General features: G+C 49.9%; 2 protein-coding genes across 3 annotated transcripts; one reads left to right on the forward strand and one right to left on the reverse strand.

Annotated features, from left to right (window-relative positions):
• Nucleotides 1-1,215: 1,215 nt before the first annotated feature.
• Nucleotides 1,216-38,491, reverse strand: ABCA5 (ATP binding cassette subfamily A member 5). Of its 2 annotated transcripts, none has more exons than XM_075440618.1 (40): nt 38,283-38,491; nt 34,382-34,497; nt 33,596-33,717; nt 32,568-32,772; nt 31,301-31,459; nt 30,988-31,085; nt 30,129-30,358; nt 28,504-28,645; nt 27,173-27,361; nt 26,679-26,826; nt 25,280-25,448; nt 23,633-23,691; nt 22,967-23,077; nt 22,583-22,758; nt 22,039-22,158; nt 21,118-21,256; nt 20,144-20,234; nt 19,787-19,926; nt 17,909-18,028; nt 16,697-16,898; nt 16,111-16,280; nt 15,176-15,309; nt 13,786-13,923; nt 13,036-13,149; nt 12,486-12,656; nt 11,450-11,563; nt 11,072-11,209; nt 10,490-10,564; nt 9,875-9,966; nt 9,195-9,321; nt 8,983-9,100; nt 8,785-8,876; nt 8,450-8,625; nt 7,796-7,871; nt 7,617-7,711; nt 7,100-7,219; nt 6,756-6,905; nt 5,743-5,822; nt 5,352-5,407; nt 1,216-4,662 (listed from the first exon to the last, which is right to left on the reverse strand). In XM_075440618.1, exons 3-40 carry the CDS (start codon nt 33,698-33,700, stop codon nt 4,555-4,557), a joined length of 4,947 nt encoding a protein of 1,648 aa, XP_075296733.1. In that variant the 5' UTR covers nt 33,701-33,717; nt 34,382-34,497; nt 38,283-38,491; the 3' UTR covers nt 1,216-4,554. The 2 variants fall into 2 exon arrangements, with proteins under 2 accessions (XP_075296733.1, XP_075296732.1); XM_075440617.1 differs by lacking the exon at nt 38,283-38,491 and adding an exon at nt 37,184-37,314.
• A 15,548-nt stretch (nt 38,492-54,039) lies between these two features.
• MAP2K6 (mitogen-activated protein kinase kinase 6) lies at nt 54,040-108,717 on the forward strand. The gene is made up of 12 exons (XM_075440601.1): nt 54,040-54,216; nt 80,151-80,217; nt 81,156-81,204; nt 83,658-83,771; nt 85,353-85,472; nt 86,247-86,363; nt 86,830-86,881; nt 88,948-89,075; nt 89,772-89,849; nt 90,635-90,774; nt 93,658-93,703; nt 97,162-108,717. The coding sequence occupies exons 1-12, from the start codon at nt 54,201-54,203 to the stop codon at nt 97,237-97,239; spliced, it is 1,005 nt and encodes a 334-aa protein (XP_075296716.1). The 5' UTR covers nt 54,040-54,200; the 3' UTR covers nt 97,240-108,717.
• Nucleotides 108,718-141,868: the final 33,151 nt, after the last annotated feature.

The following is a 141,868-nucleotide window of genomic DNA, read 5'->3' on the forward strand; positions in this document are numbered from 1 at the left end:
TCCGAGCACTCCTCGGGGTTTCCCACCCTGTGTAGTGGGTGCTGCTCCTGGCTCTGCTGCCCGAGTGAGATCCCAGGCCAAGGCAACCTGCCGGGGCTTCACTGAAAAGCAGCTAGAGAGCATACAGCATCTTGAAATATCATTAAATAGATCCCCGAGCAGTTTCTGCACAGGATTTCTGAGGAGGGGACACAGGACCAGCCTTGGATCAGCCCTTACAGCTACCAGGAGGAGGAGAGGGCCTGGGAATGGAGCGGCATCCTCCGAGGGGGACACTTGGAGCAACGCGCTTCAGGAAAAAGGAGAACCGAAAGCTCGAGGAAACTCTTATCAAGAAGAAATTCAGCACGCTAAATTAGGGACTTTCTGAAGATCTCTTAAAGGAAGTATTACGAAGGATTGGATTAATTTTACACCTTTAAAAAAAAATAAATGGCACGCTGCTCTTCACACACCATTAAAGAAAAACTAGAATGAAAACCTGGGAACTTCCACCAACTTCAGATTAAATTTCTTTGGGGTTATTTTCCTCTTCACTGAGGGGTCTAGGAAGCATGAACCCCTTTCATCTGGCTAGGTCCTTAGCTGACTCGCAGGGCAGGAGGTGGGCCACCTCCTCCTCCTCCTCGGGTCGCGCCGGGAGCTGGCAGTCCCATGCGACAGCCAAGGAGCAGGCAGCGTACTTCATCCCTGCAGACCATGGCTGTGTGTTCCAGCTTCGGCCAAGCCTCTCGCCAGCAGCATTTCACCAGCTTCCACGCCGGAGCGAGCACCCATCCAGCCACCCAGCGAGTTCGTCTTGGTCACAGACCCAAGCAGAAAAATGAATTATTTTTTTTCGGTGGGGTTAATATTCAAGCGGCTGGCTGTGATTCATCCCTGCAGATGCACGACGCGGCGTGCCAGGAGCGCGCAGATGCCTCGGGGTCACTTCTACCAAAGTTGGGCTGAATTAATCCGACTGCGAAACACGACCCGCCTGCAGGCGGTCGCATCCGAAGTGTTGCAATACTGCAATTCCCTGAATTCAATTAAAAATATGCAATTACTGCGGCCTGACACCCCCAGCCACGCCACGAACCCCCCATGCTCTGCCCAAGCCCACCCCACTGCGCTCCAGGAAACAGCAGAGGCTTTTCAGAACAGCCCTCCTATTTCTAGCACGGCAAAACACCCGCACGATAGGAACAGAAGCATTTAACAATCCAATCCATCTTTATTTTGGTAACACTTTCTGCTGGGGTAGGGAAAACCTCAACTTCACAATACAGCAAAGTGGTAAAAGACAGACAGGTGTATAAAATAAACTGTGAATGGTACAACGTGCGCGATGGCAACGTCAGGAGGAGCGTCACAAACGCGTTGCCTTCAGACCCAATACCTTCCCATTCTGCTACCAGAGTACTAGGCATCGGCTACCCAACAGACTTCACTTGCTATACAGAGATATTTTTAAAAAAGAGCTTTTCCTGGCAACGTTAACAAAATCAGACACGTTCAATTCCTCCATATAAAAATACAACCTCATAGTAACAACCCAAAGTAAATGCATCTTCCACGTTTCAGACGTACCAGCTACTTCTCAGAACCACCCTGCACGGTGACTACACACCATTGCACCTGGGAACGGTGGCACAAAGCGAGCTGACCAGCCCCAAGTCCCACCATCAGCCCGAATCCGGCTGCTCGGCTCCGTTTCATCTCCTAGAGATCACTGGATGTGTGCACTGTGCGGCTGGGATTTGGCTTCTCACCGGTAACCGCTGAACAAAGGGACCTAAAATTGCAGGAACAAAGCTCTTGTGCTTCCAGGGGATTCTTTGGTTTCATTTTGCCTGTGTTTTTCCCAATTCTGCCCATTATAGACATCGTATGATGCTCTGAAAGGCTTCCGACACAACACACTATGGTGCCAGCGGTGTTTTGGGATGGCATCTCACGCTACATTGACCCACGATGCCACCGCGCAAAAAGATCCCACCCAAATACATGCTTAACAAGCCAAATTCTTTGCATGTGTAGCTGCATCAGTACCATGCCACCACCAGCTGGGTTACTCCAGGGTTAGCAAAGACAGTACCAAACGGAGCAAATCGAGCAGCTAACATTAGAAAATAAGAAACTATCTGAAATGGCATGATGTCATCCAGAAAGTACAGAACTATTTTACAGTCTATTAATAAACTCCAATTATAAGTTAAAGAACAGAATTTAAAAGACATCATGGCTGACAGGTCACAGCTGTACTTCCATAAGTCCACGTGAAACGAGCATGCTGTACACTGCTGGTCAGACATGCAGACAACAGCCGAAACACCATTTACAAAGAGATGAAAGTAAAAAACGTGGGATTTGGAGAAGATGCACTTCACTTGTATGTACATACATAGGAAAGTATCATGAGACAAAATTCTGGGTCCCACCTTTGCTCCAAACGAAGGGGCATGCTCAGAGATAGCAGCGAGCAATGGGCTGGGGGCTCCGAGGGGCTCAATAAATGGCTGCGTAAACAAAAGAGCTGAATTTGGGTCATCTTTCTTTTCTTACGGGGAAGCTTCAGCTCTGGAAAGATTGCTACGGGAGCTGCAGTTCAGAGGTTGGTGCTTTGACCCCGTTCCTCACCTCTGTTCCATCTCCAGCACAGCAGCTCCCAGCAGACGCGAGCACCACGGCTCCGGGCTCAGCGCAATGGGCACGTTCCCGGTCGGCGCTGCCCAAGGGAACCGACCTTTCCCTGGGGAAGCAAACGGGACGTCCAGGTGTCCCTGCAGTTCTCGGGCTCAAATTTCAACCCCAAAACCAAATCTGTACATTAATTTATACGCAATCTATGGGTACAGAAGAGGAAGTGAACGTTGTACAGAAAGAGCTTGCATCTCCCCACAGCAGAGTAAGCAGCTAATGAAAACAGACCTTGGCTCTACACGATCATAAAGCATTACCAAACACATAACATACATTATTGCCTGATAATTACAAACAGTTGGGACACAGAACTCCGCCTTAACCCACAGTTTTTTGAATTTTCGCAAGAAAAATGAAGGTCTGTTCTAACTTTAATGTGAAGATATATAATCGATATGACTTAGGAAGCCAATGTTTCAATATAAATGCACGTCTGTATTTGCTCATTGCAGAACACAATGAACTGTCAGCAATCTTTCATTTCACCTTATAAAACTAAAAAAAAAAAAATCATGGTAGCTTTGTGTAGAAAAAACAACAAAAAAATATATATTTTCAACACACATCTGTCCTATCTTAGGATAAAGTCTCACACATTCTGCTGCTCTTAGTGCTTCTACGCAAACCAAAGGCACCATTCCTACTGATGAGGCTCCGAATTCGGATCTTTTTACTTTGGGTTCATGAAGGCAACTGAAAAATGGCCAGGCCAGGACAAAGCAGATGTTCTTGTGCTGAGCGCACTACGGCACTACTTACTGCTATCACAACGGAGACGGATTAGGAAATGCTGCTGCATGGACTTGTGAATTGACTGTCAAGAAAAATGAAAACATCTAAAACGGACTGTTGCTAGAAACAGCTGGCAGGATACACGTCGTCACACCCAACGAAAGAATTAGGCTGTTTTTAATGAAGACGAGAAATACTCACATCTCTGCAAATCCCAGAACTACGCAGTTATGTCTTTGTACTTGTACCAAGTGGGTTGGGAAAAAAAAAAAAAAGCATCCACTTCTGTACACCCCCTTTAACCCAACAGCACATGCACGACAAACACCAGGGCCACCCAGCGCGGCAGCACGAGGCAGCCACATCTGCCAGCTGGCAGCAGGAAGGAATATTCCGTGTCAAGCAGTGCCGTACTGTATCTGTGAAGGAAGATTTTCACCCTGGTGGGATACCAAGCTAAGCTCGCAGTGTAACTCAGGACCCTCTCTGCAGTGAATCTGACTGCTGTGGAGTGGTTTTCCCTTCTCATCGAAGCAGGCACATCTTCTAAGCGTGAGCAGGGACGGGTCGGCCGGCTGGGTAGCAGGACCTTGCCGGGCCACGCGTCTGCCCAGCACCTCGTTGGGCGGGCAGCAACACCCAGCCGAGGGCACGGGGCATGGCAAGACCCTGCGAACCAGCGAGTGGGTCCCGTGGGCTGGGAGGCTCCGGCGGCAACTGGTTTCGCTGAAATGCACAATTTCCAGCATGGACAGCCCAACCCGGTATCAGCCAGCCTGGACACGGGTGCAGCATGGCCAAGGGAGGAAGGAACGGGTGCTCCTGCACAAGTGACCAACACCAGGAGATGACTGACTGTCACGGTGGTGTCTTCTTGATCAAGGCAAAGTGGGAAACAGCGAGGGACGAAGGAATTTCAGAACAGCCAGAATAACGGCGGGGATGCTCACCGCTTCCACCACTATTGCCACGTTATTCGTAAGGCCAGGATGGTGGAACACGCTCAGTGCTTCCAAACACAACCTCCCTCGCCTGTCCCAGCTCCGATGTTTTCCACGCACGTGCCCTAGTGTGTGCGCAGAGGATCATTGCTGGCACCAAACACGAGCTGCTGAGCAGATCTGGACCATGAGGAGCTCAGAAAACGACTCGGTCTTCCTGCGTCCTCTCCCACCACAGCGTGCTGTTCAGGGTGCCGAAGCTGCTGTCCTCCTCCTCCTGCTCTTTAGCAAGCTCCACAAAAACCTGGAACAGGCAGAGAGGATGCGAGTACGTAATGCTCCTTATAGGAGCTTTCTCAGTCACAAATAGAATTCACGCTAAAAACCACAAACGTTGAACATATTGCTTCATCTCCAAGTAGGAAGTTATCAGTCTTACGGGTTTTTCCTCCTTGCTCCTACCCCCCCGCCTCATCTCTTCCAGAGGACAACAAAAAGGAAGTTGAACCGAATACACACCGCAGGACATTTATCGTCAGCAATAACTTATCCAGAATAAGCAATAATAAACCTCAGCTTTAGCCTCCTTCTAGAAATGAACGGCAACACCAGTCCTTCGAATAAATCAGAGCGGCATTTCCACTAACGCCACTTATTTTGTTCCACTCACTGCAGTTGGCACCTTATTTTTAAAGGAGAAAACAGAAATAAAGAGGAGCAGGGGAACTGGCAGTCCCAATGCGCTTTGGAAAAGGGGGCTTCAGTTCCCCCCAAACAGCTGCCTGAAAGCCAGGCACGGGGACAAGCTGCCCGTGCAGGGCTCGGCACCCCCTTCTCCATCCACTACCGCGCACCCAGAGGGGATGCACGACTCCCAAAGGGCAGGGGCAAAGTGAATCCACCCCAGACGCCGGCGAAAACCCCGTCAAAAAACCCGCAACACCTGCGCCTGGCAGGGTTTATTTCCACAAAACACCGTTTGCTTTAACCTACCTGTTCCAGTGTCGCCTGAGAAAAGCTGTACTCCTCGATGTTAAAAGCGTGCTTTACTGTTAAAAGAATTAATGAAAGCGTGTAATTAGGAATCCTTCACTATCTGACACAACTAGCAGGCTCGGTGGTGTTGGGTCGACGGTTGGACTTGGTCTTAGGGGTCTTTTCCAACCTTAATGATTCTATAACTGGATTTAAAGCATTTTAAGTGGTGCAAGCGCTTACTCTTCATTATACAAGAAAGAGACTTGGGAGCACCAACAATAATAATAGAAAAAATAAACTAAATGAATTTCGAACAGAAATGCAAAAGTGCCACCACATGGCAAATGCATCAGTTATGGGAGACAAAACGATTTCTGTATGTGATGCATGGCAAGTGCTTAATTACCTTCTTCCAGCTTGGAAAAAGAATGTGAAAGCGACTGTACATCTTCTTTTGGAATTTTATACGCCAAAATAGAAGCAAAACTAGAACAAAGAAAGAAAGCAAAATTAGCTTCAGGTAAAATTAACCGAAGTAAAAATGTTCCTATTCAGGTGAATGGATTTGAACTCATTTTCAGAAGGTTACTCCAGGCATTCTGACTACTCATCCCCACACAAGACACTGGGAAGGATGCAGCTCCAGGGGACCAGCTGGGTTATACCCCGTCTCAGAGACCCAGGTCCAGGTGCATCTGCTGAGCTCCCCCTGCGACCGCTCTGTGATTTATGCGCTCTTCAGCCAACATTCATATTCTGCCTATAAACTCATGACAGAAAAATCGCTGCCTGGAACTCCCAAACTTATGAGGTTTTGCCTTTCAGATGAACTCCGACGGAGGCCACAGCACCTCTTGGGACTTTGCACCACACAGTGCTTCCCGCAACCCAGACTCCAGAACAGGGAGCTGCTCTGCCCCACGCATTTGCTTCTGAAAAACAAACTCTCCTCCAAATCTCCCACACTCGAGGAACGCTCCTCCCACGCTGCCTGCAGTGCCCTGTTTGGAGTCTCATCAGCGGTCACCAAGCCAGACCCTCAAGTTCATATGGCAGAAATTCAATGCTCTTGGGGGAAAAACAACCCACCCACCCACCCTCAAACTTCGAGGGACCCCCAGAAAACGTTCAAGCATTGCTAGATAAGAGCCAGTGACTCAGATTTTACCCCTATTTCTCAGGGGCTCTGACCAAGGAGGAAGCCTCCAAGCCACCGCTATGCAGAAATCCAGTTTTGCTTCCTCCGTGCCAACCATCTGCACGCAGGGCTCGCAGCCACCGCCCTGGCAGCTTTTGCTGGTCTGCAAAACCCTTCCTCTTTTTTTTTTTTTTGTAAATTTTAGTATCCTGGCACACCCTACTCGCTGCCGAGAAATCAGGGGCTTGTATTAATATCAACGTTAATTTGTTAAACTTCACCTTTCCTGACGATTCGCGTTTGGGAAGATGTGCAAAATCTGTCTCTGCAGATACTCCCCCTGCTGTACATCTGCTGCTTCTTTTAATTTCATTTCCAAGAAGTATCCTCTGCCAAACTTACTCTTCAGGTGTTGGACAGTACCTATACATCTGCCAGTCGCAGAGGGAACATAAAAGTTGTACGTGTTACACCATGCCCGAAAAGCGGTCTAACGTCTAACAGACCCTTTTGGCAGTTTAATTTTGCTCCAAGTTTAAGGTGCAAAAAAACCCGTCTACCCATATTTTCAAAGAAACGTATTCCAGTCGACAACGCCCGCCGCAGGGGAGGGCGGCGGTGGTACCTGAGCTGCCCGGCCACCAGGATGGCCACACGGTCACAGACAGCGTCCGCCTCCTCCATGTAGTGAGTGGTCAGGATAGCTGCTCTCTCCTTATTCTTAAACGCTGCTCGAATTGCCCGCCTACAAAACATAACCAAAATCCACCCCTGAACAAAACGTTCAGCACGCGGCAGTAAATCCTGGGTTAGCAGGACAAGAGGACTGTGATGGTCAAACCTAAACCCTTTATTTTATGAACCAATACTACTCCCACAGCAACAATTACCACCTGATTTTTTTCACAACGATGACTCAAATCTCATCCTGCTTATATTTTACGATTTCTTTTGACTTTCAAGCTTCTAATCTCCAAGCTACTCGGGGAGAGGACACAGATGACGGGCACCTGGCACTAAGGCAGGGCTGATTCCCTGTCTATGGCTCTCCCTAGTGTTAACAGGGATAACGCACACATAAAATCCAACAAACCCCCCAAGAGAAACGAGTCTGCGGCAACCAGAGCCCCGGCGGCACTCACCACATGTGCTGCTTGGCTTTGGGATCCATCCCCGTCGACGGCTCGTCCAAGAGCGTGACCCGCGGGTTGCCCAGCATACTCAGGGCAAAGCACAGCTGGGAGGACGGCAAAGGGAAAGGGTGAGGACACAAGGGCTGCTGGAGACACCCACCATGGCAGCTCGCAAAGCTCCCCCGTACCTTGCGTTTCAGCCCGACGCCCAGCTTCTTCGTCGTCTTCTGCAGGTGGTCTTTTAAATCCAGGGCACTGGCGATGCTGCGGGAGGGGGAGGACCGTGCGTGAAAAGCTGAGAGGGTGATGGTTCGGCTTCCCCCTCATCCCATCGGAGGCAAACAGCCTCGCTTGAAGAACTCGGTCACAAATATTTGTATATGTTTTTATATAAAGTATAAATAAAGCAAATCAATAAGCAGAATTGGAGCTGGGTGCTTCCACACAAAACCTCCCGCCCCGTGTCCTAGAGCGGGTGACAGCCCAGAAGCGGCTCCATGCCCTAGACTCCTCATCCTTGCAGCCTCTGCAAAGGTCATTGTTAGCACTTCCTAATGTTAAAAAAAAAAAAAAAAATACAAATACTGGCTGAATTTTGTGTGGCTGAATCGGCATCTCCTAACCCACAAATTCACACTTGCTGAATTTGCTGAAAAGATCCAATGAAACTTAACCGAACAAAAATATTGCCTTAGGAGCCAGGGGGGGGAAGCCCTATGAAAACTATAACTAAAACCTCAAACATTTCTATAATATATAATATATACTTATATATTAATATATTAATATTATATATATTATATAATTATATATATTTATATATATATAAACATAATACTTACCGTTTTATGACTTCCTTGACATCAGTCTGACTCATTCCTTTGATAGCACCGTAAATCTCAAAGTGTTCCTGCAGTGTAATATCTGGCCAGAGTGGGTTCATCTGAGGGCAGTACCCCACAAATTTCACAGAGTCATCGTCGCTGCTCAGCCCAAACGCATCATCTCCCATCAGAACCTCCAAGGAAAATGCACAGACTTTACTCAGTAATATGACAAGTTTCAGAACTGTTTTTGTAAAGATTTAGCAAAAATCACTTGAGAATGCTTGCAGTAATAATAAAAAAAAAAATCAATATAGATTCATCGTCTGGTTAGTTTGTAGCACGTCACCTACCTGCCCACTGGTTGGCTCAATCTCTCCAACGAGCATATTAATTAACGTGCTTTTCCCAGCTCCGTTGGGTCCTAACAGCCCCAGTATTTCTCCTAAGGACGGACGACACACAAACCATTGCCCGGGAGGTCAGATAAATGGATTCGAGAGTCTTTTTGCTAAATAAAACAGCTCAACGGCAAGTAATTCGATTCTAACCTTTTTTTACGCAGAGACACAGATGTTTCGTTGCCACTTTCTTTATTTTTCTCCCCAGAAGAAATTCCTTTCTTTCATCAAACTCTTTGTGCAAGCTGCTGACCAGGATTGCTGGTATCTAGTAGAGGAGAGAGAAGCGGCTGCAGACCCCGGCCGCTCTGGGAAAGCTCCGGATCGGGGTCCGGGCAGCGCCCGGGGGCTCGTGGCATTACCTCCTCGCTTTTGGGGCTGCTCAGTATTTCTTGGACTCGCAGCCTCTCCGCCTTCACGTCTTCATCTTCGTTCTCATCACGCGGGACGTCTGGGAACTTCCAGGTTTTGGCTTTCGTACGACATTTTCTAAGGGGAGGAAAATAACAGGATGCCTCTGCTCGGCATTCAGGTGGAACAAAGCTCTCGAAGATGTCAGTCGAGACTTGTTCGCCGCTTCGATGCGGAAAGCAATTTGTGTTTGCCGCACCCCGGAGTAACAAGTTTACGCTGCACATTTGAGCAGCCCCCAAAGAGCAGAAAGAGCTGTCAACGACTGCAACGCCGTCATCTTCACGCTGAGCTCGTTGCTGCGGTATGGCATCTCTCCCCACGCAATGGGAAAGGAAGTTCTCCTGTTTTATATAGGGAACATGCTTACAAAAATCCCGATTTTGCACTGACAGAACTTAAAAGGAAGTAAAAAACCTATTTATGCACTTCACTGACTGAATTTCAGACAACTAGAGTTAGCAGAACAAATTCTTTAGACACTTGGGATGGGATATAACCACTGGTATTTTATTTTCTGCAGTATCCCCCATAGCTATATGCTGCATATTCCAGTTTAATCATCAGCGTTGTTTTTAAAAACAGCTTCTTCGGACTATTACCTTTAAAAGTCTATCCAACAGAGACACACCTGAAAAACGGATCCTCTCTAACCGTCCTCCCTCCGTTCTTCAGCTCGAAGCATCGCAGCAGGAAGAGCCACACGATGCACTGCAAATAGGGCTAAAACAGACAAATCCAGTTCTGGTTACTGGGAGCGCTGGCACCCCTGCGAGGTTGGTGATCCTATAGGTGACCCCACCAGTGCAACCAGTGACAAGATGCTTCAGCTCTTCCCCACCACAGATCACCAGTGGTGAGATGCTGCTCAGTGGGTCGACACTGAGGATGCCCAACCAGAGTCTGCTTCGATTTAATGGCAATTACTTGGGGTTTTTGGAGAGAGAAGGGACCGTCCCCCACTCTGCAGTTCTTGCTCCAACAGCACGGACTCCCACAATAATCAGGATTAATATTGGCACCGTTAATAAGGCCACTGAGGCAGCAGACGTTGAGCTGGTAGGCACTGCAGCTTTTACTGATACTGTTCATGCTGCAACAGGTTGCAAAGCTGCAGGCTCCAGCGATGCTGAGCATTAGATCAAATCTTTATTAATAAAGATGCTTGAACAGAAGGGGCCTCCCAGCAGGAGTTAGCAATTCTCTACAGCAAATAAGGCTAAAAAAATCAAATAATCATGCTTACAGCTATAACCGCTATCAGGAGCCGGTCCCATGGGTCGTAATATCCTCCATTCTTCCGCTTGCCTTTCCATGAGACCTGACAACGCAAAAAAATACGTTCAGGCAAATAATCACCTACCAGAAACCGCATATTCTACACCACACTTTAATCTCAAATCAGCCATTTCAGCTGCGTTGCTCGAGCACTTTCTGTGCTCTGCAGAGACCCTGCTTGCACAGACTTGGCGTCAATGAACTCCACCAGAGTCCCTAGGGCTGCTCCCGGTTTAAAGCCACTGACTCCCAATTAACCCATCTCCCACCACTGTGTTTGCCCAGCCCACAGGCTCAGAAGCACATGGTTGTCCTTTTGATATTTAATGGAAGTACTTGCTTCTTTCCTCATTTTAAAACCGCAGCACTCTGCTTACAGAAAAAAAAGAAAGCGACTCTTCACCAGCAGTTGCTTCTCCTCACATATGAAATGGCCATGGATGACCTCACACCCCTAGGCAGGTATCTGCTGTCCCGTTACCATCGAAGATGCCCACCCAATCCCAACCTTCTCCAAGGGCTCTGGAGAGGGTCTCCTGTGTCCGCTCACCTTTATAAAACAGATCAGACAGCCGATGAGAGGATAAATAGGAATGAAGATGGAGAAGACATAATGCAGGATGGTGGTTACCAGGTAATAGTCCAGGAAAAAGGCCACTTCAGTGACAACCGTACAGAGCAAGGCTGTCTGTACAAAAGGAAAAGAAAAAAAATAATGGATTTTCATTCAGTTCAGCCTCTCTAAGCCTAAGTTATCTAATTTGAGGCACATTCTCTAAAGCTTTTATCCTTTAGGGTATGGCATTGGTAAATGTCTCACATTTCTCGTGCATTAGAACACAATTGAATAAACTAACTGGGAAGCCCGTTGTGGCTCTGGAGATGGCCAAGCTTCCCAGCTAACCGAAATCAAGGTAGAGTTACTCACCACTGAAAATATAAACGACCAAAATTCTTTTGTATTCTGGACTTTTTTAAACGTGAAGGAGACCACATAAGTGAAGAGGACGACTGACGGGACATAACCAATCAGGCAAAAAATCTGCAAAAGTAAGAACGGTTTCTTAGGAAACGTACAACAAGAACCCAGGGGTGAATCCACTGGAATTACTTTAGTGTGCTACATAACTCTGGATACCTCTTTGTCACTTGATTTGATATATTTTGCCACCTTGGAACATACAGCATGTTCTATTAAAGACACAAATGAACAAGTACGTGGACAGGCAAGAACCTCCTCACTCAGTTTCCTTTAAACTATTTCCTATTTCTTTTTATAGGACATGCTCCCATACACGTTGACCTGAAGATTTTGGTAAGTGTTAGGCATTCCACCCTTCAGCCTTTGCATTTTTACAGAAATTAAAACCAGGGTAGATGCACTGGTAGAAAAATAGCCCCGCAGCGCAACGGTCACATCCCAAACCTGATTAACTGTGAGCTTCTGGGAAAGCAGCTGAGAAAATCTGATCTTCTCAATTATAGCCCATATCGCACGGAAGCCCACTCTGAATATAAAAGATGTGAAGACTTGTAGTCTCTTCAATTTAATCCTATGCTGCAATTCATTGTGGAGCTGGTCAGCGTTCAAAGTCACCCTAACCTTGTCGTTAGCCGCCCGCCAATGCAAACGGAGCAATTATCAGTCGGCAGCAAAGAGGGCAAAGCAGATGGAGCAAGCAGAGTGAAAAAGGATGGAACACTCCTTTGGAAGATCCTGGTGTTTTACAGCTCCAATTTATTCCAGTTCTGAATGAAATGCCAAAATTTTAATAGTTTTTCCCCATGAGAAACAGTACTATCGCGCCTTTGGTGCAGCCTGACTGGTGCTTCTGCGCCAGCAGCCTTCATCAGGCATTTCCCCTGTGTATCGGTTGGAAAAAGTCTGCTGAACCATCTAACAACAAATAAACACTTGTGGAAAATAACAAAACCATGTTCTTACCGGTCCCCACCGCACTCACCACGGCAAGGAACTTGCCCACGTAGAAATAAACGCCGTAGTGAAAGGCGAAGAGGCTGCCTATCATCAGGACGAGGATGGAGAAGAACAGCGGGAGGTCAACGACGGCTTGCCCAGTCCAGTACGCGGAGGGATAAAGCCCCGCTATCTTCAGCTGCGTGTACGCTTTGATCTGCGACAGGAAAAGAAAATGTGACGTTAACTAAATGTTAATTTAAATTAACGCAATGTTAATGTGCCTCGGTGTGAGCAGGATCTCATTTTTCCCTCTAATACACTGCTTTTACACTTCGTGTGGCATCCGTGTGGTACCCAGTTACTGCTGCTTTTAGCTGCCAAAGAAGAAACAAACAAAAAAAAAGCATTTCCCCAGAAAGCAGCAGGGCTGTTCCCAAATCTGCTCTATCCCAGGCAGCAAACAGCAGCCGCATCCACACTGCCTTGCGCCTCTCACAGCAAAAGGTGCTATTTAAAAAACTCTCAGGGTTTTCCCAAACCCCCAAGGTTTTTAAGCTCTTTTGCAGTCCCTGAGTCAACACCTGGGAGTTTACCTTATGGTTTTCTGCATTGTCCATGGCAAAATAAGGGGGCATTCCAGTAATGATGATTCCCAGTAACACAGCTTCAAAATAGATCTCTAGTCTGAAAATTGTGTCTGGAAGATCCTGAAATATAAATCACAGTTCTTCAATACCAGAATGTGCGTGACCAAAAAAACACATTTAGAATTGGAACATGACCATAAATGCTACAACATCTATTCTGTGTATCTCAGGATCATCTGAGCTGCAGCAAGGAGAAAAATACCTATGGAAGTTTTTGGAGTATTTATGAGAGTGCATATCAAACTCCCCGAGCATTTATCTCCTGCAGCAGGTCCTCTCCGCTCCTAAAGGCCAGCCCAGCTCCGCACGGGATGCAGCAGACCTCCAGCACCCCGCGTTCAGCCTCCCAGAACTGAAGGTACAAACCCGTAACCAACTCCCAGCAGGACATCCTCTTTCCAAGCCCCATTTTCCTCCCCTTCCACAAGCTGCAGAACAAAACCCCGGCACCTTTCAACCCCTCTTCAATTCCCCAAGGGTCCATACCATCAAGGACTTACTCCACAGGCTTTGGCTGCTGGGGCCCCTTCCTTCCCGACGGCGATGTGCAGAGCACGGCCCTTGGGTGCTGCACCATCCCAACCAGCTTCTCCCTCCGTTTACAGCACAATTTTACACTCCCCCCCTCACCCCCGGGATGCTTTGCCACCCACCTCGTGCCTACGGGTGATTTCTGCTGCCACAGGTGCTGCTCACCTGGATGAAGGGGTTGCTCCAGATATGAATGCTCTCCGTCACGTTTAAATTGCGCAGGAGCAGATTGCTGACGATATTCATCAGAACGGGCAGGGAATGCACCATGGTACTGTTGAATACGACCATGAAAACATGGTTCTAGAAAAGAAAGTGTTTGCTAAATTTGGGACCTAATAAACGCTTATAAATATCTGCAGGGTCGGTGTCAGGAGGACGGGGCCAGACTCGTTCCAGTGGTGCCCAGCGACAGGACAAGCGGCAATGGGCACAAACTGAAGCCGAGGAAGTTCCAGCTGAACCCGAGGAAGAACTTCTTCCCTCTGAGGGTGACGGAGCCCTGGCCCAGGCTGCCCAGGGAGGCTGTGGAGTCTCCTTCTCTGGAGATATTGCAGCCCCGCCTGGACGCGGTGCTGTGCAGCCTGCTGTGGGTGACCCTGCTTGGGCAGGGGGTTGGGCTGGGTGACCCACAGAGGGCCCTGCCAACGCTGAACATTCTGTGATTCTTCCGCACGAAGGGTAATACCCTGAGAGGAGTCTCCTATGGGCTTAATTAAACTCGAACATCGGGAAAAATCTTTGCATAACAGAGTACGCTTTGCAGGAAGCTCTGGGCTGCTCAGGGTGGCTGTAACACGTAACCTAATCCAGGAAAACAGTCCGGCTCATAGCGAGCAAATTATTCGAAATAAATTCCCAGAACGTTTTATGCAACGGTGACACGATGACAAACGAGGCTCCAGACAATTACAGTCTGAAAAACAAAACAGACCCGCGGTCGTACGTCCTCGCTAATGCATTTAAAAACCAGACAGGCAAAAACTTCCATTCGCCAAGGGCTGCACTGCCACACCAGCACGGACAGTTTGCAATGAATAAACACGGCAACAAGAGACAGCGCTGGCACATTGCAAAGCAGCTCCTTTGCTGGAGATTAAATATGACCCCGGTTCAAATCTTTCTGACACTCCTTCAGTGGCCATACTGAAATGAACACTTACAACCCAAGACACTCATTTTTCTTCACACATGAGAGCACCATGGAATTACACTTCTGTCAAATTGCGTAAGTCAGCCAGTATAAGTGAAATAAAAAAATAAATTCCTATATCAGGCCTCTTGCAAAGCAAAATATTTCTCCTGGATTTTTGTATCCTTGTGGGGAAGAAGGGAGGATGGAAGTTTTATTAGCCTACCATCATTATCATTTATTTTCATAATATTTCCATTCTGTTAATACAAGTCATCTTTCCAGGCCTCTTGTATAACCAATATTATATAATATTATTTGATTATATGACTCTATACGTGCCTTTCAGGCATGAGGACAACGAAGCCAGCCCCTAATGAGCTACTTGTCTGGGATACGACCGAGCCGGTCTGTCCATCCTACCTGTCTGGATTCGAGGGCCAACACGTTTAAGGCTGCGCTGTGAGGTGCAGCGGAGACGTAATCGCTGTCGTTGAACATCTCCAGGAGTATGTTCATGCTCCCAAGAGAGCGGACAATGTCACTGATATCCGATTCTGGAGTAAGACAGAGAAAACAACATGGTTACTCATCACCAGCTTGGAGTACCTTACATAAAATTATTGATGGATTTTCCCACTGATACAATGCTATGACGAAAGATCAGTGTTTCCTTATACATGCCTGCCAAAGAGCATCCTCTGCTATTCTGAACACCACCAAGGTTTTTATTTTGGTTTCCCACTCGACAGCCTCCAAAGAATACCAGGAATTTTTTTGGTTATGGTCTCCAAATAACCTGTGCAAGCCAAGTGCAGCAGGGAGGAAGCAGAGCATCATCAGGATACGCAAAGTTTCAGCTGGACAGAGAACCAGTGAGACGAGCAGGGAGCCAGCAGCACTGATACAGTGCCTGGAGAAACGAAGTTCTCTTCAGCCCAAATTCCCAACAGCTCAAACAGACGCTCGTTTCTATTGCCCGGAGCGCTGCTATGCATTTTTCAAACACCCTACGCTGAAACAAAAAAGGGATTTTCCAAAAGGCTTTGCAGCAGGATTTTCAAGCCAATGGATCTGAAGGTCTCACTGGCCAGTTCCTTCACACGTGTCATCTTATGGCACAGCGAGCACAGGGCTACCAGACACGGGAAGAGGAGAAAGATCTCCGAACCAAACCCTACGGCACAAAAGATGATCGCTCTCTACCATCGCTGGGTACCTGGAAACTCTTAATTTGGGTTAATTTCAAGGAAAAAGTTTGTCCCCAACCCCAAAAGTAGCACACAGCATCCTTCCCCTCCCACGCGAAATGCTATGTTAAAAGTGGAGCTGCCCCAGGCCCACCCCTGCTCTCCTACCTGTGGAGTTCTGCAGCAGGAGACGACTCCTGTACTTGTGATAGTCCTCCCCGGGCTTCAGCAAGTACAGATCTGGGGAAAGCTTGATAGCAGCTACAGAATTTTTGATGATGTGGTGTATGAAAAACAGTAAGATCTGAACTACAAGAAAAATCAGAAAAAGCAACAACCTGAAAGAAATTAAAGTTTTGGTTTTATTACAATCCAGGGACAGCCAACCCAGCTGATGTGCGTGCTATTAAACCACCACTTCCTTCCCTCCCCAAGCAGCACGTGTTTAACAGTAGTGGATAGCTTCATGCTTATTATTTTTACAATTTAGCCATGGGGAAAAAAAATAATTGCATCCTGCCCTTTCTCTGGTGTCATTCAGACAGGCTGTGAGAGGTTTGTACACGAAGGAGAAAGCGCTAACACTCACATAACTCTCACACATTTATTTTCCCACTGATACAACCCTATGATGAAAGATCAGCGTTTCCTTACACATGCCCACCAAAGAGCGTGGTATTGGTGGGCTTTCTCTGGTGTCACTCAAACAGGTGTTGAGAGGTTTCTACACAAAGGAGAAAGCCCTAATACTCACATAACTCTCACACATTTATTTTCCCGCTTGAGACTCAGGAAATGAACTCTGGCTACGGTGGAAACCTGCTTCTTCCAGAGAGCCGCACTGCTCATCGCCGGCGCCTTCGTCTCCGAGAGCATCAGGAGGCTCTGCTCCATATCGTCGAAGGATTTTGTATCCATTTCGTCCTGCACTTGCTGCGAGCTGAAGACGCTGTAATCTGCGAGAGAAGAGAGTAAAACTCTACAAATCTGACGCTCTGAGAGCTACGCCGTTGGAAAGGGCAGGGCTGGAGCAAGGCGGGCGGCCATCGGTTCCTTCCCTTGCTGCTGCAGAAGGCATCTTGCCTCATCCCCACCTCTCAGCTTAACCCCGAGCTCAGGGACTCCAATCTACCCCAAAGCGCTCCCTCACCCCCACAGCAGACGCTTAAGGTAGATAACACAAATTTCTGCCACTCAGAAGGTGCAGTTTGTCCCAATTTCATGCCATTAGCCTACGTATGCACCTGCACTACTCGGTCCCAGCACACTCCGCTGTTAAACCCTCTTCAAGCCTTGCAGAGCAGGATAGTTTACTACTCTGTATCGCAAAGAAAGCTCTAGAAAGATGAAGATAGCTTAAACCATTCAAAGTGACATCAAAAGAAGGACTGATTAGTTCTGGAGTAATATTCAGCGGTGCCAAGTTTTCATTTGAATTGGAAGGTAATTTAAAGGAGGGGGAAGAAAGACAAATTCATTCATTTCAGCCTTAAGTGCACAGGCGACTAATGTCACTGCTCACACAGAAGGCTGGAAATAAATTTTATACTGTGTATGTATAAATTCTTGAATGTAAGCTCTATTAGGAAAAAAAAGCACATTTTAAAAAGCTGGCCACAAAAAGTGCAACTGTAAAGCCAAGAAGTCAGATGTAGGTACACCAAATGAAAAATTAATTACTGCAGAGCCAGCCAGTAAAAAGCTTTTCCCCTGGATCTGCCCAGAATCCCTCCCCACTAAACTCGCTGCTTTTGTGTGTTTTTCTTGTTAAATATTTCAAAAGCTTGGAATGCCGTGAGACCAAAGGAGCCCCACGCTGCCGGAGGTAGCACTCTGCGAGAGGATTTTTTTATTCTCACCTCCATAGCAAAACCCCTCCTGGCAGCGGTGTGGCATGGGCAACCCTACACTAATTAAAACTAAATCAAACGAGGAAAACCAGGAAAACAGCCATGGTCCATCCCACCTGCTTGATCGAGCTCTGCCTCAACTTCCAGCTTCAGATAGACATCCTCCAGCGTCGTCATGGATACGCCATAGGTGATAACACCCAAGTGGGAATGAGTGTCAAGGTCAGAAAACAAGCCTGGAGACACAAGTGAAAGATACTGGTCACTCTGCAGCAGGGTTACATCATCTCCCGAGAGACCTTCAAGCACATCAGAGGCACCCCTACTGAAGCATAGGAAGTTCCGTCTGAACATGAGGAAGAACTTCTTCCCTCTGAGGGTGACAGAGCCCTGGCCAAGGCTGCCCAGGGAGGCTGTGGAGTCTCCTTCTCTGGAGATATTCCAGCCCCGCCTGGACACGGTGCTGTGCAGCCGGCTCTGGGTGCCCCTGCTTGGGCAGGCGGTTGGGCTGGGTGACCCACAGAGGTCCCTGCCAACCCCAACCATTCTGTGATTCTGTGATCCCTAAAGCCTTCTGCATGGCAGAAAACAGCAGGTAGCATGTACATATGGCTGCTCAATTACAAAGACGCAGGCTGTGGCTTGAGAACCTAGGTTGGGATAAGCTCCTTTTAGCACAAAACTTCAACCTCTGTGGTCAAGTGTGGGAAACGTCAGACGTTTTCCCGAAGCTGCAGTGTTTGTGAAAACCACCTTGGCATCCTAAAGCTCCAGGGCTCAGAGGTGCCTCCCAGCCGGCTGCGAGCCCCTCGCCTGGAAACATCATGCGCAGGGGCTGCAGGACAGCTTGTCCTACCTACATCCCTGCCCAGGCACAAGGAGACTTTACAAATAAAACCACTGAGTAATATTTTATATGTATATAAACACCCAGATCTGTAAAGTCAGCTTAACTGGTCAGGAGATGCTGGACACCATGCACAGCATGAAGACCAAACTGATGTTCAGAGTCAGAGCACTCATTAACACCTTGGGATAAAAACTGCTACTGGGCTCTTCCCAGTTCTACGAAGTGAAGGACTTGATAAAACGAGGAGCTTCAGAGCCAAGGTCACACTGAAGGGCAATGTAAATGCGTAAAATGGGGAGAGCGGTCGGATGCCCAAGGATGCTCATCAGATCTCCGCGATTTCTTCCGCCCCAGCGGCTGAGGCATATTCCTAACTTCGGCTTCTCCTTAAAATGTTTCAGGGAACTGATTCAATCTTGCGTGCAGTGGCCTGTTTTTCAAAAATACACGGAGTGGCTGCTAAAGGTAAAGCTACTAAATTATTAAATGCAAAGAGAAAAAAGGGGTTTCTGAAATATGAGCTGCATTCACATCAGTATTGATTCTCCCTCAGCCTTCCACAAGGCACAAGCACACGCTGTTTCTTCTGTTTTCTCCTGGGAGATGACCAAGGAGCCTCACGTAGGGCTTCTCAGATAATTGCTGCCACCGAGTGAAACCATCACATCTGGCCTGCACTCCCTCTTCCCAGGGCATTTTAAGGCAGTGACACCATGCTCTTTGCGGCTCGCAACACCGAGGACTGATTTTTGTCGGACTTGGGGCTTTCTGGCTCCCCGATGGAGGCCAGCCCTGCTCCTTAAAACGCTCTGCGACAAGACGATGCTTCTGCAGGACAAGGGGATTCTCAGACAAGAGGGTCTCTTCACCTTTCTGCTGAATGCATCTCCCCAGCTCTTGCTGCCGGGTACCCACATCTCTCTGAACACGCCACAGCCCCCTTGGAGGAGGCGACGAGGTCCTCACCCGCCTGAGAAAGACCTCGCTGACTGATCATCAGTCAAATCATAGCCAAACAATGAATACACACAAAACCCCCCAAATGCAGAGTGCCAATTTAACGAGAACTGGAGGCTACAGCCTCGCTTGATGGATTTCTCTCCTGTAGCCATTCAACCCCACAGCACAGCAAAAGTATCGATACCTGCAAACTTGTCCATGTCCTTGAGTGGCAGGGTGTACACGAGCTGCTCGGCGTTCTCTTGGAGCAGGCTGGCGGCAGGGATGTGCTGTCTTATCAGCGAGGTTGTAGCTTCTGTGTTGCAATAGGCGTCGATGTGCATACTAAGAAAACACACAAGAAATTGGGTTTTTAAAGCCTGTTTTTCTCCTTACATCCACATCAGAACTAGAAGCCAGCACAGCAGCAAACATTCAGTAAGAAGACGATAAAAGGATCTTTTTTGGGGGTAGGGAGTGCTGTCTTACAGATTTCAACAGAAAACAAACAAAAGAAACAGATACATGATGTCATGTAACTGGTGTCACACAAAAAGAATACCTCAAGCGGTAGCCAATTCCCCATTTGCTTTTCAGGAAGAGTGAGGATCCAAGGCATTTTAACATTCCTTGAGAAATCACAGCTTTACGATCTAGAAATAAAACAAAACAAAACAAAACAAAAAATCAAGAAGGCCCTCCGAATAGGAGAATTGTCAATTTGCTCCATAAACCAACTATGTATTTCCAATAAAGTTGTATTCCACAGTTAGGGAATCCCAGAATCACAGAATGGTGGGGGTTGGAAGGGACCTCTGTGGGTCACCCAGCCCAACCCCCTGCCCAAGCAGGGTCACCCAGAGCAGGCTGCGCAGCACCGCGTCCAGGCGGGTCTGGAATATCTCCAGAGAAGGAGACTCCACAGCCTCCCTGGGCAGCCTGGGCCAGGGCTCCGTCACCCTCAGAGGGAAGAAGTTCTTCCTCATGTTCAGCTGGATCTTCCTCTGCTTCAGATTGTGGCCGTTGCCCCTTGTCCTGTCGCTGGGCACCACTGGAAAGAGTCTGGCCCCATCCTCCTGACACCCACCCTGCAGATATTTAGAGGCATTTCTAAGGTCCCCTCTCAGCCTTCTCTTCTCCAGGCTGAACAAGCCCAGCTCCCTCAGCCTCTCCTCATAGGAGAGATGCTCCAGACCCCTCACCATCCTCGTAGCCCTCCGCTGGACTCTCTCCAGTAGCTCCTCATCCTTCTTGAACTGGGGAGCCCGGAACTGGACACAGCACTGCAGATGGGGCCTCACTAGGGCAGAGCAGAGGGGGAGGAGAACCTCCCTCGCCCTGCTGCCCGCACTCCTCCTAATGCACCCCAGGATGCCACTGGCCTTCTTGGCAGCCAGGGCACACTGCTGGCTCATGGTTAACCTGTCGTCCACCAGGACACCCAGGTCGCTCTCTGCAGAGCTGCTCTCCAGCAGGTCCACAAAGAAGCATCACTTCTTGCTCAATAACGTGACGGTCACTCGACTGGTTACTCACCGGCGACGATATCTGCCTCGTCCATGAAGTGGGTGCTGAAAACGGTCACACGATTCGCTTTTCTGTTTTTCAGGAGGTTCCAGACGATGTGTCGCGAACACGGATCCATCCCCGCAGTCGGCTCGTCCAGCAGTAACACCTTGGTGCAAAACCAAGAAGCATTTGCAAAGCTGTGCAAGGTACCGACCTCGGGAAATCCCACCTAAGCAACAGATACCCAGCTTTCTGTTTGGAGCCTGCCAGTGAGTCCTCTAAAACCTATAGGAAACATCCCAGAGGAAGTAAAGCAGCTAGTCTCGCTGTGCTTTGGATAAATTCACCTCCCGTCGTGACAAATGGAAAAATCATATAGTAAATTAATGCCACAGTCTGTTTTATTCTGTTTCTAACACAATTACGTCTAGCTATGTACTCACTCTTAGTAAGGGATGGTTAAATACACACTCATGCTTTTAGAATGCCAGCGAACTGTCACACACATCATTTTTAACTACAGATCTAAGAGCAGTTCCCACTCCTGCAGGCCAGGAATAATAGGTCGGCAACACTAAAGAGCTCTCCGGCTCCGTCCCTGCTCCCAGCGCCTGGACGGCTCTGCAGGGAAAGTCTCCGACCGTTTCGCTGCTGGGGGCTAAACGGTACCTGCCAGAGCCAACAGCAAACTTGTCGCACTATTCACTTCACAGCGAGATCCAGTCCAGAGCTGCTAACATTACCTACACCGTGAACATCCTCAAGCACAAAGGTCGAGCTACTGAAGTGGTTTTAATTGTTCAAACCATAAATGAAGAAAAAGAAAGAGCGACAGGAACAATTGCTGCGCCTTCCGTATTATCGTCAGCATTAGCTGGCTTTGACAAGACTCCTCAAGGCGGGGGCTTGCCAGTGGCAGCGAGCCAGGAACGCCGCCAGCACACTCACCTTGGGGTCCCCGAGAACAGCAACGCCCACCGACAGCCGCCTCTTCTGCCCCCCACTTAATTTTTTAGCTTGATTATCTCTGATCGGCTGCATATCCAGATCCAGCAACACCTTCTGTACCTTCAGAACATCAGAAACACATCTAGTGTTAAAAAAAGGCTATAATTTTTTTTAAACTGGATTATTAACAATTAACATTCAAATTAACTGTTCCTAATGCAAAGCACACTCTGCATCTGAAATGCGCACCCTGCTAACGAACCCGGACACCCAGAGCAGGGCCGTGAGCTCCAGCAAGGCTGAAGATGTTAAAAGGCATCCATGCTTGACCGCAAATGCTAGGATTTAAAATGTTTCAGGAGCATTTTAGTCTCCTAGGAAGAATTAACAGTTTATCTTTGTAAAAATAACTGTCTGTCCCTCTTTGTCTACGGCACTGTAAAGTAGTATTTCCCTGGAAACTTAAGGAAATGTCTGTGCAATGTCAGGGTATTTTACCCTACAGGTTAAAAATGAAGACGCAGGACAGTATCAGCTGACATACCTCTTGTATCAAGTCGTTCTGCGGGATTCCTTTAATGGCAGCGAATATGGAGAGGTTCTCCTCCACAGTCAATATATCGAAGTGGATGTCGGACTGGGGGCACACCCCCGCTATCTGTCGCACCTCGAGCATTTCATCGATTTCGGAGACTTTGTGCCCATAGACAGAGACGAACCCTAAAAAATATTAAAAAATCCAGGAGCAATCAGCTGAAAGGTTTTCCTACAGTCAGAGAGCAGGCTGACACAGATGTGAATCTAAAAGGGACTCTTCCAGACATCGGCCAGAGAAAAATTTGGTGCATCCTGACATAACGACACGGGCGAACAGCTTTGGTTTTCCAAAGCAGGGTACCCGACATCTCCCAAGGCCGGGGAAGCTCACCGTCCGTCGGCGGACACAGCCCGCAAAGGATGTTCATCAGCGTCGTCTTGCCGGTCCCGCTGTGCCCGAGCAGAGCCGTGATCTGACCTTCGTAGATGTCGAAGGACAAATCTGGTCCCCGAGGCAGGCACGAGAGAAAGAGGAGACGTTAGCAACGTGCTCGCGGCACCCGGCGCCGGCTCCTCCCGCAGATGTAAATTCAAATACTGACATATGGGGTATGCATTTACGCTCTGCGCGAAGGGACGCCTTACCTCCGCGCCCCGGCACGGCACGGGACCGCCGCGGCTGGGACAGGCCCGGCACCAGCTGTGGGGTGGCCACGTTTAGAAGCCACTCAGGGAAACGAGATGGAAACATCAGGGAGATGGGGTAGGGAAGATCATATCACTAACGACACGGGCGGAGGAGGAATGACGGGGACGATGCCAGTAGGCTTTCTTTAGCGATGGATGGGCTCCTCTTTGTGGGGTACCATTTTAAACAAGACTACTGCCAAAGCGGTGAGAGAAGACACACACAAGCACGTGTGGCATTCATGCTCCAAGGTCCCACCCCACCAAAAGAAACCAAAAAGCCAAAAACTGAAACCCAAAAGACCACTCCACAAGTCAGCTATTGCTCCTCTGCGTCTGACAAGCAGCTAAAAAGCTAAAGGGTTCTTACTTCTGAGAGCCTCCACAGTTTCCCCCTTTTTCCTGAACGTTTTCTGAACACAGCTGATTCTGAAAGAAGACATGTCATTTTATAAACTCTTTTAGGATCTTTATACGCCATTTTGAAGGATCAACACACAGCAACAGTCACAACAAGACAACCACGCTAATGCAGCACTAGACACGTTGAAGACCCGCAGAAGAATGTCAAGGTCACAGAACTCAGCCCACCTCCACCCTGGCATCAGCAAGCTTTTTTTCGTCACCATCTAAGGTATTTCCTACGATGACAAACTGAATTGTTTCAAATGTGTGTTTCTTTCACATAGTAGAACAATGGGAGTAGAGGTCTCCCGAGCTAGAAAAGGGCACAGCTGCTCCCCAGTAATTTCACAACACAACGGAAAACTCCACAGACACGATACGGAAAAGAGGTGTTAGCACACCAGACTCCAAAGACGTGATTACTGACAGTTCTCGATCGAAGTTAGGCAAAAGAAAGCAGGTATCTTGCTCTCCAAGAAAGGTCAAAACCTTCTTCCCAACCCAACTGTTTTGCTAAATGAAAAAAACAATCATTTTATCTGAAGGCATCATGTGAAGGATGGGGTTTTGGAAGCCTGGACACCCTGAAAACAGGGATAGGGAGTGGATTACAGGTGAGAACAGCAGGGAGGAGAGCTGGGTGTGAAAGAGAACAAACCCCACACATGTAAAGATGCCAGGATAGCGTGAAAATGGTGGAGAGCTGGTGGAGGGATGCTATGGAAAGGGTCCAGGGCGGATGAATAACGCCAAAATGGCAACAATGTTCTCATGTGAGCATCAGGATCAAAACTGGACCCTTCAACGTATGGTAAACGCCCAAAGAGACAAGGATAGCGTGGACAACACAAGACTCATTCTGGTCCATAAGCTCAAATATTAATTTGAGACTAGTGGAGCCAACCAGGAGGAGGGAAGACGCAGAGTTCCTCAACTCAGATCAGGCTGGGCCACTGGAAAAGGATGGCAACAAGGGCTAAAAGGAAGATCCTGAAAATAATGTCTGAGGCACACTAAAAATACCCAACGGTAAAGATGGAAGACAACAGGCAACATGAAATGCAACAGGAAAGATGAGAGCATGGTCAGGTATTTTTCAGTTTTGTTTTACCCTCTTAGACACAGCAGCTGGGTAAAACCACCACAAAGTTCTCCTCTGGTCCGCAGAGAACACAACAGCCTTCACACAAACCCAGAAATCAGCTTTTTCTCCTCAAACGTGTGTTACCAGAAACTAAACCCTCCCAGAAGAGTAGGCGTTTCAGCATCTGCAAGCGCTTACGCCTCTCATGGCCCCCGCGAAGCGGAGGGAATGGAAAACCGTCCAGTTTGGAGAGGACTCCAACCGAAGGAACACAATCCACAAACAAACCCTTTCTTCAAGCCCAGTGATTTCTCCTTGGAGAACATCCATGTCGTTGATGACGGGCCTTCACTGAGCATGGAAACTACCCATGGTGTGCGTGCGTGTGGAGGACTCTCCGCAATGCATACCATATGCTATTTGAATCCAACGACTGGAGAAACAAGAGTGATTTTCAAATGACACACTCAAACTTCAAAGACCTAGGTGATCTGCCAGCCTGCACGTGAGGCAGGGCAGGAACCGTACCTGATGGCTTCTTTCCCCTGAAATTCGGAAGGCACGGGTTCAACTATCTCGCTGAAACTTAAACTGCCGTTGATGCTGCTCTCATACAACTCCTTGTAATTTTTTCTGTGCTTCGACCAAAACGAGGGCTTCACGAAGAAAAACGGCGTGCGGCGTAGTCCAAACTCACCTGGATAGGAAAGGCAAAAAGACAATTTCTTAACAGTAACTGCAGATCTTCCTCAGCTTTCGGGTTTTGGCTACAGAAGCCACCAGCGACTCTGCTGAAGGTTCAGGAGCCAGCCCGCACCCCCACTCCGGAGGGATTTCATCAGCCAAGCCGACATTCCCTGCTTCTAAGCCGCGGTTCCCATCAACACTGCCAGCAGGTTCCAGTTTTGCTAAGTGTTTAAATACACGGGCAAATCTCCTGCTAGAAATCCCCAGTGCTGACAGCAGTGACTCCAACACGGGCACCGCAGAGCGAGGAAGGTCAGAGGCAAAGGGAGCTGCAGGGCTTCGCCAGCCACCAGGTGCAAGATTAACAACTTTACTCCGCGTTCCACGTTAAACTACTGCCGTCACAGGGACAGGTCTGGCACAGGCAGAGTAACCTTTAATTTTCTACCCTGTCAGAGCAAATTGCAAAGGCTGGGGCACCAGTTAACCCAGTTAGGAAGCTTTTCCTCTAGAAAGAGGGAAATTAAGTTTAGCTGGCATATGTAATGGTGATAATAACAGTAAGATACTAGAGTACCCCCAAGTTCTAGCTATGGGTCAGAACAATACTGTGTCAGGTATAGCAAAGCCCTTTCCATGACCACTGGGGAGTGAGATGAATAAAGTCCCAAAAGCACGGGAATGTAGTGGGAAAATAACGGATTGCATCTCTCTACTTTTTATTTGGATTTACAAATACATTTGGAAAAGCTTTCCAGGGTGGAATTTGGCAGCGTGCAGTTGAGAGCCTTTGGAAAAAAGTGGCTTTTGAGGAGAAACATACAGGCCAAGGACCCCGTCCCTTCGGCGGCTCAGTCCCACAGACCTGAGTGGGCTTTTGATATGGCTGGGACAGAGCAGAAGATTTTCAGCTGATGATGACAACTGAGAGGGCTTGGGATGAAATGGTGAGAGGGGTTGCGATGGAACAGGCTGCCCAGAGAGGTTGTGGAGTCTCCTTCTCTGGAGATACTCAAACCCCTTGTGGACGCGGTGCTGTGCAGCCTGCTCTGGGTGACCCTGCTTGGGCAGGGGGTTGGGCTGGGTGACCCACAGAGGTCCCTTCCAACCCCTGCCATGCTGTGACTCTGGGATTCTGATGAAGCCAGGAATGCCACCGGCCGCGTCGGCCCCGGGGGCTCAGCGCTTCAGGGACTGGCGACGCCAGCGCAGCTCAGCTCAGTTTTTCTCATGAACGTACCTGGGATAACCTGATCCAGGTAGACGGCTACAAGCAGATAAAATATGCCATCCAGCACCAATAAAATAAGAGAGATAAAGAGTGGGTAAGGGCCGTGAGTTAGATTTGAGAATGTGGCACCGTCTTCATAATCTTCCAGATGCATGACCTGCCAACAAACACGGAGGGAGGGAGACGTTACACACCGGCACCCGGCACGACAGCGTGGTGCAAAACTGAGCTACAGGAAAAAAAAATAATGAAAAAGTGACTGAGATCACAGCAACGAACACAAAGGGTAACAGTCGCTGGACGGTGCGCTGTATTTTACTTGATATTAAATTGCCATGGGAAGCTATTAGAATAGGCTTTTTCCTCCACCATCATTGGCTTATTAAAAAAAAAAAAATTAAGAATATCTACACCAAGACTTATTTGAAAATGCTGCAAGCCAAACGAGCGGGATGAGGTTGCAATCTGAGGAGCAGTTCTTTTAGGTTATTTAGGTTGTTTACCTGCGCGACACCGATCAAGAAGCTGCACTGACACAAGGGGCTGAGGATCCAGACGAAAGACTTGGGGAAATCTTCCAGCAGGACAATGTTAAGACCCACAAAACCAAATGCCAGCGTCGCCAAGAACTCCACTATACCCACGTGTTTTGACTTCTTAAATAAAGGTGTCAACATAAGCGCAAAGAAAACCTAAGAACAGATTTAAAAAAAAAAAAGTTAAGAAGGTACTATATTCAAAAAAAATAGCATTAGAGGGTATTCGAGGAGCTACTGGAGAGAGTCCAGCAGAGGGCTACGAGGATAAGGAGGGGACTGAAGCATCTCTCCTACGAGGAAGGGCTGAGGGAGCTGGGCTTGTTCAGCCTGGAGAAGAGAAGGCTGAGAGGGGACCTTAGAAATGCTGATAAATATCTGCAGGGTGGGGGTCAGGAGGATGGGGCCAGACTCTTTCCAGTGGTGCCCAGCAACAGGACAAGGGGCAACAGGCACAAACTGAAGCCAAGGAAGTTCCAGCTGCACCCGAGGAAGAACTTCTTCCCTCTGAGGGTGACGGAGCCCTGGCCCAGGCTGCCCAGGGAGGCTGTGGAGTCTCCTTCTCTGGAGATATTCAAGCCCCGCCTGGATGCGGTGCTGTGCAGTCTGCTCTGGGTGACCCTGCTTGGGCAGGAGGTTGGGCTGGGTGACCCACAGAGGTCCCTGCCAACCCCCACCATGCTGTGATTCTGTGATAGAAAAACTAAGTAAAAAGAGCATAGCTTACTTTTGCCTCTGATAATCAAATCGTTTTCCTGGCACAGTCACCACAGCACGGTGACCATGGCTCACAAGCAGACCATCAGCAGGGCCAGATTTCCCAGGGATGCCAAGGTGACAGAGCCCAGACAAAAATTATAAAAGAAAAATACGGAGCCGTACAGCTGCGCATGAATGCACTCCCCGCTCCGTACACCTTCTATAAAGGAGTGACTGTAAGTAAATAACTATTTCTGCATTGGTTGCCTTTGAACTCAGACAAGCAATTAGCTGTATAAATTGATCACCTGATCTTTAATTAGGGATTTAACATTACATTATGCAGTAACAGCAAATGTTTTGAAGAGGGCACAGTTTCAGACTTCAGAATGGTGCTGTACAGCCAGCGTTTTCAGTTCAAAGATGGGCGATATAAACTCAGATATTTCAGTAAGGAAAGGCACTTCTCACGGTCACGGTCGAGAGCTGTACAGCATCGCGGACCAGAGGGGATCAGCCCAAGATCAGCTGGGAAGGGGGAAAAGAAAAACCACATCGGGATGGGATGGCCAAATTCAGCAAGACCCAGGAATACTTACTGAGGAGATTCCATACAGGAAAAAAAGCAGAAATATCACAAAGGCACTGCTCTGGGGAAAGAGGGAAGAGGCCGTCGCAATCACCGCCATGAGGATGGACATGACAAAAATCAGGCTCACGTAGAGCAGCACCCAGGAGAGCCTAGGAGCAAAACGGGGGGAAAAAAGAACAGCAACCAGTCAAAGAATTCCCAGCCTCAATTCTTCACACACAGAAATAGCTAAAACGACCGTTCTTTAATATTCCAGCCAGCTGCACCAAAGGGCAGGCTTTCAACAGAGCAAGAGCCCCGGAACAAAACGAGCCCTTGTAAACACCCCTGTAATTGTTCAAAGCATCAGAGCACACACACCAATACCCACGGCATCAAAACGATCAACAATTCGATGAGTCATGATTTTTTTTTTTTTTGTTTTGGAACTTGCATCATTAATTCCCTGGTATAATCAAAAGAGGGTAACTGAGCAGTAGGTTTCAATAATTAAAGAAATTCTATTTAATATTTAATACAGTAGTCGTTCCAGGAGCTGGGCAGGGTAATAAAATCCTTTTCTTTTTAAAAACAGAGCTGCAAGCCTGCGAGCAATTCTGACCTGAGGAAACAAGGGCGGTTTGCATACAGGTAGTAAAGAAATGACACATTTTCTGCATCAACAAGTTTCTGAGTCCTATTTAGGGGCTGATCAAAGCGGCATTAGCGCGTGCCTTTGCAGATCGCTCCCATTTCACACCGGGAAAAGTAAAATGATTTTCTCCAGGCCGGAGATGCTCAGCGCTGACGTGCGAGCAGGGACAGCAGACCAATGCTGCCAGTGAAGGACTCAACTAAATAAGCTTCGTCCCCAAGGACGTGCCGCAATCAAGCAGAACCGACTGTCAGAAAAGAGCCTGGGTGTGGAAATAAAACAAAAGCAACCAGGAAAAAAAAATAAAAAAAAATCACCCAGACAGCCCCAGCTGGCTGCTGCGGTGCAGCAGGGAAAGATGCTAAAAAGCCGTCAGCCGCTGCGGCGAAGGGCAAAGCCAAACCCACGGTTATCTCTGCAGCTGTCAATGATTTAAATTGGTACATCCTCTCATTTGGGAAAAAAACCCCATTATATTGCACAGAACAATTTCTGTCACGGTAAGGAAACAGATTAAAAGCTGTCGCTTAGATTGCTCTGTCATGTTAAAATTATAGAGTGAGATTCATTTAATTATGTGTCGGGCAAACTGCTGCTGAGCTCTGAAGAGAGACTGCAGGTTACCTGTGGAGCCTCCCAAAAGCAGCTACTGAGCCAAAAGTATTTAAAAAATACAAAAACAATCTTCCTAAAAATCTCACGCATCATCACGTTTAACCCCTCCAAGTCCAGCACAACTTTACATGCATAAATGCAGCAGCATTACTCTGGTATTTACTTAATAATATATTCCTATTTTCATAATAATGCAAGTATCTCTATGTTAGATTTTACAGAGTATCTCACTTCTATGCCGCTTTCAGTTAATCAGACTGAAAATAATTTTAAAAATGGAGAATGGGATAGAAGAGTTTTTCTAAAAGCATTATTTCTTAATATTTCTTTCTATATTCTGTATTTCTCTTATGAAGAACGGGTTATACCAAACCCTCACATACCAAAAGGCAGTGTCATGCAGTCCCAATATTTTTAAGAATTCCTTCAGCTTCCTCTCCTTCTCCGCCACAATATGAATTGCCAAATAATACCCAAAGGGTGAGAAAGCGATCACCAGGTAAATCAAAATGATGGCACGAGGAAAATTATCTATTTCCACCACTGCAGCCTCTCCCATGACCACTGCTCTCGTCAACTCCAGTTGTTCCCAGACCGATTGATTTGTCTTCAGCTGCAAGGCAGAGAAGGAAGAGTTATTTCTGCTAAGCCCCGTCCCACGCAGCGGCCCCGGCTCAGCCCGCTCTCCATCCCCGCTGACAGGAAGAGATCCGGAGCCCCTGAAACTTTAGAGTCCCCAAATCCCACTCCAAAGGCACGGGGATTGGAGAACATCTGCACATCTGGAGAGAAAATGAGCAATTTGGCAATTTCCATCACCTAAAAAGAGGAGACTCGAGCTCCCCGCGAGTGGCACAACGGAAGAGAAACAGAGAAAAGGGCATTGCTGACCAATACTGACAGCAAAATAGTACGGCGAAGTCTGACGATCCTTCTGCCACAGCATCCTAAATGGCGTTCTGGAGCGAGCACCGTCAAGCCTTCGCGTTTTGATGATGGCTGGGGTTCATGGCTCGTGCTCGTTTGGACACAAACGAAGACAAATGTCCGCGTTCTTCAAACAGACAAGAACACTTCTGCACAAAATATGGCAAAACACCCACGAAATGCTCTACAGGCTCACTGGATTCAAGCTGATTTTTGATACGGCATTTTATGCAATTAATAGGCAACATCACGAAAACACTCCGAGCCAAGGCAGTCCACGGATTTGGTTTCATTAAGATATTTTTTGAGATTTACCTGTATAATTGCAGCATCGATGCAGGCTTGCAGAGCCGTAAACCCCGAGCTCCAGTACGTGACCGACTCGCACCCTTTCCGCAGGTTGGAGCAACTGGCTGCAGAACAACGCAAGGCATTTTAAATGGAAAAAAATGGAGTTACGGCTGTCCTAACTCCAACGTAACAACAGCGCAACTTGAGGTCATCCCCAGAAAGGGTGGAAAAAACTTCCAAAAAACCAATATATCCAACATCAGGCCACAAAAGAAAGAGAGGGAATGATTATGCAGTTTATCCCCTTATGGATATGTGTAAGAGCGTGCACATTTACCTCTCGATTCCATATAAATGGAGGACATGGCGATTGAGTCGGGAAACCTCAGCTGGTAGGACATGGCGTCAGTGAACACGACGCCCACGAAGTTGGAGGGTTTCGAAGCGCCAGCCTCTTGCAGCTCCTCTTCGCTTAAATACTCCTCCATGATGATGCCTGCGAGACGGAAGAAACCAGCGCATCGATTCAGGGATCAGCGCAGCAGGACGAAAAACTCCGCCACAGTTATAAAGAAGCATTGTGTTAATCATTAATGATTTATTCGGTTTTGGAGATATATACAGAAATGGATATAAGTGTCGCTCAGTAGCAGGGTGGGTAATTCAAGCTTATCCCCAGGTCTTCACCTTTTTCCCCCATTTTTTGCTGCGCCAAGAGCTTCTGTGCCCCAATCTTCTGCTGGCTACCCGAGAGTTTATCCTCTGGCACCGGCACTTTGCAAGAAAGGCAGAATAAATCAGTGCAGAGGGCTAAACAAATGAAAAAAAAATGGTATTTTGCCACTGACTTCAGCAAGGATGGGAGGCAGATAGGCTGCAGAGGCAGAAAGTGGAGCTGTTTGCTCCAAGCAGCTGAGGGCACCCGTCAGGAAAACGCAGATGCTGGGCCAGGCTGTTTCTCCATGGCACCTTTGAAGCACACGTACCACAAGGAAAAGAATCAAAGATACCAAACTAAAAATATATCAGGGGGGTTTTGGAGAGATAAGTTCCCACTAGATGTGTGAGCTGTGTAGGCAAAGCACTTCAAAACAAAAAATAAAAAAAGAAAAGCAAAAATCGCTTTCAAAAGAAGAGGTGACAGAGTGATAATGGGAATCAGCAGCATTTAAAAAAAAAAAATTAAAATGTTGTTTTCATAATAACAGCGGGATAGAAAACACAACCTAAAATATCTGCGGGACAGCATCATCTCCTGAGTTTGCCCCAGGATGGCACAGGACTGATGTCAACCAGTCCTGAAGCTGTTCAAGGGCTTCTCATACTCTGCATTTCGGTCCTCCCAAAACCCCTCCTGCCACCACAGAACACTTGTTGGCTGCAAGAGGAGAATGGGAGCTGCTTTGAGATGGCACTGCCAGAATATTTGCCAAACAAGCATTAAAAAAAAAACAAACAAAAAATGCCTTCACAGTCTGTTCTCTATCTGCGATGGAAAATAAACGCGGCTTTCTATCGGCAGCAGTGACAGCGAGCTCCCTCTCCAAACACCGGCCACGGCGCAAGGCACCCCCGGGAAAGTGAAACGCTCGGGTTCTTAATACCCTCTTCGAAGTGATCGAAAGCCACTTTCTTCATGATTTCTCGCACCATCGGGGTTGGCGGTGTGTATCCGACGACGAAATTCACCAGCACGGACGCGTCCAGGGTGCCAAGGTTGGTGTTGGCCACCTCGCTGTATTTTCTGTGCGGATGCATCATGCTCATCAGGATGAGCCAAAACAAGAAAAAGAGTGGGAAAAGGACCTCCTGGGCAAAGACAGACAGGCATGTGAAAACGTCAAAGAACGGCTACAGAAACCAGAATTTCTGAAAGTTTAGCTTAGTTACACGAAGCTTACAGAAGAGACCGTGAGTCACAGAATCACAGAATGGTAGGGGTTGGAAGGGACCTCTGTGGGTCACCCAGCCCAACCTCCTGCCCAAGCAGGGTCACCCACAGCAGGCTGCACAGCACCGCGTCCAGGCGGGTCTGGAATATCTCCAGAGAAGGAGACTCCACAGCCTCTCTGGGCAGCCTGGGCCAGTGCTCTGTCACCCTCAGAGGGAAGAAGTTCTTCCTCATCTTCACCTAAGAAGCCACTTTACGGGACAAAGGGATAATTCTACAGGCTTTAATTATCAGCAAATGGATGCTACATGGAAAGTAGCAAGACACAAACCATGGACCATTAAACAAGTCTAGCCAAGCATTCTACTCCTGCTTCTTCACCTCAAAATTCATCTTACAGTACCATACACATCACCTATGCACAGGGCTAAACTGTTAGAGAAGATAAAAATCTCTTGGAGAGGTCTAATCCTGCTATACTGCTCAGGTACAGGTGCAAATGGTGTTAAAAGTGTGCTAATATTGCAATATTAACTCAAGGGTATTTTCTGGATAATGCCTTACTCTCTCAGCATACAATTTCAAAATACCTTTTGAAAAAGCCTATTTTGACCCAAAATTCAGAGCGGACCTTGAAGCTTCAGAGGTGTAATCAAACCGAGCGCTGCCTCTGACCGAGGAGCCAGTTCAAGGCGGAATAACCGCGGGCGCGAGGCAGCGGCGAGCAGGCACGCCACTCACCTGGACGCTGCTTTTCTTCGTCCTGCACTTGATCAGACAGTTCTTGAACAGGAGAGCTTTGGTTTGTCGCCACACTCCTGCGTCTCTTGGAGCTGCCGGTGCCATTTTTCAAGACTAGTTTGCTTAAGGAAAAAAAAAAAAAAAGCAAAACAACAAAACCCGAATCTATATTAAATGACAAAATAATTTAAAAAGCAAAAGCCAGGCAGTTGTAGCATTCAGTATCTCCTATCTTTATGATTTTATGTAAGTTTTTCATTTTCTTTTTTTCATATTTTAAATGCCTTCTGATATATATGCCAGATGCTGGTTACATTAAGAAATACTCATTTGAAGTAGGCAAGCTGGGCAGACTGGCTGGGAGAAGCCTCGGATGCCATCTGAGCAATCCTCCACCCAAAGGCAGGATCAGCTTTACGCAACCCCGCTAGACTCGAGCTAACCTGGGCTTATTTTCATTTTGTGACAGATAAATTGCAAACCAATGTATTCACCTCCTAGCACCACTCCAGTGCCTGTCACAGGGGCTCAGGGCAGCCCGCCAGACCCACGCATCCGAAACCATCTCCTCCCAGGCAAACTGCTCAATCCTCCGCCAGCAACCCCTTCCCATTCTGGAGCAGATCTAACACTACTTATTTTCCTTTGCATTATTTTTTACCTTTTCATTAGGCCAGCTGCACAGTAACTAGTGCCGAACATAAGCTTTGGAGGAAAAAAAAAAAATTGAAAAAAAAATTGAAAATGCTCTCCCAGGAGGCAGCACCCTGTTCCACCAGCACCTACCTGGTGAGGGACGGCAGGACGGGGGACCTCCAGGTTCTTACCCCCGGTTTCGCCACCAGCAAGCTGCCCGAGGTTCGGAGTCACTGGTCAGTCGACATCCCTCTCCGCTTCCTCACCTGCCAAGCCGAAACACAACCGTGAGCTGCTCCGCTGAGACGGGTCCACAGGCAGCACCCCCTCCGCCAGTCCCACAGGTGAACACCCGAGCCAGCCCTCCACATTTCAGCCAAAACCCAGCGCAGATTTTAAGAATTTATCCATTTTGCAGCTTTTACAGCTCCCAGGGCGTATTCAAAAAGCGGACCGATGGTTCTGGTGACCGCGCGCTCAGAGCAGCTCTGCGGCAGGACCTGGCTTCTCCATTCTCCGCTCGCCAACGCACAGCTCGCCGTGTTTAAACGCGGAGATCTATTTTCAGAGCGCCAACACGTGAGGTTGCTCAGATGTCAGCACCGCTGCCATGGGCTGAGCTTGAAGAGCTTCAAACTCACGAACGGACAGACCGCGCTGCTCCGAGGGGAATGAGACCGGACTGCGGAAACCATGTCCCTCTGATCTCCACACTTTTATGAGGCTCACAAAGTTGTGGATGGAAATATTGCAACTTTTGGGCTCCAAGAGCTGTATGATCTGCACACACTAGCTACGAATCTTTGCAATGTTTGCCAGCGACGGTTCCATGAAGCTACTGACTGATTTCCTATAAACATGGGGTTTTGCCAGATGAACCCTCTCTTTATCTCCAGGCAGCTCTCGTGGTAATTATGCTGAGTTTGTCTTTACAATCACAAGGGAAAGAATCCTGAAGCTTATTTCAGCTGTAAGCTGGGATATCACAGCATGGAGGAGACAAGAACTACAGCAGGGAGGTGAGGAGGGGAAAGGCACCCACAGGCACCCGAACCCCAGCTCCCCGCTACCCCTGGGTGCTGGGGTCCCTCCTGGGCACAGGACCTGCGGCAGACGGGGCTGAGCATCGCTGGAAGGGAAGCCTTGGGAGGAGGTCCCACCTAGAGCCTGGAGGGCTTCTGGTAAAAGCCCATTGAATCTCCTCAAAAAAAACAAACCAAAAATTTTTCCCTTTGATTAAAAAAATAAAAGACAAAACGCTTACACAACGCCCTACGCTGACAACTGATTCTTGCAGGAAAAAAGCATACAACACCTCCGGATATTTTCAAGCAAGAAACGCTTCAAACTGACAGCAGAGCGGTTTAAAAATAATCAGGAGCAGCAGCTATTGCTTACGGGTCATAAAAAATAGCGTGATTCTCCCCTCCGCTCACAGCACGCCTTGTTCAGTGCTTGGACGTCCAGCGTTTGCTCGCGGGAGCAGGTTCCAAGAGCCCTTCCAAGAGGAGAAGCTCCACCGAGGTCCGTGCGGAACGCTCCACGACCGCGTTAAAGCGGCAAACCCTTCCCTCCGTCACACTTCTCTGCTTCATTGGGATCCAGAAAACCGGCAAAGCTGCTTCAGTCAGATTCAATCACTAATGCCAGTTACTGCTTCTGGAGTTATTTTCTATCCAGTTATACAAAAACCAAACCTTCCACATCTTCACCAGTTATAGAAAAACTCCAAACCAGTAATACTTCCACATCTTCACTGGTTACAAATACAAATCAACCCATAACACTTCCACATCTCCACTGGAACATTCCGACGCTTTCATTTACCTCCCCTAAGTTGGAAGAAGGGTTGTTTTAAGAATGTTAATTTCTTGATGCTACACCTGCCAGCTCCACGTAAGCTGATGAAGCTATCTAGCATACAATTAAGAATACTGAATAAGAATCACTTGAATAGCAAAAAATTGCATCTGGGCAAAAAGACCTAAACTCTCCGGGAAACTCCAGGCCAGCAAAACGAACATGTAGGCTGAACAGAAAGGCCAAGACATTTATTTGAGCAATACCAGACAAAATGAAAATACTCTCAACCCGCAAAAGCCCCTCATAATTTTGCCGCTCGATCTTCCAGTGGCAGGGGAAGGGGCTGAAGCACCCCCGCTCGCGGGCATTGCCAGCCAAGCAATCTCAAGGAAATCGCTGGGTTTGTCCTTTAACTGAGCATCAGAGACGCCAGCGCTTCTCACGGGGGGACACCGCGGCCGGGTGACGGGAAGGATGCCCTCGCGTCCCCCGCCAGCAGCCTGGCAGTGGTCTCTCAGGGTCTGTTCACGTGTTTTAGCACGGCAAGTCACATTTCCCTTGTGTTTTTTCAGCTAAAAACCAAACAAACAAGGGGCGAGCCTCAGCTAAATGAGTTGTGGCTGGAGGAAAAAAAGAAAAAACCCCAACTCATCAGTGAACAACATCTGCAGAAAGATAAAAAAATAAGATTATTGATCTTGCTGCAGGAAATAACAGCCGAAATGATACGTAAAAAGGTTAAAAAATAAGATTATTCACCTTGCTGCAAGAAGACAAGAGCCCAAATGACACGTAAAAAGATAAGAAAATGAGATTATTGATCTCGCTGCAAGAAGACGAGAGCCCAAACGATGCGGAAGGAAAACTCTGACGCGCTTCTTGCTGGTCTTAAATTATTTAAGGCCAATGCTTTATTCACGCACTTTTAAAAGCCGGCTGCGTTCTCCTCCTCCCGCGAACGCCAAGGGACACGGCCGGGCTGCCGAGCCCCCCCCCGCCCTCGGAAACCCCGCAGCATCCCCGCATCCCCCCCCACCCCGGCCGAGCCCCCCGGGACCCCGCCGGGCGCCGGGGGGGGGGGAATGGGACACGACACCCCTTCATGCACCCCGCCACCCCCCCCAAGCCCTTCCAACGTCGGCTCCTCACCGGTTTTCGCCCAGCCGCGACCCCTTCAGCAAGGCAGCCATGCACAGCCCGCAGCCTTCAGCCCGGGGTGACGCCGCGCCCCGGCAGGTACGGCAAAACTCCTCCTCTTCCTCCCCTCGCCTTCCCCTTCCCGTCTCACAGGCCGCGGGGGGGGCAGCTCCACCCCCGCTCCCCGCCCCCCCCCGCAGCGGAGGGCGGCCGGGACCCTCCCCCCCCGGCACTGACCGGCCCGATCGGCCCCGCGGGGGGGGGGGAGCTGCGCCGATACAACTGCCCCGGGGCGGGGCTGCAGCGCGGGGGACCCCCCCCTCCCGAGGACCCACCCCACCGGGACCCCTCGAGGCCGTGGACACCCCCCCACCCTATCCCGGGACACCCCCCCCCCCCCCCCCCCCCCCCCCCCCCGCATCGCGGGGACACCTGCTTGCGCGGACCCCCTCTCCCGGGGACCCCCATCCCAGGGACCCCCCTCTCCCGGGACCCCTCCATCCCGGGGAGCTGCCCCACTTCCACGAACCCCCCATCCCGGGGACCCCCCTGTCCTGGAACCCCTCCATCCTGGGCACTTCCATTCTGCAGACCGTCCACTCCCGCAGACCCCCATTATCCTAGGGACTCCCCTCTCCTGGGACTGCTCCATCCCGGGGACTCCCCCGCACTCCCCCAAACCCCTCATCCCAGGGACCCCCCCTCTCTCAGAACCGCTCCATCCTGGGGACCCCTATCCTGCCGACCCTCCACTCCTGCAGACCCCCCCGCATCCCAGGGACCTCACTCTCCCGGGACTCCCCCATCCCACAGAACCCCCCCCCCCGTTCTGGAGACCCCCCCATCGCGAGGACCCTTCCAGCACAGCCCCGCCGGGAAGCAGAGGAAAAGGGCTGGGAATACGTGTCCGGGGGCCACAGATCCACGCTTGGGTGGGGGCCACCACACTTGGGTGGGGGTCGCTGCGCTGCACTCAGTGCCGCTGGGTCCTGCGGCATCCAGGAGGCCGCCAGCATTTTTTCGCATTCCCCAAAATACAATTAAAGCGTTGAAAACGCTCCCTGGAATACAAATTCTGAATTCCCGTCGTTTCCGTGTGTTGGTTCCTTACCTTGATGGCGCGTGATGCTGCCCACCGAGACGTCCGCCCTCCGGCGAGCGCTCCCGTCACGCTCCGGACAGGCCCTTCGCCTCAGCCCACCACCAGCCTTTTGCTGACAAGCAGGATGCGATCAAACCCGCCGAGATCTTAATTATCCCGAGCGCGATCTGACGCACTCGTTTTTCTAGCCACTGGGAAAGGCCGAGCTGAAAGCGAAACCCGGAGTCGGCGCTGAGCATCTGGAGCCCCTGCGGGAAGAAATCGCGCGGCTCCTCGTGCTCCGCGCCGAGGACCGACGGCTCGCCCGCCTGCAGAGCGGAACAGCGTTTGCAGTTCCCCAGCGTTCGAAATTCCGGGTCCCGGTCGGGTTTCTGTGCGCCCGAGGGGCTGCACGAGCATCACGCGCGCCCGTGCTGAAGCACAGCTCCGTAACGACAGCGTGGACTCAACATTTCTGCTTGGAAAACTGAGGTTGGGAGACCCTGTCCCCATCTGGAAAGCAGAAAAGAGTCTCAAAGCACAGCAGTAAGCGCCGAGCACGGTTTACACGGGAAGCTATCGCGGCCAGGCAGGAGCCTTCATTCATAGAATCATAGAATGGTTTGGGTTGGAAGGGACCTGAAAGCTCATCTGGTTCCAACCCCCCTGCCATCAGCAGGGACATCTTCCACCAGACCATCACACCTTCACCTGCAGCAATGATTGGAAATCTCCAGGATTCCAGCCCCAGCCCTGGTCCCTGGTCCCTCGTTGGGCGCAGGCACCCCTCGCTCTAGCCCCAGAGCGGCAGAAATCCTGCGGGCCGGCATGGCGGGGATGCGGGGAGGAGGTCTGGGGGAGCAGGGAGGTTTGGGGGAGCAGGGAGGTTTCAGAGAGGAGGTTTGGGAGAGCAGGGAGGTTTGGGGGAGCAGGGAGGTTTCAGGGAGGAGGTTTGGGGGAGCAAGGAGGATTTGGGGAGGAAGTTTGGGGGAGAAGGAGGTTTGGGGAGGAGGTTTGGGGGAGAAGGGAGATTTGGGGGAGCAGGGAGGTTTCGGGGAGGAGGTTTGGGGGAGCAGGGAGGATTTGGGGAGGAAGTTTGGGGGAGAAGGGAGATTTGGGGGAGCAGAGAGGTTTCAGGGAGGAGGTTTGGGGGAGAAGGGAGTTTTGGGGGAGCAGGGAGATTTGGGGGAGGAGGTTTTGGGGGAGAAGGGATGTTTGGGGGAGGAGGTTTGGGGGAGAAGGGAGATTTGGGGGAGGAGGTTTGGGGGAGCATGGAGGTTTCGGGAAGGAGATTTGGGGGAGCAGGGAGGATTTGGGGAGGAGGTTTTGGGGAGAAGGGAGATTTGGGGGAGCAGGGAGGATTTGAGGAGGAGGTTTTGGGGAGAAGGGAGGTTTCGGGGAGGAGGCTGCTCCTACCAGGTGTCCCCCCAGAGCAGCGCAGCCCAGCAGTGGCGGGTCCAGGCTTCTTCAGATATCTCACCTACAGAAAACGATCAAATCCCACCTGATCTCCATGCTGGCACTTCCTTTAGCGGGGGGGGAAAAAAAAGCCATCAGAAAGGCTTGCTTTAACTGGAAACTTTCTGGTTTTTTTCATTAGTTTCCACCTTACCAAAGAGCATTAGATAAAAGGACTCTAATTAAATAACGCCCTTTAGTTTTGCCTAAAGAATACTGAATAAATACAATGGCATAACTTCTGCTTCCATAAAAAAACTCCCAAACTTCTTATCTTCATCCATCTCACATTAAAGAGAACAGAAGCCTGTCTGGGGCTGAATTCTTCTGGTCACTTTGATGTTTGTTGTGGTTTCTGTTTATACTTAAAAAGTTTTAACTACTCATGTTTGTGTTCTGCCTGCAAAATTCTGAACTCCTTGGAGTTTAACGGCTCCTTAGCAGGTTCAGACCATCGCCCACCTCAAGCCCTGCCCCGCCACGGGAGCGCACCGAGCTCGGGGTCTCTGGCAGTGACCCACCCCGGCGCCGCTCACAGCAAGGAAAAGCGAACGCTCTGCACGAAGCGTGGGAGCGCCTTCGCGTGCCGGCGCTCCCAGACACCGGGCTCCGTCATGCGGGAAGGTCACGGCACCCAAACCGCGTTTTGCTCTGTGACGCAGAGCGGCCGAGCACGCGCGCGGCAGCCCCGGAAAGAGGGAGTAGACACCAAGGGGAGAGAGCCTCTGGAGGGTAATTATCACCAAAAGCACTGCAGTGTTTTTCATCTTCAAAGCACACTAAAACCACTGCCTAATTAATTTTTACAACAGCCCTGGCTGCTCAGGTGCCTCGAACATCATCTCCATTTACAGATACAAAAAGCCAAGGGCGATGTAATTTGTTGAAGTCCAGAAGGAGCCTGCCTCCGAGGTGGGGACGGGCAGTGCTTGTTGCAAACAGCAGGCACCAGAAGCCTCTCCAGCTTACACTTCTGAGCACAGAACTTGAAAGATAAAGAAAGCAATTTCATCTCTTTCAGTGGAATCAAGATCTAAGCAACTGCACCCAGGCAGCGGCACCAAACGCGACGGAGCTGCGTGAACGGTTGCGCAGAGTTTTGGTCGGTCGGTACAGGCGATCCAGTCTTCTCTACAGAAACTGGTTTCTACTGAGAATGGTGAGGCTTCCACTGCTGCAGCCAGGGTCTGTCCATCACCATCAGAGCCAGTAACGACCCAGCCTGGCACCTGCAAAACAACTCCGCGCAGGGAGCCGGCTCAGATATTTACACGTTTATTTGAAAGTTTGGGATATTTCTTCCCCTGCCCAGGAGTTGAGTGTAAACAACAAGCTGTAATGGAAGGAGTTGTTGCTTAAACAACATAATGGGAGTTTGATAACAAAAGGTAAAATAACAAAGCATTCAGGAAAAAGTAAGCCTGAGTCCAAGCTCTCTTGAAAACAGGGGGAATTACTGAGGAGGTGCTTGGAGTGATGGGGTGATGTGATGGTCCCAGCACAACACACCCCGGGCGGCTGCTGGTGAGACGCGCTGGGGGCTCTCCCAGCAGACGGCAGAAGCTGTCCTGCAGTGGGGCAGCCCCACCACTGCCTCCTTGCACCAGTGGTTGGTCCGTCTTCAGCTTCCAGGTACCCAACGCCTTGGGAGATGCTGCTAAAGCCAGGGCTGTCCTGGCTCCTCTGCTCCTCCTCAGCACGCTGGCTCTGCTCTGTGTATGCAACCAAGCAGAGCCTGAGCTTGGAATGTAGAATTCAAAATTCTACAGAAATCTTGACCATTTAAACTCCATGTTTTGCCAGTGCTTTCGCTAGTAAGTCTGCAGTTTGGTTTCTGTGCCCGAGTGACCAACAGCTCATGCCAAAGCAGTGGGGATTCTTCCCAGGTCTCATCACTTCAGGCTGATGGACTCTCTGCATCGCATCGGGAGCTCTGAAGCCGCAGCGGCACCTGCAGAATGGCACTTTTTCCCTGCCAGACTGTGGATGGCCATTCCTTCCTCTTTCTTTTTGAAAGATCTCCCCACAGAAGTATTTCTTTGAACAAGAAAGTTGTGCGCAGGCACTCACCTACGGCGTTCAGAGAACAGGATATCATGGAAACGGCAGTGCATGCACTAATCCATCGTGTTTCAGAAAGGAAACATGAATAACTGAATTTCCTTTCTGGAAGTAGGTACTGGCTCAGCCTTTCAAAAGTAAAAAAAAAAAAAAAGTAAGCATTAAAATTGCGAAGGACCATTTCCAAATTCTTCCGTAGCACCCCTGCTCATCCTGCCAGAGAAAGGACTGCGCAAAACGCGCTGCCCCGGGACATGGAACAGAGCACAGGGGAAGGGAGGTGCCTCCCTCAGAGCTGGCTCTGCTTCTTGCAGTCAGATCTGGGAGGTTCTGCGTATCCTTTCTTGTGCTGGGCTGAGAGGGGAGAACACGTTCAGTATTGAGATCGCGAATAAACGGCTGGAGCTGGAACATTATTCTCAAATTGTCCTGGTGGACGACAGGGTGACCATGAGCCAGCAGCGTGCCCTGGGTGCCAAGAAGGCCAACAGCATCCTGGGGTGCATCACAAGGAGTGTGGGCAGCAGGGCGAGGGAGGTTCTCCTCCCCCTCTACTCTGCCGCAGTGAGGCCCCATCTGCAGTGCTGTGTCCAGTTCTGGGCTCCCCAGTTCAAGAAAGATGAGGAGCTGCTGGAGAGAGTCCAGCGCAGGGCTGCAAGGATGAGGAGGGGACTGGAGCATCTCTCCTATGAGGAGAGGCTGAGGGAGCTGGGCTTGTTCAGCCTGAAGAAGAGAAGGCTGAGAGGGGACCTTAGAAATGCCTCTAAATATCTGCAGGGTGGGGGTCAGGAGGACGGGGCCAGACTCTTTCCAGTGGTGCCCAGCGACAGGACAAGGGGCAACGGGCACAAACTGAAACAGAGGAAGTTCCAGCTGAAGATGAGGAAGACCAAGCAGGAACCACTGCTGCTTCCCAGCTCGCTTCACCTGCTGTAGCTTTGTCCGCATTGAAATAAAATAAAGCTGTTGAAAGAGCATGTTCTCCAGAATTATTTTTAGGTTTAATTAATCAGACAAGTTGCCACCAACAGTTAAACCCCTTCTCAGAAATCAGGTAGCTTTGTCTGTAAGCAATTATTCCACCCTCCGGAGCAGAGGCAATGGCTTATAAGCAGACAGAACAGGCTTTAAAGAGGAGATATACTCTATATTTACGGGAAACAATGTGTTTGCATCCATAAACCTCTTTATAAGCACAAAGATGATGCATTTGCATCATCGAACGCTAGAGCCCAGATCCTCTGCCAGGGAAGCCCTTCGACAGTAAATCAGAGCACCTGATTTCGGGACCTGCCTCTTTCTGTGAGTTAGAAGGAGACTAAAATAAACCCTGCAAAACCCAACTTCCTGCAGCATTAACTGCTCAAAGTCTGCAGCTACACCCAGCATCCGCTGCCACTGCCGAAGCCACGAGCTCTTCGACCCCAAAAACTTGCCCGATACCCCGAAGCAGGTCGTGATTAACAAGTACGGGCCAACACCAACAGCAATTTGTACCCCTGTGAAAAGGGCTTAAAACTGCTGTTGGGAATGGCAGCATTTTGCACCTCTAGAAATGGGTATGCAACGCGCAGGTTCTCTAGGAGTCAGATATGCTTATGGCGTGCGAGACACAAATTTTACACTATGTCCTCGCCTACTTTCTGTGACAACATTCAAACTGGCTCAGCATAAAATTTCATGAAAGAAATTTCAATCGTTGCCTAAGAGTTGGCACAGAGAGTTTCATCCCAGAATAGACTTTATGGGAAGTTGGAAGCCTCTGAAAACCCCAAGTTTTCTAGCTGAAACATCAACAGCAGTGCCAGGGGTACAAGGACAATATGTACATTGTACGCAACGTGTATAGAATGCTGTAATTACAGCCACGTCATACAGGCATACATTCCTTCTGGTCAGAAGCGATACCTCAGATTCATAGAAAAAAAGAACCAAAATGCCTGTTTTAAATCAGCAGAGTGTGGAGGGGGCAAACGTGCCCCGTCGCTGGCGGGGACACGGCAGAGGACAGGTATTTTTCACCAGCGCTGCCGCCGTGTGTGGCAGCATCCCCCGACCCAGCAGCCGCCGAGCTCTTTCCCACCACCAGCTGTGCTCCCTTCCCAGTGCATTTCACTTATGGATTATGAAATATAATTTCCCGTTTTGAAAAAGCACCGCACTGGCTGGCTTTGTGTTGCAGCACACTCTAGATATACTTGTCATTGAAAGAAAATTATGCTTCCTGCTGCCGGCCCAGTAAAAATATCCCTTCAGGCAGAGGCCGCTACCTGTCCTTATTTAGCACTGCTTTTCTCAGAATCTCACTTTTGGAGCTGCTGAACCTCACTCAGCCACGTTCGAGAACACATTTGCAGTGGATTCCTCCTCCTCCTTCCTCTCCCTGGGTGCCGGTAAGGTGACAGCTTCTAGCCCTGAATATTTGGGCTTCTCCTTGCCTCGCACCCTCCATACTGGGAGGTCTCCTACCACACCCCGGGCTGGCTGGGACACCAGGGAGCACTGCATCCATACCCAAAAAACCTCCGGGTGACCACAGCCCAGACAGAGATTTTGCCAACAGAGCCGCCGTGCAGAGGCGAAGCCCCCGCAAAGCCGCACAGGGTTCTCCTTCACCTTCAGTGTCCAAGCCCCCTGATGCCGATGTTTACACCGAGCAATCCAAATCTGTATCATGTTCAACAGGAGGGCTACGAGGATGAGGAGGGGACTGGAGCATCTCTCCTACGAGGAAAGGCTGAGGGAGCTGGGCTTGTTCAGCCTGGAGGAGAGAAGGCTGCAGGGGACCTTAGAAATGCCTCTAAATATCTGCAGGGTGGGGGTCAGGAGGACGGGGCCAGACTCTTTCCAGTGGTGCCCAGCAACAGGACAAGGGGCAACGGGCACAAACTGAAGCCGAGGAAGCTCCAGCTGAACCCGAGGAAGAACTTGTTCCCTCTGAGGGTGACGGAGCCCTGGCCCAGGCTGCCCAGGGAGGCTGTGGAGTCTCCTTCTCTGGAGATATTCCAGACCCACCTGGACGCGGTGCTGTGCAGCCTGCTGTGGGTGACCCTGCTTGGGCAGGGCGTTGGGCTGGGTGACCCACAGAGGTCCCTGCCAACCCCCACCATTCTGTGATCCTGTGATTCTGTGAAAAGACAACCGCAGTCTTTTGACAAACTCTTCAGATGTGTTCACAAAGAAAAGCAGCTCCAGTGATTAACTCCAGATCATATTACCCTAGGAGTTACATAAATATAATAGAGGTTTAATAAGTCATCTCGACAAAAGCACTCATGTGGTAGTGGTCGTACACACCGGGTGATAAAGAGCATCCCTGCCCCGGGGGGTTTGCAGGCAGCTCTAGTCTGGCAGCAAGGAGCCTGCCTGCGGGAAGCCCTCGGACCCCCCCTGCCCCGATGCTCAGCCCTGGTGCGGGACCCCGGACCCCGCTGCAGCCGTGCAGGAGCATCTGCAGAGGTGGGTCTGCATCCCGGGGAGATCCAGTGCAACGAGCTGAACCCGTAACTGTGGTGCTCAATGAGCCTGCAACTCATTCTGCTGCAAAAAAAATTAAAAATAGGCGGAACGAAGGAGTTGGGGAAAAAATGCAAGAAATGAAGTCCAAATTACAGAGCACTGCCGGAAAGTGAAAAAAGCCCAACCCTAAATGCCTGCGTATGCCAGGGCGCAAGGGACGCAGGGCAGGGGAACGGCAGGGACTGCCACCCCCCAGGCCAAAGGCTGTGCCACCATCTACACCCGGCCAAGAGCCACCCAGCCGCTGGCACCACGGGGCTGGTGGCTCCAGCTCCCGGCCGTCCCCGTCCTGTCCCCACCTCTGCCCATCTGGGCCGGAGGGAGAATCGCTCCCCAGACCCAGGCTGGCTGGCTGGCGGTGAAGCCGCTGGAGGTGAAGCCGCTGGTGAAGCAGCTGAAGGTGCCCTGACTTCTAAGGAGCCTTGAAGGGGTCATTTTAAAGGCTCTCAGCTCTCGGTGCGGTGCATGCGGTGCCGTATGAAAGGGCTCTGGCATTGGCAGCTGGGCGAATCTTAGAAGAGTCTGAAGGTGCTTTATTGCTCCTGTGCTCGGGATGAAGCCAATCCGCACCGCTGGGCATTCAAATGATGCTGGGGGAGCGACCTGCAAATCCTACCGCTACGGAGGCTAAAGGTGATGGATGTGACCCCTAAAGATATTCAACCATCCAGCTCCCCCCGGCAGAGCTGAGCAGTCGCAGGGCCACGCATACGGAGCCTGCGGCACGGCGTCACGCTGGGGATGTACACGGCACGGGAAGGACCCAGAGCCAGCCCGGCAAATCCAGCACAGGACAAAAGGTCTGGGGCTGAAGACCGCACTAAGTGCTCAGAAGATGCCAGAAGGATGCATTTCGGTCCATTACTTCACCAGAGTAAACAGAGAACCTATTATATACAGATATATACGCATGGACTACAGATAGGAGGAAATCCAAACAGTAGAAAACCAAGCAGTATTTATAGCATCAAAACCCGCAGCAGCAGGCAAAGGAGAAAGCAGCCGCAAGGCTCAGCTCTGGCCCCACCACGCCAACCCCAACGCGTGCCAGGGGAATGGGACCTCTGACGGGGGCTTTCCGCGTGCACAGACATCTCTGTACAGCAACTCAGCACAAAGGTGACCACATAAAATGTACCTGGTAAAACTTCAGGCTTTTTTACAAGAGGGAAAAACATCACCGAGAGCGTGACTGCAAGCCTCAGAAGGAGGGCCGCGCCACCTCAGCTACGCTACTCAAAAACCCCTTTTACCCCAGCCCCCAAGTAAATGATTCCCAGTGGTATGAGGCTGCTTTAGTTCATCTGTGCATTAACCTCCTATTAAAATAAAATAAAAATAAATCCTATTTGGCTCTGTCATGGCTCTCCCCCTCTGTCCCTCTTCTTTAGGTTGACAGACACTAGCATCACCCTCGCCCCTCCTGGAAGAGCGTGCTCAAGCCATTATTGTTATCTTGATGGGTTTACACAGAGTCACAGAATCACAGGATGGTAGGGGTTGGAAGGGACCTCTGTGGGTCACCCAGCCCAACCCTCTGCCCAAGCAGGGTCACCCAGAGCAGGCTGCACAGCACCGCGTCCAGCCGGGTCTGGAATATCTCCAGAGAAGGAGACTCCACAGCCTCCCTGGGCAGCCTGGGCCAGGGCTCCGTCGCCCTCAGACGGAAGAAGTTCTTCCTCATCTTCAGCTGGAACTTCCTCTGCTTCAGTTTGTGCCCGTTGCCCCTTGTCCTGTCGCTGGGCACCACTGGAAAGAATCACAGAATCACAGAGTGTTAGGGGTTGGAGACCTTATTATCTTACGGCTCAAAGACCTTATTATTACTTAGGTTACTAAGTTGAAAGTAGTTTTTATTTATTGGCCTTCGCCACTTTTACGAGCTTCATGTGCTTCTCGGGTCATTTCATCCCCTCTGAATTCCCCAGCTATCAGGGCCACAAAGAGAGACTTCAGCCACTCTCCCACCCTGCGCGCAGCAGGGCAGCACAGTTGGTTTAACTTCTGGTAACTGCAAGGTCCTCCTGGGCTCTTCATCCACCTACTCACGATCCGAGGTGGAAAAATGTGCTGCCAAGTAACAGCTGCAAGAGAAAACGCTGGAGGAGAAGGAGACAGAGGAAATTCAGACAAAAGGTAGGATGGGGCTGAACTCTGAGGGACCGCGTTTGGCTTTCCGAGTGCTTGCAGCCCGCAATTCCCTTTAAAGCAGGGAACAAAGGAATGCAGGATATCGCTCGGCACCATGCCGGACGGTGACGAGCAGATGGTCTCTGCTCCCGTAAGCGCCTCGTGCTCAGGCCGGCTCATTGTTTCTCACCTCCTCTCTCATCAAGCCATATTCTCCTCCTCAGCATCTGCACTCGCTGCTTGCCTTGGCTTTTCTTCAAGCTCCTTCCCCAGCCATCCCCTTGGTGGCATCCCTTTTTCCAGCTGGTCTCTCTTGCCTTGGAGAACTTCTTACAGTTCCTTCGTCTTCTGTAGCAAAGAGCCCTGCCTTGTGTGCCCGCCCCGCAGCAGGCAGAGCCCTTAGTGGGCTTATTCCTGCTATTTTTTATTTCCTACCAGCACGGCGGTGCAAGCGCGCTGTATCCCACGAGTATCAGGGAAATGGCTGGCATTCGCCTGTCCACACGCAATCAGCTCAGCTCCTCTGTGGGTGCTGACCACGACCTCAGCTGAAAAATGATGGGAAATTTCATGGGATACCGTCCAAGGGGTAGGATCACGCTTGAAAATATCACTGTCTTGCCTGTGGTCTCTAAAAGCCATCGCTACCCTCTCTCACAGGACAGACCAAGCCAAACCCTCGCTACGCTTGCCCCACAATACCCTTCCTCCTCCTCCACAGCTCCCATTCCCATGCAGGGAGGCGGTGGCTGGAAGCCGCAGAATCCAACAAAAACGCAACCCGCAACCAAAGGAAATGGAAACAGCCCCTGGGTCCTTCTGCCGAGGTCCTGCTGGAGCCCGTCCCACCTCCTGCTCCGTGGAAGCTGGCTCACCAAGCTCCTCCGCTCTGCCTGATTTCTTCGTTTGCAAAGTGTGTTGTTTTTGGAAGCTCCCACTTCCCAGGCACGGTGACTTCTGTCCGTCCCCGCGCAGGGTTGTCATCCAAAACACACAGCAGCTCCAGAGCAGTGGCTACGGCACCTTCACACCGCGTGACATGCTGGGAAAACCGCGATTTGAGCTCAAAAACCTCGTCTTCACGTTCAAAGGTGTACAAGGAGGCATCAGAGGTGTTCTGGACACCAGTTTTCCTTCTGTATCGCACCCTCTCTGATTATAACAGTTGTGAACTACGCATCACCAGCATCTGGGCTTTCCAAACAACTCTTAGCGAAGGGATACGGACCAGGGCATAACGCGTCCCTCCCCACCGAGGCGTAAGAAGTTGAAATATGTAAAGAAACTCTGACGATGGTCTTGCAAGAGTGAAGCAGGGCAACTTCGAGAAGCCGCACCTCTTGAGCTCGCCGTTGTTTGCGGCCAGAGCTCTGGGATTAATTTTTGGCCCGTCGATTATCCACAAGCGATCGTTCGTGCAAACACTGAAAACCGAAGCCTCTAATTGTATTTTTACTGGACAAACCCGCCACATGACACGGCTCGCCTTCCAAGCACCCCGATCAAAGCAAACGCTGGAAACGAAGTCATGTCTAAAACAAATACATATTTCGGTGCAAATCTCCTGTTTACCAACGCGGAGAGGAGATTTTTCAGTCGTGCCCTGAAACCGCAGCGTGTTTGTCCTGTTTCTCTGCAGCGAATTAGTTTCTTAGCAATGAAGGAGCACGCTGGAAAGAGGAATAAACAAACCGTCACATGCATAAAATTTGAACGATTAGATACAGAGAGTCGGTATTAGAGAAAATAGTCATGGCCAGACCCAGACGTAGAAATCAGATCTCTCCGCTCAGCCCCGAGCAGTAACCCCCTTCCCTCTGAGCTGCCTTCTCCCCAGGCGCTTGGCGGGATCGCTGCCTTTCACGGCCACGCACAACTCGATAATTTACATCCTAAAAAGTCACTGCGCGGGGATGCACACGGCATGGCGCTGCTAATTGACACGAGACGGTGAAAGTAACGACCCCAGAGAATTTACTCACACGCGTTGGGAGACGCAGGCTCCCACCAGGCACCTCGCTGGCTCCTGCGCATCGCCCCGCCGCCTTCAGATACGTAACCAAGAAGAGATTTTCCTGTTCTGCTTCAGCGTCTGCTCTCGTGAACTACATTGCTACATGGCAAATCAAAGTGTTTTACTGTAAACGAAACCAGCAACTCGAGCAGTGTTTAAAAAAATTACTGAACAAGTCCTCAGCAGACAAGTGGCCTTTGTGCGCAGCTTGGAAGCGGCTGCTGACCGGAGGAGGAGATGGTTTGAACAGTGGAGACAGGGACCTGAGCCTGTTACTGGACAGCAGGAGGGTGAACCCTGCCTAGGGCAAAGGAGATGTGGTCAGGTCTGCAGAATTTAGACTGAAAAACAAAAGATCTGCCGAGGGGAAATTAAACACTGAGTTTAATGGCTGGGCACTGTGCTGAGGCAATGGTGAACAATAAAGATCACAGAATCACAGCATGGTCGGGATTGGAAGGGACCTCTGTGGGTCACCCAGCCCAACCCCCTGCCCAAGCAGGGTCACCCAGAGCAGGCTGCACAGCACCGTGTCCAGGCGGGGCTGGAATATCTCCAGAGAAGGAGACTCCACAGCCTCCCTGGGCAGCCTGGGCCAGGGCTCCGTCACCCTCAGAGGGAAGAAGTTCTTCCTCGGGTTCAGCTGGAACTTCCTCGGCTTCAGTTTGTGCCCATTGCCCCTTGTCCTGTCACTGGGCACCACTGGAAAGAGTCTGGCCCCGGCCTCCTGACCCCCACCCTGCAGATATTTAGAGGCATTTCTAAGGTCCCCTCTCAGCCTTCTCTTCTCCAGGCTGAACAAGCCCAGCTCCCTCAGCCTCTCCTCGTAGGAGAGATGCTCCAGTCCCCTCCTCATCCTCGTAGCCCTAAGAAAATAAAAGTCTTTTGGTGCCGCTGGACTCAGATCTGGTGTCACCTGGTCAGGCACTGTGATGCACTGTCCGTGGAAGCCCACTTGGACCCCAGTGGGTCTCCCACCACCACCCCCACCTGGCCCCGGGTCAGGGCATCCTGCAGGGTCTGGGGGAGGCTGCCGCCCTCCCCCACCCCGGGGCAGCCCTCCGTCCCACTGCAGCCTTCCCAGACTGGCTTCACGCTCGGGCCGCTGCGCAGCACACGGCAGACGGACAAACCTCTGCAGGCCCCGGCTCAGCCCAAGCTCATTAAAAGCGCGGAGGAAATTTCCCTTGGCATCAGTAGGGTGCTGTACGGGGGGGCCCGAACTCTGCGGAAGGCAGCGCTGCAGCGGGATCCTGCATCCCTGCACGCCTTTGGGGAGGGGCAATAGTGGAAACGTCAAAAAAACCAACTAAAATTGGCGTTGTGCTGTTCGCTGGGTGCCAGCAGCGTGACGCAGGTTTTGCTGGGCTGTCCCAGCCTGTGCGTGTGATGGGGATGTCCCCGAGCACCCGATGGCACCTGGCAGCCAGCAAGGGACACGGCCAGCGCTCCGGGAAACCACGGACAGCAAGGACTCCATCCTCCACAGGGAAACACACCTTAACATGCCTTCTGGATGCCCCCTCCCTGGCAGTGTCCAAGGCCAGGTTGGATGGAGCTCTGAGCAACCTGGGCTGGTGGAAGATGTCCCTGCTCATGGCAGGGCGGTTGGAACCAGATGATCTTCAAGGTCCCTTCCAACCCAAACCTTTCTATGATTCCATGATTAAAACAACCGAGCTCTTGCTTTTACCCGATGGATGTTCTTCCAACAGCCATCCAAAAACTTCCTGAAAAACGAAAGGCGCGCCCCCCATTTTGCGTGCAAGTTAGACCAAGAAAAGTTCCTTAGAAAGATTAAAAGCAAATTAAAAGCCATTGTCTTGCTCACATCTTCATCGAGTCAGGGCCGGCTCACGACGGCAAACCTCAAAGGCTGCCCGCGCCGCTGCTAATTTAGCTTGTAGCTACTGAATTGTAACGCTGCCATTCGTAACGTGTTCGTTAAGGGTTTGTCAGCATTTCCATCGTAAACCTTTCATTTTGGGGATTTACTGCTTGGCTGTAAGGATTTGCTCTAGCTGCAAGTTTGGCAGGCAGGACCACGTACGGCAGCGCATTTCCCTCACCCCCAACAATCACTCCGACCATTAGAAAGTTACACAAACAGATCCCTAATTGAGGGTTACAGCCTCCTCCAGACTTCGGCCCTTGCAGATAAAAATGGGAAAATCCTGAGCAACGCCAGCCTCCCGCCAGCTCAGCCGCGCGGCAGCGGAGCAGCGCGAGGGCGCGGGGTAAAAACCAGCTACAATACACATTTTTCAGCCCGAGGAAGGACACTGGAAGCCACAGCGCTGCTTACAATCCCTGATGTGCTCTCCACGCAACATTTACACTGGATTTTATACCTTCTTCATCAATATTTCGCTGGGGATTAAACAAACATCCTTGGCATTAATTTAGCTGTAAATGTTTTAAAGCGCACATTTCTCAGCACTGATTTTTTTTCTCTATTCTTCCAGCATTCCTACAATGAAATATATATTTAATGCAAAGCACTGCTTTAGGAAGGCCTGTCTTCTCTTTTCCTTAGAGGCCTTTCCCAAAGCGGGTTCCTACGCGCAGCAGCGGGTCCCCACCCGCCACAGCCCAGCGCTCAGCTGCGTTTCTGACCCGGCCAGCGTCCCCATCTCCGGGGGACGTCACCGCATCGCTCCGCTGGCTCTTCCCATGGGAGAAACCTCTGTCAGCGCGCAGGGGTCTCGGGAAACACTCCCTTTTCAGACCTGGCATCAACTCGCTTCATCTGACCCACCTGCGAGGGGAAAGGAAAAGAAGGATTAAGAAATTATTGATGGTACGTGAGGTGGCCAAGAGCCGTGGTTAAGCCAGGGCACTGCCGTGCCACGCAGAGTGTATAAAGCCCCCGGCATCGTATGAGGACGAAAGCCAGAGGTTCCTCTCCACAGGATCCTGAACATCCCAAACCAATGGAGACAAAATGGAGAGCATCTTTTTTCCTCTTCCTGCTGTATTTTTCCACCCTGATCTCACCCGTTTTCACTGTGGACGCTGCGATGGGCTTCCCCACGCCCAGCGCAGGGTGGCACCCCCGGCTCAGCCACCCCAGCTCGTGGAGCGGAACGATGCACGAAGACCTCGGTGGGCAACGCTTCCACGCTCCCGTGCTGCCCACCTTGCCACGTCCACCTCCAGCCGCTGTCCAAGGCCTGGAGCCTTCCCCTGCTCCCCACGGAGCATCCTGTGTGGGGTAACCCCTTCCCCCCACACCCTGGGAACAGCGGGAGGACACGGCTGTGTGGCAGGTGGGCAGGGGCGCAGGGAGGACGTGGGGAGGGCTCTGCTCCCTCGCAGCCACTGCAATTCGTGGTGGTGGGGGAACCACCCCCAAAAAAAACCCCAACAGCCCCCAAGCTGCCACCGCCCCCACACCTCACCCTGAACTGCAGAGAGGAACCTGATGAAATTCAACAAGGGAAAGTGCAGGGTCCTGCACCTGGGGAGGAACAACCCCATGCACCAGTACAGGCTGGGGCTGACCTGCTGGAGAGCAGCTCTGCAGAGAGGGACTGGGAGTTCTGGGGGACGACAGGGTGACCATGAGCCAGCAGCGTGCCCTGGGTGCCAGGAAGGCCAACAGGATCTTGGGGTGCATCAAGAGGAGTGTGGCCAGCAGGTCGAGGGAGGTTCTCCTTCCCCTCTACACTGCCCTAGTGAGGCCCCATCTGCAGTGCTGTGTTTAGTTCTGGGCTCCCCAGTTCAAGAAAGATGAGGAGCTACTGGAGAGAGTCCAGCGCAGGGCTACGAGGATGAGGAGGGGACTGGAGCATCTCTGCTACGAGGAGAGGCTGACGGAGCTGGGCTTGTTCAGCCTGAAGAAGAGAAGGCTGAGAGGGGACCTTAGAAATGCCTCTAAATATCTGCAGGGTGGGGGTCAGGAGGACGGGGCCAGACTCTTTCCAGTGGTGCCCAGCGACAGGACAAGGGGCAACGGGCACAAACTGAAGCCTGGGAAGTTCCAGCTGAACATGAGGAAGAACTTCTTCCCTCTGAGGGTGACGGAGCCCTGGCCCAGGCTGCCCAGGGAGGCTGTGGAGTCTCCTTCTCTGGAGATATTCCAGCCCCGCCTGGACGCGGTGCTGTGCAGCCTGCTCTGGGTGACCCTGCTTGGGCAGGGGGTTGGGCTGGGTGACCCGCAAAGGTCCCTTCCATCCCCCACCATTCTGTGATTCTGTAAACCCGCAGCCGCTTTGCGCGCTCTTTGCGCGCTACCTGCGCACCCCCCGCCCCTGCCGCGCTCTGGCCCCGCCCCCGCGGGCGCACCGCCCCACACCGCCCCCTGCAGGAAGAGGCGCTATCGTCGGGGACTACAGCCCCCAGGAGGCCCCGCGGCGGCGGCCGACGCGGCGCCTGCGCAGTGCGGCCCCCAGCTCCCAAGTTTGGAGCGGCGAGCTGCCAGCCCTGGCCCATCATGTAGGTGCAGCGGAGCCTTCCCTGCCATTGCGAGCTGCGGGGGGGGGGGGGGGTGGGGGGTGCGAGGGGAGGGGAGGGGGGGGGGACGCGGAAACCCCCCCCCCGCTCTGCAAGCTGCCCTGCAAAGTGTGCAATTGCACGGCCCCCCCCCCCCCCCCCCATTCTCCCCTCGCTGCAAGGAGAGCTGCTGCAGCGGGTGAGGGGAAACTCTCCAGTTGCAGGAAGATTGGGCGCTTTTGCAGTTTGCATCTTTGTTGCAAAACTAGCTCCAGAGGAGAGGCCAGGCAAAGTCTTTTGTGCTCCCCTCCCCCGCCCAAGCACAGGGGAAAATGTCTCAGTCGCGAGGTAAGGCTCCTGCTTCCGCTCGCTGCAAACGTGCGAGCAGCCGGGCGTGCATTTCTGAGGTGCATGCATGCATATTTTTTAAAAAATTAATTATTTTCTTCTTCTTATGATTTTTTTTATGCGGGATGCAATTGTCATTTGTATTTTTTGGGGGAAGTTTGGAGGCTCGGCGGCGGCGGCTCCCCGCTGCGTTTCCCGCTCTGGGAACGCGCCTTCTCCCCTCAGCCCCCACGCGCGCTCCCACGCGGGGCCGGGCGGCGGCGGGAGGGGAGCAACCGCGCTGCGGGGGGGCGGGGGGGGGGGTGTGGGGGGGGGGGAGCGGGGGGGGTGCCGAGCCCCGCGCGCCGCCCGCGCGGCCCGGGCCGCCGAGCGGGGCCGCATTCCTTGCTGTATACGCGCACGCGAAATGTGGCAGCGGGCGCGCGCGAGCCGCGGCGCGGTGCCAGCGCGGAGTGAAACGAAACTTCTGAAAAAGAAGCAGCCCGCGGAGGAGGCGGAAGGTGAAAGTGGAGCGGAGTTAGCAGGAATCAGACGTGTACCTGTGTTGCCATGGGGAAGCAGTGTTCTCGTGCCAGGGCTGAGATCATTTTCCAACCCCCCCCCCCCCCCTTTTTTTAATATTTGGTAACTTTTGGGCAGGGACGGGGGGGCGGTTTGTGGCACCGGGTCGTTAAGAGCGTGCGGAGGGGCTGCTTTAATTGGCATTCCGGGGCGGGGGCTCGGCGCTTCGGCTGGGGCGGGTTTGGGCAGGGGACAACCGAGATTTTTTTTTTTTTTTTTACTTTATTTTATTTTATCTTATTTTACTTTAATTTAATTTTATCTTTATCTTATTTTACTTTATTTTAATTTAATTTTATCTTTATTTTATCTTATTTTACTTTAGTTTTATTTTACTTTATTTTATTTTATCTTATTTTACTTTATTTTACTTTACTTTCTTTTACTTTATTTTATTTTACTTTTATTTTATTTTTTTCTTTTTTTTTTTTTTTTTTTGCAGCACGGTGGGGAACGCTTGATCTCTGCTTTTTTTAACTTGACGGCTCTTGCAGAGTGGCTCTGCCTTGTGTCCTGCAAGGCGGGGTGGGGGGGGGGTATGAGGGATGGGAGGAGGTGGAGAATTTAATATTGCAAAAATGCCGTGGGAATGCAGTAGTCCCTGCAAGAGCGGGCGGAGATGTTGAAGGCAGAGTTGCTCCGGCCATTCACTGTGAAAATAGATGCCCATATGTCAGCAGCCGGCCACCCAGATGCAGCTCCCGGAGCTTCTTTTCAGTGTTGGGATTTGATATTGCAGCTCCGTCCTTGCATTTTGCAGCCCTCGAGGGTGTTGGGGAGTGGGGGGGGATGGGGGGGGTGAGAGACAGTGCATGGCCCAGTGGGAGAGCAGCTCCCAAACTGGGACTGGGGCTTGTTGTTGCTGTTATTGGTGGTGGTTTTTTGTTTAAAAATAAGACATCTGTGAAGTCAGTGGCCTTCCACTCTGAGCCTTGCCGGGAGGACATAGGAAGGAGGTGCTTTCACAGCTCTTGCCACACAGTTTTCCTTTGTAAGAAAAATGTAAAGTTGTTGTATAATTTATTCCTAATTTGGGTTTGCTGCAGTCATCTTTTCCAGCCAAGCAGAGAATTGTAAAAGTTTCCAATAGAAAGAGCCAAGGAAGTTTGATAATGCAAAATTGAACCAAAGGATACCCAGAGCACGCTGCCGCTGGCGGGAGGGTCCCTGTGAGACCCCCGGAGGGGCAGGGGCCTGGCAGGGGGGCAGCCGCTTCCCGGCAGTCCCCAGAAGGTCTCGGGGAGGGGGGACAGCCTGCCTGGTGACGGGCAGGGAGCTGTGGTGGTGGCCCTTGCAGCCCACCCTCCTGGTGCTGCTTACCCCCCATGCTCACCAGCACCGGCCTTGTCTGTCCTTCTCCGTACCGGGGAAAATGGGAAAGTGCCAGTAACCAACCCACAAAACACGAGCTCGATGCATGGCATCATTCTCGGACCCGTTCCCCGTCTGTCTCGCGCTCTGCAACACGAGTGTCTTCAGCCTGAATTCCTCACGCAGATAACTTTTCCAAGTTCAGCTGTTGAGGCTGGGGTTTTGCTTGGGAAGGGGTTTCGGTTCTGGGGTTCACAGCAGAGGTATCGTTCTTCAGGAGGAGTTAAGGGAGGCATAATCTGCATTTCGGGATCAGCTTTCATGTGTTGCACAGGAGGTTCCTCGTCAGCTTTCTAAAATACTGCCCAGAGCTTCAGCCAGCCGCTGAGCTGCAGAGCCCTGTCCCTGCTTTGAATCGTTTCCAAAGTTGTTCTGAGAATCTGCCAGAGATTAATTTTTTTTTTTTTTTAATGCTGCCCGTTTGGGGACAGTAACTGGGAGGGTTCTCCTCTGATAAGATTTATCCCCTGCAAGGAATCTCACCTACTTATGAGGGCAGAACCGCTCCTCGGACCCTTACCTGAGCCGCGCGCAGAAGCGGAGGTGATTTCCTCTGCACAACCATAGCACGGGCTGGGGGAGATCAAAGTGTCTCGGGAGTTGGGAAGCAGAAGTTTTGGCCTGGCCCTTTCCATAGCAGAAACCAGCAGATGCTGTCAGCGTCGCGCTTGCAGAACTCGGCCGCGTCACCTGTGCCCCAACAGACCCCCAAAGACTCTGCGGTCAAGAAAATACAGATTGAGTCAGAAAGACACCCCTGGGCGCAAACTCCTGCATTTCACCCTGTGCTCATTTCTACCTCCATTCCCTCTTTTCAGTTCCAAAAGAGTATTTTTTTGGGTGGAACAATCTGTAGAAAATCAAGATTTCCTCAAGCAGAGCCGGTCTGCGCAGTCTGTTTCTCACATTTGGAGAGGACTCCGCTCCGGACAAGGGGGATTTGATGGTGGTGGTAGCTCAGAAGTTGTTGTGTCGTTGCCCAAACGTGGCACGTTGGGCTGTCGTGACTAATAGGATATTGTTCTGGAAGAGGAAAAAATAGAATGCAGAAGTCCATATTAATTACAAGCTGAACAGAGTTTGAGGCTATAAATCTGAACTCTCGTGACAGCAGATACATTGAAGAGTCTTCCACATTCATTGTAGTGGGGGAATTATTCGCTCACGAAGCCCACATGAGGGAAGCAACCTGCAAATATGGAAATTTCTCCATTGAAATAAGAAAAGGGAAGGGGGAGCAGCTCCCATTGGAGCACTAATTCATAAATAGTACATTGAAATGAGCTCCACTTAACTAAATATTGCTGTCTGTTGATCTCATTTCTAATTCTTAGACTTTGTTGTTTCAAATACCATTTTTTTTTGTGCTCTAGCTGAAAAGGGATACCGAGATTATGAGAACCACGTCCCACGTGATGCTGGCTGAACGTGTACCCTCTGGACTTTGACCAAAGGCCCTGCGCCTAATCAAAATACTACATTTTATGTGAAATGCTCTTTTTTTTTTCCAGCTAGAAGTCTCAGTGGAACAGATGTAAAGCCTAAATGGTAGCTTCTTTGTTTTTTTTGGAAAAAAAAACGTATCCTAGGTAGGTGGCAGGTTTTTGCTGGTGTAAAATTAACCCGTAAGCAGCGCGAGACTCGCCTTGGTTGTGCAATGTGCAGTTTGCCTCGTCAGCACCACCTCAGCTTCTCCCCATGAACGCGCTCCCATGACATCGGCGCTTGGCAAGGGCAGGCTTCGCAAGAGCACGGCGAGCAAAGCTGTGGCACGGTCAGCGAGGTGCAAGCCTGGCAAAGCCTAGTCTAGGAGCAGACACAGCCCATTCCAGTTTGAGCTGTTGATTTATTGATTTATTTTTTTAAGGAGACCATGCTGAATTACTCTTTCCCCATGTTGCATGTGCTGCCTGCTCTGCTAAACCGCTTACGTGACGGAGGTGCCTGTGTCCTTACTTTGGGTTAAGAGGAGTCAAATGTTTGTAAAGGTTTAAAAGCTTCATGCAGTGCAATGCTGGAGGAATGAACCAGCATGAGGAAAAAAGAAAACCAACTAGTTGGGGTATAAAGTATTAGGCTAGAAATGTCTGACGTAAGCCAAACCTCTGCTCTGTACAGCTGAGCGAGAGGGAACCAGTATACCCAGTCAAGACTCTCCAGTTGCTGTGTTTTGTTTCCCGCTCCCTCTGCGTTGCACTGTCGACGTGTTTGCTTGCAACGATGCTGGACTGTGCAGGGAAGGAGCTCTCACCTCCCCAGGCAGCAACACTGGGGGTGCAAAAACCAGAGAGTGCATGGTGGGGTGCCGTGTCCCCATGTAACGACAGCCAGCGACGTGCTGGTCGGGGCAGCAGCTCCGTGGTGCTAAGCAGGCTGCTCGGCAGGGACTGGAAGACACAAGCATTTAAAAGCTCAAACTGGAGAAGTAATTACAGTAATAAAAGCGATAAGTTGCAGGGGAAAAGGAGCAAAGAGCTGTTTTCTCCTCCCAGCTGAAAGTTTAGGTTTGTCACTGCCACAGTAAGTGTTGCTCATTTATTACTTTCATCACCAAAAAGTGGAGCTTCCTTTGGGGTGAATTCCCTCCCATGACACATACACAAGCTGCTAAGGTGAAGCAAATGATGCTCAATTAAAACCACAGGAGTAATTTGGAGAGATGAGACACTTCATTCCTCCAAGAGTATTGGCATCGATGGAACACAATTACCTTCGATGTCATATGGCAGAGTTGCAATTTCTGTGTACTGTGGTTGCAATAACACAAGATGACTAAAAAGTTGCGCTTTTTTTTCCGCCAAACAACACATGCATTTGATGTCACTTGTCCATTTTCTGTTGCTGAGAGGAGCCATGACAACACCTATAGAAGCCTCTCAGAAAAGGCTTTTAAAACAACACATCTGAAACAAGCTCCAATCCCTTTTTTAAGTTGGAAAAAGAAAAATATTGTGGGAGCTTTGGTAGCAGGGGAGTGGGAACGCACTTGCAGCCCTTCTCCGTGCACGCCCTTGGAGGACGGCAGTGTCCGTCACGCTGATCGTTGGGCATGGTCGCGATTCCCAACCCTTTCCCATGGGGTTCCCTGCCTTCCCCCCCATGAGTTTGCATTTCTAATGCTTGGCCTGCCCACAGGTTTCCAGCTCCTAAGGCAAAGCTCTGCATCCCTGCTCCCATCTCACCGGGAGCTAAAGCACCCGTGGGCAGTGCTCGCTGGGCAGGTCACAGCTTCCCAATGGCAGCGGGTGGCACAGGGAATCCCAAGTAAGGGAAGGGGGTAGGAACCGGAGCACGCAGGTGTCCTTTACCACGGTCACGCACATTTTGGGGGACGCTTGGTGCATTGTATGAGTTTTGCAGCCTGGCCACCAGCAGCAGCGTCAGTATATAAAGTGTTGAGTCAGTCTCCGGTGGCTGGAGAAGTTGCAGGAGCGTTCTTTTAATTTTAGGCATGGACAGAGCTATAATTAAAAAAAAAAGTTTCATTACCTGTAGAGTTACTTAGCTCCCTTCCTTAGTTGCTCAGTTCCCTTCCTTAGGGCCTGCCAGGGAACAGTTTAAGAGAAGAGCATTATCTGCTAGAGCGGTGTTAGCAGGAAAGCAGGACTAGGACCCTGGAGCCGTGCCACGTTGGATACTATGCTCTGCAGTGGTGGAGCGGTGAGGGCCATTCAGTGCAATTTCCATATCTACTCATTGTGCAAAAAGTTCTGGGTTTTTTTGCTTTTGTCTTCCAAATCCACAATGTTCTGAATGTTGACAAGTGTGAATGGAAAAGCGTCTTCTGCTCGGTAATCGTGGCTCAGTAAAAAGCTAGTTGGAGAGGGGAAGTCGGAGACCCTCGCTTGTGAGGCTTTCTTTTGCCTCAAACCCCAAATTAAAGCTATCCTTCCTTTTAAGCCAGAAATTCCAAACACCCAGTTGATGTTTCAGAGGGTTCATCCCACCAATGAAAGTCTCTGGGGTGCTAAAGCACTTCTGAGTCATCTTTACTTCGGAGATGTTGCAAACAGATGCTGAACGTCCTTTATGGAGGCTCCAAGAAGCCGCTGGTGCATCTTGGTCTGCTGGTGCTAGCAAAGCTTTGGCTGAACATCGCTTGGGGTTTGCATCCCATAGTCAAGTAGGGGCCTGAATTTCCATGAGCGTGGTGGGAGCAGCATCTGGCTGCATCAGGAGAGCGGTTCGGGGCAGGAGCTACTCAGGCTACTTTCCCCCTCAAAGTCGCCGTAGGAGCAGTGGCCATGGCTTAGTGGGCTGCTGCGAAAAGCTGAGTGCGGTGGAGCCTGAGGAGCGTTGTGCAAACAGCCGGAGGGAGCAGCCTCTGCAGCTGAGATACAGAGTTTCGTATTTGTAAGGAAGACTGCAGAGAGAGAAATCATTTTTTCCCCCTGTTTGAACAGGAAAACTTCACCAAGCGGAGCTGATCCAGTTTCTTGCTGTTGTTGTTTTGTTAGCCTACTTAGCTTGCCATTTTATAATCGAGGCTAGATTTTCCTAGCCTGCACCCAAGCAGATCAAAAATCGTTAGCAGAACTGAAGCCCAAGCAGCATCCACTTTTGCTGCACTCAGATGAAACCAGTGTCAAGAAAAAAACCCCAAACCAGTAGAAGTTGCAGATGAGAATGCCAAAGATAAGGCAGCAATAGAAAACAAGTACAGGAGTCAACACTGTGTCTGCAGTAAGAAGCCTTTAAGGAAGGCTGAATCAGCATGGACTTGGTAGCTGCTTTTGAAGGAGAGTCTTTTTCTAAACAAAAATGTGTAATTGCACTCAGTGAAACAATGCTTACCAGTGCCCAGTGGCCTCAGAGCATCATCTGGCCGTTCTTCTGCAGCGGTCCCAGGGCACATGCTTTTGTACTTGTTTTCATCGTGCAGTGGGGTCTGGTCCTGAAGTTCCTCAGGTGTGTGTTTTCAGCAGGGCTTGTCTGAGACTGAAGCAACAAGTTGTATTATAAAAATTACAGCTTCACTCCATGTTATCGTTCCTCTTAAGAATGTTTATTGCCTCTCCAGTAGTTCAAGGTCAGATATAGAAAACGACTCAAAGAAGTCTTTTGTTGTTCTGACAGCTCTGAAGTAATGGAAGTCCCCGTTTGGCAAAGACAAACCTTGCCAAAGTACCAGCATGGAAAGAAAGGGAGAAAGAAAATTTTAAAGGGAAACCCAGCACTGGTTACTGGGTTTCTTTCCCTGGGCTTGCTCCACTGTATCTGCTCTCATCAAATCCCAGCATCTCCCATCTCTCACCTGCGGGAGCCCCAGTAAGAGCCCGCTAGACTTGCATGCTCACGCAAGTCCCTGCGTGTCGGAGGTGAAGCGTTCACCTAAAAAACAGAGCACGTGAGCTGAGAAGGGTTTGTGCAGCGCCTAGCACTGCCCTTGGCACCAGCTCCTTGTTCCTGGGGCACCTCTCCAGTGCTGGCAGCTGGCACCCGTTTAGAGGCACACTTTCCAGCTTTGATTTCAACACAGCCCTTTCTTCCTAGGGCTGCTTTCATTGCCTACAATTAGGGTCTCCACTGCTGCAAAAGTACGAAGAAATAAAACCCACATTTGGCTTTGGAAGGACCAGAGTTGATTTCTTCTTTCAGCTAGCTGATCCTTTTAAAAAGGAACTGCCAGCCTGTGATCATAGCCTTTATGCCCGCTACCGCCCAGGGGTTAAAGCACAGATATGTGACATTTAGTGTAGTTTTATTCAAGGAGTTAAACACCTGTAGGAGCTGAGAACAGCTGTCCCCCTTCTTCCAGTTAGATGCATCATGAAGGAGGAGTCAGGGACTTCACATGCCATTATCAAAACGCCAAACCCTCTTTGGGCAAAGCTGCATCTTAAGTACATTTAAGCACTGAGCCTCAGCATTTAGCAAAAATGCCTCAGCAGAAGCACAAGCCACAGCACAGGGCTTTTGGCAGCCCTGATGGGTCCCTGGAGCTGCAGTGGCTCACGCCAGCCCCTGCAGAAGGCAGCCGGGATCAGGCCGGCTGGGACTCTGTGCTGTTAGTGGCATGCAGAGATCTGAGCTTGCTTTCCAGCCCTGCGTAGGTTTTGGAGCTAGCAACAGGGCAGGGAAGCTAGTTTTCATCCTAGGCTTGACCACCACTGAAGTTTCGGACATGGAGATGGAGACTTAACCTGCAGTCCCCTCTTGCAGGTTTGCTTCTCTGAACAGTGAGATGCTGATGGTTAATGCAGAAGCTCACTCCCAAGCAGACCTCAGTACTTAACCGTACTAATTAAATGTTTTCCAAAACCACAAGATCGACCTTCACTGCATGCCCACAGATTTTTCTCTCGTTTAACAAGCACAGGGTTGACAGAGTAGCCTATTAAAGAAGAAGAAAGGCAATGCTCTAGATACTGTTGTTTTTCAACCTGTTCCAAAATGTTTTCTCTTTTTTGACTACAAGAGATGGAAATCACAATCCCCTAATAACCTACCGGGAGAAACCAGACCGGAGACAAGGAGTGCTTGGCTCAAATAAAGCACAAAGTCTGATAAAATAGTGAACATACTTAAACCTGAAGTTTACGCAGGTATCTGTGCAATGAGCCATGACAGCCGTTATATGTACAGGTACTTAGGTAACCAGAGAGCCATTCTATGTGGCAAAGTGTTGTCCTTTGGGAGATACCCTCTAGAAAAAATAAAGGCAATTAACATAGACTCTGACTTTCTTTACCTTTCCCAAGGACACTGGCAATTTGCTCATTGCTAATAAAACTTGGAACATCTCTACCGAGAACTTGAATTCCTGCCAAGGAATCAGTTTTATAAATTAGCTAAAAGGCCGGATCGGTGCGGTGCGCTGCATGAAAGGACGTCGCAAAACAGCCCTCCGACAGAGCAGCATCTGAACTGGAGGGAGAGCCCAAAATAGTCCCTGGCAGCTGGGGAGGGTGACACAGACGCCGCATTCAAAGATGATTAGTAGTAAGTCGCTTTCTGGAGTTGAGGAAGGCTGAATTTGCAGCAGGCACCTTGGCAGAGAGAGGGGCCTCTGGGCTTGCACCTCGCGGGGTCTTTGCAGGGTGACAGTATGGGAACGTGCCCTTGCTGGTAGCCACCCGAGCTAGGCAGCACCGCAGGCATCCTCGTAGCATAACTTCAGTTTCATTCATGTCATTAGGCAGCTTCCTTTAGAGCTAAGCATGTGATTTTTTTTTTCCTCCTCTCTTTTTTTTTCTTCCCGTTAAAAACATTTGGTACTTCCCCCGCAAGAAATCAGAAGCTTTATGTCTGATAAGAGACTGGAACAGCTTCCTGCAGTAGGAGAGCGTTCCTCCTCCCGCTCTTCCTGCGCCGACCTCAGAACAATGCCAGCGCTTCCAGCGTCAACAGGCATTTGCTTCACCTTGTAGCATGCTCATTTAGGGCCCATCCTGCACAAGCATCTCCCCAGCCAGCACCTCCTGCAAGGAAGGAGAGGGCTGTTTTTTCCAGGAGCTTGCTTTAAAAAGGCATTGCCGCAGCTGAAAGGCAAGGAGCAATCTGGGAGATTGAATCAGAGCCGATGCAGAGCAGCTGTAGCCAAGCAGGGCCCTCATTTGGACGAGTGGGGTCTGGAGAATTTTTTTTCTTTCCCCTTAGAAGAGAAGCTAAATAGCTGTGGGTTTTTTTTCATGCTCTGATCTTGAAGCTGCTTGTGCATGTGCTAAACTTGGAGCGTATGAGTCCTTTTGCAGGGGTCAGTGGGACTGAATGTGCTTGCAGTTGAGCACACGCATAAGAATTTACAAGGCTGGGGATGTATTTTGTCCTGGTTGCTAAGTAGGATGGACATTATGGATCCGCATAGATGATTTATACTACCTTGCTTTCTCTTGGTTTCTTTTTTTCCCATTTCTGCTTAGCTGTTCTTGCAACTTAGAAAGCAGGCTCGTATTTGCGAGTGTGTATGTCTATAACCGAAACTAGGCTTGAAGCTCGCACAGGGAGTTCTATGGAGGCTTTGACAGAAAGGCTTATAAAGAGAGTTTTGTATTTACAGCTCCTGATTTAGAAAGCTGGGTGGAGAGATGTAACCTGATGGGATTTGATCCACGTGGACATACGTGGATAGAAAAAAATATGCCCAGATGTGTCAGGGGCACTTTACTGGGGGGAAAAAGGACAAGACTTGCTGTCTTCTGCCACAGTACTGTGTCCTAATGCATTTCTTCAAAGCGTTTTCCAAACTGAAATAAGATTGCATGATAAAAACTGGGGAAAGGCTTTTGTTTTGACATACTGCTTGCTTTACTTCATTGTATGACGTACAAGCAAGTGTATGCTCTTAGCAGGTGTCTGGAAGGAGAGCTGGAAGCTCATGCTCTCTGACCTCTGGCTAAAATCTGGTTGAACTTGAAAGAGCTTCCCTGGAAGCCCCGAGAGCTGTGCTGCGTCCTGCAGACCTTCACGTGCACGGCTTGGAGCTTCCCGAGCCTCCTCCTCTGTGCAAAGATACATTGCTGAAGTGGTTGCAGGACCAAGGCTTCACGTTCGCGGTTGGACAGACCTGCTGCTGCCGTCGTGGTGGTGGAGCAGCTCCGGTTCTCGCCCATCTCTGCCGCTGGCGGTTTCATGGAGTGGCTGCGGTTATTGCTGACCGTGCAAACTGGGTGCAGTGATTCTCCCGGAGCCTCCTGTCCTGCTCTGGTGTTGGGGTTGCACCCAGAGTTGCGGTGCTGGAGACCTGGGTGGGTGCCAGGGCTCTGAGGGGTCGTGGGTTCAGCTTTCCTCTGGTTGCCCTTGGCTTCTCTCCGTGAATAGGGTTCCTGTGTGTTTTTGAAGTAGAACCTACACATTTTCTGGGAGGCATTGCCAGCAGAGGGAGTGTGAGTTAGTGCCTCCCATCTGCGCTGTCCAGAACTGCTGAATGCCATCTTTAATAAGGGTGGGGGTCAGGAGGATGGGGTCAAACTCCTTCCAGTGGTGCCAAGTGACAGGACAAGGGGCAACGGGCACAAACTGAAGCAGAGGAAGTTCCAGTTGAACATGAGGAAGAACTTCTTCCCTCTGAGGGTGATGGACCACTGGAACAGGCTGCCCAGGGAGACTGTGGAGTCTCCTTCTCTGGAGATATTCCAGACCCGCCTGGACGCGGTGCTGTGCAGCCTGCTCTGGGTGACCCTGCTTGGGCAGGGGGTTGGGCTGGGTGACCCACAGAGGTCCCTTCCAACCCCCACCATTCTGTGATTCTGTGATTCTGTGATTCTGTGATTCTGTGATAATTTTGGTACAAAAATAAGCAAATAAGCTCATAAATGAGAAAAAGAACAGCAAAAGAGAGCTGTCTAACGAGGCAGCAGAAAAGCAGATCGGTCAAAGTCTTGACCGTGGTGAAAACTTCAACACAATCTTTTTCTGAACCTTTACAAAAAAACCCCGTGACACAACGTGAAGCAAGGCAGCAGATCCTCTCCCTCCATGCCAGTGCTGCGGGTGCCGCGGCGTTCTTCTAGCGCAGGAAAAACCTCCAGGCGAGTTTGCCACCGGATTTCTAATCAACTCATCTGTTTGGCCCGAGCCGCGAGGGAAGGACGGAGCGTGAGCAGCATATCCCTGGGATGAAAATTAGGCGTTGATTTGAAATTCTGCATGTTATTTGCACCGCGGCAGAGGAAAGTGGTCCTAAAATTATCTTCAGTTCAACACTTTTAGCTGAAACAAACAGTTGCCAGCTGCCAAGCAGAACAGCACAACTTGGGAACTGAAGAGAAGTGTTTCAGTCTAGAGGTGTCTTGTACAACTTTGGCACTATTTATTAAATCTTTTCAACCCGGAGGTGCTATTTTCCCCTGAGGAGCACAGTGAATGCGAGACCGTGTGGATTAACACAGCCCCGCTGTTCATCAGGGACCTTCTGCAGAGGGTAAGGATACTCGCTAAAGAAACGGCGTGCGGCACATTCCCTTGTTGCCACGGATATTCTCATTTGGCCGTAAAAGTTATTAATACTCTGTAACTCTCAGAATGACCAAGTCAATGGGCAGTTTTCTCTCTCTGGAACATAAATTGCCCATTTTGTCCTAAGATGGCTTTACTCATGAGAAGGAAATTATAAACCCAAATTTCATATGCAGCGCGTCAGCTGTAGAAGATAGCTCGTAGCAGTGTGGTTTAAATGTCCAACGTTTACAATACGCTGATCAAATTAAACGTGTGCTTGGTAAAATGAGACTTCTGTGGCTGCCTGGAGCACCCAGTGCAGCAATAAAACCATGGCTCAGATCGCCCCGTGGCACCGATTAGATTTTGTTCTGTCCTGCTGCGAGGGTGATGATGCCGAGACAGGTGTCCCACCGGCAAGGTGCGATCCTGCTCAGCGAGCAACAGCGTCTCTGCAGAGCGATGGGGCTGCGTTGACGGAGTGGGGAGCAGTGGTGCAGAGCTGGCTGACAAATGGCTGTGCATGCTTTCCTGGGGACAGCGGCACCCCAAAGGGCCAGTTTGCAGAGCTCCTCAGGGAGTCCTTCCTGGCCCATCGCACCCTCCTGATTTAGCAAAATCCTGCTTTTCCCTTGTTTAAGCCTCCTGGCTCGTTTTTGGCCCAACAAGGCTCGACGCTTGCCCACATGGCTTTGCCAGCGGATGCTACAGGGCAGCATCTCGGGCATGGGGCAGTGATGACGAGGAACCTGCAGCCTGGCTGGCACCATGGCTTGCAGAGGGACGTCTGCCAGTGCCCGTGTGCAGGTTGTCCCTTCTGGTGGCCACGGCTGAGAAATGGGCTGAAGCCTGCAGCCAGGTCTTGCTGCAGCTATTGCAAAGGCTGAGACAACAGCCTGGCAGAGCCTTGAGGTACGTGGTCCTGCTCAGCCTGCCACTTAACGCAGCCTAAATAGGAACGCGTGCTCCCCGTAAGCACGTGTTTAAATGTAAGCACCGTCAAGACATAAGAACCTTCATAGCTGGAGCCGCAGACCTGAATCGGGCTTTTGAGCCTGCAGCACAGCAGAAACCAGCAAGCGGGTGGAAATGTCACCTTCGTTTTCCAAAGCGATTTGCATTTCCCCGGGCTGGCAGCACATCTGACAGCTCCAAGGGGCCCTGGCTTGGAAAGTGTGGTGCGGGTGCTGCCAGGGCGGCTGCCCCTCGCCCGAACTCGTCACCCCTTGGCGTCCAGGCAGCCGGGGCAGATGCAGAAGCTGATCTGTTTTTTGATGGGAAATGAAGCTCTGCTGCTCAGCTCTTGCTCCACCAGTGATGCTTCTTTAAAAACACCTTGCAGGACCTGCCGGGAGAAAATCCCAGCTGCACTGAGCACATTATAAAAACCTGAAAACCAAAATTGAAACTGGAGGGAGACCTCGAGTGAAAAGTCTGTCTGATGGGGAGGGCATCCTTATCGCCACCCTGCAGCCAGACCAAAGAAAGCTGGTTTTTGAGGCTCCATAGAGCAGTAGGGAAAGGACGTGGGGGCTTCCTACCGTGCCGAGTTTTCCAGAGAGCAGCAGGTTTGAGAGGTGTAGAGATGTTTGTAGCTGGGCTGGGGCTGGTGGATTTAAGGCAAATCCTGCTCCCACCATGCCCGGGGAGGCACCTGCATTTGTGCTGAATATAGGAGACTTGCTGCTGCCTGCTGGATATTCATATGGGAAGTTGGTCAGAGCCCCGTAGCTGCATGTGGTCAGTCGCTGTGGCGTTTTGAGATGAAATCTCAGTGGATAAGCGGAAATGGAAAAAGCAAGCGGAGCGGTGGGAGTGAAGCCCAGCTCGCGAGCGAACCCACAGCCTCCCCGCGTTGGCCGTGGGAGCTTTAGCCCCGCATCCACGGGGCTGCGTCGTGTGCGAGGACCCGCTGGCATGGCAGAGCCCGTCCCTTGGGAGGCTTTTCAGGGTGCTGCCACTGCACTGGGGAGCAGAACCCACCCTGCCTTCCATGCGAGGAGCACGACGCTTGGCTGAAAGGCTTGGATGAGCCTTGCACACCACGATGCGTGAAGGTTTGGGAAGCTCTTCACCCTCCTGCTCTGCTTCCGTCCCCCTGCCCGCCTGTCGCCCTGTGCCCGGGCAGCAGCCCACCCCCTCCAGCCCCACTGGCAGGTGCTTTTTGGGAGGGAGAAAATAGAAATGAAGGTGGCGGCAATGAAAGCAGCCGCGTCCTCCAAATCCTCCTGCACAAAAGCCCTTTTGTTCCCCGGGTGAATTCCAAGAGCTTTTCTCCAGTTTTGATTCCAGCAAACTCCCACTGCAAGCAGACAGCCGAGGGTTTGAAAACAAAGCAGCGACTAAATGAAAAGTCCCTCGTAAAAAATCCCGAGGGCTGAAGGCTCTTGACAAGCTGCTTCCCGGCCTGCAATTCCTGTGGATTTCCTAATTTGAGATAAGCAGCAAAGAAAACAGGTTCTGGGATGGCGAGGCAGTGAAGCCAGCAGACCTTGGCAGAGGGAAAATATGGGCTTGATTTATGGTGTACTGCTGACCGGAGGGAGTGACTGCCCCTGCCGCTCGCCTCCCCGGAGCTCCACTGCTGGGATTCCTCGTGAGAACGGGGGCGAGGGGAGATTCCTCCACCACCATCGCATCTTTCCCAGAGTGATGGGAGGATGCAGCCGCCCGAATGCTGGAGGCACAGGAGCCCTGCGAGGGATGCGACCCGCTCCAGCGACCGCGAGGAGCAGAAGACAAAGTCCTTTTTGGCATCGCTTGGACCCCAATAAGGTTCTCCTGAGCCGTTAGCTGCCTTTGGCTCTCGCAGCTCCACACCAGGCAGCCGCGAGCGATTTGCAGGATTTGAGGGCATTTGAGACGGCGTGATGGGAGGAGAGGAGTGGAAGTGGTTTTTCTCTGTGCATGATGAGAAAGGCTTGGGCACACCCATGAAATTAAGTTGATGGGTAGAAAAATAGGCAAAGCAAGGTGAGAAGAAGGAAGAGGCTTTGGTTCCTATAGGATTTCTGTCAGACCACTGGAGGTGGGGTTGTGAGTAGGCAAACCGTTGACTTTTGCATTTTGTGTTTTTCGGCGTGTGCCTCCGCAGTGGTCTCTGGAGGATCCAGCATGTCCGGAGCATGAAGGCACAGCCCCAGCCTCGGCGCAGGCAGGTGTCTCCTTGCAGCTAAAGGGTGTCACAGATGTCTCACAAACCTGGCGGGGACCGGTGCTGCTCTCCCATCCTTGTCTTGAACCACCTCCATGGGTTCGGGCCAATACTCTGAGGTGTTGAGTGGAACGGGATGGCTGTGTGAGCCCCAGTGCAGGGTGGGCATCCTCCTTTGGCGGCTGCCGGCATCCTCACCCGTGGGAGTCCTGTGCTTTGGTGGGTGTGGGTTGGAGCCCAAAGCAACAGAGGCGTTTTTGTCTTCATTCATTATTGCAGCCCACCTGCGTGCTAGGCAGAGAGGGGACACGCACGCAAACAAAGCTTGTGCAGCTTTGGGAGTTGGACTAGATGAGACCCTTATGGGTCCCTTCCAACTCAAGATATTCTACAGTCGCATGATTAACTTGCCTGCAGCCACGGACGGGGTCGTTCAAGCTGAAACTGGAGCGTGCACATCCCAACACCCGGTCCCTTCCACCCACCACCACCTCCCCTCTTATCCGATGGGTCACGAGGCGCCTGACGGAGCATCTCGGAGCTGGGGTGAATCAGCAGAGAATGGAACATTCCCACTGCGCAGCCGCCTGGGCGATCCCAGCACGGAGGGGGATGGTGCTGATCCCTGGAGAGCTGCGCGGGGGCAGGGCTGGGGGTCGTTGCTGGGTGGGATTGCCCGACAGCAGATGCTCCTGGCTCTGGTGCACCGGGTGCTTTTCCTGCTCGGCGATGTTGCTGCCATTTGTGCAGAGGTGCTGGCGTTTGGGAGGAGCTGTGCCCTTTGCCCCAGGCCACCGAAGTTCGAGCAGCTGGATGCACACGCCAGATGGGTTCAGCCAAAGTGTTGTAACAGGGTTTTTAATATTAAAGTCTCTTGTGCCCTATGCTGAAAGCTGTAGGCAGGCAAAACTCTCGTATCTACCATCTCCCACTTACATTAGCACCTAAAGTACGATGGATTTAGGGCTGGTTTGTGTTGCATCTGTTGTCTAAAGAAAAACTAGCTAATCTAAAGGCTGCCTTAGCAGTGCAGGATGTCAGGGGAGTACTCGGTCTTGCCTTGTCATGTCTGCAGAGACCAGCATGATCCTGGCACCAGGTGAACAGGAAGATGATGGGTGGCCCCACGCTGTGCCTCCAGTTCCCGTGCGGAGACTGGGAGTGATGCTGCGTCGGGGCTGGGAAGCGACATCATCTGGAAAAGCTGTTTGTTGTCACCTCCCTGTTTCCTCTGAACTGTTAGCATCAGAAGGGAGCATGTGGCTGCTCCCCTGGTGGTCTGTGAGTGTGAAAATGGGCTCTGAAGGCCCCGTTTCTTCTCTTGTGTTGCTGTTCCTGCAAGCAAACGGTGGAGCGGGGTGCGGGGAACACATCGGGGCAGAGCCATGGTGGGAAGTGAAGTCCAAGGTCACAGAATCACAGAATAGTAGGGGCTGGAAGGGACCTCTGTGGGTCATCTAGTCCAACCCTCCTGCTGAAGCAGGGTCACCTACAGCAGGCTGCACAGGACCTTGTCCAGGCGGTGGAAAGTCCAAGCCAGTGTGAGAGCCCCTGAAACAACTCAGCGAGGTGGCAGGACACAACAGATCATCCTAAGCCCTCGTACCGTCTCCCGTGCAGCCATGCTCTATCATCCCCTCCGTCAGACGGCCGGTCTTCACCTCCAAACTGGCGTTGGGTGTTGGTGTCCCACAAAACCTGCTTGAAGGTTGCTCCAGCATGTGATTACGCCAGTGCTCCCTGAAAGCTCCTACGGACTAGAGCTGCAGAGGGGGCTCAGTTTTGTTTGGGGGGGGATTACAGGAGGGTACAGAATTAGCCAAAAGCTGTATCAGCTCCTTATCCCCTCCCCAGGGTCCCTGCAGCCCTGCGTTCAGTGCATGTCTTAGCACAGGATCTCATGTCTAATCTCTATCAAAGTGTCTCTTCCGCTTACACTTACAAGGTCTTAACTCTTCTAAAATTTAGAGATGCACTCTGATAAGAGTGACAAACAGACTCTCATAACCAAAATGTGCAGATAGATAAGAAGAAATTGCATCCCTCTGGTTTCTATATTGACACGAATAAACACAGCAGCCTGCAGCCCTTTTGCAGGATGTGTTAAGAGGAAAATGGGCAGAGTAAGACAGATTAGCCTGAATCAGGAAATTACCTTCAAAATTGAATTACTGAAATACGGAGCTTATTGAAAGGCAGGCAAATAGGGTCTGATATTTGCACAGTTTGGTGACATTTCTGTATGTTTCTGCACCGTGGGATCCAGAGATTAGTCTGCTGGAGTCCTTATTGCAAAGCTTTCTGCTTCGCCTTCTTCCAGCGTTTTGTTCTGGTGCTGTTCAGAGCTTCGCCACCGAACTGTCTCCTGCTGGAGGCCGATCTTGAGGCAGGCGCGAAGGACTGACCTTGTGATTTTACCTTGCAGCAAAGCCGAAGATCTTTGTCTCCACTGTGTTTGTGCCTCGGCAGAGCTGACCTACGTCAGCCGCCGCGAGCTGAAAACGCAGCTCGCTCCCGCAGCGGAGACAGGCCCTGAGACGCAAATAACCCTGGCGTGATCCGAGCAGACGTTGCCCAACCTCGGCCGCGCGGTTCCTTCAGTGCACCTCCGTCGCTCCTTGCAAAAGCCCTGCTATTTTGGTTTGGGGCCTCTCCTGCGCTGGGTTTATTACAGGTTGCAGGGTTGAGTCAGAGCGGCGAGCTGAGCCCTGTGAGAAAGAAACCCCGGGGCAGCTGCCGTGCTGGGGCACGGTCACCGACGGGGCAGGCCAGCGAGTGGCATTTCCAGCGTTGTAATGTGGGTGCTGACGGTATCGGGAAGTATTTGGGATCCACCGGTACAGGGTTACTGGGAGAGCTGTGCCCAGGCTGTGGCATTGCCATGCTCTTCTGAGCTTCAGGAGCCTCAGGAATGAAAATAGAAGGTGAATGCAGCATCATCTGCTCATGTGTTGTGCCAGCGGTTCCAGGTTTCCTACTGTACAGGTTTCCAGATGTTGGTTTTCCAGATGGAGATGCGGGGTTTTTCTGTGTCTATATATTCATTGCTTAGCCTGGATTTGAGAAGAGAAAGTATCTGCCTCTGGGCCGTGGCTCTGAGGTCAACTCCTCTTTGCCACAGTAAATTTGGTGGCACTTGGGGCAATGTGTTGGCTGCGTTTAAGTCTCTGGGAGGTGGCTTTAGGAGCAGGTTCCCCCTGTTCGGTGCGGCGGGTCTCAGCCGTCAGTCAGAGCCAGAAAGGAGAGGCAGAGGGAGAGAGCAAGAGGTGACTCAAGCACTCTGATCCTGCTGGCATTTCCAGGTTTGGTAAGAAAAGGGATTTACTTATTTATTTATTTTGGGGAAAAAAGCACCCGAGAGGAGGAGTGGAGGACTAAGACTTCAGAGGCCCTGGGGGCTGTCCTGTGGCATCCCTGCGCCTGGCACAGTGTTTCAGGTGTGTCCTGATTCTGGTACGCGTTGGCAAAATCCATCACAGTCATAAAAGTGCTTTTGCTTTTCCCATTTTCTGTCCCAAAATGTGGTTCCTGGGGGAAAAACACCAAGAAAAATAAATAATACTTTAATTCCTGAGACATAAATGTGTGGGTTGCAGCGTGGGCACGGAGCGCAGGGATGGGGCTGGCAGCAGTGATGGTGTTCTCGGGTCTGGATGTGCCAATGGCCACCAAATGAGCCAGCAGCTCCGCCGCTCTCCCAGACGAGAGGAGGAAAGCCCGGAGCTGGGAGACATCTCAGCCCCACGACTACAGCAGGCTCAGCTCCCTTCTCCTGAGCAGCCCTGATATGAGTTGTTAAGGAAACAGTTTGCCGTTTCCAAGGAGTTATTGCAAACAACTGCGAGGGAAGACACAGATAAAGGACGTGGAGGAAAACGTCCCTGTCCTGTGCAGAGGACGTGCCATGTTCTGTGTTGGAGCGTCTCCATTTGCCGCCAACTGATCCAGCTGCTCATGGCAGTGACGGAGGAGCAGCCAGTGGCACTTGGCCACTCTTACTTATTGACAGGGCTAAGGAGAGAGCAGCTGAGCTGTATTTCAGGGAGGCAAATAAAGCACAATATCCACTTCATCTCTTCCCTTGGCCTTTGGTTGAAACTTCAGCAGGTTTTAAGAATCTGTTGCTCATTAAATTATTTTTCTGTGGCTTAATGAGGGGTTGCAAAACAGATTTTCAGGCCCACTTCCACATTGTTGGTGCTTACATGAACGGCTAGCTTTTGGTTTTCTCCAGAAACTAGGGTAAAGCTCTGCATTTACAAACTGGGTTGTGGGCACAGCTCAGGCGCTCACCTGCCCTGTCCCTGGCACCCTGCTTTGAGCATCGCACAATGTGGTTTTATACAACTTTACCAAAGGATTACCAAGACACAGAACCAAACCATGGAGGCAGAAGTGGTGAGAGAACTTCCCTTGTGCCTCCCCACCTCAGCCACCAAACCACTGTCACCAACACCAGCCTCTCTGTCACCTGCAGATCTGTCCCAAAGACATTTAAATCGAAAAGGCATGACCTGAGCCGGTACTTTTCCTGTATGGGAAAATTCAAAGGCTTGCTCACAGACGAAGCCCGTGGGAGGAAGGCAGTGGTGATGCAGGAGGCACTTGTGGTCATGGCTGTGGAGATGCCACAACAACCCATGGGAGGGCAAGTGGGGCTGCTTGTGAGAAGTGGCTGCCCGGGAAGATGCATTTGCACTACTAAAACCACCAGAAGTGGCTAGTTCATGAATTTACACCCATTTGTGTTTGTTCTTTTTGACTGAGGACTTGATTTCAGCCGGAACAGAGCCAGCTTGTAAAAATGAGTCCCAGGTACAGCCCTGGCAGTGTGGCTTCTTCCCAGACCCACTCCTTTAAAATACACTTTGTTATCTATGTGTATTTTAATTTTTAAGCGCAACGATTTGGCAGGGAATCTCAGGCGTCTTCGCTCGGTGGCTGCTGTTTAGTCTAGAGGCGGCGAGTGTTTGACTGCGGGGACGCCAGGAATGCACCCGGCCTTCCCGCTCCTCTTACGCCTGGCTGGGGCATCCCCACTCGTGGGATTCCTTGGTGGACAGACCTGGGCAGGATTAAAGGCTTCTCACCTTGACAGCTGATGAGCGGTGACGGGCTGTTGCTGGGGCAGATGGCTGAGGACCAAAGGAGATGGGCAAGTCCATCACCAGGCCTTGAACTCTCCCGTGTTACTGATACTTTTTGTATCAGCTCTAATCACTACGTGTGCTTTAACCTTTAATAATTTTCAAGCATAAATAATAAACCTGTGAGATGATCTTTAACACTTGTTTAAAAAATATTTCCCCCCCCTTTGGTCATCCTGTGCGAGACTGATGTTAAACAGGAGGTTGCTACATCTATAGCAGCAGTTGCTGGAGGTGACCCTGCTCTGCCCTGGGCGCCCTGAGCATCTTTGAGATATCTCAGTGTTTCTGTGCCTGGGTCCAGCTGTGTTAATGGGCTAAGTTCTCAAGGTTTGGTTATTTCCACCTGGCCTGCAAGGCTTGAACTTCTCTTTGACAGCATCGAATCTACCAGTGCTTGCTGAAACGTGGTCCGGAACTGGGCAATGGGTAAGAGATGCCCTTTGCAGTTGAAGACCAAGTCTTTGCATGAAGAACTGTCTCCTGCTTGGAATTTCCAGGGCGTCTGGGACCAAAAAAAAGTTAATTTCTTGGTTTTGCAAGAACCATCTCAGTTTGGGATTTTGCACCTAAGCCATGGCCACGGGTCCTTTCCCACTGCAGTGTGGGCGCAGTGGCACGTTGGTGTCAGGCGAGACGCTGGCTGTGCAGCTGGTGCTCCGCGGCTCGGTCTTGCGGAGATGCCGGGTCAGCCTCCTGCCACGGAAACATACCCAGCATTTCCATTTTGTTCTCGTTTTAGGGGAGGGGATTTTGCTTACCCAGTTGAGTACAGCTGGTAGGGGAAAAGCGGTTCATTTGGCTTTGAAAATCTTTCAAGAAATCAGACAAAAAATCCTTGGGAAAGACAGGAATAGTAAATGAGCCACTTTTATCTCTTAAAAAGTGGGAGAAAGAGGCATTTCCCGCCTGTGAAATTTTACCAGCAAATTATGTGCTAAAGAGTGTTATTTGAAAGAAAGTGTTGCTACATGGCTATTGAACACAGCTTTAATAATAAATTGTGGTGAAGACAGAACTGGTTAATATCCTTTGAAGGAAATAGGAGCTTTTTGTGGCAAAGAACCATTTACTTTGGATTATATCATAAAAAGTTTTTGACTGCAAGGAAAAGTCTGGGGACTGGGGAATGGGATTTTCCTCCAGAAGTGAAAGTTTATTTTCTGTTACAGCGTATGTGGGTAGTGAATTCCTCTGTCTTCCCTTTCTTTATTATTCTCTGTTATGCTTCCTACCCTTTTGCTGGGAAACTTTGAAGTTTCCTTTTTCAATATTGATATTTAACACTGCCCTAACTGGAAGGGGCTAGTAACGTTAATCTCTCTGTAGGCTCTGTCAGTGCTGGTGGGAAGAGGTTAACAAGCCCATTGGAAGTTGTATTTTTCTCCCCTCCCTCAGGAGTTGGGTTTAAGACCTTCACAGGGAAGTATTTAATGTGTTTTCATTAAGTCAGGTTTTCTTTTTCCTATTACAGTTTTGCTTTCAGGCCTCACTTCGTTCTCAGCGTTGGCTTCCTGGGGCTGGTCGGGTCAGCGCTGGTGCAGGAGGGACGCGGGGCGGGTAGCTGGGTGCCGAAGGCTGCGGTGATGCTGCAGCTGACTGCTTGCGTCACTGCTGCCCTGATGGGTGCGTTTGCCCTGAAAGCACTGAGGTTTTTTGAAGGTGGCGACTCCTCTAGCACGAGTCAGTTCAATATTTACTGTGGGTAATCGCTGTGGTAAGAGAAAGTAGGTTTAAGCTTGTGCTTAACAGTACAGATGCCCTGGATGTTTTGCTGAGTCAAAACTTGGTTCTGGACACATCTCTGAACATCGCTCCCAACCAGTCTGTTTTTTTCTCCTCAATTATTCTTCAAACCTGGGTTTTGAGTCAAGTGGTTGTGGAAGTCTCTGTGTGGAAAATTGCAGGGAGAGCTCTCAAATGAGCTGTAGCTTGAAGGCTTGGAGACCAGAAAGCCACCAATGGTTGATTGCCCAGAAAACTCATGGCTTTTTGGATGCTGGGGAGCAGATGTACAGTCCCATCTGTCAATCAACCAGGACTGTGAACCTTTTGCAGAAGGATCCACATTTAGTCTTCATGCTTTGTATGATGGCTAATTGGGGCTTTCCTTATCGCAGATCCCAAGGAGTTGCAGTGAACACCCCTGCGGATGCTCAGGCTCCAGCTGGTTTGTGCCTCAGCACTGAGCCTCGTGCTGTTATTTTGGTGTCCGAGACACCCGGGGCTTCTGCACAGCTTGATCATGGATGTCTGGTGTCTACCATGGATTGCTTTTGTGCTTCAGCCTGCCTCTGAGATGGGGACTTCTTTATTTAGTCGCCTGTTTTTATCGGATTTGCAGTCTCCGAGAGCTCAATTTCTCTGTCAGATAGGGCTGAAATTGGCCAATGGATTTAAACTTGCCACAGGGGGACACGCTGTCAAATACACACATGCGGTGATTTTCTTCAGGAAACAAAGCTAAAAATAATAATGATTCATAAGAACACCGTGGAAAATACTGGTTTTCTGGAGGATGGAACAGGTAACATCCAATTTTGTATGTTACTAAGCTGCCTCCACATTTTGAGCTCCTGTACAGACGACTTTCTCTGCAAACTGCGGTTGAACACAGCATCGTCTTTCAAAGCTGATGTCTGCTCTGGTAAACTGGGGGATTTTATTTTGACAGTGAGGTACTGGCATGGCAGTTATTATTGAGGAGACCTGATCTTGGGACTTCCAATTATTTTTTTTTCTTCAAAAAAAAAGCCCTCTAAGTGTCAGTGTTTGCCTTTGGGGAGAAACTCCTTCAAGCATGTGTGACCTGGACCCTTGTTTTTCAGAGCAGCTGCAGAGCCTCAGCTGAGCCCCCCATGCAGCTGGAGCATGGGGCAAAGGGGGGGACTCTGGTGTCTGCACCCCGCTGCAGCCTGCCGGGGCGGCAGCCGTGGCTCTGCAGAGCGGTGCTGACCGCTGGTCCGTGCTTCTGGCTTTAAGGCAGTGTCATGTTCAGGATTGCTCATGCTTCCTGCGAGACACCTGCAGACGCTGGCCCCGGAATGCTCAGAGGGACGAGCACTTTGCATGTTGTAACAAAAGGAGCTCAGAAACTTAGCCTGATCCAGTCGAGAGGCGTGAAATTGCCTGATGGCAGCCCGAGACGTTCATTAAATAACCATGCGGTGAGCCACGGTGCGGGGGTAACCGCTTTCTGCCTCCGCACCATGAGCTAATCCCGCTGGGGCTGTTGGTGCTGCAGGTGTGAGTCCCGGCCGTGGCAATTCCCGTTTGCAATCCCTTCTCCTCCTGCTGTCGTGAAATCCCTGTTTTCTTCTCGCTACTGTTGTTGCTTTCTTCTTTCTTGAAAAGAAAACCCCAAAGAACGTTAAACTGTATCTGTGTCTTGGCAACTCGCATACACGAACAGATTGTGCTTCAAAAAAATGGCAAAGTTTCAAAATATTGTATTCTGTGAAGAAGAGACAAGGAAAATAAACTCCCCAAAGTGCAGATTTTATTTCACCAGAAGGCGGAAGGCTTTTAGTATTTATTTGGGTTTGGCATTTTGCTACCTAGTTCTTCTGCTGACACCACTTGTGAACTGTGGTGAGATTAAATGCTGCACAACCTGTTCTGGTTCACGTTCAAATTAGGTTAATTTCCAGCGGGTTCATTTTCACCCTCCCAGAGCTGCCCGAGAGCAGGTTCCTGAGGTACAGGTACAGCATGTGGGCTTGGGCAGGCAAATCCACAAAGGAAAAAAAGAAAAAAGGAAAGAGCAGAGCAGATTTGTGCTTGTTCCTCTTTTCATTTTGGTTGTTGGGTGAATGTCGTTGCAGCAGTGTGGATGGATGGTTGATGAGTAGAAGTTTGTCAAGAGATGGCTGGCGAGTGTTAGTGGGAAGAGTTCAGCTCTAGAGCTAAAGAGGCAGTGCCTGCCTCCGTGGGCAAGTTGGCGAATTTCTGTGTCTTGATTCCCACGTGCAAAACCAAGGTGAAGATACTGCTTTTCTTGTGCCCGTGGGTGTCTGGTTTGCTTGAAGAGGATGCAGGTGGGTTTTTGGAGGCAGAAAGGTCACTGGGATGGCAGACTTAGGAACTGCTGGAGAAACAGGGGTTTTGTTTGCCAGCGCTGCAAGACCTGTATTTTGGAGTTTCCTTTTTTAGCTAAAACATGACAACATCAAGAATGCCGTTACCCATTCAGCATTCTGTTGGATCCGATGTGTGCTTGGTGCAGCTTGGGCAAGAGATGGTAGCTGGAGCATCTCGCTCAGCAGGGCTTGCTTCTCCGTTGTGCCTTCTAGAGACCTTTGTAGTACAGCTAAGGAAACTAGAAGGAAAAGGGTCAAAGAGCAGCTCTGCTAACTGTAAAAATTCCTCCACTTGTTTTTACAATGATTTTTACTTCCTTACAGACCAGCTTTTACCTCTTGGGAAAACCGAGAGCTGTTCTTTATGCTTCTGAGTGACCTTGCTTCTTTTATTTTACCTTTGCTGTGCTAGACTGGAGGCTGCTTGGAGCAAAGAGCTGGCCTTTTTTTTTCCCCTTTTGTAAATTTGCAGCTCAGTAGATATCTAATAACAATAGCGAGTGTGCACAGTGGTTTCCAATAAATGCTTTTCCCACGAGGTGTCAGCTGGGCTGTTGCAGCCTGTCCCATCCTGGAATGACTCCTTGCCAAAAGGAGCAAGTGTGATCCTGCCTTTTGGAGCAGACAAGGAAAAAAAAGAAAAAAAAAGATAAAAACCCCGTAAGATTGGCAATCTGAATTGACTAATTGCTTCAAAAAGGTCATTTTCAGTTCTGGGTGCCTGCACTTTGATCTGGCACCTCTCCGGCACTGGGGTGCACAGACACCTATTGACATGAGTTCGTGTCAAGAGGAAAAACAAACTCAAACATGTATTGGTAAAGTTTGAAAGAGAGTGTTGGGAATTGAGAATAAAACTTGTGCTTGAAAGAAAGACAGTAATTGATATAAATTGTTCGGTTAAAAATGTTTAACGCCTAAATTAGATGCTTGTGCCGTTTTGGGGGACCAGGGATTTTACTGCACAGCCAAACAGCCAGATGTTTACTTTTGGGTTCTGGTGACATGACTTATGTTTTCTGGTTATTTTATCCATGAATTCAAAACCCCATGCTGAACTGTGGCTGTATATGTTTAGTCATAAAAAGGTTCTTGTATTTCTCTAGTCTGCCTGACTCTTGTGTCTGCCGGCTTGGACCCCCTTTACAGGAGAGCCTGCATTTGAACTACTTCAGAGCTTGAGCTTCATCCAGCTCGGAAAAGCTTGGCTGGTCGGTGTGAACAGAAACAAATGGCTTTGAAGCCTGCAAACTTTATTCTGCTTTATTTTTTGCTGGGTTTGCTTAATGACCAAGAGGTAAAACATCCATTTAAAGAGGATCAGAATCTGGTTCTGGACTTTCAGATTTAATTTTAAAAATATTTTTAATCCTGCCAGGTTTTGCAGTTATGTATCTGGAATGGTTTAAAATCAAAGAAACATTTTAAGGGTTCCTGCATGGGTAGAGCTGCCAAAGGAGAAATGCCTTTCACTTTGCATTTGCACATGGCTTGCCTTTACCAGGGCTCTTGCCTGTTTTCTGTACCAAGCTGGCACCAGACCTTGCAGGTCTTAGTGAAGCGTTACTGAACAAAGGCACTTTATGTTGTGAACTCTGTGCCCTGAGTCTACACCACCAGCCTGGCCGGGCGTTTACTTTAAAGAAGGTCAACAAATATAGACAAGCTGTGTTTTGCAAATTAAAACACAACAACAACAAAAAAAGTGCCTTTCTTTAATTCTGCCTCTTTCTTGTTTCACAGGCAAGAAGAGAAACCCTGGGCTGAAAATTCCTAAAGAAGCATTTGAGCAACCACAGGCAAGCTCCACGTAAGTCTGCAAACACTAAGGCAGAATAAAAAAGAAAACCACGAACCCCAGCTGCCTTCCAGCCTTTGCTAGCGCTTGCGCTGCCACGGCCAGGGGCCAGCGGCCGGTCACGGCCAGCACCGGGGCCCGTGCTTGCCGGGCGGGGATAACGGGGACCCTTGATGAGGGACAGGGGCAGGTTAATTTTGGCGTAGTACGGATAGTAACTCAAGAGCCCTTGTATGTCTGTTGTAGCCCCAAGTACAACCAGGGGGTCTCAGCCCATTGCCCTCTACCCAGCACTGCCTCTGGTACGTCTCGTGCTGCCTCATGATGTGCCCAGGAAAAGGAGAAAACAGGGTGGGCACCCAATTTTAACCAATGTGGCACTTCTACCACCCAGTTTAACATGCATTTGGTCAAGGCAGAAAAATGCATCCCCTTCCCAACATAACCTGGCCTTGCAAAAGAAAACCCTGTGTTTTTAAGGCAATTTGTGCAACTCCAGCCTGCTTGGCTTTCTTTGCTTCCTTGAAGATTGACTTTTATTAGCCTGTTAACCCGTGCTGTATAACTTCAGTAATCATTTACAGTGGTTTTAGACCTTTATGCCCATTTAATCCATTTTTTGTTCCGGCTGGCAGAGATTTTGTGCTTGCCACCTGGCTTGCCTTTTGCAATGAATCTCTCTGGGTTCGTGCACGGGGACGTGGCACATCAGAAATGCCAATTCCAGCAGCTTCCTTCCTGACCCCTTTTTGGGGTGATTTTGTGGATTTTGGCTGTAGCTGTTGATCCTGCACAGCTAGGAGACTGGATAGGCTGCTCAGGGCTGCGAGGGCTGCTGGCCTGAAGGTGCGAGGGGATGGCCTGGGGGACCGTGAGGGATGTTTACTCATTGAGGAAAAATGGATCCTTGTGAGGAATATTTCACATCTTTTCCCTGTTCTCTCCTGCAGGCCACCCAGAGATCTAGACTCTAAAGCCTGCATCTCTATTGGCGAGGAGGTAAGACTAGGAGTTATGGGGAGAAGACCTCTGGGGAGAGGTGACCATCACAGACTGGCTGCTGTGATGCTGACTGCTTGTCCAGGCGGGCTGCTCGTGGGATTGCTTAACTTCAGCCCCCCCAAAAAAAGGCAGATTAGTGAACACCAACTATTAAAAAAAAATGTAGCCCATTTTCCTTGGAATGGAAGGCAGTTGCTGGATGAATAAGAGCTAAGAAGAGCCAGGCTGGGAGCCTGTGGGAGCCCTGACAGCCAGCCCCAGTCCCAGAGAGCCGACGAGGGGCTTGTGCTTCTCCAGCAAGGGCTGTCTGCGTGGGACCGATGGCCCCATGGCCTGCTGCCGCATGACCGCTCCGAGGAACGTGCCCCCAAACGCTCACCCTTTGCATCTGGTGACACCTGAGTCCCCTTCATGTTTTCCACCTTGGGAATTCCTTCCTTGCCTCAAGAAGGTGCAGCTAATCCCCTGCAAATAATGATTATAAAACAATGGGGTTGCTAGCAGCAGATTTTACTCTCCCTTGCGGTTCCTTTGCTGACTTAAAGCCTTCATCCAAAGCATTTCCCTTGGCTAATACTGAAGGCCATCTCACCAGGAGTCTAACTCAGGGTAGATCTTCCTGTCCTGGAAGCAAATCCTTCTGACAGCATGGAAACCAGTCCACCTGATGTTCTAAAAAAATAGGGAAAAAACAAAACCGAGGACGGCTATTTCGATAGGAGAAAATGGCACAGCAGCATTCATCAAATGCTTTAAAGCTGGGCAATAAATTTATTAGGTGCAAAAGATAGGCCTCGGTGTCAGCGAGTTAATTTATGAAGTGAAATGCTAATCCAATAGTGTTTTATAATGTCTATCTTTGGATGCTTTTCCTTCGTTTTGGATTTTGTATTTTCCCTGGCATGGAGCAGGGGCTGGAAGGTGGAAAGAGTGCGAGATGCCTCTGGAGCAAAATGGTGCAGCACCGAGGCAGAGAAAATGCCTGCTGCTAGAGCAAGCGCCCGCTCCAAGAAAATCATTTCTCCCCTGCAGTCCCAGGGACGAGGAAAAGCTCAAGCGCTCCAAAAAGGCTCCATGCACGGAGGCAGAGAGCCCGTGTTGGACGGTGCAAAGAGCAGCGCGCTTGTAAAAGCCACAGCTTGGTCTTTTTTACAGACGCCGATATGTGGCTCTCTCGGAGGGGCTGACATGCCGTGGCTTGCAGTTCCCATAGATCTGTTGCCTGTTTGTCCAGCCAGGTTGCTTTAGGGTGTGCTCCCTCTTCCACCAGCCTTTCTATGCTCACCCCTGATCCCTAGGGAAAGCCACTTTCCCTCCTTTCCCTTTAAACTTTGCTGTTAAATTTAAGAGTGGCCTTTAGAGAGTCAAAGTGCTTTTTTGGAGAGGGTCCCGTTGAACGGCAGGAGCAGTGTCAGGCAGGCAGAGATGCTTAAATCTTTGCCGTAGCACAAAAATGTTAGTCAGGGCTCCTTTTGCAGGCGACGTGGCTATGAGTGAATGATGGGGAGCCCGAGCGCACAGTAGCGCAGTGTACGGGCCCCGTGCGCCGTGGCATCCCTGGCCAGCACATCTCAGGCTGCAGGGTTTTTTCTGCTGTGCCGGCAAAAAGCGGTGTGGGATTAGGCGCTGTGAATCAGTTCATTATAACCCGCTTCTTTCTGTAGGATGATTGACTGACGTGGTTGTGCGTTCAGCAAACAGAATGGCTGGTTTTAGTAGCAAAGGCATATTTTAAACATCCAAAAATAATAATAAGCAAAAAATAGAGGTGCTGCACAATATCACAGCAGAAGGGAGAAGGGCAGGTTAGAACGCAGGGCTCCAAACAAAGTCATTCTTTGTGTAAGGCCAGGAGAAGGAGATCTCAAATGCTAGACAAAATACATCCTCCGTGATTTGAAAATGGGGCACACTCGGCTGGTGTTTGGCCCCTCTGCAGGTCTGGAGAAATACGCTTTTCCAGTCTTTAAAAATCATGGAGATGTTTCCATGATTGTTTGTGGGGGGAGGAGAATGGAAAGCAAAGAAAAATAAATAAGGCTGAAGGTGATTCCTAGGGGAGAAGCTGCCGGGGTGTTTCCCATCCCAGCCCTTGGAGGATGGAGCAGCTGAGGGTGGCTGGGAGGGACGGGTGGGTGCGGGTGGCCGGGGGCGAGCATCCCACCCAAGGAGCGGTCCTTCCTGCGCCCGCCCTGCTCAGGATGCTCGTCGACGCAGGCTCCCTGCTCATGCCCTTTGGAGGCATGTCCTCTTCACAGCTCCACTAACTGCTGCACGGTAGTTAATCCTCCCGACAGCCTATGAGGACCAGGATTTTGTTTCTAGCCTCATGAAGGGAGGAGGGGGATGCAGAGGGGTGAATTGATGTGCCAAGCAGGGCGTTTTGCTCCTTGCATAGCACGTACGCACAGAGGCCACCTTTGCGCTGATGTTGTTTTTCCCCCCCGCAGAACTTTGAGGTGAAAGCCGATGACCTGGAGCCCATCTCTGAGCTGGGACGAGGTGCCTACGGGGTGGTGGAGAAGATGCGGCACATGCCCAGCGGGCAGATCATGGCTGTGAAGGTAGAGTGAACCTCCCGAGGTGCTTTCTGTCTGTATCGTTGTGTGTGGACACCCTCTGCACTCTTGTTTGTGCACGTTTCTAATCTCGCTTGTTCTGATGCCTGTCTTTACTGGGATTGACTTCTTTCTGTGTGAAATCCTCTTACTACACAAGGGCAAAGAGTGCCGATGTAGATTTGGGCCATTTAATGAAGAAAAGGAGTGTATTTTGAAAGTATGATGCTCAATGTGTTTCCAGCATTATACACATAAACATATCGTTCACCTATGTCTGCAGTAAACCTGTTTTCACTAGGATTTCAAAAGCTTTTTGCCATATTTTTTAAAATATAGTATTTTTTTCTAATGTAGATATATCCTCAGATTCAGAGCTCTGCACAATAATTGTCATTTTCAAGAGTCTACTGTAAATTTAATTGCATAGGATAATTTTCTTCAGCTGGGAATTTTTTAGTCTCTTTGGAACAGGAAATTTTTGTTGGGGTTTTCACGTTTTGTCTGGTACAGTAGGATCTTGATTCATGACAGGCTTGTAGGTGCCATTATGAAAAGTTTTCATAACAACAGTTTAGACTCATAAGCTTGCAGCTTAGGGAAATAGTCATGGGAAAATCTGTATTTTGGGAAGGACCAGTTTTCGCTTGGCTGAATTTTAGCTGAAGTTTCCTTTCAGAATAAGAAAAAAGCTAAAAAAGATGCAGAGCTGGAAGCTATGAGCAAACTGAAGGGAAATTCTGAGCTCCTCCGTTGTGGATAGACTTTGCTGTGGATGCTGGGATGTGTCTCAGGGCCTCTGTGCTCTGCGTTTGGTCTCATTTGCTTTGGTGTTCACCAAACTGCAAAAGACCTCTCTGAGTATGATGGAAGATCTGAAGAGGGTTCAGGCTCTTGCTTGCATCTACGATGCTGAACAGTTCAATTCTATATCATGTTACTGACCTCAAGCCTCTTTGGCCGAGGATCCAGGAATACGCGTGTGACTCATGTTGGACTGTGTCATGGCCCTTTGTGGTGCTTCCCAGCTGAAGGTCTTCAGGTACTTCACATAAATGACATCTCTTCCCTGGGAGACTGGGGAATGTCCATCTTCCAAAGCCATGGGGAGAACATGGGCTCTGGCTGCAGGGCTGGAGCCCTTTCTCGAGACCGAAGTCTGCTGATGTAAATAGATGTCCGCTGCAGCTCCAAAAGTCATGGGTTTCCACCAGCCTAGCATTTAATTTCCTGCTTCCTTCTCCTCTCCCAAGCCACGGTGGCTTTTGGCTGTTGCAGAAACAGTGGCTTTTGCAGGGAAGAGCAAAATCACCTCCACTTTGGGCTGAGGTGAGCAGACCCCTTCAGCCACCGTTGCCCTCTGTGGCACCGGGGTGCTCCTACTGCGGGTGCTGTGCTTGTGATGTGCCTATGACAGAGAGATGTGGTAAAAGGTGGTAAAAGACGCAAAGAGGTGTGATAAAAGGGGAAAGGCGCGATGTCAAGGCACTGTGGCCAGCACGGGTATGGCTGTGCTGAGTCCCCTGCCGCCACAGCAGCGTTGTGCAGAGGTGCTGACAGCCAACCCTAAAATGCTTTGTCTTCCAGCGGATCCGAGCCACGGTGAACAGTCAGGAACAGAAGAGGTTATTGATGGATCTGGATATCTCCATGAGGACGGTAGATTGCCCCTTCACTGTCACCTTTTACGGGGCACTTTTCCGAGAGGTATGGATCCTTCAGATCGGCCACGCTGCTCCTGGGAAACTGGAACCTTTCCCAGGCTCTGAATTCCCTTGCCTAGACTCCCTCCAAGCCAGGGGCTTAATCTCCATCTAGACATGGAAACTTGGTACAATATGGATTTGCTCAATCGCAGCCTAAGGATCTGTCACGTACAGTTACTTCTTGGCGAGCAAGGAGAGATGCGGTCCCACGCGAGGAGGAGCCAAGGGCAGCCAAGCCCCAGTGCCGGGGATGTGCGAGGCCCCTGTGCCGAGACGTTGGGGCTTGGCAGTGGGTTGGAGTGATGGGGACAGCTGGCTCACAGCCTGATCCATTAGTGTTACGTTGTCCGGACTTGCAGTGAGAAAGCCACATGGAGGGAAAATGTCGAAAGCCCTGAAGAGCAAGATTTATTGAAAAGTTTTAAGCTAAGCTCTGCAGAGCTGAACATTTCCTGGCTGAGCATTTGCGGTGACCTGAGCGTATAGGGAACCTCAGTCCTGATAACTTTCAGGACTCCTGATTCACTGGCACTCTGCTTTGGGAAAAGACAGCAAAAAATACACCCTAAATGGTAGTGGACAGCACTTCATTCCAGGTGGGGAATGGAGGAAGAGAAAGACCAGTACAGTTTTGCTGGATGACTTTTAAGAGACAGGGAAGAAGCAAACAGGCCAGCAAAGGCAAGTGCCAAAGAAGACCTTTGCATGTGAAAGGAAAGAAAAGGAAAGGATGTTTCATTCCCATGGGCAGACATTTGCTTTCTCTATCCTCCAGGGAGACGTGTGGATTTGCATGGAGCTGATGGATACCTCACTGGACAAATTCTACAAACACGTCATTGACAAAGGCCTGACGATTCCTGAGGACATCTTAGGGAAAATAGCGGTCTCTGTGAGTATTAGCAGGGTGAGGAGGAAAGGGAGAGGGTGTTTCTCTTCTAAACTGGGTCCTACACGACCCGGTTTCCCTGCTGTATTTGCACTGGGAAGAGCATGGTCCACGGGCCAGCCCACAGGAACGTTCCTAGCTGGCTTCCAGTGTCTCGTCTGAGGTGTTGTTATTTATAAGGCATAAATACCCTAAAATGTGCCTGTACACGGTAATTGAGAGGCGGCACAGCGTTAGATGTGGGGAGGTCCCTGCAGCTCCTCTGCCTTCTCATTAGGGTCCTGGAGCCCCTGGGAGATCCTTGGGTGCCCACCATCACCTCAGACTGCTGTGAGGGTGCAGAGTTGTGGGAGATACAGTTCCTTCCCTCCAAGAAGGTCTGGTGGGGATGGGGCAGATGAAGCCAGTTAGCATTTCCTCCTCATCATGGTGCTGCCAGCTGTGATTCACTCTAGATTTGTTGTTTCAGATCGTAAAAGCACTAGAACATCTACACAGTAAGCTCTCCGTGATCCACAGAGGTGAGTGCCAGGCACACAGCCATGACCATGCTGGTGTCTGTCTGCCCTGCGCCGTGTGCTCTCAGCCTCGCAAGGGCTGGCCTTGCAGCCAGGCACAGGGCTCCCAAAATACCCGAGATGAAATGGGCCTTTGACAGCAAAAATATTCCCCAGCATCTCATGACTAGCAAAACCAAGTCAGAGGAAATGTCTGCTTGGTTTACTCTTTAAAAACTGTGCGCTGGTCCCAGCGTTTCGCTGAGGTGGAGGAGAAGCGAGCTCCAGCCTGACTGTGCTGGCAGAGAAAGGGCTGCGTGCCCCTGCGTTGCATTTCCCTAATGCACGGTCTAAATCCACGGTCTGCTTCAGCACCTCTGCAAAATTGAAACAGACTTTTCCATCTGACCTTGGTGGGCTTTGAATGAGGCTTTGCGAAGGCTCCTCCCCTAGCTCGGCGAGTCCATGCCAGCGTGATGCCTCATGCGGTGATCTAACCATCCTCATCCCCTTCTGTGAGCTTCTCGGAGCACTGGTGGGGTAGAATGGTTTGACACCTAAAACAGCCTCAAGTGAAGTCATAAATACCCTCCTTAAACTCTTCTGACACATTCCCCTCTAAAGCGTCTCACAGGTGCCATGAACACACTTGGAAAGAAGCAAATTTGCAGTGTTGCTGCTTGACACCTTTATTTTTAAAGGGTCATTTTCAATTTGTCATGAGGAGGAAAAAGCCCTCTCTGGAGTGTGTGACTGCCGGGGAAAGGAGCATCTGAAGCGAATAGAGTTCAGCTCCAGCAGGCACTCACATTTGGTACATTCTGCGTGTGGCTGGGGGTTGAGTTTCTGCCTTCTGTATCATTTACAGTAGGTGGAAAATGCTGCTCAGCTTGTGGATTTCTGTTTACTTGCTTGATTTCCACTGAAAATTGTCTTATTTCAGCACAGTAACAGATGGGTGAGGATCTCGGATACCTGAAGCTTTTGATTGCAAATGCTGATTAGAGAGCAGGTGTTAGTGAACTGTAAACTGCCCAATTCTGATAAGCTGGGCTCAAAAGCAGCTCCTGGCCTCCTTCTGGTGGTGTTTCAGCTCTTCTATTTAGCAGTTTACCACATGTAGACAGAGGACCTTCTTGCAAAGGAGACCTCTTATTTCAGGATGGCAACAGGGAAAGGATTGCTCCCTTTTGAGGACCAGTCCTGGGACAAGGGAAAACGGGGTAGCCTGTGCTACATGCGCTGTGCTGAGATTTCATCTGGGATTAGCCTTGCAGGGAGGGACTGCCCGCGGCGCAGGAAGGCACCTCCGTGCTCTCCTGGAGATCACGAGCTTCTTTCTGTGCCTTGATTTCCCTTTCTGTTGGTGGTTATAACTGCCTTCAGGAGAGTGATGCAAGTGTGAATGCACCAAGGATTGTGAGGCCGTGATGGGAAGTAGATAAATCTGGCAGTAATAAATAGATGAGACACTGGCCTGATTTCCATAAGGTGTGGAGCACCCACACGCCTGCTGCTGATCACACTGCCTTCAAGCTTCGTATCCTTAAAATTAGAGGCCATTTCTGAAGTCTTGATCCTTGTCTTAGTTTACTGCTCCCTCCTTCCCCTGCAACCCCTGCTCCTCTGCACCCTTTCCTGCCGACCCCTCATCCCTTCCCCATGGCGTTTTCCTTTTGCTGGCACTGAGACCAGCTCCAGCTGGGGACTCTCCAGAGCTCCAGCCCCTTGCAGACATTCTCTGGAGATGCCCTCAGCCCTGCTGAGCCGTTCACTCGTGAGCGCTCTGATGGCCATGGCCATCCCCTGCACGGTGGGATACAACGGCTACGTGTGGGGTTACCTCCCACTCCCCAAAAGCAGAGAGGGGAGTCTGCAAGTGAAGGGACGCTTGCAGGACATGTGACAGGCGGTCACCCCGACTCGCAGCGTCTGCAGCCAGCCGGGTTTCTGGCATGCACAAAGCGTGGGGGTTTGCTTGGGCACCTTTGGTGCCCTCTGCTGCCGCGAAGCTCTGTGGCTGGTTTTTTTTTGGCTTGGCACAGCCACCCAAGCGTGACAGTGACTGTGATATGTGTTCCTTCTTGCAGATGTAAAGCCCTCTAATGTGTTGATCAATACGCAGGGGCAGGTGAAAATGTGCGATTTTGGAATTAGCGGTTACCTCGTTGACTCGGTTGCTAAAACCATGGATGCAGGATGCAAACCCTACATGGCTGTAAGTTGAAGCTGCTGTGGGACAGCCAGAGGAACATGAGCCTGGGCATCGGGTCATCCCGAAGGGGGAAGGATCGGCCTCCGGCATGTGTCCTGGGGACTCGTTTTGGAAGACGTATCCCTGAAGTCACTTGTAATGGGGCAGAGAGGGGAGACGGATCTCCTGGGTCAGATCAGATCTCCTGGGCACAGCTTCCTGCTGCCTTATCACCTCCCTGTGACCTTGGGGAAGGCTCTGTAATTACTCCGTGTTGCATTTCTGCCGTTTACCCTGTGGGGACAATAGTACTTTCCATCTGGGAGAAAAAACAGTCCCCAGGGATTGGGTCCCGCAGACTCCTGGGAGCTGCTGTTCAGGATTCACTCTCTTTGGAGCACTTGCACAGGGTGAAAACAGTCCTGGAGAGTTGGCACTTGTCACCTCCCGTGTGCCAGATGTGCTGGATCAGCTCCACCACCCCAATCCCTGGTGCAGGTACCATCTGCTTGTGGTGACCCATTTAATTACCTGCCCTTACTGGCAAGGCTGTGGGACCAGATCTGGCCCTGTGACAACCAAGGGAGCAAGCTGGTGGCGTGGGCTAAGTGGTCCTGGCCTGCCACCATGAAAGACCCATCTGAGGTCGGTGAGCCTTGGGTGCAGGCACTGCACATGGGGCCATCGCTGTTCCTAAACTGCCTTTGTCTCTGTTCACAGCCTGAAAGAATTAACCCGGAGCTGAACCAGAAAGGGTACAGCGTCAAATCTGATATCTGGAGCCTGGGGATCACAATGGTAGGGTGACCCGGGGGCTCGCGGCGATACCAGGAGGGTTGAGCATTGCTCGTGGATTCATTTTCCTCTCCACAGCCCTGCTGACACTGATGGCACTGGTTCCCTGGGAAGGTGGCGGGGTGGGAATGGGAATAAGGCTGTGGGGGTACAGGGAGCGCGCTGCAGGGTTGAGGGGAAGGAGGACGGAGCTTCTCTGTCAGCACCTTGCTGCCTTCGGACGCGTTGGTGGGTGCCAGCAGCCATGGGCTGCCGGGAGATGGCAGCATGGGCTAAGGCGAAGGCGTCCGGCGCCGCGCGTCTTGTGCCTCGGAGCAGGTTGGATTTCAAGCGCAAAAAAAATCCTCCCAGCACTTAGCAATTAGCAAAGGCCCCCTCAGGAGAGGAGGGATGGGTGGCATCTCCCACGCAGCGTTCGGGGGGAATCCATCTGCTTGCAGAGTCGTTTTGTAGCGCAGTTACCCTTTGTTTTTTAACTTCTCGCCTTTCGCAAGCGACGTCTAACACGAGGGCAGCGGGGCATTGAAGATGGAGACTGCTGGGTCTCCTCAGGCCTTTCTGTTTTGCTGGGGGAGGTTAAGCAGGACATGGTGGCCAACATTGAGATGCCATGGATTTGTGCAGTGCCTAAAAACCCACATCCGTGGATGGGCACGCAGGAATCCGAAATCCTCTAAAGGTCCCTTCCTGCCCAAAGCCTTCTGTGATTCTGTGAAATCCGTGGGGCGGGAGGGCGAGCAATGGCGTGTCCGCGCCCGGTGCCTGAGGCGTGGGCTCTGTCTCCCCAGATCGAGCTGGCCATCCTGCGCTTTCCCTACGACTCTTGGGGGACGCCCTTCCAGCAGCTCAAGCAGGTGGTGGAGGAGCCGTCGCCGCAGCTCCCGGCAGAGAAGTTCTCGGCGGAGTTCGTCGATTTTACCTCGCAATGGTAAAACACCCTCTCGGCCTCGCTCGCCCTGGACCCTGCTCGCCTCCGCCATGCTGGGGGGAGGCCGAGGAGGGCAGGCGCCGGCGGGCTCCGGCATCCACACTGGCATCTCTCTGGTGTACAACCCAAATTTTTGGACAAACCTTTCCCCCCCAGGGGACGGGATGACTTTCATGCCCTCGCTGAGCCATGCAGGCTGGGCTGGGGCCCGGCACTGGGCAGGCAATGGATGCCCTTTGCCAGAGCAGCGGTGATGGCGGCTGTGGGGGTTCTTCCCCGCCTGAGGTGCTGAGGAACAGGCTCGGTCGCTTTGTGGGGACACGCAGGAGGAAGGGATTTGGGAGACTTTCTCATCCATTTGCCCCCATATTAGCAGCACAGGGGCTGGGTGGCCAGGCAGGCAGGTCTGCCGGGCGCTTTGTGTCCCTGGGGCTGGCGCGGGGCAGGGAAGGGGAGCAGGGTGCAGAATGGCCGAATCCTCCTGCCTCCCGCTCCCAGGAGGACACGGCTCTGAGGGCAGAGCTCACCCCGCCATGGCCCCTTTGGCAGCCGTCCTGCTACCGGGGCCCTCTGGCTGCTGTGCTGCTTCCCGTGGGACTGGGAGCTGGAAGCGGCGGGAGAATCTGGCTGTGGTGTAGGAAAAGGGTTGGAGCAGCTGTGTGCTGTCTGGAAGCTGGGAGAGCTGCAGGAAAGCACAGGCTCTCACAGCACCCGAGGAGACTCGCAGCTGCCCTCGTCGGATGGCTCGAAGGGAGCTGGCGGCGGCCCCGCGGCTCCTGACTGCTTCTCCTCCAGCTTCCCTGGAAACCGCCGGGGAGGCGTTCCGATTTTCCAGGCGCTGCAGTGCCATCCGCGGCTTGCCAAGTTGGCAGGTGGATGGTGGGTTTGCGCGGTAGCCAAGAAAGGACGATGGATCGACAAATACAGAAATGCGAGACTGTTCCCGAGCTGCCAGCGTCAGGGCCTGGAGCCCGGCTGGCTCTGCTGTGCCCCAGGAAGGGGATTATCAGCCACTCCTGCCCAGGGACTTTAAGTACCAGCACTCAGATTCTTCGGACTCTTGTTCAAGCATGTTTTTGAGGTCCCCGTGATCCAGCTGCACGTCTCTACCGACCTGCACTGGGGAATACCTGCCTGTGCCCACACTGCTCTGTGTCTGTCGGAGGTGGGAGCTGGCTTGGAAAAACCCTCTCACAAAATGCCCACCGTTTTTGCAAGGCCCACGCTGAGCTTTTGGACCAGCTGCCTTTCTCCCCTGCTGCTGGCTCACTCCTCGTTATTGCAGAGTTGCCTGTTTGTGCCAGGCAGGCTGTTGTTCCCTGCTGAATATTTTGCTTTTGCAAGCACGGTGTCTTGCAGCTATAGCTGTGGGCTGATTTAGGAGTAGGATATCCACAGCCGTTCTTGGTGGTTGCGGCGAGAACAGTGACCCCACTGAGCAGCACTCATGTCTTGAAAGCTTATGCTTTGGGCAGTACGTGGCAGTTCCCCTCTTTGCAAATCCTGTCCCCTGGGATTGCTTAATGTCACTCCGATGCCAGTGGAGTGACAGGGACTCGGGAAAGTGAGCTTTGGTTGCAGATTGCACTGGTTCTGTACTGGCAGAGTCTGAGATTTCTTCTGACACCAAACCGGGTCACAGCAGCTGGGGGTGTTGAGATTGGCCTGGCTTAGGGCTGTCAAATTGAAGAGGTCGCAGAGTGAATCACGCGGTCTGGGGCAGCGAAAGTCTGATTACCTGCAGCCATTGCAGGGAGGTCCCTGGGATGTCTGAGTCAGGATCAGAACCAAATACAGCTCTTCATTCCTGAAGATTAACATTGATTTCAGTAACTTGTCACCAGATTTCCTGGTATTAGTAACCTGGGAACAAGCCTTTTGTTTGTAGGGGGTCTAAATTAAGAGGATTATACCCAAATCGTGCTTCGGGACACGCCTAACCTTCAGATTCACCTTAGCATCTCGGCTTGGGCTGCTTTTCAGCTCAGAGGATGTGACACATCCCGTACCTTCAGTTCGGCAATATTGGCACGTATCGTTACTAGGTTCCTCTGTCCATTCACAACATGACACTAAACATGAGCCCGCTACACACAGCAAGCAGGAAATATCTATTCAGTGTGTGTCCTCTGCTTCCTCTGGGCTCCGGCAAATCCCAGCAGAGGAGCGACTTATCATCGCCGAGGTTCTCACTTTTGTTTTGCTCAGTGTGACACCTTTTCCCCGCCACCGACGTGTACGTGTGTGAAGATCTTTTCAAGTTGGTCCAAGTGTCTTTCCCCTAAATACAGTGTCAGGAAGTGAGTAGAGATTACGTCCTGTCTTTTAAAAGCTATTTTCTGCTGGAGGGAAACCAAAATAACTTCCAGCTACAACCCTCCAGAGCCATCTGTTGTAGGAGAGGAGAAAAAAAGGATGTCCCACGTAACCGTCCCCACTGATAACAGCATGGTGGTAAACAAATAGTTGTACACGTGCTTCAGAGCCACTCGGTCACGGCTCCCAACCAGAGGTTAGAGACTGTATCCATTCCCTTAGTCACTGGCCTACTGGATAGTACCCAAAAATCCAATTTTACCAGCCCCCAGCAACAGGCAGTGTCTTGACTCATATATATGGTGTCTCCAGATCTCTTGTTTGACCTTCAGCTCGCTGCAGTTGTGTGTACCCAGCCCTGTGTACCATACGAGGCCCATGTGCAGGCTGTATTGGCTGTAGGTGTCCCCAGGGACCTAAGCTGTTCGCTTAACATATAGATCAGTAGTTGAACATACTCTACAGGGACTTAAAACCTTGCTTTTGTCCTGGTATGATTTTATGGCCTTGCTTAAATTGCATACAGAATGTAACTTTTAACATTTTTCTCCTTTTTTCTCATTCAAGCTTGAAGAAGAATTCCAAAGAACGGCCAACATACCCAGAGCTTATGGTGAGTGTGCCTGCATTAAGCAGTGTATTGGTTCAGAGCTGAGGTGGATTACAAGGAGATGCTGAAGACAGGGTTTCCAACACTGAACTGGTGATTTGGGATACTTAGCATCTCTATTTTTGTAACAGGTATGAGAATCGTGGCACTTCCAGGGTCTTGGAAGGGTGACTGCAAATCAGAGATGCTCTTGGAAATGTCGTTCAGGTGCGATTCCAGTCAGATCAAGGGCAAAAAATATGTAAAAGCTGTTAACAAATTTGCTAAGGGACAAGAATGAGGCTGTGAAGAGTCAGTTAGTGAGGATAAAATCTTCTTGGGTTTGTGTGATGACTTCAAACACCTAAGTGAAATGGATGCACCACGGCTGCTCCACATGGGCTGCAGGAGCTGAGTGGCTTTACTGTCGTGGTGCCTTGGAGAGGAGACTTTTTGGACAGAGTAATCCCTGGATGTTAGGGACAGAGACGAGTCTGTGACTAATAATTCCGGTTATTGAATTTCATCTGCTGCTTAGAGACTGTTTGTTATGAGCACGTCTAGGACAGAGGAATAACTAAGGAAGAAAATGCTGATAAAGGCTTATGACAGGGGAAATGCAAGGCAGTTCGAGGCTTTGAGGTCAGATGCGCTGAACTGCTGATGAGCGCCCAGCAGCACAGACACTGGTGTATACTCAGCCAGAGCTCTGGTTGGAGCTGGCAAGGACAGGGTCTGCAGTGAGATTTTTCTGCTAGGGCTCCAGAGCTTCATGGCTTCCCTCTCTCCTGACTTTCTGGTGTTGATCCTGCTGCACCTAATAGCCGGCAAAAAGCGGGAGAGCGTAGAGAGTCAGTGTTTGGCTCCCATAAGCATCTAGTCTCTTTTTTACTCTCGCCTGATTCACAGCTTTCTAAAGGCGGGAAGGTACCTAACTTTGTTATTTCTGAAGATCCTGACCCAAATGCTTGCCTGTCTCTGCGTGCCCACCCCTGTCCAATGCCACTGGCAAGATCTTCTGGGTTAAGGGTGGCAACTGCTGCGGAATTTCCTCAGGCGTTGCTGTCTCCTGCCCCGTAACCTGTGGGACGTGCGTTGTGCCATCGAGAGGGTCAGCCTCATCGCTGCCTCGTGCTCTCTGCTCAGAGGTGTTGGGACCTCCGCGGTGTGAAGGTGCCAGGGTTTAAGGTGCTCTCTGGCTGCAGGACATGCTGGAAATGCACGTACCTTTTGAACGTGAGTTGTAAGCAGTGAATAATTCCTGTGGCATTTCTTGCTGGGCCCTGTAATGGAATTAGACTATATTTAGATCTGATTTACACGCAGTTTGCCCAAATACTGGTTTCAGACAAAGAGAGGCCTGAGGTTTATGGCTTTTTTTTTTTCTTTTTTTTTATTATTGAATAAATACATATATATTTTAAGCAAATTTCTGAAGTTTGCCAAATGGCCTTTTATCAAAAAGGTTCACCAGCGCAGCTCCGTCTGTTGCAGCATTAATACCCACTGGCAAGCGAACACATTTCTATTGAATTAGGTTCTTGGATCACCTCTCCAGAGTATCTCAATGCTGTGGTATTTTATGGCTGACATGAATGTTGTGAGGTCCTGTGGTTGAGGGCTGCTGTTTTGTTGGCTTTTTTTTCTCCCTCCTCTTTCTCTTACGGCATTAAGTTGCGGTACTGGATTGGACTTGTCATTTAGACCAAGACTTCTCCCTTGCTTTCCTGTGGAATTGAGGTTTCTCATGGAAAATATGACTCTGTGCTATCTTGAGCATCAGGAAAACTGATACGGATGCTTAATTTCATTTTAAAACCCACTTCCGCAGGTGAAGTGGAGCGTGAAACTACTGCAGGACTCCTCCTCGGTGGTCTGCACATTGTATGGAGCACATCCCACCTGGCACGGGGTGGTCTGTGCTATAACCAGACTCCGTCCTTGCAAAGGGCTTGGGTTCACTGGGAGACGGGGCTGGAGGCCACCACTGCCGCCCAGGTCACGCTTGCGGGTGCGTCCAGGCTGCAGTAGCTCTGCTTTGGGCGCGACTTAGCTGGGATGTGAAAGGAGGAGCATCACACTGGGATAATAACAGGCCATTTGGGCCATCTCTCCGAGAGTTACTCAGGACACTTGGATTCCCATGACTGTCTGACCCAGGGAGACCTTAAATTATGTCTGGATCCTCACCTCAACCCATTTCAGCTCTGTTTCCCACATAATTGTGCTTCTTCTTCCTTGCTGGTGTGTCTTTGGGTCGCTTCCCAGCTGCTGAGAGCTGCCTCTTCTTATTCACCGGATAACTTTCCACTCAAGCCCACCTTGGAAAGTCTCTTTTCATTGCTCTTCTTCTCCCTCCACTTGGACACTGCCATAAGTGATCATTGAAATAGCCAACGCTCGGGGACTGAGGTGAGGGACAGCTTTGAAAAACCCTGGCAGCCCCAAATTGTCTTTAAAAATCGGGCTTGAAAGGAGAGGGTCGGGAATCACACCGAGCTCCGCTTGCCTGCGTATGGGAAGCACCAACAGCGTTTTGCCCAGAGCAGAGGTCACCTGTGAGCCCCACAGGGCCCCAGCTGCCTTTTGGTTCTCTCTGACACCCTCCACACAAATAAATACGATTAACTGCCGGGACAAACGGAGTCTGGTGATTTCAGGTGGAAGTTGGCTGATCGCAGCTGAGATCAGCCCCCAGTAGCAAACCGAGTTGCTGGTGCTAGCAGAGAGGGGCTTTACTGTTGCTGTCAGGGGGCACTTGGTCGTGTTTTTTTCTCCTCACACATATTTTTCCATTTGTGCTGAGATGTCGGCAAGATTTTCTGGCAGGATGTCTTCCCATGTTGGTCACGATTAAGTAGTTAAACATACAGCTGCGGATGGCTTTCCAGCCGGGATGGCTTTCCTCTTTGCGGTGGTTAGGGGTAAAGTAGCCATCTCCTGCTGCGAGTATGAGCAATTGCAGGGAAGAAATGAGACTCAAAAAGTCACCAGAGGGTAAATACACAGATAAAGCAGGAAGCTGAGGGAAAACCCACTGCAGTCAGCCTTCCTGCAAGGTTCTCCTTGCTCCCGTTGGAGCTGGCACGCAGTGGGGTGGGTAACCACCGTCTCAGGAGGAGCACGTCTCCTCCCGGGGCACCGCAGAGCTGCGAGCCAGCGTGTGCTGAAGGGCACGACGGGCTGGAGGTGGAGGTAGTGCTTTTACTACTTTCGCTTGCTTCCAGAGCAGCCCCGCTCAGCCCTCCAGCTAGGGCAGGGTTTAGAGGGAATCCAAGAGGACGGCACAAATTTGCAGCCTTCACGATGTGACCCCTTGGGCTCCCCAGCTTGCCTCAGCTGCAAAACGTAGAAAGCCCAATATTATGATACTAGCGACAAAATCTTTTTCACTGTCTTGAATATTGTCTGAATAGGTTTTAGGTTTGGTCCTCAGCATCGTGAATAATAAACTTTTCTATTTGTTCTCTTTTCTTTCCCAGCAACATCCTTTCTTCACCCTGCACGAATCCAAAGAGACAGACGTCGCCTCTTTTGTCAAACTCATCCTGGGAGACTGAGAACTGGACTTGTAAATGAATTGCCCTTCTGTGGACTGGTGGGTGCAGGGGAGGGGCGCGTGGCAGGACTTGTCATGAAAGCACCAACAGAAAGGCGCCGTGTTTTGTTTTGTTTTGTTTTTATTCTGACCCCCCCCCTGCCTTGCCGAAGTTTTTAAAAGGGTTCTTTGGTATCCATAGTGACATAGAGCGAGCTGGTTAGTGAAATGAATTTTAATAAGGTTGGTAACCTTAAAACAAAAACAAAAGAAAAAAAAATTTAAGAGAGTGATTTACATATTTAATGACAGTTGAAATCCCTTCTTCCTAACTTTCTCCTCATCCCCCTTCCCTTCCCCCTGAACCAGAATTTGCTTTGTCATGGTAATAGGTGCTATGGTAGTCATGAAGTTGTATGTAGATTTATATTTTGTCTCTTCCATTATTTTAATATTTATGTTAAGTGCTTGATGGAATAGATTTCTGTTTTATATGGGGATGAATGTGTGGTGACGATGATGATGCTAAATGAGGCCACAGCAAGCAGTAGTCCTAGGGCTTTGCTGGGGAAAAGGTGTCAAAGGAAAAGAGAAAGAAGAGAAGAAGTGTCTGTGTTTTGGAAAATATTTAATGTGCATCGTAAAAAGAATTTATAAACAAAGATCTCGGCTCAGCTACTCGAGCTGCTTTCACAGCGTGCGAGGCAGCATCGCTGTAAGGGAGGGAGGCCCCAGCGTCCTGCGAGGTCGCCTCTTCTCCGGACACCACGCTCCGAGTCCGGCTGGCGTGTCCTGGCCAGCTTCCCGCCTGGGCAAAGCCCCTGCCCTGCGTCCCACCGACCCACGCTGCTGCGTCGGGCGCGTGATGAGGTCTGGAGTGGGAAGACATTACTGCGATAGTGTCTGGGGCAAGAGCCCCAGAGGGAAATAGATTGTCAGAGAAGCTGCACAAAGATGAGGAGAAGGCTGCAGTGGTTGGTCCCTACCTGCCCGTGAGCCCGGCAGCGTTGCAATGTCTGGAGCTGGGGATGAGCTGCTTTGGGCCTGAAAGGGAGTTGCTCTGTCTTGCTCCAGGTGAAAGGAGATCAGTACACATAGCATGACATCTGTGAAAAACGGGATTATCTCGGCGTGAGTTTCCAGAGCTCTTGGCACTGCGTCGAAAGCAATCCGTCTGTGCTTGCCCACAGACTTTGGGAGTGCTAGCGAGCTGCCCTGGAGCCGGTGCCGGCGTGCGGTTTGGGCTGTGTCCAGCTCCGGTCGGGATGCTGAAGGCAGCCAGGAGCGCTGGGCTCCGGCGCGGGCTGCAGGTGTCCCCCGCAAGAGCTCCAGCCTGGGAAACCACAGCCCACCCGTACCAGGAGGTCGTTGCTGTTGGCCGGGTCCTCGCAGAAAAGCTGCTAGCCACGGGTGGGAGCGTGGGGACTGTTGGGCTATGAGGGGAAGACGGCGGATCACGCTGCTTTTAGGTAACACGGTTACTGTCTAGAGAAAGGGGGGACAGTGCGCTGCAGGGTGTTGCTGTGAGTCTGGAGCAAGGCCGCTGGCTCCAGATTGATGCTGGTTTGACAGAGCCAAACCTGCATAGCTGCCTCGCTCGGCAATGAGGTCCTTTGCCCGTGGCTCCTTCCCCCAGCCCTGCGAAGGAGAATGCCCGTGTGTGCGTGCGTGCATGCTCGTGCCCCTCCGCACGCTCCCCTTCCCCATCCATCGCTTTGACACAGACTCTCAGAGTCAAATCCTGACTAGAAGCATGCCTTGCTCTGCAGTATTTAAGTTGTGCAGGATGTAATTCAGCCTGGGATCCAGCTCTTTCTCTCCCAGTTTCTTGGCTCCAGTCTCTGCTGGTGCGGGTTGGGCTTCTGGACTCGTCTCAGCATCGGTTTAGGAAGTGATCCCTTGGAAGGGCTGATGGCGAGGGCAACGTACAGAGCAGCGGTCCCCGAATGGTGGTAGCTCTTGTGCTAGGGACATGCCAACCGCTTTGTAGAGGTGCATGCAGACACTGGCAGTGCCTGGGCTGCCACCGTCACCTCCACGACCGTGGCCGTGGCTGTGAGCCCTGAGATAGTGCAACTGTGCCCTGGGGCCAGCATCGAAGGAGGTAGGAGAGCATTGCTCATGGGGATTTATCAGTTGGTGTGCCCCTCAGCTGCAGAGCAGGGTGGGTTGAGGAGGGTTCACAGGAGCCAGGGTGCAGGGCTTTCCTTGCTGTGAGGAGCTCGTGGGTCGTGCAGACTTTATGGAAGAGGTTCCCCTTCCTCAGCCATGTTTCACGAGCCTGCCCGGCCCTCGGTAACGATAAGCTCTGTGTTTCCGCGTTGTGTCGAGGGGAACCTTTCAGGTTACATTTTGTTGCGGACGAAACACGAGGATATTTTACTTCGCAGTGTAATTTTAAGAGGCCTCGCATGGCTCATAATCTGCCCTCTCATATTCCATGGTGTGTGTGTGTGTGTGTTTCCTCTCTCTCGCTTTCTCAGAGTCGCAGAGCTGTTTTGATTGATTGTCCTCAGCTGCAGCTAAAAGTCCAGCCAGACAGTTTATAGAGTTGGTTCCAGCATCAATTCTTGCTTTGAAAAACATGACATTTAAAACCACCCTTTGGTTTTCCTACATATGGATCTGATGCTTTTGTTAAAGATTGTTTTTGCCGCTTTTCTCCTGGAATATAAGTCTCATTTGGACACCACATCTCCTTGACCTCAGAGCACCTTTATTTCAGTGCCATTGTAATTGACAGGTTGAATTTATGAGATACTGTCAAAGTTCAGTATTAATAGCAGATATTAATGTCACCAGCGTTTTCCAATAGAAAATTAATGTCAGTGTTGTCTGCAGCTAGTAACCCTCTAAAATGATTCCTACATGCCTCGACACTACATGCTGAGTGCTTGCTTTTATGCTTTTTGCTCTTGCAGTGCTTGGGCCGTCTAATCCCTTTGTTTTAATGACATTACAATAGGGCACGCAACAAATCACTTCAATTCCCTCCTGATTCTCCGTGACTTTGTTCCTTTAAAAGTCATTTCCGTCAGCCCAGAGTAAGTGTGAATCTGTATGACCAGTGCGAATGAAAGCAGTGATCCGAGCGAGCACTGCTGCGGAAGGTGGCTATGGCAGGAGAGAAGCGCAGGGGCTGTCTGTCTGTCTCTGCATCCCTCATGGCATGTGTGGACACAAAGCTTGGCCTGCCCCAGGATTTTCTTAGAGAGAAGCCTGAGCTGGTGGCCTCGGTGCAGGGAGGAGAGCCAGGGACTCCTGTGTGCTTAAAAGCTCTGAAAGCATGCTGGGCTACAAGATGAAAGTCAGACTCTTTTCTCTTTGGTTTGCTTGTAACCTCTCTGAAGCTGAAAAGCATTTGGTCAGTGCTCAGAACTTTGCTTGGCTATAACACGAGCACACGGTTGCCTAGGACAGGCATGGTTTCTGGGACATTTAGCCTTTCCCAGCAGCCATGGCCCTGAACAGCTACGGTGTTAAGGCTTAAAGCTGTTCTGCAAAAAGCTCTTTTGTTTTCAAACAGCACAGGACTGTAGGCAGTGTCTTAGATATAGTTCTGAACTGGGATTTTTAAACTGCAAGGGAAGACCCCTGAAACAAACCAAAAACACAACCAGGGAATGGAGAGTAGAGAAAAGCTGCTCAGAGCTCAGCACCGAGCTGTGACCTGGACCAGCTATATGAATTAATTCCAGCAGAGTTGGCCATTGCAAGGCAGAGAAGGCCTCTCTGCTCCACCATGGGCAGAGGTTATCAGGCTGCGTGAAAGATGCACAGCCCATCCCCATGGTAGGGACCACCAGAGCATGGTGTTCATCCTCTTTTTTTCTCCACCATACAGCTCTTGATGTTCCTGCAACCTCCTGGACGCCTGAGGCCTTGCCATCGCTAGAGCTCTTGAAGTGTCGCTGGCAGGAAAGCTGTTCTCTCGGTTCCCACGAGCCCACTGGTCTCTTAGACCTGAGAGAGGAGTTGGAGGGCATTTGCTGTTTTTAACCCCCAGGTTCATGCTGCCGCAGTGGGTGAAATGCCCATATTTCTGGATTTTTTCCAGGTGTACAAAACTTTACGCAGATATCTATGTGCTGCATTTCTGCGTTTTTCCTGACTGTTGTCAGGTTTACTGGTGAGGAAGGAGGCATTTCTGACTTGTTAAAGAGGTGGGAACACCATTTCTGGAGGCCGCTGGCCTCCCTTGTGTGATGGAGGAGGCAGTTGGTGGGTCACTACTCAGAAAAAGCTCTCGAAAAAGATACGCAGTTGAGCTCCCAGTTGTTCCGGAGGTGCAGAGGGAGGCGGCTGCGTGCCTGTTGGGTCAGTGCTGGCTGCACCTTGTCTAGGTGGGAAGGGGTGCCCGGCCCTTCGCCCATGCGGTGGGGCAGTGCCTGGTGCCGAGGGCAGAGACACTGGCACGTGCAGCTTTACCTGGGATTTCTCCGTGTCTGCTGCAAGCTAAGCACGTACCTGCGCAGCTCCCTTCTTTCCTAGACATTTTGGAAGAGGAAATCCTGGTCGGTCAACGCAGCCTTGCTTTAGTGGCTGGTCTGATGTAGTTCAGACAAGGTTCCCACCAGCTCCCTTGTTTAATAGACCTCTTTTTTATTAAAAACAAAACCCAAACTCCTCTTTCAGAAAGTCCAGCCAAGATGCTCTTTTTTTCCTCTCTTCCATCTTGTTCCTCTTAGAGGAACTCTGGGAGCCCGTCTTGGTGCTTTCACTCTTTCACATGCCAAAGATTGCTACATCCCTCTTAGTTACGCTCCTGCCAAACCAGATCTTGTAGTCTTGCCTCAAAAATCATCCACTTCCCTGCTCCTTGGGGTTCCTTTTGTTGCTGTTGCTTTTTCATCGAATTTCCTCATGTTTATTGACATGTCTATTGTTGAGCTTCCTGGACACATGCAGCTCTCTTTTTCAGATACAGAGAAAGACAAATAGTTGCCTTCACTGGTCTGCCCCTGCTGTTGGGGAAACACTGCTAGTGATACGATTCCTACAGATGGGAAAGGGTCTCATTTAGAGCTAGGGTCACGGAGGGTGTAAACTGGCATTGCTCCATTGGCTTGGCTGGAATAAGGCCAGTTTTGTCCAGCTGAGAATCTGTCCTTAATGTCTAAACAGTTATTACACACTAATAAAGATTAATGATTGTAAATCCCCACGGATTATACATAAAATGGCAAGTTTTACTCATTAATCTTTATTGCCATATTATAGCTGTTTATGTTAGAGGAGTCTCTCTCTGTTCTGAACATGCACTTAGGAGGTGGGGTTGAGGATGGGAGAGATGAAGGGTGGACATAACAGACCAGATGTCCACGTGTTTTACAGTCTGTGTCCTCCCCCCAGGTTGGTTGTTTCTTTGAAAGCCGTTAACCAGCAGCAAAAGATGTATCACAGAGCTTTGTCTGTCTCGCTGGCCTCTGGCTGAGCTATAAAATCCAGATTGTTTCTGGTGAGAAGGGATCAGATCGCCTAATTAATATTTCAGCTCAGCCTTTACTGGAGCAGATGGATAATATGAAATTTGACGTGTGCTCTGGCAGGCCAGAGCTCTGCAGTGCGGTGAGATTCGCTCTCCTGGACCCTGGCTGGAAGAGATGCTTTCTGTGCAGCAGGCAGCTGTGTTGCAGGTTGAAAGGATGCTGCTCCTTCACATAACCCCTCACTGTAAAAACAGTTGATTTTGTTAATAAAGAGAAAAAGCTCAGCTGAATCTCAGCTTTTATGTCTTTGCAGACGTGTACAGACACAGCTAGGATCTGGTGGTGCCAGTGGTCTGGACGCAAAGGTTCATGTGCTGTAGCAATAAGAGGACTCGAAAGAGAGTGCAGAAACTGCAAGGGTAGTTTTAATGACATAGGGACAAAATGAGTCCTCTGTTAGGCAGCTGGTGTCAGTCCAGTCTGCCAAGGAAGGTCTGGAGTCGATGGGGAGGGCTGGAGCACAAAGAGAGGGCGGAAGAGACAGGCACAGCCACGATTGAGTACACAGCCTGGTGAGAGCAGCTGGTCTCCTCTTTCTTTTGCCGTGTACTCCTTCAGGCCCAGATTCGTAGGTAACAGGCTCACTCACAAGTCCCACATTGCCGTTACATCCCCACTGCCAGCAAGAGAAACAAAATGTAAAACGCAAAAGAAACCTGCAGGGAAGAACTGCAAGCGAGCTGGTGCTTGTTGCCTGCTGCGTGGCATCGTGCCTTGCTGCTTCCCTGCCGAGCTCGCCACTGAGATTCAGGGGTCGGAGTTAAACGATGGGGAAGGCATGGGAAAGGCCTCTGTAGCTGAGAAGGAAGAGGGTAAACATTTTAAGGTGGTCTCCAGCTAGCTTAATGGTGGAAATACCTAATTCACAGACCACAGGGATAAATTAATTCTTAAGGGGCCTATGCAGCCGGCAGTGCCGATCTACTGGGAACAATTTTGGCTGCACGATGTTTATTACATGGCCTCCTTTAGTGCACTCCTGGGTTGCTAGAAAGCTCTTCGCCTCCATCGACACCTTACGTCTCAGTCACCTTTACATTTTGTATTTTACTGTCTGGGATTTTACTAGCAGCCTTTTTTCTAGGCGGTTGGGCAGAGCGAAGGCAAGGGAAAGGGGCCTCCAGCCAGCTCTCCGCAGAGCACTTTGGGAGGGCAAGGAGCTGCCTGTCTGTTATCCAGTGCCTGCTTAACAAGAAGCTGCAGCCAGAGGCTTGCTACCCTGCAGGTATCCAGCCGAAGCGAGAGCTTCTCCTTTCATGCTTCGCTGCCATTACATTAAAAATCTCTTCCTGGAAGTGAAGCAGCTCTGGAGCTGCAGCAGCCGCGCTCCAAGGCGGCTCGCTCTTGCCGGCAGCCGGGCTGCAGGACGGGCCGTGTTTCCTTCCTCGAAAGGCTCTTGGGTTTCTCTAAACGATGGGGCAAAAGTCCAGCGGCTGTGAGGTACCGCGAGGATAAGCTGGGAAAAGCTTGGAAGAGTCTGAAATGCTCTGGAAATAGAGATGGAAATCTGGAAAGATCAGACGTCTTTCGGCAATTTCCAAAGCTGTGTGGTTTTAGCTAGACCTGAAACCCCTTCCTAGAAGTTTATTTCAGGGTATTTTGATATGTTACTTTCACTTTTGGGCCCAGCTAAATCCAGGAAACTCAAAATAGTGTAATTTTTAAATAAAGAGTAAACACACCCCAAGTATTACTGAACCGATCAGGAAAGTTTCTGTTTGGTTTCTCTTACAGGAATAATTCAGGCCAGCTCAGGGTTTATCCTAATGCCGTCTGGTTTTGCCCCAGATTATTATTCTTGTTGAGAAAATAAGAGATCAGACCATGGTCTTCCCAAAACACCGTGACCCGTCGCACAAGGGTATGAACCAAATTGTTCCAGACGACGGATGGAGATAAGTGCTGCAGTAAGAGGCGGCCAGCGTCGGATGGCTGGAAGGAGCAGTCTGGCAGCAAGTGTGCCCGTGGCCTCCAAAAACATAAGGTAGATACAGTTTCCCCAGGGGCTGCGTGATGGAGGTGTCAGGGTCTGCCACGTCTCCTTTTTTTCCCCTCTAGTAAAGAACATTCAGCCGTCTCAGAGTGTCCAGGAACAATATCTCTCAGCCCAGCTGTGTGGGGTTTTTTTGGGATGAATACTGTGAATAGTCAGGAAGGGCCAGGTGTCCTTGATTTACGCAGCCAGAGTGAAGAGATGTAGATTAAGTGCCTCATAAGAGCCAAAAAGGTGTGTTTAAAGATAAATTATAGTCTCTGTCATAGCTGTTAAGTCAGGATTAAATTTTCACATATACAGGTGCAGCTGCAGAGCTCTCTGTCCACATTTAGCCCAGATTTAGTCATGAGTCATAAATATCTAACAGCGTGGACCGTGCCATTTGGTGGCCTTCTGGCAGGTTCAGGCAGAAAAAAGCCTGGTTCAGAATACAGTATCACCAAAACTGGGATCTGGTGATACAATCCTATATAATCTAGGCATGAAGTGAATTTCCAGAGCTCTGCCACCGGTTGTTTCCTCCGTAGTCGTGAATCGAGCGGGTTGTGCTTGGTGGCAGCCATCTGTGTGCCAGTGGGGCTGCTGGAAATAGTCACAACATATGAAATAGTTGGAATTTTGCATTTATTTTTTAATAGCAATCCATTGAGGGGAAGCTGCTAAATGTAGTTTCTTGCAAACTGGAAATGTGTTGGAGTAAAACTTGTTATTTCTTGTAGAAAAAATCCAAAACCCGCCTATCTAAAAATGCCCAAAATCTTTAAGGAATTACAGTTTTACTGGCAAAGGTCCATGTTTAGCATCCAAATATATGAAATTTGTAGAATTTCTGTCTTATGGTGTGAAATCCGCTCTTTCTTGAGGTGGTGGGAAATTTATAACAAGGATATTTCTATATATTTTCAGCTAAAAAATAAAAAAGAACGGAGCACAGTGGAAAGGCAACCGCTTCCCAGTGGTCTGCTGGTCCTGAGGAGGGCCCAGGCAAGGCACCTGTGTTCGAACACGTTAGAAAAGAGAAGGCTTTCCAAGCTGCTGTCATGCAAGTCCTTATTTTACTTCATTTTTAGGATTTTTTTTTTTACAGTGGCATCATGTGTTTCATAACTGTGAAAGTCTCTGCTTTTCCTTACCAATGGAAGGCTGATTATTCCTTCTCGTGTTCTTATTATTTATTATTTATCCATTTCTGGTACTATCCAAGGTGTGCTGAAGGCATCTCCCAGCCTGCCCTTGAGCCATATGGAATCACTGTAGTATCTCCTAACAGCTGGGAAGGCGAATGGCAGTAGATGGCTAATTATTATTTTAAATTATATATGTAGCAATTTAGATTTTGTTTTAGTGACCTGATTTGCTCCAGAATGAGGGGTGGGGATAAGGAATCTTTTTTTAAAAAATTGCGTTTTTCAATTTTTCTTTAAACATCTTGGAGGGGCTTCTGAATAAAAACCTACTCACTCTTCTGTTTTTAATAGGAAAAGCACCAGCTGGGTTGTAATTGTTCCTTCAAGAGGGGATTGATCAGCATCAGGTTTCAGCTGAACTGGTAAAAATGCTCTATGTCACAACATCATTAACCAAAAGCACACTGAAGTTCTGAGAAAACAATAATTTTCCACCTGAAAAATAAAATCTGGTTTGTGATGAACGCGGTTTGTCCAAGTCTCATGCCAGGCCTTTCTGTATCAAATTTACATGGATTTTTCCTTTAGTCTTCGGCCCAATGAGACTCGGGGTTGCCGGGATTGCTTCGAAGCAGGACTGAGGGCCACCCAGGCACCCTCTGGCCACAGATCTGCTCTGGGGATGGAGGACATGAGTCCTACAGAAATGACAGAGCAGCTAATGAACTTCTTGCTCTGTAGGAGATGTTGCGGTGAAATCCCACAAGTGTGACCTGTAGGAGACAAGCAGGTTTGGGGGCTGCCAACCAACTTTTGGTTCTTTTTCTTCCCCGTCTCCTCTTTGCAAAGGTGCCTTGCTGCTCTGCTGCTCCCAAAGCCTCCCCAGCCCTGCTGATAAAGAATGCTGTGGTGCATCTGTTTTACAAACAGCTTGCACTGGTTTTCTGGTTTGTTTTTTCTTCCCCCTATGTATAAGAAATGTTGGGTAGTGGAATGTGGAATTCATTAGAAGTTCATAAAGCAGGGACCTCAGAAGGATGTGGGTATAAATGCTTTTCAGGCATCTGAGGTGAACTTTAAGTGGAGCTTTGGCCCTCATTTGCTTTCTGCTTTTCAAATACCATTTATGAGAAAGCGGAGCTGTCAGAGCCGTGCATGAACTTTGCCTTCTTGCAAATAACTTGTCTCAAAGTAAATTGTCCAAATGCACAAGAAACTTGTCTCAAAGTAAATCCAATAGCTCTACCAAGGTGGAAACGTATGTGCATTAGAGCGTGCGTATGGATGCGTGTGTGTGTGCGTGCACGTGTTGTGCACGGGTGAGAGGAGTAAGTCTACCATTTTGGAGATTTAAAAAAACACAATGCAAATGTTTTTTAAAAAGGCAATGTAAAATATTTATTTCTTGGCGAAAGTACATCAGACCGCATCTCCCATCCTTCTTTTAATTGCTTCGTGTTTGTTTTTGTTGTCTAAGTCTTTGCTGGCCTGTTTCCTCTGCAGTGCTTGCTGCTCCTTCACAGCCCGTAACCTCACACAACCCCTCTCGCAGCGAGGGAGCGCGTGGCACGGGGAGCTCACAGGAGCACAGGCTCTGCGGCTCCTCGGGGACAGCACTGGTGTTCCCATCGGGGGGAGGAGTGGAAAAGGTAGCGTTAGATGGAAGGGCAGGACAGTGCAATGTGAGCGATTTTCACTTTTTAGCCTTCTTGAGGAAACTGTCCTTGTGAGAATCCAAAGTGCTCACATCCTAACGCAAGACTCTGAATCACAGCTTTGGGGGCGGGTGGAGTGGTCCAGCGACAGCAAGCTTTGAGAAAGACTCTCCCTGCCTTGGCCAGTTCTTATGAACACGTGCTGGTGGTGTATTTAAAAGAAATGAGGTGCTGTCCTCTTTGTGAGGTGGCACCCAGGTTCTTGTCAGTGCTGGTTAAGGTCCCCTTGGGCTTCGGCCAGGGTTTGTAGCAGCACAGAGCCGGTGGCAAGGAGGCAGTGCCGCCCCATGCTGCCACGAACCATCGCTCCGAGCTGCTGTTCCTGTCTGCAACCAGGCGAAATTTCGCACTAGAGTCCGTCAGATATTGCAGAGTTCACAGGGTCCTCCCTGTGCTCGAGTGCTTCGGTGGTTGCCTGCCTGCCGACCCGTACACCTTCACGTCCACCCCATCTGAAACACTTCTCTCACCCTGTGTTGTCTTCATTGATCTCAAAGTTGTTCCTCATCCTGTGAAGGTGATAAATAGTAGGGGACTGACAGTAGGACCACGTGTGTAATGTTGGAGAGGCTTTTAATTAATGTTGTTGTTTTAATGAGATGCTTTTAGGATCTGTGTTGTACTGGATGAAGGATATTGGTGAAAAAATTGAACGGGTATTCTTTAACCCCGACTGCCCCAGATCCTTTCCTTCAGCCCTCTTCATTAAAAAAGAAAAAAATAGATTGGGAGAATATATTTAACTTGAAAAAACCCCAAACCCTGCTGGTGGAATAAGTTAACCTTCTTTACTACGCTTCGATTTTGTTTCTCAGGATATCCAAAGGTTTATCACTGCTGCTGAGAGAAGGGGACAGGACACCTTTTTCAAACTTCAACCACTGTAACCGTTTTCCAGATGTGCGTGTGTGCGTGCGCGTGTTCAACTCAGCACTGTGTGTGCGTGTGTTCTGCTGAATATTGTGTGCATCTATGAAATGCTTCAAACAACTGCCTGGAAGTCAAAACCAACCACCTCTTTCCAGTCATATGTTTGCCGTGACTTTTCATAACCACACTTGAACTAGTGGTCTTGGATTAAATATTCAAAGAGCAGGGCATCTTCATAGCAATGGTATGTCAGATTAAGAAAAATGTACACAAAAATAAATAAATGAAATTGAAAAGTGAAAAGCTGTCAGTCTGCCTGTATTTACCCATCGGAAGGACTGCCGGTTGTTGGGGCACACTTTGTACTGCTTTTGCTATTCGTATGAAAGGTTTTTAAGGACCGTCTTCCTCGTAACAGCTTATCGTACGCTACTGAAAACTCCGGCATGCTCAAGCTGCTCGACAGAACTGACTGTCAGCCTTTCTGCTGCTGGTTTTCCTTTCCGCGCTTCGGTGAGCGTGGCTGGCGAGAGCAGACACATCCGCATCCCGTCCAGCCCACATCAAAGGCTGCAGCCCCGGCTCGCACCCGGCTCTGGCAGGGTGCTGCTGCGACGAGAGGGACCGGCTTCCTGACCCCCCAAAAAAAGAAGCTTCTCAGCGGAGATGGGGGGGTTCAGGAGGCTGCAAACAGACACCCCCCCCCCCCCCCCCCGTGTCCAGCCTTGTCTGGGGGTGCGGGTCTTGTGGCTGGGCCGACACCACCACATGCTGTTGGGCTCGGAAGCCCGGCGGCTCGCTCAGCACCATGCAGCGGTGGGGTCTGTGCGGCTGTGGGCCCCCGCGCTCGCGGGCTGGAACGCAGACGTGGGGCTTCGCTCCGTCTTTCACCAGGTCCTGGATCCAACCCTGGATTCCGCTGCCAGCCCCATCGCTATTATCTGCAAATAAGCCTTGCATTTCTCTAAAGGTTAACTATTAGGCTGTGCATTTGTCATGATGCAAAGCCAATTTTCACCCTTAATTTATTAGGGGAAGTCAAACAGCGTTTTGCTTGAGTAAAGCGTGCTGGTCTGGGTCATGCTGAAACATGAATCGCTATTTCCCCCTTTCTCATGTAAATAAAATTATGCTTCCATTTATATTAGAATTGCCGAAAACAATATATCAGCTCCCTCTGCTGATCCTGCAGTCCCTGTGGAGGCACGAGCACTAGTTGCAGAGCTGATGCGCTAAGGAACGAACGACGCAAAAATAGCCCACTTCATCTAATAACCTTTAAGGGCACAGGGAAGGAATCCACGTTCATTGCAGAGGAGAAAGCGCAGTGCCTGGGCTGGACGCTTTCGGATGGCAGGGGGAATGCTGCCCGGCGTCGGCGACGGGAGTGCCGGTGATACGGAGATAGCCGTAAAAACGTCTGCAGAGAAGAGCTGCAGGAGGCGCAGAACCATTTCTGGGAATCCGAAGCAAAACAGCTGCCGAAGTTTGAGCTGCACTGTGGTATGTGTGTGTGTGTGTGTGTGTGTGTTCTGTTTAAAAGAAAGAAATTAAGACCCATACTTTTATTTTACCAAATCAAATTACCCTTGTATGTTCAGAATATTTATGCATCGGTACTTTTTTTTTATTAGAGCTTTATCTCACTGTAATCAATTCCAAATACAAAACTATTTTTATCGCTGAAATGCAGCAGTAATTTATATGATGTAGACGGAACGCACATGAGGTGCCAAAAGCAATTTTATGGAGCCTCTTTCGTTGTCATCTACAATGCATCAGTTCTTGCCTTCAGCCTCCCATCAATTTTAAAGGCCCCAAGATGTAAAAAAAAACCAAAACCTGAAAAGGAGTAAGTGTACTGAAGCAGCTGCCAACCGCTGAAATAGTCTAGAGATACGTATGCACCTTTGGGATAGAGTTTGACTGAACACAGCGCAATAATGTAAGCCATGCTGAGCTTCGTAATACAATTATTTTAGTTGGTGAAATGGCAGATCTTGTTCCCTCTGCCTCCCTTGCCTACTATATAGTATTTCATATATGTGCAGAAAATCAAATTGCAAAATAACGTCCTGCATTACCACAGCTAACGTCACATTGAAATGCGGAGAAGAAGAAGAGTGAAAGCTGAGGTCCTCACACCCAAACAGGAACTCCAGCCCTGCACAAGACAATATTTAAACGTGCCGAAGCACGTCTTTTACACGGTCCTGCTTTGGGGTGCTTTCCCAAAACGGAGTCGCGCACACTGCACATGACTTTCAGGGCCAGCGTTGGGTTGGCAATGGGTTCTCAGGAGTTGCAGGCACCTGTCTTAATCCGCTCTGACCACCACCAAAGATAAAATTTTCTCGAAGTGAAATGCACCTTAGGCTGGAATGAAGTCCCGAATACCTTGTAACAGCAGCAGTCTTTGTGGAATTGAGTTTAAAAAAGGAGAATATAACCATTTTGCAGAAACTGAAGTATTTGTGAGGCAGGGACTTGCACCCATGCAAGACAAGGGATTTGGCCTTGGGGTTTCTCCACTAATAACGAAGATAAATTTGCTACTAGAGGCTTTCTGAAATCCTCAAAGCCTTTGCCTGGTGGTTCTGCATGTGCAAATGTACACTTAATTTAGTGGATTATTTTCTCTTCACGCAGAACAAGAGTGATCCTCTGCCATAGCAAGTAGCACATGCGGAAAAACGTCCCTGTGCTAGTGGAAAGTACCTCAGCCACTGAACATGTCCTCGTTTATCTATGTACGTGGTGCTTGCTGAAATTGGAAAGGGATGATAAGGAAAAAGCTGAGGCATAAAAAATTTGCAGTCATTAGAGACTATAAAATGGAAGAGATGTGTTTCACAACTCTTCTTGCTAAAGATAGCCTTGAATGTCTAGACTCCGGCTTTTATTTGTGACTTTTACTGGGACACACTTTGGCCTGACAAATGGCATTTTCCTAATACTTCTCCGTGGTGACAGATGTCCACAACTACGGACGAAGGATTTGAAGAAGCTGCAGGATTTTTCTTTCAGGTCACTGTACCTGTTCAAATATGATTCTTGCTCTGCGGGTTGGCTCCACTGTGGTTTGATTTCCCTGTGACTGTGACAAGGCACATGAAAATTAGCTATTAGATTTTATAAAATGGGGAAATAAAAGTATTTGAGGTGACACACGCTCTTCCTCAGCATGAGCTGCTCTGCCGTCTTCTCTGTGCCATGAAAAACAGGATCATAATTAGCCCAAGCACAGCAGCACAGTGCTCCCCTCTCCTTGGTCTTCTCTTTTCTCCTCTCATTTGGGATCCCGTCTGAGCGTGCAGCAATATTGGCTTCCAAAATGCAAATACGCCAAACGAAGCACCCCGAAATCCCCACCCCACTGTTCTCACCAGTCAGCTGCTGGTGGGCGCTGGCTCCTTCCAGCAAGCCCCCAGTGCAGCATCCATGTATACCTTCACGGCTGTGGTTTTTCAGACTGTATCTCTGACCTTGCCAGCGCAGACATCTCTTCTGCTCCCTCAGATGGCCTTGATGTTGCTTGCTGCAAAGCCACATGTTACCACTCCAGCACACTTTTGGTTGCAGTTCTGGCTCTCCGGTGCTGGGAGTGCACGGTCTGACGCTACAAGGAATATATTGCAGAGTTTCGTAAGAGTATCTTGCATCTAGAGGTGATGTAGTGTACTGATGTTGAAAATACACACAGTTAGTTCGATTTCATTTGCTTGCCAAGTCCTACTAATGTTATGAGAGGAACAGACAAATTGGAAGTGTTTTCAGTCTTAAAAAAGCATCCCATTTTAATACCCAATGATTGGTTTTAACACATTCATGTTAATAACTCTTTCAATATGCTTCTATGAACTGTAGGTATTGCAAATAAATGGAAGATCATTGCAGAGTGTTAACAAATTACCAATGGCAAATATTACTAAGACACCTTTCTTGTTTGCCTACCACCTTCACATCAGAGTGCTCATAATTAAAAAAAAAAAAAATCCCTCTTGAAGGAATCATTACTAAAGCATTTTGCCTGCAGATTACTTCAGGCTTCAGCATTGTGGCTCTCGGCTAGGTCAGGAGATGAAGGCCAAGATTTGTTGATTGAGATCAGATGGCTGGTGGCGAGAAGGAATCTAGATGACTTAACTGGAGGGATTAAACTCAAGTCTTTTGGCTTCCATTTGGCTGTTTTATAAAACTCCACCACTGGGCCAGCTCGCTGGGCTGTGTTCCCCTCGTCGCGTATGTGTGATGTTAGCGGGGCGGTTTGTAGTATCAGCCCGTCCATCAGTATTCGCAGTCCAGACGCTCTGGGTGAGAAAGGAGAAGACAGTGTAACCGAAAGCTAAAATTAGTCCCCGAAGCGCCAGTGCATGCACCTGCAGCTCGGCGGCTGACCTACGGCCCAGCTGCTAATGGCCGAGGAAAGCAGGGGTGAGCACTCTCTAGCCTGGCCAGAATGTGTGCTTTTTGGTGGCTGACTGTGTGCAGATGCTGTTGGGCAGAGCTGGTGTTCCCAAGAGCTCCAGCCCCGCTTCCCTGCCCGACCCAGGGAGCTGCAGGTCTCTGCGGCACCCAAAACACCACCGATGTCCCCCGGCAGCCCCACGGCTGGCACTTCACTGGCGGGTGACGCAGCATCGGACACACAAGGAGGAGGGTGTTGTTATCGGCAGTTCACATTTGAAGCCTCACCCATAGACGTACTCCCATGGGAGCAGATGGAGCTCGCTTTCTTCTTTCTTTCAGAGCCCTAACCTTTAATTTTCCAACACTGACTGAAACCAAGGGTGGAAACAAAAAGTCAGAGCTACTCTGTTTTCCTTCTCCTCCCTTCTATTATCTTCCTTCTTTTCCACGCATCCTCATTTCACATGCCTCTCAGATTGCGTCTCCCTGGTTTTCCAGTTATTTATTGACCCAGACCTAATTCCTTATTTCCAGAAATGTGTCATGAATCCTGCTTTTGAGTCATTTGCTTTTTGCTTTCCAGGCTCACCTCTCTGACCATGTTTTCCTGTAAGAGATAAGGATAGAGGGTTTGTGGAGTAATCGCAGCAGGATGCCTGGGTTTCATTCATGGATCTGTTGCCACTGGCTCATTACGGAAAATGGGGAGAGTTATTTCACCTCTCAGTGCCTCACCTCCGTGTCACCATCTGTAAAACAAGGCTAATAATTGTTATCTCTTCCTTGCAGGAGAACCGGGGAGCTTCGCTAATGACCATCTGCTAAATGTTCTCAGAGCCTCACATGAACATTTCTACTGAAGTGCAAATTATTATTAGAAACCAGGGATTGTTACTGGATTGATATCAAATCATTGTCGACAGCTTCTCTGCAGGGAAAACTTAGGCGCAGCCAACAAGAACAAGCTGCATGTTTTGAAGTTGTGCAGTTGATTATATTGGCTTTCATCTTCTGGTAAGAGGATCCTCTGCCATCTGAACTCTCTGATCTCTGGGAACACAATTCATCCAATCAATCTGGAGGAAAATAAACCTCCTCAGACAAAAAAATAAAGCATCCACCTGAGATCATATGAAGATGGAAGATGGCAATTAATTCCCAGCCCCCGGTCCTTAACTCTTGCAAACCCCGTGTTGTTCTGGCCCACCAGGCAATGCTGAAGAGAAGGGTGAGATGCATCCAGTACACAGTCTCAGCATTGCAAAGAGCCTCGCGGGCCCGCCTGGGCTAAATTATAATTGAAAACATGCAAATATTTTACAATGAAATTGGTGCCACTGAAGCCTTCTGCAGGCTGTCTGAGGGATGCGTGTTGACCTCACGGTAGCATACGGGGCTTTGAGGTGCCAGGACAAATTTCAGCTTCCTCCTGGCATGAGCCAGCCTGGGGTGAAGGACATCTCTGTACCGCTCCTGAACCTGACCTGGTGCCTTTTCTCCCTATGGCAGCCTCAAGCTGCCCACCCAGTGCTGACAGCTGATGGATTTAGCTGCAAACTGGATCTGGAGCCCATGTTTAGCACCATACAGATAGACAGAAACCACCTCTGGGCCATCATTTATATGTGCCCCACGTGCCCAAGGTCTGAATGAGCTCCACTGATGACCACTGTCTCAAGCGAGCATGGCCTCCCATCCTTTCAGCGTATGGGCTCATCTGTTGTGTTTTCCCTGAGCTGGAAATGGAGAGGGAGCGTCGCTGGAGGCTACAACCCATTACCGGCTATTCAACAGCAACACTGTCCGTAGGGACAAACAAGTGGAGATGGGGCTGGAGGTGGGCGTAAATAAAACGACCAAGTGGTGAGGACCAGATTGCTCAGGTCCCTCACGACTCTAAAACTCATCATACATAATTGGCGAGGCTCAGCAACGCCCCGAGCCTTCCCCCTCCGATACCATTGCCATTATGGTAACTGTCTTAGTTTGCTGGCTTTAAGTAAAACAAATGTGTTTTAATGATGCTGTGACTATCCAACAACACCACCAGCGCTGTACTCACAAAACCCTTTCCAAAGCGATGCTGCGAGGGCTTCCCGGGAGGAAAATGGGTGAGTCTGACCTTCTGGGGTCCCCTGCAAGGGCAATACAGATGTCCCTGGTGCGACCGTCCGTAGCACGCTGGGGACTCTGAAGGCAGCACTTGGTGCTCTCGTGCAGTGCAGAGCATATTAAAAATGGAAAAAATGGCCTAGTAATTTTTTAATTTAAAAAGGATAATAACATCTTGTGTTAAAATTTTAAAAAGAAATCCTCTAGATTTAAAAATATACCTGTAAAAGTATATATGCCTTTTGGCTATTTCCTCTAATATGTAACTTTGGTCACATGGCTCTCATTAAGACACCAGAAAATGTAATAAACTAGCATTTATAAGCTTAACATAGGAAATTTCTGTATTTTTATTTTGAATTTATAATCCCTGTCCAAGATTTGCTGAAAGATATGAAACTTTATTTGAGGTTTTGGAAATGGAGTAATTTCTGAGCAAAACAGTCTTCTTTTGGTAAAAACTCCCATCTGTTCAAATTTTGACATTTTCTTTAGGCAAACAGGATTTTTTTTGCCTACAAATATGCAAATATTAAAATTCTGGTTAAGAGCGCAGTCACTGATACTTCAGAAATGCAACACTATGAAATATTGACAGTTTGAGATAAAACCAAGTGCGGGGCAGCCTAAACAAGTGCTCTCTGCCCGTCTCTGCAGGGCTGCGGAGCGCTGCCGAGGATCCCTGCATCTGTTTAGCACTGAAGGTGAGCAAGCTTTGCTCTGAAAATGGACAGGAACATTAAAAGCAGGGAAGATATTAACCACATCTTTTTAACACCAAGGCTTGAGTGGCACTACCCCAGGCAGTTCATAATTCCTGTTGGCTGAGCAGGTAACCAGGTGGACACTTTCCTCCGAGCTCACATCTCCGGACAAAGGTCGAGCTCTAAAATTTGAAATGAAGTGGACGAATGAACTCATACAATGACGAGACAAGGGCTGATGCCCATCATCCCTGCAGAATCTAGGGGTCTGGGAGCATGCAAGGAGGCTCAACACCAGCCTGCAAGTCCTGCGGCGGCAGCTCGATCGCGCGCGGCTCTTTTACGCGCAGGCTGCGGGTGGCAAGGCGTTGGTGTTCGTGTCTCGGAGCACTCCCCGAAACACCGCGCCAGGATCGGAGCGGAGGGAAATACGATAAGCACAATGGCAGGGAAGGGGTTCGAAAGAGATCAAATGGGTTTCCTTTCAGTGGGAACAAGTCGTTTCTAAAGGCAGCCGCTGTGATCTTCCTGCTTTGCCCTCTCAGCCCCTGCCCGGCCGCTAGCCTGCGTGCGGTGCCTGCGGGTTCTGCCGGCAGCCAGGTGAGGAAATCATCTGGAAGTAGAGCAGCGTCCCCTGAGATGGGCGAAGCTCTGGGGCACATCAGGGAATATCTTAGAAGTAGAAAGGATGAAATGAGGCATCTTTAATTCTCCTTTCCAGACCTGCAGCTCTCCTTCCTTCCTTCAGGAAGGTTTAACCAGAGCAAAGCTCAGATTTATGAAGTTACAATTATAGTGTCCCTAAGTGAATTATAGTGCCCTTACAGTGTCCATCCAGCAATCTCACTTCTCTAGGTGCTATAGCAGGGTTTTACTCGTGACTAAAGGCATTTGTAAGGGTTTTTTTGCACAGGGGTTTTGCTATTGTATTTAATCCCGGGAGATGGAGAGTCACTGGAGGAGGCAGAACAACCTGGAAGGATGGGAAGGGAGCAGCATCATCCCTCTCCACATGGAGAAACGCTTCCGAAAACGGAGCAGCTTTGCCAGGAGGGCAGGGGAAGCTGCAGGAAGGGCTCCAACGTTGCACAGAAGCTCAGGTCGTCGCAGGGACCTCTCTTCTCTAAGCCACATGGGGTCTGTCTCCAGGTGCAAACCAAGAGGTTGTGTAAGGCTCGGGCTCCCCAGGTGCTGCAGCACCAGCCCTACTGCCGGAGAAGCGAGTGGTGCTCACTGCCTTTTTGTAAAAAAGGCTCTGAATCTTTAATCCCTGTTAAGTACCTCTGGTTAACAGCCCTTCTTTGCCATGCTGTGGGAACCAGACTATTATTAAATGGTCACGGAGAGTAATTGCTTTAAAACAATATTGCAGAGCACTCAGTGTGCTCTTGCTCAGTTATTCTAATCACAGGTTGCTCAGCCCTGAATGATGCCACTATTAATTCACCGACTGGAGCACACACAAGAGCCAACCCAAAAAGGCCGTTTCCGACAAGAAAGCACACCCTGTTTTACTGAAAAAGCACTGGTGTTTTGATCAAACCATCCTTGACGAAACAGCCTGATGACACAACTTGGTCTGAATCAAGTTGCTGTGTCAGAGCTGTGTCTGTGGGGCATCACCGCACATATGAATATTCATGACTGCGTTCACCGCGATGCAGCCAGCAGCATCCTCGTGGCAGCCAGTGCCTGGCCAAGGAGATGCTACGGCCACTGCCCCCTTTCCCAACCTTATCTCGCTCCATTATTTCAGCTTTCACCACCCTTGAGTGATGCTGCTTCTCCCACCCCCGCGTCCTCCTCGCCCCCTCCCCATCCCCTGCGAAGACACCAAGCCAGCTCCCACATTTGTGGGTGCATTGAGGGCAGGCGATGGGGGCACATCCAGCTCCACCCTCTGCCCTCCTCTAGCTCCAGGCAGAGCTGCTGCCCGGAGCCCTTCTGAGCACAGGAACCTGCTCGTTAGCACAGAGGTTTTAATGAGGTGCTGGGAGCCTGGCTGGGGCACGGGCAGGAGGCACCAACAGCTTCCAACCTTCGTTTTTCCAATCTGCAGAACAGGTCGATGGGGTGACGGCTGGGCAAACTGGCTGCAGATGGCCCGTAATTTTCTTGCAAGGTATTTCTGTTGTTCGTGCTGATACTGGGAGGATGGAGGGGGACAGACCGAGGGGTGAAGTTGGGCCTGCTCCCCTCGTGGGTGCTGCCTCTCCGCTCCCGTCCCAGCGAGCGGCTCTGCCTGGGCTAAGCCCCCAAGCAGGGCAAAAGGGCAAATTCAGCAATACCTTTGGCTTATCAGTGACAGAACAAATTGATACCAGACTTTTAAGAGGGTGGGGAAACGTCTCTCCATAAAAAGAATCTAAATTTACCATCGTGTTAACAATTCTGTAAGACTTTTTGGCAACTCCTAATGGAAATTTCAGGAGCAGATGGAAATATTTGGAAATGTATAGAACACATGAGCCTGCAACATCCATTTTTATTTTCTCATTGGGAGTGTGGAGTGGTTTCGTGTTGCCTTTAATTTTTTTTTTCTTTCTCTCTTCTGGATACTAAGAAAAGCAAGAGGGGAAGCAGGCGATGGATATAGGCAGAAGGGGTTTTTTTTTGGTATTGCTCACTTGATTCCCCTATGTGGTCTGTGATGGGACTCAAGAGAAGATGGCACCGATGCAAGGTTACTTGGTCCCAGGTTATTTGGGAGCTCGTGAGAATGGGAGGGCACCTGCTAGCCTGGCTCTGCAAGGTCCAAGGAGCCAATTAACCTTTTCCACCGTAAATTGAGGTGCATAACCTGTATCTACCCTGCAGGCAGTGTGTGAGGTGTAATTAATGAGTGTAAAAAGGCCTCAGGGGTTCTTTGATGGAAGATAATGTCAAAGTATGCAGAATGGTTTTTACTACCCTTGATGGGCAATGCCCAAGGTCACAGCCTCCCTGGGAGAGGAAAATCCATGAAGAGCAGTGAAAAGGTGGATCAAATGTTTCCAGTCCCTGTTGCCCACCGAGCAAGAAAAGCTTTTGCTTTTCAGGTCCTATAACCCATCCTAGAGCACAAAATTCAGTGCAATAGGACAGGAATCAATAACAGTAATAGACACTCTTATACACAAAAGCTGGGAAAAAAATAATAGGTCTCAGTTACCAAGTTTCTGGACCACTGCTGATCAGTAATGATCAGGAATGAAGGAATATGCCGTGTTTTTCCGTCTCCCCAGTGGCTTAGCAGAGTGAGGGCCAAAGCACTGGCTTCACTGCTGGTCTGCTCTGGTAGATCAGCCACTACAGTTTTTTATGTGGGGAACTCATTTGGAAACTGAGGCATTTCCCAAGGTGTTTACATTGTCCCGCTTCCACCGGATCTCAGCAGCTCTTGGAATATCCATACCCAAAGCCTTTGATTAGAAGAGAGACTTCTGGGGCTGGTGGCTGCAGCATTTATTGTGCTTGGAAGAGGACTGATCTTCCGTTACAGCAACAGCAGAGTAACCCAGCGCCAGCAGCAGTTCCGACAGTCATCACATCCACGGCTGGATGCACTTCATGATATCGCAGGCTTTGGAAAGCGAGTGCGCATTTCCCTTGAAGCCCAGGGAAACGAACCTGGGTGATGACAGAGTGACTTCTCGCACAGCACTTGAGCAGCTAACGGAGAAAGATGAGTCGCAAATCCCTCACTGTCGCTACACGTTGACAGCAGCGTGCGCAGCTTCTTCCATTTCACGGTGCGGAAGCAGAATACGGGGCGGTTTAGAAATTGCTGCCTTTTCTGGTGGGCACTGTTGCCATCCCCTGAAAGCAAATGCTCTGCAGGGACAGGGAGCAGCTTCATGGCACCGCGCAGGTAATTCCGGAGCTGCCCGCGGTGGGGGCAGCCGTCCCCTCGCCTCCCCCTCCGACGCAGACGAACAACTGGGGGGCAGCGCGTAGCCCTTCCCCTCTCGGCTTTCGCTGCACAAAGTCTTTTTCCATAGTGGGATTCATGCAAGGGAATTAGGCTAAATTTTCTTGTATGTTGGCCGTGATACAGGACTGCATCAGCCCGGACCTGCAGAAGTCGTTCAGGTCCTAAATCCTCTTGGTCACATCACAAAGAGATGTTGGCCGGAGAGCTCTGCAGACTGGTGCCCGTGCCCGGTGCTGCGGAGCTGCCGCCGTTCTTGCTGTGGGAAGGTGTCACTGGTTTGGTCCGGGCACCTTCGCCTTCGCCCAGAGGCAGCGGGTGCTGCGCTGCAGCGTCTTCAGGCTGTGACTTCTCCCTGGAAATGCTCCCCTCGCTACCCTGTAAAACACAAAGAAAGTATTTGGAGTGATGAACTGTGGGCTCTTCCTTCCTAACTGCAACGTGATCCCATGTATGACATGGAAGCTGTTATCATAATTCCTTTTTTATTGACTAGAAGTGAATAATTGTATTATAATCCCTCTGTCCCTGATAAATACGCATAACACGCAGCTGCTTCGAGGCAGGTTTAAACCACATGCTCACACAACTTTACCAGATGCTGTGTACTTCTATTCATCTCAAATCAGAAGAAAAAACAAACAAAAAATTTTCCTGAACTCGGTTTTACTCAAAGCAATCAGCAAATATAAAAACCCAACAACTGAAATGAAAAAGCATCTATGAGTTGGGAATAATATGTCCATGAAACCATGTGATTATAAACATCTAAAAACCCTTCTGTTTTGTTTGCAAAACACTTTTCATCTCTAAAACGCTTCAAGTGAAACCACCTGAAGATAAATCTGAAAACAACCCAGATTTATTTTATTCACAAGTGCAAGGCACTCAGGTAGAACATTAATAATAAGAAGCCGTTGGGTTTTTAAACGTTAATCATTTTTAGTCAGCCAAGGAAGGAGTGTTATTCATACCGCAGACAAATGTCTTTGCCTGTACCTGTGATTCATGCGCTGACAATGACTCCTCTCTTCCAGCTGTCCTTCCTCGGAGCTACTTCACCTTTTTCTTGATACTTTCTTGTACGTTATGTTATCAGCCAAGACTATTGGCATTCACACAGTGAATATGAAGTGAGGGCTCTGTACGGCTAGAGCATGGCTGGGTGATCTCTCGTCACCTTGGTCGTCATCGTCGAGAAGATGCTGGTGTAGAAAGACATCTCTGAGTTACGAGGGAGCCCTGCGAGCTGAGCTGGAGAGGCCACAGGGAAGGGAGTGATGCCAAAACAGAGGCTCAGCCCCTTTTAGACACTAGAGGGAAATTTCAGATCCCCGTGACCCGTGTGAGCCGGACCAGCTCCTGATCACGGATGCTTTTGTGGTGTCTTTTATTAAAACCCATTCTCAGAGCTGCAGCCTGTTGCATCAAGTCCCTCTAATGCAACTGTAGTTCTTCAGCCTTTTCCTGTCTCCGTTTTGGCCTTCTCCTGTCATTAGGCATAAATATTGCAGAGCTACATTCCCTCTTTGTGCCCTATTGAAGATATTTAAGTACAAAAGCCAAGTGGCAATTTTTAAGTGTCGCCATGTGTTGGGATTTTTTTCCATGCCAAGAGGTGCTGCTGCTTCCCGTGGCATGGAGCCAGCTTGGGAGCTGCTCCCCAACCTGCCCCAAGGCAGAGGGCACAAGTCATGTTTGAATAAAAGCAAATGAAAAAAGAAAACACAAACCCCCTCCTGCCATGGAAGTGTCTGGATTTCAGCTCCAGGGCAGAGGCTTGTGTTGGGAGAGGTCTGGAAAACTCCGACCTGCCGGGGGGAGAGTCACAGCCCATTACACACCCTCCAGGTAGATGGTAAGATGAACCTCCCCAGGCTGGGGAAAACGATGCTGGGTGCTGAGTGTTTGACAAAAAACTGGCTAGAGTTACACCGAACTGTTTCCTTGTCAGCAGTCAAAATTACCCTTTCCTTCCTCACCCTCCCGAAATACAAGAAGATGAAAAGAAGAAGGGAGACGGACAAAAGGAGGAAATCAGGACAGCTTAAAAAGCGCAGTTGTTTCTCCTCGGAGAAGCTCTGATGACTCTGCTGTCTCCCCAAGACCACAGTGCCCATTAATGGCTGTTCATCCTGCACGAGGCCATTTGGGAGGTGCTGGGAGCTAAAACCTTCCAGCGGACATCGCATCTGGCCTTTACAGCATTAAACTCTGGAAACACTTTGGGGAAGAAAAGACTCGTTGCCATCATGATGGATGATGTCTCTTCTGCAAAACGAGGCCAGCTGGGATCGGCCGGTGCTGTGGCGGGGCCGGCTGCGGACCGCATGGGGCAGGGGAGGGACCGGTCCACATGTGATGATGCTCCTGTGGGAGCATCCCGGGATGCTGCACAGCATGATAGACAGACGGATCCTTGCAGGAGCCCTTTCTGCAGCACTGCAAGAGGTCCCAGAGCAGTGCAAATAAAACTAATCATGGCTTTTCATTTGGCAGAACTCCATCCCATCAGAGCAGCCCATTGATATTCCTACCAAAATCCAGTGGGTTTAGTTTCTCCAGATCTCCGTTTTTTTCCAAAGAAAGCACAAAGAGCAGCAGGAGCTTATATTTAGGACATCTGCACCGGGTTTGGGAGATGCTCTTTCAGACATCCCATCCCTCATTCGTGGTCCCTCTCTGCCCAGGTCAGAGCTCTCCAGGCCCGTTTGCAGCGCTGGCTCTCCGCAGCAAAAATTTCTCTCCCCTGCGTTGTTCAGTGCCGTCTTTCCTTTTAAAGCTGTTTCGGTTTCTTTCTTTCTTTCTTTTTTTTCTTTGTCTGGAGGCTGAAGAGTTGATGAACGCACATCGTAGGCGCAGTGTAAAGCTCCCCGTCTCCCCGGCGAGTGCCGGGCTGTCGGGAGGAGCGCCCCGGAGCACGCCGAGTGGGTTTTCCATTGCCCAGAATAATTCAAACTGGCACGAAGGAATTCTTTCAGACAACACAGGCGATCAGCTCTAAAAAGGCACGCGAGCGCTTATAGCGGTGACAGCACGGAGATTCGGCCAGCGAAACAGAACCGATCTCGTCAGCGTTTTGGCTGTGACTTATTAAAAATGACAGAAGTTAAAACACTGTCTGGCAAGGTCGGTAACTGAGACCAACTGGCTCGACTGGGAACGATCCTCCAGCAGGCTGTAAAAATAAAGGTGCTCTGGATTATTCAGCGCAGCATCCCTGGCAGACGGATGAAATCCCGACTGTGGAGAAGGAGGATTGCAGCAGGAGAGGCTCGCTTCTATCACTCTGTGTAGGAAAATACGCAGAGCTCCTTAAAAAAATCCCCAAACACGTACTGGGCAGTAAAATATTTGCCAGATCGCTGAGCCTACTGCCCTGAGTGATGGAGACCCGGGCTTTTCTCCCCCTGACGCAATTCCAGAACTCCCTGGAGCTGCCCATTCCCACTGGGGCTGATCCCACCATGCCGAGTTGTCCCAAATGCAGTGTTTCTATGAAATCTTGGAGCTGCCCAGAAAATGGCATAAAAAGGAAGAGCTGTGTTCTCCATCCCTCCGGCAGGAAGGTGACGGCTGCCGGTGGATTGCACACAGAAATGGCTGCCCTGGCCAAAAGCAACGCTCGTTTCCCCAGTCAGAGGTGGCTTTTGGAGGATTTAGAGGAGGTTTTCGGAGGATTTTTCCGAGATGCTTCCAGGCTCGGGGCACGGCCCTCTGCCCCCATCGTGTGCTGGTTGCTCACGGCTGCGGGGAGGGCAGCGGTCGGCCCCACCAGCAGAACTCACCCCGTGACTCCCCGGGACCTCAAAGCCAGGTTTTCTCAGCTGTTGCACATTTGCACTTTGACTTCAAGGCAGCTCTGCCGCTTCACCCCAGTCGCTGACCTGGCCCCAGCAGCCCTTGGGCTTTCTTTTTTTTTTTTTTCATTTTGTTTGCGGAAAATCTGTGAGCAGCTAAGAATTTCCCTAAATTTCTTGGCTTGTTTGATAAATCCCCTCCATTGATTGATTTATTTGTGTTTACTTTGGTGATGGGCAGAATCCGCTCCGGTTGCAGGCAGGCTGTCTGCCTGGGACCGATCCCCGGCAAGCCCGGGATTTTTCTTTTCCTTGCTCCGGTGGATGCCTGAGTGCTTCTCTCACCAACACCAAATGGTGTAAAATGAAAACTTCAGCTTCGCCTCCTCTCCCTCGCGCGACAGACTCTGGGGAGGGATGATCGTGGCTATTGCTAATTCATTCAAAGATCTGCATGAATAACCCTGGAAAATATTTGGCGTTGCTCAGCCCCAGATATAACACCATTAAATATGTCTCACAATTATGCTTAGTCTAAAATTATAGGCCCTTAAATACCTTGCATACCGCTCACAGCTGGTACATCTAAATTTAGGGGTTTCGTGCACTGCGTACAGTGCAGCAGGACTGCACAGTATTGTTTGAGGGGACGCGGTGGGGACAGTCGGGTCAACCTGTGGCAGCAACCGATGGCATTTGCTTTTCTAAATTCCTTCGCAGGAATTCCTCGCAGGCACCATGGCAGTGCGGGTGTCGCACACCCGTCCCGCGCAGGGATGGGCCCGCGGCTCCGGCGTGCTCACACGTGTCCCAGCCTCTGGCAGCACCTGCCTGCCCGTCCCACCGCGCCCGGGCACGGCTCTGCCCCTGCCCAGCAGCCTCAGGGAAGGAAAGAGCTCTTTCAACTTCTTGTTTCCCGGTTGGGCTTTATTTTTCTTTCCACCACCTCTTGACCTTGGACGTGGAAATAAGGGCTGGCGTCCACAGAGCTGAGAAAGTTCTCAGCATCTTCTTTCCTTCCTGCAGACATCAAAAGGGGATTGTGGGCTTGATCGCGTTTTACATCATGGCTGGTTTTGATCCTTTCAGCATCGGAGATATAAATCTTCTTCCTTTTTCTTTCTCTGTTTGGGTGTCGATTCTTTCCTGTGTTCTGAAGTTTCTCAGGAGAAAATGTAAGCAGGTTGATATGCTGATTATCTGCCTACAGATTTTCACCCTGGTTGTTCTTATCATTACCATTCCTTGTACAACGCACTGACAGCGTTTGCAAGGGACTAGAGCAGGACGCAGAAGGGAGAGCCGGAGTTTTAGCTCGCCGGTGAACAGACCTGGCTTAGCAAACCCATGGCTGCGCTGCTGCGGTGGGGAGATGCCTCCAGCACTTTGCTGATGCTGAGAATGGTGGTGCCAAATTTTCAGCGTAGCCAGGCAGGGAGAGAAGCAGAACCAGGCTCCCATAATCATCCCCTCCATGGACATCCCTGGGATGAGTTGGGGCAGACCCACTAAAGCTGGGATTGCAGGATGAAAAATTGGTATTTCTAATTTTACTCCAAGGGAGAGAAGCTGTGAGCCCAGCATCCCACTCCCACAGAGCCTTACAGCTGGCTGGTTTGGCTGTGGTGCTTCTTCCACCCACTGGGTGATGGAGCAGATATGATGCCCTGGTGTCTTCTTAGGTGAGAAGCATTTGGGCCAAGGGCTCTTTTACTCCATGTTTAAGGTGCCTGAAATCTTCAGCCTCTACATGGGCTGGAGGCTCCCTTCCCAAAGAGGTCTGCTCATGGCCCTGCCTGGCCCAGGTCCTCCGTTCAGAGCTTCCTTCACATCTCTGATGGAGGCTGAAGGACCCAGAGGGGAGTAGGAAGGTGAGAAAAGGTGAAGTCCAACGTGAAGGGTTGGATCTGCAAATGTCAGAGCATTTGCTAGCACTAAGCTGTTGTTTGAGCACATGAGCATCGCTTGCTTCGCTGCCAACAGCTTTGCCTCCCATGTGCTCATCCTCAACATCCCCACAGCAAATGCAGCGACTGCTGCCTGGACAAGCTTCATCAGGACAATACTGATGGGTTTGTGCTGCCTTTGTCATCTGCTGGACAAGCAGCTATGGCAAACTAGATTAAATACACAGAGGATTTTCTTCTTTCCCATGTGCACGTGAACTTGCTTTGCAGACAGGATGGGGATGTGGACTACTGCCTGGAGCTGGTCATCCTCCTCCTCCTCCTCTTAGCACTACCGCGCTGCCCAGGGCCATGTGCATGCTCAGCTCGGCGTCCAGCAGCAGATGTCCAGGCAGGGAGCAGAAAAGCTGCACGCAGCAATTCCCCCGGCGCTGCCTGCGAGCTCGGCTCAGCGGGCACGGGTCAGCCTTGCACCCGCCGGTGCCCGGCCGGCCACGGAGGTGAGCGGGAGCACGCACGGCCGGGCATCACCCGCCGGAGGCCCTTCCCTCGGCTATTTTTAATGAATGCCGAAATTTCAGTGATTTACTGCCAGGAGCATGAAAAAGGAAAGAAGAAAAAAAAAAAAAGTGGGAGTGGGGGTAGGGGCAGGGAAGGTCATTCCAGTTTCTTCCTGCTTACACCCCTCGCGGCTTTCGGATACAGGATATCGCTGAATGGCAACCTCCATGCCGCGTTTATTTTTAAGCCACTGATAGCTTTCTATGTGACCTCGCTGTACATGAGCAACTTCAGCCAAGAAGCTGTTTTTTTCCGGCCCTTCGACGTCAGATTGCTTCCTTTGACACCTCTGAGAGCCAAAAAATGGGAAGCATTCTCTTCCCAAGGTGACTTTATTTTTTTCCCCTGTGATACTGCCGCTGGGTCTCTCTCTCAGGCTCGGGGCCCGTGCGGCGTGAATGGCACTGCCCTGGCGACACGGCCCCAAGGTGAGAGCTGGAGGTCACTGCTTTAGGGCAAAGGTGCCCAAATTATCCACTGCCTGGGAAAAAATAAAAAAAATCCCTTGGCTGGAACCAGAGTTAGGGCAACTTCACCTCGATTTAAAGGACTCTGGCATGCACTTGTAACATCTTTTTTTTTTCTTTTTTTTTTTCCTTTTCAGGGCAGCTGGGGCTTTCCAGGATATCCCAGCTCACATCTCCGTAACCTGTTTACTGTAATCTTCGATTTAGTGCAAGTTTTTTCAGCTCATTCACAACAGAGTGCAGAGAACCAAGCGCTGCTCTGGCGCAAGAGGCGCTGAGACACCGGGAAAAACGCTTCACCCCCGCGTTTTGAAAGCACAGGAAGTTTTAAGCACCCTCACATGAAAATAATAATAAAGGCTTTCAGAATCTAACTGGGACTTTGCACTGGAGCTGAAGGGGGGGGTAGGAGAGCCTGCGATTAAGCAAGCTGCTTGCTTAGTGCCTCAGTTTACCCACTTCTGAACCATGGCTTTGCACTGACCCAGGGACCGCTGTGCCCTGCAGTGTCAGCGTGATGTGGATCTTTCTATCCACTCCTCGACTGCAAACTCCAAGAGAGGTTTATAATTAAAAAAAAAGATGGAATGGGTTCGGCTAGAGGTGCAAGTGCCGGTCCCGGCTGCATCTTTTTTTCTCAGAATTGGGGGTACACTTGAAAATCCCATGGAAATCAATAGGAAGAGCCTGGCTGGAGAAGATCCTCGTGGGGGTAAATGAACCTGCACAGTGCTGCTCCGCACAGCTCTCCAGGGTTGTTATGAGGCTGGAAAAAGGGAAAAACACCAGGGCGGGATGTGGTGGGCTCCCATCCCCAGCTCTGCTTTGTCCCTGCCCTGCCTCCAGCACTTCAAAGCAACCAGGCGCAAAAATCTGGCGGAGAGGTATCCTTCAAAGCCACTTCTTCCTGCGTCACTCATCAAGGAGAGGGCACCGGGCTCAGATATGGATTTCTGAGCTCGAAAATGTCAGAAGGAAGTGATGGACTCGGAGGAAATTCTTGCGACGGTCTAGGAGGAAACGGGAGATGTGAAAATACACGATGTATTTTCCTCCCACAAGCTGTGCGCTCTGTTTTTATTATCATAAACCTGGGCCCAGAGGATGTCAGCTTGTTTATTTATTTGTTTAAATGAGGTTTCGCTCCTTGTTCAAACATTCCCATGTTGGCAGCTGCTGCGCTCCCAACCCATGTCCTGGTTCCCATCTCCCCTCCCTTAACGAGGGGACGTGTCAGCCCGGGCAGCGTCCGCAGCCGCCGGTGTGGTGGGAGATGCTGAGGGCAGGGTAGGAGGTGGTCCCAGCCAGGGTCCCCCTGGGCATCACAAGCTGCAGCAAGAGCCCCTCGGGCTGGTGGCACCACCGTGTCCTCATGCATGGCACCGTGGCATCGCCTGTGCAACCTGCCTGGGCTCACAGCTTCTCTCCCTTGGAGTAAAATCAGAAATATCCAATGTTTTGGTCTGTCCCTCCACGTCAGAGTCCCCACAGGCACATCAGCTTCCTTGCCACCACCAGTGTGCAGAGCAGCTCCAGCAAGTGTGTGCCGGAGACAGCCCCGGTGTCCCATTTTCCGTCATTTTGAAGCATCATTAGGAGTAATTGCTATAGAAAATCACGGCACAGCACCAGGAGCCTCTGTGCACACCTAAAGCCACTCACGCTGGATCCCGAGGGCTTTTGAAGGGCTGGCCGGGCAGTGGTGACCCATGGAGGGTCTCGTGGTGATGGTGACCCCTTCCACCCCAAGCTCCCCAAACTCCTAGTGTTGCTGCCCCATAGACCCTGATGAGGCTGAAGGATGCCAGGAGCCCCACACGGACCCAAATAACCCGGGCAAAGCAGCAGCGTGCATCGTGCTCAACCCAGGTCTTGCTTTCACCACCATGGAGATGAGGGGGAGTTTATTTATCGCCTTGCAGTGTCAACCAGCCCAGGCCCCCGGCTGCAGCACTTCTTCCCTGGCCAAGGCGGCATCGCCGAGGGGTACCCCCAGCTGAGCCCGTCCCGTCCCGGCAGGGTCCCACGTCCCAGCGGGGTCCCATGGGCAGGAAGCCGCCTCTTGCCCCGGCATGGTGGGGAGCGGCGGGAGATGCACCTGGGAGGAGAAGCACTTTGCTGGAGGAAGAAAACAGGATCTAACATATAAACAACATCCTCAATGGCTCAGTTAGTGAGTCGCTCTTTCCAGAGCTTGTTTTTGAGCCGTTGTTGCAGCCCCCATGCCCCCCCAGTGACAATACGAGCTATTAAGCCAAGACAACAGGAGCCATCAGAGCCCAGGGGGTGGTGCTGCCTTGCTCCTTCTTGCAATGCCACCGCCCTGGATGGACCCAGCAAGGGAAGGTATTGCAGAGGGGGACGGTAAGAATATTTCCCAGCTCTCTTCCAGGGTATGTCTAGTTTCAGAGGGGTTGAAACACATGGGTGGGATTTCCACCCCCAGGCCCGGAATATTTAGTCCAAAGCTTACTAGGGGTTGCAAGAGAACAGTGAGTAATGGGAGAAAAGCACTTTTTGAGACAAAGCGAAGGTTTTTCCTGAGGAGTCACTCATGCTCCTTCCAGAGAGGTCCCTCCACAGGACTCCCCACCATGAAGATGGTTTTTCTGGCTAACAAACCTTTACTTTGCATCCATGCGGTAGAACTTGCACATATTTCTGGAACACACTGTCCTATATTCTGGCCTCCATGATCACGACATTGAGCACAGCACCTTGCATAGACTCTGAATTTTGCCCATTTTTTGCCTGAAAACAACTTTAATTTAAAAAAACCCAAGTAAACAACTTGTTAATTTGCTTTTCATTACTGATTCCTTCCTTTCCTCCTATAAAGCACGGATAACTGAATACAGCATTGCTGGCAGCCGGTGAGTCCAAGCTGCTGCGGCATCCATCCCAAAGGGATCCAGTTGGACAGGCTGGGAGGGCCGAGTAGTGCTGGCTACTCCTGCACGACATCCCCCACAGCCCGAGCCCCTCTGAGCTTTGGGGTGCCTCCCAGCCACCCCAGCATATTATCAGTGTCCCACAGTCGTGATACGACTTGTTCTCAGATTTATTTTCTGGTTTGTTTGGATGAGAATGAAGTGTTTTCTTAACCTCAGGAACTGTCGCCCTCGGCTGGGCAGGCTCCCACCAGCCCCACAAGTGGCCAGGCTGTCCAGGGATGCAGGAGGTGGACATCCTCCGCTCCCATACCCTGGACCTATGGGGAGATGTTATTATCCTGTTATTTGCAGCGTTTCTTCTCCCGGATGTCCTGCGAGATCCCTTCAGCACCACCCCACAGTCCACTCAATGCTCCAGCTTTTGCTGAGGTCCCCATCCAGGAACCTTTCTCCATCACCCTGCAGCCCCGTGGACTGTCCTTGGACTCCTGCTAAGAGCTGAACCCATCTCCTGCCTTCTCCATATCCCCATCAAGGCCGCTTACCTCCAGGTGACTTCAGACAAAAGGTTAACATGAACCCAGCCCCAAGATGGACTTGGACCTGTCCATCTCCCTCCATCCCCTGGCTGAAGCACTGCTTGTTTTCTGCCTGGAAATATCAACCAATGCTGGTTTCTTCCAGTTCTCCTTTTTCTCTTATCCTCTGTTTTCCTTCCTTTCTCCAAACCTCGCCATGGAAGCCCTGCCGCCTCCGAGGAGACCCCATCCCACCTTGCCCTGACTCTGGTGTCCCCACTGGGGAGCAAAGAAGCCCCACCTGCACCCTCCCACCTGCCCACGGGATGCACCCCAGGCCCCCAGGGCACCCCGTGGGCTGGTGGGGCTGGGGCACGGGACCTCCCAAAGGGTTAAGCTGCTCCCCAGCACAGGAAATGCGCAGCCGAAGCCAGATTCCCAAGGAGGAAACATGCTGTTTATTGTGGGAGAGAAGGTAAGCGAAGTGTTAACGCGATTGCCTGAGCAGAGGTCATTGGCGTATCCTGCTGCAAACTTCCTGAGTAACCTCACACAAGAAAACAACAACCCAGGGTACGGGACGTGGTGGGTTTGTTTTTAACTCTGATTACCTTGGACCTACTTTCTCACTGCTGTGGACCTGCTCGAGCACCCTCTCCTCTCTGCTGCTGCAGCAGCTGGCTCTTGGGGTTTTTCCTAATGTCTCTCTTGCGTGACTGGTTGTATTTTTATGACCTGGACTGGAGCAGGGGGGAGGACAGGAGGGAAGCAAAATGCAGCTCTGGAGGTTTCAGGCTCTTTGTGAGATCCTGGTGCTCCCTTGGAGAAGGTCTGCAGCAGGAGGAGCAGAGCAGCCCCAAGCCAGAGCTCTGTGAAGCCACTGAAGCCTTCTGCACTATCACATTTTGCTTCTGACTCTCAGGACATGGAGCAAAGAGGGCTGGGGGTAACTGTGGGGGTGACTGGGGGAGCAGACTGACATTTGGGGAAACCATGAGCGGGACCAAACTGCTGCATCTCCTTCCCCCGTCTGCAAAAGGGAGCAAAAGTCTCTCTGCTGCTTTTTTTCAATCCCTGATTCTAATTAAGAGTAAGGTTTTTACAGTAGCTGGGGTCCCTGCAAAAAAAACCCTCAACCTTTAAAGGTAGAAAATGCCCAAGATGCTAAGCTAAAAATGATGCTTAGACAGAAATGACTCAGAAGTTTAAAAAATGAAGTGTGATGCAACTGGTTTTATTTCCATACATGCACAGGAGCAGTGGCAGGTCATGACCAGCATACAAAATAAATTCATTCAGTCCAGCACCGCTGTGTGGTTCCTTAGCAAATATTTGGCAGAAAAAGGAGACTCCTAGAGGAGGTCCATCATGAGCTTTTGCTAACCTTGTGGACAAAATTGGGATGAGCTCCAGGGCTGAAGCAAGATGCTCAGCCTGGCAAGCTTCGTTACAAGTCATAGCGCATACGAGCATTTCAATTTCCAGGTCTTGAGATAACGCCAGGTCTTAGACACTAGCGAGTGGTGCAAACGGCCGAGTGAGGGATTCTGCTGAGCTGCCAGCTCGACGGGTCTCGTACGCCGGGTGTGCTGCTTCAGCTGCCACATCCCAGACGTGGCCCAGAGCTGAGAGCTTCCCCTTCTTGCCAACCAGCAAGAGGATGGGTTGGACATTTAAAAATGTTTTTCTGAGAACATGGACCCAACACTTGAACAGAATCAGCTCAGATCTCACTTTGGGGCATCTGCTCATTGTTGCAGGAGAAACGTCCTGGGTGAGCTTGGACTGCTGGCCAGGACACCATCCCACGCAGAGCCATGGACACAGCAGGTGGAGAAACTGCCATGTGTCCACCTGCCTGTGTCCTCCTGTCCTCCACAGCCATGTCCACCTGTCCCCTTGCCTTTGTTTATATGCCCTCACCTAAGATGTAAAGTCCCAGGGCCCAGGTACACTTGAAGAGGATTAAAGAGACTCTCAGGCTTTGTAACAGCCACTGACACATCAGTGGTGGCCGAGTTCAATGGACGGGACTGAATTTTAGTTCCTTCTTTTTTCTTTTCTTGGTAATCAGCCAAAAGACCTGTCTCAGAGCCACCACGGGGCTTCCTGTGCTCAGTGTTTATCTCGCTTTGAAGGCTTTGACAAGATGAGAATATACACCCATGGACGTGATTTGGAGCCACAGGACAGCAGTGCAGCCTTACACCCTCGGAGTAATGCATGGCTCCAGGGGAACACAATCGATGCCGATTAGCTATGCTAAATTGAAATCTTATGATCTTTGGGGTGGTTACATAAAATGCCAATTAGTATGCGGTCTACATTGTTTCATATAAATGTTTTTCATTATATTTTGCTGTCAGCAAATGCTGGTGTGAAACCAGTTTTCATCCCTCATATGGCCACCATGAGGAGGTTGGGAAATACTCTAGCATGACTGGAGTCTTCCTTCAGACACATACGTCACCTTGTTTACCCGGTATCGGTGCAGCATCTTCTCTTTGGGCAGTAGGATGGACACTCTTGTGTTGGAAAAGGCAAGCCCGGAGGTCCAGGGGCTCCTGCGGTTCCCACAGGACCCACCAAGGCTGTCCCAACAAGTGCACCCAGCACTTCTCATCTGCTGCAACTGCTGTTTGTTGCCTCTTTGAGTCTTAATTTCTGTGTCGTTGCTGTGTCAGTAAAGTGCTGAGTCACAGGATCCAAGAAATACTGTGCAAAATAGCCGCAAGGGACTCCTATTTGTTAAGATGTCTGGGATGCTTCCTATTAAATAATAACAAAATGCTGTAATAATAACTTGGCAGCTCTCTGCCTCCGTCAGGCCGATACTCAGTGCGGGTTTGCTTCCCTAAAATTCCTTTAAGTATCTCGACAAGTTGCACGATAGGAAGGAAGGCCACTTCACTCTTGACTCTTGCCTGAATAAGTTCTTGTAATGAGCAACTCTCTTGAAGAGATGGAAAGGATGAGAAAAACATCTTTGAATCATGTTAACTGGCAGTAGCGTGGGTTGTTACACACTATATTTCCTGATAAAGCAGGGACAGGCTATGGATTTTGCAGAGCTGTGGTCTTAGCAGATTTCACCAGAGGTGTAGGTATGGGTCAGTAATGGCTTGTTTCACCTCTTAGGGAAGTGTTACAAAACCACCAACGTTTAAAAATAAAAAGCAAAAAGCAGGAGACCTACTGCTGCTACGCTTTCCATCTACTTTGCATCCCTATTTCATGATCACAGTTAGAAGTATTTAGTAATGAAATGTTTTAATTCACATATAGCATCAAAACCTTAAATGAGTTGGCATGGGTGTATCTGTGGACATTATTTTGCTTTCATCATTTATTAAAGAAATTTGTCTGCTGCCTGCGAGGTTTATCTGCTTTCCTGGCCTAGGTGGCACCAGCTGTCCCTGCTAGAGAGCCCTGCACAGCAGGGCATGCTCTGCACAAAACTTCAGTGCTGGGAGATCTTTCCCAAGTATCACGTTTTTTTCCCCTGATTTCAGGGTGATGGAAGTTGAACGATCAAATACATTGTGCTGACTCCAATCTGTGGGGTTTCTATTGATGAGAAACGCCATGCAGAGGCTTTGTTAAAATGTTTTGCATGAGTTACTGCTACACTTTGTAAATCTTCTGAACAATCTGATCCGAAGTTGTAGAATTTCAGTCTCCTGGCATTTCAGACAGTCTGTACTTGCCACTTCTTCTGCTTTACTGCTTTTCCTACATTTGCTCCTTAAAAAAATCAAGGATTTTCATGTTCCCTTTGAGGTCAGCTGTGTTTCTGTTAGTGGCCACGCTGAGGCCACCATCTCACCCCTTTTTACCAGGCTCAGTTGAGGAAAGCTGCGGATGGACACACAGGCTGTGGGTGCGGGCGATGGCGGAGGCATGGAGCAGCACCGCTACGAGGAACCGCGGGGCAGATGCTCTCGCTTGGGGTGTGCCCGAGCCGTGGTCGCTGGGGCTGGCAGAGCGTTTCAGGAGCCGTCCCTCCAGGGTCACTGTCACACCCCTCCCTCAGCAGCCACCTCTTAGGGACAGGATGCTTGTACCGAAGATCATCTGCCCCGCTGGGGTGGCTCTTATGGTTTTATTACTATTTCCGGAGTACCAGGCATCCTGTTTTTTTCTTTGCATGAAAATAGCGGAATCAGTCTTTAATAAACCAGAAGAATCTCCAGGAAACCTACTGCAGGACTATGTGTAAACCCGGAGGTGATAGCTGAGTTACAACACCCAGACAAACCTTTCTCCTGTTCTGATAAGCAAAGACTTCAAGAGACCCTGATTTCATGCCTATACATCTGAAACGCTGTACAAAATCGACAACATCACATTGTGTTCCTCCCCCGCTATTAAAAACACGGTCTCATTTACATTTCTCCATGTACAAGCCGCTTTCCCTGCCAGTGGCAGAAGTGTTTTGCTGTCAGGGTAGCAGTAGGCAGCACGAGACATGGGGTGTGCATCGCTTCAGGCTGTGGCTTCCCTTCTCCGTTATGAATATTTGAGCAATGACGGCGCGAGCCATCCTCAGCAAGCCTAACGCGGAGTTTGACACTGCTTTCTGCATTCGGAGTTTTCCAGTGTCAATGCGATTGGCAATGGAGATGTATACAAAGAGTGGGATGCTTCACCAAGAGCCCAACATTTCCTACTGCGAATTTTAAGAGCATCATTCTAATATTGCTTATTATAGTCTTAAAATTGAGATTATTTTTAGAAGATAAGGGAGTTTATCCTGGTTTCTTTCACACAGGGAGATCCTGGGCTGAGGTTCTGGCTTTGTGAGCTGCAGAGGTGCAGGAGCAGGTTCAAGCAGTGAAAAATCACAGAGGAGGTCGAGAAGCAATTTCATCAGCTGGAAACCAGAGAAGAGGAGATAAAGCATTACACATTCATGGCATAATAACAACACTTGGACATGATGCTCTGATGAACAGAGCAAACTCAGCTCTCGATGTGTCCACCCAATTATTTCTAAGAGAAATCAGGGGATATTCCTGTTGTTGCACAAAGTCTATATACAGGCAACTCTAAAAAGCTGTGCAGTTCTGGTGACTCTGTTCAACAAAAAATTAATTTAAGCTAGAATAGGCTCAGAGAATGTCTACTAGATGACTGGAACATGGAATACCTGTAACAGGAAAATAAGAGAGGTTGGTTTTTCTCAGTCCTGTACAATGAAGGCTCAAAATCCATATCAGGACATCAGGATGAACATAGAAGTAGTGAGAGGAGCTGTAAACTACGGAGGAAGGCAGAACTGATCCTGGATGCAGTGGGGAAGGTTTCTAACCATCAGAGCAAGGGGGACTGGAGCAACCTTCACATACCTCTAGAAGAGGCAAATCAACCACATGTGAAAGATGGAGTTTAATCGCTTTTGAAATGGGTGTTGTGCAATGGCAAGGAGCGTACTAATGCAATGCCACATGCGTGCTTGGCTTCACAGCTAGCACAGAAATGTTTCTAAAAACAAATATAGTAATTTAGTCTGTCCTAAACTAGCAATGAAGTCTGGGCTGTAATACGGTGAAGGGGAATTTACCACTGATTTAATACGATTAGGATTTTTTTTCCCCATGAGTTTGTGTCTGTCTTTTTATATTATCTGGAGGGTCGGCATGGAATCCTGAGTCAGGAAAACAGCTCACTTAAATTCATCCCTATTCACAGCAGCAGTCTTTGGTTTGACTTCAGAGTGATCCATGCATGTGCTTAACATTAAGGCTGTGCTTACAGGCTGTCCTGAATAATATGCTATAGTGTATTTTGAGAACTCATTTTTACTTTTTATTACAATAATAACTTCTACAGTGACATGAATTCCAACACGAAGCACTGAGAAATAACATACCCTTCCAAATGGTTTTCCCCTTTACACTGTTATTAGAATACATATTAGGAGAGCAGCGTATTATAAGACAAAGCACTTTCCAGAAGGCATATTTTTCTCAACCTCACTGCAGCACAGCAGTGGCTTTATAGTCAAAGATTAATTATATTACAGAGTCTGCTTCTGCAAATTGTAGTCAAATGGATCACTAAAAGAGAAGGATAGTGGGGACCACTGCTAGGGTATTGCTTCCGAAAGGCCCAACGCTTGGAGGTGCTGAGCTCCTGGAGCTTAGGCTGGCCTTTCTTTCCCCACTTCCTTTTCAAATTTCATGCTGGCGTTTCATAAAATGATGTCTGAAAAACTGTCCTGCTGCGAATCTGACAGTATATTGCATTACTCCAAGAGCGGAGCTACTGTGGGTACTAAGCCTAGGATTAACGAATGGCCAGTCGTATGGGATATAGAATCACAGAACAGAATCATAGAATTGTTTAGGTTGGAAAAGACCTTCAAGATTATCGAGTCCAACCATTAACCTAGTACTGCCAAGTCCACCAGGTCCCTAAGCACCACATCTACATGTCTTTTAAATACCCCCAGGGATGGTGACCCAACCACTTCCTTGGCCAGCCTGTGCCAATGCTTGATAACCCTTCCAGTGAAGAAATTTTTCCTAATCTCCAATCTAAACTTCCCCTGGCGCAACTTGAGGCCATTTGCTCTTGTCCTATTGCTTGTTACTTGGGAGTAGAGACCAACCCCCACCTCGCTACAGAATCACAGAATCACAGAATAGTAGGGGTTGGAAGAGACCTCTGTGGGTCATCTAGTGAGTGCAGTAAGGTCTCTTCTCAGCCTCCTTCTCTCCAGACTGACCAATCCCAGTTCCCTCAGCCACTCCTCACAAGACTTGTTCTCTGGACCCTTCACCAGCCATGTTGCTCTTTTCTGGACATGCTCCAGCCCCTCAATGTCCTTCTTGTAGTGAGGGGCCTAAAACTGAACAAAGTACTCGAGGTGCAGCCTCACCAGAGCCGAGTACAGGGGGACCATCACTGCCCTCGTGCTGCTGGCCACACCATTCCTGATACAAGCCAGGATGCCTTTGGCATTCTTGGCCACCTGGGCACACTGCTGGCTCCTGTTCAGCCCGCTGTTGTCCAGCACCCTCAGGTCCTTTTCTGCTCGGCAGCTTTCCAGCCACTCTTCCCCAAGCCTGTAGCGTTGCATGGGGTTGTTGTGACCCAAGTGTAGGGCCCAACACTGAGCCTTGTTGATCCTCCTACAATTGGCTGAGGCCATATAGAGATGTCTAATAATTCCCTTTGTGCTTATTGGTAATTACTGCCTAAGCCCTAAATAGCAATGTCAGACACAATACAAATCATGGCCATAAGCCTTGATGGAGAGATAGGAAAATCCTCACATGTATTAGTGCAATAAAAACAAGGAAGGTGGAAGACAACTCAGACTCCAACTAGGAAGTTGGACCTTGAGCTAGATCCATCCCCCTGCTACTCCTCCAGCTGCTGGGAAGTTGGTTGTAGGATGGAGCGAGTGGTGTCTCAGGTGGGAGCTTGCAGGAGAAGGACCACATAGCTGGGGTCACTCCTCTTGCATCACTTAGCCTCTGCACACTGACATTCATGTTACAGGCAATTCCTGTTGAAACATGCCAGCTTTTAGACCAAATTTGTTTAGCCATGATGAAAAAAGCAGATTTCTTTAAGAGTAAGCTAAAAGGAAAAGTCAAACATTTACTTTCAGGCTGATGTTTCATCTCAGAGATACCAGTGCTCTAACAACGTGAGACACATCTCCTCTGCAGGAAGGAGATGACAAGCTCTGGCTTACCCTTCTCTCTCAGCTCCTTGTCTTCAGGGGAGAGGAATGATGACAAGGTTTCCACTTAAAATTGAGCTGCAAAAGGCAAAACAAAACTCAAACTCAGCTAATTTTATCTGTGTTTTTAAAAAGAAACAACAACCAAAAAAAAAAATCCAGTAAAAAAAACAATGGGAGAAATGAGCATTATCTGCCAAATAAAATAATTCACTCACTCCTTGTATTAGTCAGGAGAGAAATAAACTTCTAGAAGGCCACACAGTACAACAGATCCCTAGGTGCAGTTAGAAAGCAATGAGTCAAGATCCCTGCTTGAGCTCCTCGAACTGCTCTGTATTTTCTTGGGAAACAGCACGTTGCTGCCAAATGATATCTATGCCCCCAGGATCCGGAAATAGATATGGTTATTGAGACCATTTAGTTAATGCAAACTACAGAAGAGACAGAGTAATGGAGCCAATTTGCTGCGTGGGTGGGTGGTTGTTTGTGTCGAATCTCTGTACCGCTGCAGTGTTTGGAAAGCCACTGTGACTCACCTCCGCTCGTGGTGGCTGAGGACAAGCAGGAGGGTACCTAAAAGTAAGCCTGAGGAGCAGGTGGTGGTTACTGGAGACACAGCTAGTGCCCTTCTTGCCAAATTTTGCTTATTTTTCCAAAAATGGGGAAGTTTTTTGGGCTGGAAAGAGCAGAGCGGTCATTTGTAGAGCATCACTCCGCCCCCAGCACTGCTGAATATTGGAGAGGAGTAACCATCTGTGTGCACCAGTGTGGATCAGGTGAGTGAGGAGGGGATACAGCCGTAACATAGGAGCAGTCGCGGAAATCGTTTTGCATTGCAACACAAACTTCTGGGTAATTTTTCACGGTGACGGTTTCACACGGAGGCAGCATTCCTCCAGCGCACCACCCCAATTCCTCCAGCACCCTGACGTGCGTTAGAGACCCTCACAGCATCATCAGGACCACATTACTGCTGTTTCCATTCCCCGTGTCAAACGTCTGACCACTGCTGCGGTGGGGCACGGCCGGGCGTTTTCCAGATGACTGCCTTGTGCCGTGAAAATGCTCCCACATTGCTTTGTGGTGCATGTTACACCAGTCTAAATTCCACTTATTTCCATCTCAAAGACCCCGTTCTTAAGAAAGCAAAGATCTTTGTGGCCCTTCTGCTTGTTGCTTTATATATTTTGGCATGCCCCTGCTCGTTTGACAATAAGGAAACTGTTTGTGCCTCTGCAGACATATTTTGTAGGTGCAACTTAAGCAAAACTTTTGATGTGTTGGGCTTAGAGGTCACCCAAGGAATGTCATCAGGAATACGGGCCAAGTCCTACTCACCTTCTCTGAAAATAACCCCTTTGAAGTCGGGAGAAACACTCATGAGCACAAGGGGAAGCATTTGGGCAGTAGAAAGTAAAGGTAAATTTCACACCGTGACCTTTTATTTTATTTTATTTTTAAAATTTATTTTCTGATGGAAGTTTTTCCTCCCTCCTTTTCCCCCCTTCCCGGAATTCAACACCAGTGGTGGTCAGACAAAAAGTCAGGCACCCAGTAAGCATTGGAAAACTTGTCTGAGAGAGTTCAAAGGGCTAGGAAGCATAATTTCATTACTAAAAGTTGAATATAACCTGAGTTTATGCAACTGCATCCTTCAGGGTATTGGGAAGGTGCTGAAAACACAGTAACAAGCAGCTTTGTTTTCTGGAATAAAATTAAAAAGATACTGAGAAATACAACAAACAGCGAAAAAATCCTCAGGAAAATTGGCAAACCCTTCGTAAAGACGGTAACAGATGCCCCCAAAGAGGAAATTACAACATGTGGCAGCTGTGTTTTTTTGGTTAAGCAACTTTTTGCAAAAGTTCAAAGCATCTGGGGAAAGTAACAAGTAACAGGGCAAGACAGATTTATGGAGCCCACACATGGCAATATTTCTGTAGTAAATTAGTAAAAAACCATTATATCCCTAGATGAAGAGATCAATTCATACAAGTTTGCATTCTTTGAAAAGCAATCATATTTTGACTTCGTAAACTGGAAGAACTGAGTAATTTCTTGGATTAACTGATCACAAGAGTTGTAATCTGTAATAAAAATCCAGGCAAGGCTGCCAGGCTTTGTTTCTCAGAGGATCAGGGTGATGAGTTGATTTGACATTAGCAGAATGCATCCCAGACTGCAGCTCCACTACCTGGGTCTAAAGGGTGGGTTCAGAAAGACAAGGCAGTGAATCAAAGCCTTCAACATGTTTTTTTAATATGGGGGAAATGATTGTTTATGCAAGTTACCGGACTGCTAAATTTGGGAGGAAAGCTTTGCGTGAATCTGTGGTGTGTAGCATGGGCACTGCCTGGACTTAGCTATCCAGATGCCTACATGCTACATATGTACATATATATATATACACACGTGTGTATAGACAAGTCCCTAGAAATGGCCTTTCCAGCCACAAAAAGGACAGTCTGCAACAGTTCACACTGTAGGTTTGTGTTTATTCTCTCTTTTTACGGCACTTTTGTGGTTTTGTGCTTAGTGTTTTGGTGAGAGAGCCAGAAGAGACCCTGGCCATCTGCTGTCAGAGTTGCCACGTGATGGAGAAAGAAGAAAGACTCAGGTTTGTAAATGCTTCGTTTAGAGCTAATAAAGCCCTAAATTAAATTTCTAAGTAAATGATTAATGTTCCTGGAGCCTGGGGAGGCTGTGGCTACCTGCAGCTATAGCAGCTCAAGGTGTTTCCCTTGCTGGTTCCCTCCCTGTCCTGCAGCTCCGGCTCCTCTGGCGCTGGCTGTGCTGAGAGCCAGATCAGGGAAATGATGCTCCTTAAAATTAAACCAAATGTTATTTTGCTGCTGGGTTATTTTGAAGACAGATCAATTCCCAGTCTGGTTTGCGGTGCAATCGCCTCATCAGCTGTGCTGGCACAGGAGGGAGCCTTGCTTGGCGTGGTAGGAGGGCGAGTAGACTCTGCTGGGGAGAGGAGAGGACCCGGTATCATCCCCGACCGCTTCGTAGTGCTCTGCGGCACCTCCGGCGGGTTTGGTTTTTACCATCTTTCACCTCACCCCAAGCCCGCTCTGAGTGCATGGTGGTGACGCTGTAACAGCAGCTATTAAACTCAATTAAAACACGCCTGGATCCCTTTGCAATCGTTATAGCCCAGCAGGGATGTCTCTGCAGAGAACAGCCGGTTCATCACATGTGTTTTATTTCAGATCTTCTATGAGCCTTTGGATTTTCATCCCAAAATCTTTGATGTACCCATCCCATGCTCCCAGGCTGATTAACCCTTCTGATGGTTGGACTGGATCTTAGAGGTCTTTTCCAACCTTCATGATGCTATGATTCTATGAGCAGCACGAGGCTGGGAAAAAACAACCCAGCAGGTACCGCTTGGTACGCGGAGGGGCGAGGACATTTCCCTCCTCTTCCTCCTCCCATCCTGCCCATCCCCGCGCACACCAGGCATCCAGCCCGTCCCTGGGGGTCACCACACCGCAGTGCCCAAAGGTGCCCATGGCCAGGGACACGCTGGTCCCCGCAACCCACGTGCACGCAGGTGCTCCCACGCGGGGATGCATTGAGAGCAGGCAAAGCGAGGCCGGAGGAAGCCGCAGTCACGCGAGCCGCATGTGGTTTAAGCAGCAAGTGCCAACATCTCTCACTCTCACTGTCCCAGAGTTGCTCCGAGGGCAACCTGATCTGCCTTTAATCTACTCCGACCACAGGACAAATGGTTTAAATAAAATCCTGCATGACTGAGTCACTCCATTTCTGGCTTTTATACGACATACTGAGGAGCGATGGTTTACTCTGCCTGAGTAACAAAATTAATATAAGAGAAACATTTTTGTTATGTGGTAACTAAGAAAAAAAAAAGGGATGTAGGGAAATTTGGGTGGGATGTTTGCGCATGATAAAAGGAAAATCAAGGGAAAGAAAGCAGTCACTTCTATTGGAGTAGCAGGTACAAGTAACAACAGACAAACAGCTATCACAGACGGGACGAGGGCTCTGTTTTAGCGACCGAGTTATTTTTTGAAAGCAGAGACTCGAAGCCCCACTGCCCCCAGCCCGGCCTCAGGCGAGCTGTCATCGCCGAGAGTACGGCATGGCAGGGAAGACGAGGCCCGAAAGAGATGCCTTGGGGTCTCGGGGGGGAGAGCTGACAGCAGTTACGACTGCTGTTTAGTGCATGGGGGATCCACACGCTCGTGTGTCGGGGGGACCGGGGGACTTTGCCTCTCTATGCAGGGATGCAGCCTGGCTTGCTGGCGTGTGTCTGCTAGAGCTGGTCCCTGCCCCTGCTCGGGCTGTGGTTTGCAATAAAATCTGTTGTGAGAGACTCTGCTCCGACTATTCGCCATCATCTTCTTCTTGTCCAGGACTTGTTGCCACCAATAAACCTCCCTCAGAGCTGTGCAATTAATCTTGGAGTCGAGGTACTTACATCTCATCATTGTGAGCCTCCT

Source organism: Opisthocomus hoazin, chromosome 21 (assembly GCF_030867145.1).
Source record: "Opisthocomus hoazin isolate bOpiHoa1 chromosome 21, bOpiHoa1.hap1, whole genome shotgun sequence".
In the NCBI taxonomy this organism is placed as follows: domain Eukaryota; kingdom Metazoa; phylum Chordata; class Aves; order Opisthocomiformes; family Opisthocomidae; genus Opisthocomus; species Opisthocomus hoazin.

Bases quoted from the DNA above. Each gene is read 5' to 3' on its own strand.
- ABCA5 (XM_075440618.1), bottom strand. From the start codon at position 33,700: ATGGCACCGGCAGCTCCAAGAGACGCAGGAGTGTGGCGACAAACCAAA. The intron at 22,759-22,966 runs GTGAGCTTCCCC...AATATTTTTTAG, and splicing joins GCTGTGTCCGCCGACGGACG to GGTTCGTCTCTGTCTATGGG. The intron at 11,210-11,449 runs GTGAGTAACTCT...CCTTTTGTACAG, and splicing joins GGTCGTTTATATTTTCAGTG to ACAGCCTTGCTCTGTACGGT.
- MAP2K6 (XM_075440601.1), top strand. The intron at 81,205-83,657 runs GTAAGACTAGGA...TCCCCCCCGCAG, and splicing joins GCATCTCTATTGGCGAGGAG to AACTTTGAGGTGAAAGCCGA. The intron at 93,704-97,161 runs GTGAGTGTGCCT...TTTCTTTCCCAG, and splicing joins CAACATACCCAGAGCTTATG to CAACATCCTTTCTTCACCCT.